The sequence below is a fragment of the Neolamprologus multifasciatus genome, chromosome 5, assembly GCF_963576455.1.
Source record: "Neolamprologus multifasciatus chromosome 5, fNeoMul1.2, whole genome shotgun sequence".
In the NCBI taxonomy this organism is placed as follows: Eukaryota; Metazoa; Chordata; class Actinopteri; order Cichliformes; family Cichlidae; genus Neolamprologus; species Neolamprologus multifasciatus.
The window spans coordinates 13,146,338-13,290,516 of NC_140443.1; the positions used below are offsets into that span (position 1 = coordinate 13,146,338).

General features: G+C 37.7%; 3 protein-coding genes and 2 long non-coding RNA genes across 7 annotated transcripts in view; 3 read left to right on the top strand and 2 right to left on the bottom strand.

Annotated features, from left to right (window-relative positions):
- Nucleotides 1-14,682: 14,682 nt before the first annotated feature.
- On the top strand, nt 14,683-20,018 carry abraa (actin binding Rho activating protein a). Of its 2 annotated transcripts, XR_014874067.1 has the most exons (3): nt 14,683-16,031; nt 18,342-19,438; nt 19,491-20,018. XR_014874067.1 is itself a non-coding variant. In XM_085159337.1 (2 exons), exons 1-2 carry the CDS (start codon nt 15,399-15,401, stop codon nt 18,777-18,779), a joined length of 1,071 nt encoding a protein of 356 aa, XP_085015463.1. In that variant the 5' UTR covers nt 14,683-15,398; the 3' UTR covers nt 18,780-20,018. The 2 variants fall into 2 exon arrangements, 1 of the variants encoding a protein (XP_085015463.1); XM_085159337.1 differs by having other exon boundaries at nt 18,342-20,018.
- An 8,895-nt stretch (nt 20,019-28,913) lies between these two features.
- rims4 (regulating synaptic membrane exocytosis 4) lies at nt 28,914-90,748 on the bottom strand. 2 transcript variants are annotated; one of them, XM_085159338.1, is made up of 6 exons: nt 89,433-90,748; nt 53,890-54,034; nt 45,626-45,738; nt 43,876-43,977; nt 40,116-40,255; nt 28,914-36,163 (listed from the first exon to the last, which is right to left on the bottom strand). In XM_085159338.1, the coding sequence occupies exons 1-6, from the start codon at nt 89,527-89,529 to the stop codon at nt 35,945-35,947; spliced, it is 816 nt and encodes a 271-aa protein (XP_085015464.1). In that variant the 5' UTR covers nt 89,530-90,748; the 3' UTR covers nt 28,914-35,944. The 2 variants fall into 2 exon arrangements, with proteins under 2 accessions (XP_085015464.1, XP_085015465.1); XM_085159339.1 differs by lacking the exon at nt 89,433-90,748 and adding an exon at nt 78,360-79,522.
- Nucleotides 41,444-44,297, top strand: LOC146518156 (uncharacterized). The gene is made up of 2 exons (XR_014874068.1): nt 41,444-42,572; nt 42,870-44,297. It is a non-coding gene; the product is annotated as an uncharacterized LOC146518156 (long non-coding RNA).
- Nucleotides 64,263-78,353, bottom strand: LOC146518157 (uncharacterized). The gene is made up of 2 exons (XR_014874069.1): nt 75,014-78,353; nt 64,263-74,600 (listed from the first exon to the last, which is right to left on the bottom strand). It is a non-coding gene; the product is annotated as an uncharacterized LOC146518157 (long non-coding RNA).
- Nucleotides 90,749-139,730: 48,982 nt separating the features above from the next.
- The window catches only part of ywhaba (tyrosine 3-monooxygenase/tryptophan 5-monooxygenase activation protein, beta polypeptide a), a 24,027-nt gene continuing 19,578 nt past the window's right edge, over nt 139,731-144,179 (top strand). The window contains exon 1 of the mRNA XM_085158746.1: nt 139,731-139,883. The gene's annotated coding sequence lies outside the window, so the exon portion shown is untranslated. The remainder of the gene's footprint in view (nt 139,884-144,179) is intronic.

The window sequence follows — 144,179 nt, forward strand, 5'->3', positions numbered from 1 at the left end:
AAGATGGGAAAGGAAAATGGTGCATGTGTCAGAGAAAGGCTATGTCAGGCAGCTTACATTAAAGGCCTTTCGCCAGAGGGATATTATTTACATTTGAGAGAAGAACGAAAAATTGCTCTATGAACGATACCTTGAGATCACCTTTTGTAAGTATTTCTGCATGTACTGATGTGATAAAATATTAGCATAAAAACAAATAAAGGAATATATATATATATATATATATATATATATATATATATATATATATATATATATATATATATGTGTGTGTATATGTATGTATATATATATATATATATATATATATATATATATATGCCAACGCCAGTGGTCTACTGTGAGACAGAAAGTGATCTGGATCTAGAGCAAGGTTTAATGGTTTCTTTCTTTGCCCATCCTTTACTCCTTCTGGGAATGAAAACAAATCATTAGTTTTCACTTCTACAAATGTTGAGGAGTTACTATATATATATATATATATATATATATACACACACACACAAATTTGGGTCTACACAAGTCACTTTCCATCACGTTATAGCAGTAAGGTAATTATGTTTGTTAGTGAGTCACTAGCTCCACCTCCTCCAACAATGTCAACACCAGGCACTAAGAGGAGTGCACCAAAACACCACAAATAAGTAAGTCACAGGGTGAAAATTATTTTATTCCACCGGGGACACACACACACACACACACACACACACACACACACACACATAGAAAGCTCCAGGAGGGTCAGAAACAATGGGGAGATTGTCCGTAATAACAAATGGTTCATTAATTCATAAATCAGAGTGTCAGCCTTGGTGGAGCAACTCCTCACGGCAGAGAGCAGGAGCTGTGTGTTATTAGCCAGGAGGATGGCACAATGAAAACTAATGGGCACAAGCGCTATGTCTCCTTGGAGCACTGACTCTGCTAACACATTCATTCATCACCGAGCTTCAACCAGACAAACAATGGAGAAATAATAGAGAAAAACCTTATTTATAAATCACTTACATCTTTAGATACATAGATATTTATCTTTGTATATTTCCTGAACAGCTATGTTAATTTCTCTGTAGCTTATTGAATCCAATAATTTGGACGAGCTGCCCATTAATACCAATTATTTAATAGTAGAAATCACATATTTCTTTTAATAATAGGGACCTTACTGATACAAAAAATAAAGTAGAGCTCTGACCCTTAATCAGTTATAATCAGTTGTATTGGCTTGATTATGGGTCTCTTCAGGATTGTGTGTACAGACTGTTCTTGATTAACATCTCCTTCACCCTTCAGATTTTAATCTTTAGTGCATTAATCTGAGTAAACTCAAGTAATTTTCAGCAATGCTGCTCCAGCTTTAACCTCAGCAGTGGTGTATTTAGACAAAATAACTAAAAACAAATAAAAACAAATTACAAATCACTGGTACACTGAGATGTAGGGACAATCTCTACTTCTACTGTAGTAAAGTTATTGTGTTTGGCCAAGGGTTTTTGTGTGGGATAATTTACACATAAAGTCAAAACACACATAGAGTCAACTTCTCAAAACCCATCAGATGATCATGATTCCCATGATGCCTCCAGAAATAGAAGATAAACTTTTTCAACCTTCTCTTTAGAGGAGAGGGCTTGAAAAAAGCGAGTGAGATGGAAGGACTTAACTGTTAGTTCTGAAGTTACGTAACTGACATTAGATTTCAGCAGTTGCATTGTTTCATTAGTTACTAAGGGTAAATAACAATATTAATGCATGAAAACAGTTTCCAGTGCAACTGTGCTCACGTGCATAACACAAAGTGAGAAAGTAGGCCTGGATCATTTCACCTTGAACCATCCCTTAGTCATGTTGCTATAGTCTCCAACTGCTGTGGACGTTCCCATGATGCACTGAGTAATTTTCCTCCACTCTTTCCTCCTTTCACTAAACTTTGCAGAAGTGCTTGCTCACTGAAAATCATCTGATAGTTTTCCTACTCTCGCTGTCTTTGTGAGGTCTTTACCTTACAATATACAGCACCTTGAGACGACTGTTGTTGTGAACTGGTAATATATAAGCAATATGGAATTGCACAATGTTTGTTTGTATTTGATTTTCATCTGACAGCATCGATATATCAAATTACTCATGACAGCAGCAATATCTATGAAGTCATCTGTGTATAAACTGACACATCATTTATCTCACAGCCTGTTAGGTAGTGCACACTTTTTTTTGCAAACAAACAACGCAGACAAACACTGATCCAGCGTACGCATTCATCAGTTTCTTTCACAGGTCCCTAATTACAACTGAGACGGTGACTGCTAAGCACCAAAGAAGCTGCACATGACTGTGCTAGATGCACGTGATGAATATATTAAAAACACGTTTGACAGCAGCAGCAATAGTTTTTTGTGCACTGGAGTCTGGTGAGAGACAGTGAGAGGATCATTTATAATGCAGCTTGTTATTTGGCATGCATGTAATCTTCATATATCATGTATAATGGAAGTTAGTGTAGACATCCTCCTTTATGTATTTGCCCTTTGCCTGTCCTGCCAAAAAAAATTCTCATTACATTTTAAGCAGAACAGACCTGTGTAAAGAAGAAGAGCTGGCACTCTTTTATGCTTTTTACTCATTTCTGTCTATTGAAAATTTGCTAAGAATGTGCAATGATAGGGGCTATTAAATAGGTGTAGCAACACTGAAATATTATTCAAGCTTTTTGGACAATTACAACTGAGTGCTGTTATCCAAAAAATCTTTTATTTTTCCTTGAGTAAAGAAAATTGAGCTGAGGATGGCATTATCTGCTCCATCACAATATTAGCTCAATCATCTAATGGGTTTGGATACAAATGCACTGCTGCACTTTGAGGAAGTCTGCTAAACTGTAATGAATAGAGCAGTGAATTTACACCATGCAGCAATGCATGTTATTGAATATATTCCACATTTAAAGACTCCCTTAATTGATTGATTATTGCAAAGGAGGGATTAAACAAGAAACAGGAGCTCAAATAATATTTTTTTTCTTCGTTAATCTTCATAATACAAATGCATACTCACTGTAATTGTTATCACAGAGGTGACAGAAAGAGCGTTTGAGTGATGACAAAAGAGGAAATAGAAGAGAAAATGGATGACTCTATTGCTGTAAACTTGCAAAAGCAGCACAATTTTCATTAAGCGTGTTCATAGATTCACAGTTTCCACAGTGTGAATAATAATGAGTTCACGTCCAACACCACTAAAAGGTTTCCTCTCATCTAAAATATCTGAAGTTTCACCAGAGAAATGAACACAAATGACTATGGTGACTTTTTGACCTTCCCTCCTCTTTAACCTCCTGACCCAGAAGTCATTTTGAAGTTTCTTTTCCAAGGCTTCAATGGCTTTTGGAGATTTCAAAAGTATCGTTCCTTATGTGGATTTGTAGACAATGCTTTTCTACCTTCTCTGTAATTTTGCAGAATAAATAATTATAATAATAACCAGACATCCCTTTTTTGCCTCCAGAACTCATTCATCAAGGTGTAGATTAAAAAACTCAGATTTCTTTTTTCATCATGTGGCTGCAGATTTGCTGACTCCACATCCATAATGCAAACCTCCCATTCCACCACATCCCAAAGATGTTCTATTGGATTGAGATCTGATGACTGTGAGGGTCATTTAAGTACAGTGAGTTAATTGTCATGTTCAAGAAACGAGTCTGAGATGATTTTGAGCTTTGTGACAGGGTGCATTATACTGCTGGAAGAAGCAATCAGCAAATGGGCACACTCTGACCAAAGTGGATGGGCATGGTCAGGAACAATACTCAGATGTCTTTAAATGATGCTCAGCTGGCACTAGGGTACTCAAAGTGTGCCAGGAAAATGTTCCCTTCGCCATTTCACCACCAGCAGCTTGAACTGTTGATACAAGACAGGATGGTTTCATGCTTTCATTCTGATTCTACCGTCCAAATGTTGCAGCAGAAATGTAGACGCATCAGACCATGTAACATCCTTTCCAGTCTTCTCTTATCCAGTTTTGGTGACCCTCTGTGAATTACAGACTCAGTTTCCTGTTCTTAGCTGACAGGAGTAGCAGCCAGCATGGTCTTCTGTTGCTGTACTCATGTGCAAGGTTTAGTGTGTTTAACAGGTCAAAGATGTTCTTCTCTACTTTGTTGTATAGCGTTACTTGAGTTTGGCTCCTAATTAGCTCAAAGCAGTCTGGCTGTTCTCTGACCTCTGGCATCAACATATACTTTTTCTTTTTTTCAGCCAACTCTATGCAAACCCTAGAAATTGTTGTGCAGCGAAATCTTGGAAAATTAGCAATTTCTGAAATACTCAGCCCATCCATCCACCCTGTTTAAAGTGGTTAAAGAGTTCTCAATTTGTCCTCAAACAGTGGTTATGAAGAGGTGCATGGGATATACATTAGATTTGTTCCAGGCTGTACTGTTAGGGCATTTTAAAATTAGAAGTGGCCAACAAAGGATATTACTCTTATTGTGTTGGTTTCTTTTTCAAGAGTTCTCAGTGACAACTGACACATTTGACTTCAATTTTTAACCTTTTGCCTCCTCAAAGAGTTGCTTTGCTTCCCTCTTGACTCAAATAAATGTGAAGTAGCAGATAATTAAGTACATATTGGACTATTTACAAATGTTGTCTCTCAATAAATACACACCTTATAATCAGGCTCTCACTGATTCTGTTCTGAGATTTTTTTTTCCTTAAAATTCTCTGTAAATATATCTGTGACATTTAAACACTCCACAAATATGCATCCTACTTTTAAAAAATATTTATTGCCTGACTGATATCGGATCTTTGAGGCTGATGCTGATATTCACAATTGACAGTTTAAAATGTCAGCTAATGATAAATTGCCACTTACTGATACGTTTTGCTGTGTTTCATGCACAGGAATGAGAAGAAAGATGGACAGAGGAGGAAAGGGGACAGAAATAAGTTGAATGAGTCCTAGAAATGTAGCGCTGTGCTACAGCACGGAAGTTTTATAGCTGCATCGCAAATCAGCTACATCGCTGAAGTCCACTGGAGAGCAAGCTATGCAAAAATAATGGCCAGTGTATAAAGAGAAGAAAAAGCACAGTCATATTGATTGCTTAGTGTGGCACAAAAAATGAGTTATGCAGCAGTTTATTGTTGCATGTTGATAAGAAAAATGTTTAATAAGACTTTAATAAGTCTAAAAGAAGAAAATGATGGGGAGAGGAAAAATGGAAGGAAGAGAAAGAGAGGGTTGGGAACCTAAAACAAAATTGTTAATACACTATTTGAGTAGTTTAAATGTGACTGAAGAATTTAATGACAGTTGTATGAGTGGGTCACGCAAATCGCTGGTTATATTGTCTCTTCAATCATGAGTGGTGTGATTATATTAGAGATGACAATGGCGAGATGATAAACCACTTTAATCTGTTTTACTTAGCCTTTAGCAGGGAATGAGGACAAGCTGCAGGGTTTTAGATTTACACGCACACAGACACACACACACACACACACTTCAAAGAGGAGCTGTGCATAGGTGCATTGGTGTATTGTCAAGGCAGAAGATTGAAGTTGACTGATCCTATTAGGTTTTACTGTTGATGCACACACGCTTCAACACACATCGGAAAAAGCTGCATACACATGCACACAGAGACGCGCACATACAACTGAGCAGCACATTAACAAATTGTCTTGCACACACACAGACATACATACACACACACCATTCGCTATGTGACTCAGCTGTGTCATATTCACAGTTGAGAGGGAACAGAGCGAGGAGTGCAGAACTAAAGAACGCCTGTCAGGTTTATTTCTGTCTCCGGCTGGCTCTTGCCTGTGTTACCAACGGAGCTTCATGCTCTGATCTGCTGCTGTCCCACTTCCTGGTCCCCTTGTCTACTCTTGAGTACAATGGCAAAAATAAAAACATAAACAACCTTCAAGTGTTGCAGCATGCATATCGTCCTTCACAAGAACTCTGCACAAAACCTGCAACAACAGTGAACACCAACTATTTGTCCTGCTTCTACTGAGAACTGGCGCTGCATATCATTATGGCTAATGATTATTTTAGGACTCCTTGCAAGATGGGAGAAGCACTTTGAACAAATAAACCAACTATCTGTGCTGCTTCGAATACTTTTATTACTTTTAATGGGTTAAGTCAGAAAGCTGGTTCGAACAAGTAAATTAAAATTTATGCACAAAAATATTAGGTTTACTAACGCACTGTTAGAAAATAATATAAAAACTGATTAACATCTTGATTTATTTTGCCTTAACCCTTTCAAGACCAGCATATTGTATTTGATACAGATGTTTTGTGAGTTTTTGAGACTTCTACATCATCAGCGTGACTTTTTTTTACCCTCAAAACATGATATAAATTGCATGACACATGACTAAATTGCAAAAATATGGCTTATGTAGCAAATGTGATACAAATTAAAACTCATATATATATGTAGATTAAAATGTGATGTATTTTAATATATTTTGTCTAAAGGTTCAACAAACACTCCATTATCAAAAAATTAAAGATTTCTGGCAGTTATTTCATGCTTCAGGTTTTAAAGGGTTAAAGAGACCTGGTTACATTTAAAAGTAGAATAGTAGGCAGTTCCCAGCTTGGATTTTGGAGGCTTGAAACATTCCTTATTGATAAACCATATAGTAAGTTTTAGAAAGTGGAGTACTAGTATTAGTGCTCAGTGTTAGAAGTACTCGGTTGTTCGAGGCAAACTAAAAATGAGTGGCTTCAGGGATTTTTTTGTTTGTTTTCTTGTTCGTTTGTTTTTTGTTGAGCTTCCAGTGAGCACTGTTGGGGCCATAATCTGGAAGTGGAAAGAACTCCATTTCACCAGATTCCTTCACAGATTTCCGATGAGAAATGAAAAGTATGATCAGAAGAGTTGTCCAAGAGCTAAGACCCACTTGTGGAGAGCTACAGAAAGACCTGGTAACAATTGACAATTGAACTACTATGACCTGTATGCACACTCACCATTGAAGACTCCATTGCTGAAGAGTTAAGTTATAGATCACCACCCCATTCATTTAAATAAGGGGCTTCAAAATAACTTCAAAGTTAACATCGTGGAGGCATTTCCAGGACGGCAGGTTATAACAAGGTTATTATAACATCAAAACTAAACAGAACTAAAACTGTGTGTTTAAAACACATAGTTAAAATTAAAGTAGAACTTGACTTAAATAAAACAAAATAAAAATGTAATATTTTTTGTTTGTACAGATCGATGTTTGTTGCAAAGTCAAAAACGAACTAAAGACCAAATAAGACACAAATCCTCTATTTTAGTTTTTTTTTAGTTTTTTGCCATCTACTTCTGAAAATATTAAAAAGTCCAAAAGATAAATTGGAGAAACAAGTGACAGAAATCCTTGCTCTGTATGGAAATGAGCCTCCACAACCTAAAATTAACATCTTCATCCTCTAATCACCGTCTTCCCTGCCTTAAGTGAGCCAATCAGCCGCCAACCAATGTGCTTTTAATTTCAGTGCTCTTTTGTCAGTCTGTCTCTCATTCTTCCATCCTGCCTCCTCCCCCATTTCCACCTCACTCTGGTCACTCAGAACCCATCCGATTCTCCATCTTCATCAGCACCAGGGATTCATTTCTGCAATGATGAGTCATTGGAGACTAATTGCCAAATAGATCAATGAATTTCTGTATCACAATAAAGCGTGTTCAGTTCTTCCAAATAATCTCTCCTTTTTGAAATGCTTGGGCACCATCATTATTTAATAAAATATAAAACAATAATAAAAAAAAAAACAGAAGACAAGCATGAATTTAACTCTGAAAGCAAGGGTTTGCTGGAATGTAGCAGTACAGTGATTTTCCAATCATTCGTTACAAAAGGCAATTGGTGTGTGTGAGTTGTTTGCACTCTAACAGAAAAACTGTTAGAGTGTGACAGTTACCAGTCTGAAAGGGAAACAGAGCCAGGGACAGTTGCACTTTTCACCAGAGTTGGCTCAGAACACATTGTTCATCACCAAGTCTGTGCAATGATGTCATCCCCACAATGGGCAGCCAGAAAAACGTTCTTTACACTCTTCTCACACTGACTCCAATCTGTCTTTCTGCTGTGAGACTTGGACAGGATATCCGTGTGTGTGTGTGTGTGTGTGTGTGTGTGTGTGTGTCGGTGTGTGTCGGTGTGTGTGTCGGTGTGTTGACCTGTAAAATCTGTATGTATTTAAGCCTTTTTCTACTTTCTCTACTCCTTTTGAATCTTGGACAATGTGGATCGCTTTAGAAAGTATGGTCATTTTGTCCTCAAGGTTTTCAAATGAGCTTTGTTATTAGGATCATGGTTAAAGTTAAAAATGTAACTGTGGTGGATTACGTGTTAGGGACTGTATTATATTACAGAGGGACCCTACAAGTATAGAAGTGTGAGTGTGTCACAGTCTGTGCAGTCATTGTGTGTGTGTGTGTGTGTGTGTGTGTGTGTGTGTGTGTGTGTGTGTGTGTTTGTGTGCGTGTGTGTCACTTTGCCAGGATTGGCACTCAAATTGGCCAGAGGAACCAACTAGTAATGAGATCTCACTTTTGGCATTCCTTTCTGCTGCAATGCCGTCAGCAGACACAAAAAAGACACCCAGTTAGAAAAAATATGACCATTGCACCAAAAGCAAAGTTCGTGTGGGCCAAAAAAATTATTGTGTGTCTCTGTGTGTGTATAATAATGGTCTTTTCTTGATATTAAAGATAAAGCATCAAGTGAGTTAAACTGGAACAACACTGGAACATATTGAAATTAACTAGAGGTGCACTAGAGGGAACATCTCTGAGAAAACCCTCAAAACAGGGATGGTTTTACAGAAGGAGGCATCTTTTTCCCACCACATCTTTTATGCATTTATTTATTTATTTACTTAAAAAAATGGTGGCATGAGAGGACACCAGGAAGCTACATTGTCAACTCACTCAGGATGGCACATGAGTATGTACCATTTCCACATGGCTTCTTGTGTCTCAAGAGCAGGGAGGACATTCCAGTTACTCTGGGAGAGCTGGACAGTGTGGTAGAGGGTCCTTAACCCATTAACAGGACTCTTATCTGCTCCTTTGTGCAAGGATGAGTGGGATGAGCACTCCCAGAGGACCACAAAATGACCTCCAGCAAGCTACTTGTGTGAATGCCTCTGATCAAAAAAATCAGAAAGTGACCAGCAGTGATTGGCATTTACTATAGAATACCAGAATTGGCAGGTCCATCACTGGTGCCCTCTGCTTTACACAGATCAGAGCAGGTTCGCTCTAAGCACATGTGAAAGATGTGAAAGGGTCTGGAGAAGTTGTAGAGATCTCGAGATTTTGCTGCTCTTCTGTTCAGCTTGACCAGTTTAAATGGTGGGTCTGGGGAGGCGTATTCATAGAGAGATCCACAGATCTCTACAAGCTAGGCAATGACACCCTGACTCATATTAGTGATTGGTATAAAATCCTTGGACCTAATGTCAGGCTCTACAGGCTAGTGCAGTGGGTCCTAGGTTCCTCCTGGACCACCACAATGCCCCCCAGTCTCATGTGACCAGAGTATGCAGGCAGTTCCTAGAGGATGAAGGAATAAATACCATTGACTGGCCCTCACTTGACGTATCCACTAGAACACCTCTAGAAAATTATTTTGCGATCCATCCAATGTTGTTGTGCAGGAGTTCAGGGTTGCCCTGGTCTGGATTTGCGAATTAATCCCCTAGAAAACCATCCACTGTCTTATTAGGAGCATGCCCCAATGTTGTCAGACATGCATACAAGCATGTGGGTGTCAAACAAACTACTGAATACCATTGTGAGTCGCTATAATAACATTTTGCCAAATTGGACTAGCCTGCCACATCATTAAACATATTAAATGTAAATCAAATATTATAAAAATGTTATTCTAAATTAAATACAATGTAAAACATCAGAAAATAGTTCACACAACAAAACTGAGAGATGGTATTTCTTCATAAACTAATGAGGGGAATGGCTACAAAAGATGACCTCAGTTTATTGAGGTTATCTCATTGTTTTTGTAATAAAACAATTGACATGTGTCCTGCAGTTATAGTTGAAGCTGAATAATTTCACAATTGAGTTAAGAAGTCTAAAATACATCTGGCAGATGTTGAATGAAACAAAACACAGTACTCTGAAACAGCAGCTGCTTAGTATGTGCTTTATTATCTGAGACGACATGGTGCTGAGAGTAAGTTTCAACAAAACTAGTTGAAAGTCATTAAGTTGGCATTAGTAATAATTTGGATCTCATTTCCAACAGTGAAAGCAATGAAATGACATCCTGACTGCAGGTTGTTGAGCGCTTTTATGTTACTGCTGCTGACTGTAACCAGTGAACCAGCTGAAGGGTCTCCAGGGTTTTTTTATTTTTTTTATTTTCAGACTGTTAATGACTTAAAAAGCAGAATTACTATTTATGCTTTGGTTCGGTTTGGCCAGCCATTTGGCTGGTTAGATGAAGAAAAAAAGCACAACATCACACTTAAAGCACCCAGTTATCACTGATAAACTGCTTATATGAATTAATATGATGAAATGATTACACAAGGAAAGGCTGTGCACTGAGAGATTGCTGAGAGATCACAAACGTATGTGGCTTTCAACATGGAGACTTTGAATGTGCCTCTTAAAACCTCTGTCTTTGTAACTCTTTTAACCTTTTCAGAACATTTTGCCAATTACTTCAGTTCACTTAGTATCTACAGACTTTAATTTATGCAAATCTCAAAGAGTTAGCCCTTTAATGTTTGTGTTGCTTTTTTCCATGCATTCCACAGCGTGTTATTCACTCCTGTAAAATGACAGCTTATCACAATGTGTATGAACAGAGAGGCCTGACAATGTGAGATAAGGGGAGATATGGGTCAAAATACAAAACTTTTAGGACCAAAAACTTTTGCTATGTTTTATAATCAAAAACAGCTCAGTCAAAATGCTTAAATCAAATGTGAACCTCTTCAGTTCTCTCTCTCTCTCTATATGTATGTATATATATATATATATATATATATATATATATATATATATATATATATATATATATATATATATATATATATATATATATATGTTTAAATATATATACACACTAGGGGTGCAACAATACTCGTATCGATATTGAACCGTTCGATACAGTGCTTTTGGTTCGGTACGCATATGTATCGAACAATACAAAATTTTTTATTTATTTTATCAACTTTCCTTCTGACTATGCTGTCTGTGTTGAGCGCTTAGTGGATCTGCGCTCGACAGTGCAGCTTAGGCGGAGTAGTCGAACGCAGATTCACTGAGCGCAGGGCAAGCTAGCGAGACAGAAGTTAAGCTCTCGTTGCAACATGGCAAATTGAACCTCCCCCAACCTCATTCAGATCTGCCGTTTGGAACTATTTTGGTTTTCATGTGACGTATGACCCTGAAGGTAAGCGCATCATGGACAAAAGTAAAACAGTATGTCGGATGTGCCACGCAATGCTCAATTACATTGGTGGGAACTAGTGCGTTAGTGCAGTTAGCTCGTTAACATGTTGGCCGTCCAGCCCCACACACGGGGCGATCCGCGGTAGCTTGTTAACGGAGATTTGCCGTGTTGTGGCGTTAACGTCATTTCAACGAGATTAACGCTGACAGCACTAGTGGGAACACAACGAATATGACTGCACATTTACGCCGACATCATCCTAGTGCAAAGACAAGTGGAAGCAGACAAAAACAACAAGCACGCATGCTACAAACTTTACCCGAGTCATTTAGACAGCCGTTAGCACATGATTCTCCTTATGGGGACCTGATATGTTTAATATGCTGCTGAGAATATAGCCCAGAAGAAGCGTATAGAATAGCTTTTATTTTGGAAAGAGCCATTTCTCTGTAATAAACTCTCTTTTCCAAAGATGAGTGATTTCTCGATCAGATAGATTTATTATTTTATCCCCTTGTTGTTTCAGCAACATTAAATTTAAAAACTGTACGTTTGAGTTAAAATATATATTTATAATTTTAATAAATGACAAATTAAAAAAGCATGAACATTTTTTTGTATTGAAAAAATATCGAACCGTGACACCAAAGTATCGAACCGAACCGAGAATTTTGTGTATCGTTGAACCCCTAATACACACACACACATATATATATATATAAGTACATCTCACAAGTACACAGTTTAGTTAGCCAAAAGCATACGCTCAGTGTCAGAGTCTCACATGCAGAAACACAAAAAGATTTTCCCACAGTGATCAACAAAGTACATCACATTATAATTCTGTGACTCATGGTTCCCAAACAGCATAAAAATCTTCACCTCTGATTAAGTCATGTATAAATATGTGACTCATTACAACCAGCTCTCAAACCTTTTTTATTGCTTTCTAGTGCCAGGCACGTTGTGCCTTGCACAGAACGGGCTTGCACAGAACGGCAGGCTTGCACGTTCTGTGCAAGCCTGCCGTGTACAACATACGGTGGGAGTGTGCACATGAAGCAGCTGTTAGAATGAGGATGAGAACCTTAAATGCCTGCACACACACATACACACACACACACAGAAACAAACATGCACACCAGTAACCGGAGCTGGTGACAGCTCGGCCCCTCATTTGGCTATTTTAGTCGACAGACACTCAGAAGCTTTGTTTGGCTGTGTATCAGATACAGAAATATTTTAGCAGGACTGAATTAATTTTGATTTTCATAATCACATTATCAACATCATATGCAAAATTTTTATTAATTATTTGGTTTATCAATTAAATTGAAGAGTTGTTCATGGCTTTTTTTTTTTAAAGAAAATTTATTTTGGAGTCATGTAAATTTTAAAGCAAGGTAACAGAAGTTCATGCATAAATATTTCTTTTAGGGCCCTCAGTAGATTACAGGCACATATATCAAAGCAGAAAGAATTACTGTTAGATAGATAGAAAAGAAATATTTTCTACTACAACTTTTAATTTCTATTTTGCACATAATTCTCAATTTTACATTTTCCTTTACAATGCACTTCAATAGTTACTGTTTATTTGCGGTATATGCACGTTAAGGATCTGTATTTCTATTACTACTGTTTTGAATGTACCAAATATTTAAAAATGATATACTTAGTTTTATTTATTTTAGATTCTGCAATTTCTCTACTTATTATGACTGTGTGACACCTGTTTCCTTAACTACCGACAAAATCATTCTTATTACATGTATACATATAAAAAAACAAATACATAAATAATAAATTAATTAATAAAAAAATGTTGCTGGACGCTTAAAGTCATTCTGGTGCATCATATGGAATTTAACATATACTCAACAACAGGCATTAGATAAATAAATTGAAAAAGTGAAAGACTGCAAGCTTGCACTTGAGCAAATCATTTCATTTCATTCTGTGGAATGATGCGTGCTCCTCGTTATGATTTTTTTAATCATAAAAGGTATCTGATATTGTACAACAGATCAATGGGACAGCAGTGCAGAGGCTTCAGGATTTGTCTTTGAATGCTCTAGTTTTAAAGATTTCTTCAACTTCTACATAGCAAACAATGATGGTGGATAGACTTTTTTTTCAAAATGATAAACAAATATGATTTAAAACAGCATTTACACTGCTTCTTGGGTGTAACTGTCCATTTAAAGTGACAAATCACATTAGAACCTCTCTTCCTTTGTACTCCAAACCCAAACAGTGAAAAGCATGAAAGTGCAACAGCAAAGCACAGACTCTTGCATGCACGATTCCTTCTTTCTGCATGTGGCTGCTGAGTTTTACACCGTCTGGTTGTTGAATTTATGCGCAAGGAATTTAATTCCACAAGTGGCAATGCATACCTGCACCTGTAAAATGAAATTATTTTATTACTTTTTTCTTGTGACACTCTTGACATAAGTATATTTCCATATGTCTCCATTAATTCTATGCTGTGTAAATACAATATAGGTATTGGGTTGCTAATAAACTTAAAAACTCAACTTTCAGTGAATTTCCATTTTCTTGGGAAACACTAACTTTTCCAGGTACAATCAGACACAGATTTTGGACGATTCCCTCACTTACTGAAATTGTTTACAGTAGTATGCACATTTAAGGCACTTCAAATTTTTATCATGTAACATTTAAATCTGAACTCAGTACACCCAGCAAGATGACTCCAATAAACTATCCTGAGCAACGGGGACAGAGGTGAGAACAAGGAGTCCTGTTGATGATGTGGCTTTGGAAGAGTCTTGGTCTCAACATCACGGTGCCACTCTGGGATTACATGAACAGACAGAAAACACTAAATCAGATTTAACAGCCACAGACCTTAATTAAAATGTAAGCAAGTATACAGAAGATAAAATGGACTGAAGTGTCTTCTCTTTTTAATTTACAAATAGATAAGTTTAAACTTTTCACAGAATCCTCACTTCAGTGTCCAAAGTGCTTGTGCCTTATTAGAAACATAACACATGCACTCACATATTCACAGACTCAGAGACTGAAATAGTTACACACACATGCACAGACACGCAGACGATCACGCCTATTGCTTCGTATGTACGTGAGCCATCACAAGTGATCTAAGCACATGTTGTCATCTAATAAATTTAGGTAGCATTTGAATGAAAACATGCCTATATATAAACAATACACTCAGGCACATATATGTGGGGTCACCTATGCATTACTGGCTGACTCAGACCAAAGGCCTGTTTGTGTTGTGCAAGTATTTGTGTGTGATGACAGAAACCACAGAGACACTAAAAAAAGAACTGGACACCTGTTCTCTGGATAGCACTGGGAGAAATTCCACTCCGCAGTCACAGCGCATGTTTGTTTGTGTGTGTGTGTGTGTGTGTGTGTGTGTGTGTGTGTGTGTGTGTGTGTTAGAAACAAGTATGATGACACCGTACTTTTCCTGTCTCACGTGGACTAGATGCCCATCACTTCGTTTATGACCCTTCCCTTTTTAAAGGCCAGTATGGAGCCAGAGGGGCTTCAGCAGGGGATTAAAGTCCTTGCACTCTTCACACCAGCAGCTCACCCACTGACCAACTTATCTGGAAGGGTGTGGATATTTCCGTAAAGATCCATCGTGGCTATAAAGGCTGAGGAACACTGATGATCATTTGGAAAGATTCACTTTACAAGTGTGAAGTCTTTAAGATTTGAGCTGAAACCTTAGGAAGCTGAATCCATTAAGATTCACTTCAGCCTTTTTTAAGCGTTAAGTTAACTCGCTAGAATTTTCACGTGACGAAATTTTTTTCAAGACTTTTTGGCATCTTAAACCAATTGACCAAAACTGAAGCTAGAAATAACGACATCACCTGCAAGAGTAGATTATTATACGGGCAATAAAAGTGAATACGTTGGAAATTCACCATGAGTAGCAGTGGGATCGCTACAGTTTCATCCCGGGATCCACAGGCTTTCAAACGGACTGTAAAGAAGATAAAATGTGCCGCTATGGTGGCCAATTTGGCTAAAAGTTGGCAGGGATGGGCTAAAGAACATGCTGGCAAGCAAGAAACCATGCCAAGTGGCTGGATGCCTTCATCTGTGGAGGAGGAAGATAAAAAAGAACGCAACCATGTTGTTAAACTTACAGTTACCCCACGTGTAATCTTAGCAGATCCCAGTGACAATAGTGAGAATAAGATCAGAACCTGCTCTGTAAACAAGACCGTTCAGCCAAAACGCAGCGAGTGCAGCAGCAGCGATGTAGTTAATGCCATTCGTGGCAAGATGGAGTCAGGTCCTGAGGAGACCAAGCCATTCATGGGCAATGAATCACCAACACGGCGGCGGCAGATGAGGGCACTACAAAGTGGAGAAGGAGGCGGGAGGATACAGGACAGGAAACTAAAGCTCCAGGAGAAGAAGTTGGGGTCAAGATGCAGCAGCGTGGACACAGATGACAGTGGGTCGGGAGAGGAAAACGGTCTCAGCGACAACAATGAATCTAAAACCGAAAATGGCGAGCTCCAGTCCAAAAAGCAGACCAACAGGCCAAAGGTAGAGTGGCTAATAACAAATATCTTTAACAATACGTTTAAACAATATCAATATAGTTTAAAAAAAACTGTTAGAAATGTATTCAGGTTTAAAGGTAGATCAATCAACATTTTGATCACATTGACAAATACATAGAGATTTATCCAAAATTTTAGGTTTTTCTTTAACCCTTAAAGAATTCTTCTTCTCACGATTTTGGTTTTAAAAAGTGTTGTTTCATCTTTCAATCATTTTTTAAAAAATATTTATAGCATGGTTTACAGGGGGAGGAATAAGTGCAACTGCAAAATACTAAACTAAAAGAAAAGTAATTGTTGGACTAGCATGACCTGAAACACATTAACATGAATGATAACGTAAGTCAGAGACAATTGGATATTTACATAATATCTAACCACAACATCTTTATAAGAGGTTTCTTCAAAATATCTTTAGATACACTTGCATTAGATTTAACTGTCATGTTTCCCTGTATCCAACATTGATATTGTTATTTACAAAATTTCAAATAATAAGTCAAATAAAAGAGAAGAAAAGCTATTCAGGGATACTTTTTTCTTAGTTATTATTATAAAGTGTAGAAAGACACGTGAAAGCACACTGATAGCAGAAAAGCTCCACAACTCTTTATTTTAGAGGTTATTTGTAACTGTCACTGAATGTTTTGGTAATGACAGCCTTACGAAGGAGGCGGAGTATTTTGCAGAGTTTTTGACAAGTCTGCTTTTTACAACTATATTAAATGTCCCCCAGTCAAAGACACAAAGGAGAATAAATTCCCCTAAAATAGAACAAGTCACACAGTGTGAATAAACAAGATTAAGCAGAAGTGCCTTTGATGTCACCTGAAGAAATCCAACTCCCTCATGGACACCAAACATCATAACAGTTACATAACTGCAATACTGAAATCTCTCCCATAAAAGGCAAAGGCTTTTCAGTGGCCCTCTAGACATGTTGAAGGGGTCGCCAGAGAGCAAGTCCAGCTCATAAAACACATGCTGGAATGCAGTGCAGTGGAATATATGTAAATAAATATAGTTACACCCTGACCTTCAGGTGGAACAGTCAGCGAGAAGAAAACAGGGTGAAGGGAGAGAGGTCAATGAAGGACATGAATTCGAGGTAATATGAGACACTGAGAGAGACAGTGCAATTATAATCAAAATATGAAGAAAAATGGTATCTGAAATTATTTTTGTTTTATTGCTGTGTATTTTTGCATTGTGTTGTTCAAAAATCCAGTTAAAGCATCAAAGGTGTGCATTATCAAGTTAAATGAGACTTAAGGAATACAGAGAAAAAAGTGATGGGCATACCAAAAAGGTAACACTGCTATTCATAAATCTTTTATCTGCTAGTAAAAAGGCAAAAGAGATGCTAAAAGAATGTAGAACTGTTGAAAATGGCTGTGTGTGCCGACAGCAAACAACACCTATCAAATTAAACCAGTTTACATGACCCATGATTTGTCTGCAAACATATATTAGCATAAAAAGTAACAATAGTAGTAGTACTTTAGTAATAAATGCTAACTAACTTCAGCATATCAGGCGTTAAATGAAACTGAAGTAACCTATCAAAGAAACTAAATTCAGAAAATCCATGCCAACACTGTTTGATTAGCATCAAGTAAAAACAAATGTTACAAATTCAGATCAGTTCAATTCACAACATGTTAAAGTCTAAGGTGAGAGAGACATTAATAGAAAGAAAAATAAGGAATAGCAGCATTATCATCTTGAAAATTCACAGAGTTTTGTGGAAGGTCCCTCCGTGACAGATCTCAAGATTTCATAGATCAAATACCAAAGAGATCTGATGACACTCTTCCGAAGGTCTGGAAAGCTAAGACACATACCAGGGGAATCGGGGTGGAGTGGGGAACTGTGGGGGTGGAAAAAGTTTTTCTGAAAAAAATATACTAAAGAAAGATAAGGACACCCTCTCCTTTGGTTTATATAAGGTTCTCATTTCCAAGTACTCATTTATTTACGTCCATGCTTCTTTATTTGTACATGTACAGTCTGACTGTATTTATCAACAGACTAGGGATCAATTTCACCAACTAAAAAATAATTTTTAAAAGGACTAAGGGTTAATAACTCTACAGATTCCTAGTGATGAAATCCACTGCAGGCTTTTCTGTTGCTTTAAGCTCACCCAGCGCTAAATGAACAATACACAAATGTTTTGACGACCTATGTACTCCTCTTTAATAAATTTCAAATGACATGTGTTGCTTTGCGCTTTTGTTTCCTTGAAAAGGTTTCAATGGTTTTTTCAATTTTGATGTTAACCTTTCTACAGATTAAAATTGCCACCACGGGTGACATCAGAAGTCGCTGGCAACAGTGGTCCGTAAAGCACATTGAAGGCCAGAAGCTCAATCCGTTCAGTGAGGAATTTGACTATGAGTATGCTATGGCCCAGCGCCTCCACAAGGGTGACTCTGGCTATGGACGACCCAAAGAAGGCTCCAAGACAGCAGAGCGGGGAGACAGGGCCCAGAAACACATCTACAGGGAGATGGAGGAGATGGTCTGGATTATAAGAGACATGGGCTTCAAGGATAAAGAGGGTAGAACAATCATAACTTTTGGCCGTCTCTTTGACCGCTACGTGAAAATCTCGGACAAAGTGGTGGGCATTCTGCTTCGCTGCCGCAAACACAAGATGCTGGACTTTGAGGGGGAGATGGTGTGGAAGGGGCAGGATGATGATGTCATTATTACGCTAAAGGATTGAAAAAATATTATGCTTATGCAAACGTATAAATCTCATACATCAGAGCTCCAGTAGAAACAACTACTCATGCTGAGCATGCAATGTCATGTACGTAAGGAAAATGTAGTATCTTTATAATGTTTTGAAATTAAACATGCATACATATCTAATGTTTCACACACACAGAGAGACACACACGCTAGAGTCATTAGTTCTTCTCATATACCTGACAGATTGTGGGTTGAAGGGAAGCTATCTTTAGCTTGCAAACCATGCTCAACTTGCTAACTATGCTACATGCTAGAAGGCTTAAGAATCCATCACAATGTCAGTCATGGAGGAAGGCTTTACTGAGTCTCCAACTAAACAAACAAGGACTTTGAGTTAACTTCATCTCATAATTCATGACAGAATTGACAAGGGAAATCTATGTTCGTTTAGCTAATTTTGCTAAAAACATGCAAGTAGTGGTAGCAACTTACTAGTCAACATACTAGTCAAACAAGACTTACTAGTCTTGTTTGTTTTCTTAAATAGTTAAAAAGTACTTTAATGACACCAATGTCTGTGTTTCCTTAGTTTGTTTTTATTTGTTTTGTTTTTCGTCTTCTTTGGAATGACAGTTTAAGACTAAATAGTTAAATTAAGCTAAGCTAACATTTATTTTTATGTAGGAATATGTGACATCTTTAGAAATAGAAATAATGGATATAAATGTACATTAAACCTCAGTTTTCAACGATCCGTTTACTCTGGACCATGCTCACTTTCTAAGATTTAATCTCCAGTAAAATGTTTGGTCAAGATGGCTTTCTTATTTGGTTGACATACACAACAAAAATTAATTGCAAAATAATGTAATTATATTTAGACAAGGGAAAATGACAATAACAAGAAGCTTACGTGCAGTAATGTGAGTAATGTGAATGAGTTGACATGAAAAACGTTTGCATGTTAAGTTTGTGTAAGGCGAGATTCTTTTGAAGTAAATCGTTTTAGCGCAAACATTTAAATGTTAAAATGGGATCATCTCATATTAAAATTAAATGAAAGAGGTGCTTTAAATGTCAAATGTTTGCTTCTTTCAAAGTGAAAGTGTGGGTGTTCTTTATATATGTATTACAAAAACTGTAAGCATTTGTATAATGTGTACAGTTTTTTAGTTAGTTTTTAGTTAATTAGTTTATTTTCAGTATTGTTGTGGTCAGAGTGGTGACACATGCTATGTGGAAGCAACCAAAGAATAAAAATTAAATGCTGCTTTTGTTTTTCTATATATAAACACAAACTGTGTTGCATACTAAGCTTATTTCAGTTTGTTTACTGACTGTGGTGTTGCATTAGGTCACTCTAGCAGACAAGGCTAGTATGTCATTGTTGAGTTGTGTGTTGTATGTTTCTGACAAAAACCTTTTTGCTTGCGTGAAAACAACAGTCTGCAGAGCATAAGCTTTAAGATAAAAGATATATGTTTTACATCAAACTAAAATAATATTTAAAAAAAGAAATAAACCCAGGCAAACTGGCTAACTGCACTTGAGCATCAAATGCAATATCCTACATGATCACCTTAACCCAAGGAGAGAAATTAAATGTTGCATTTAAAGTGGTTATGTTGCACACAACAGCGCTTTTATATGTGCATTTACCTTCTATAATTTCATAACGAACTGAATAGTTATTTAACATTTAGAAGTTATTTATACAAAATGTTGTTCTTGTAAGTAAGAACTTGAATGTCTACGTGTTGAAGAGTTATCTAAGGTATCTAAATGAACTTTTATTATCACTTAGTCAGACATACACATTGCATGCACAATCACCTGTCAAAATTGATAATACCTTATCAAAAAGGTTCCTTACTTTCTCTTGGGAAACATTTGGGGGTTTTGCAATACAAAACAGACACATTCTCTTGCATCAGACTTTCAGAGTGAAATAAAATGACAAACGCTTTTTGGTACCAAACCAAACAGGCTAGTCACTACAGCAGCCTTAATACTGAATACAAGCTGGAGGCCAGATGATATTTTCTTTTTAGGATGTTGTTGATATACAGAAAGTTGTATGGCATCAAATGCTACAGACATAGTTATACTATAGACTACCACTGTTACACAGGAAAATAAATTAATAAAACATGACAATACTTGGCAGGCTTGGGTCAGTATTGACATATATAAAATATGTGAGTTTATAACTGCTACAAAAGTTACAAAAGTTCCTTTTGTAGAAGTTCATGGAAAAGCCCACACTTGCTGATTTTGTAGTGAGACAATTTTAAGCCCCTCTGGACTTTGGTTTTGAAGTGCTCACTTTATAATTATTTTTTCATAGCCTTGTCTTGATTGAAAAATACTTATCCAGTCTTTAAGTCTGACATCATTAGCCGTGTCTGGGCCCAAACTCCGCTGCAGGTCCATAAGCCAAACGATCACTGTGGCATCACTGAGAGTTAAGTGTCTAAATTCTTTCATCTGTAATAAAATGGTCAGTGTGGCTGCTCTACCAGGTGTAACAATTAAGTTAAACATCCAGGCATCCATGAAAATGGAATTTATTAAACTGAACGCAGTTAGACGTTAGCAAGGAGTTAGCTCACTAGTTTCCATCTAAATATAATATAGCCTGTCCTGACAGAGAGGTTTCTGAAACAAATTAAGACGTACAGCTCTGCTATCACTTCCAACATAAATGAAGACAGGAAAGTAAACAGCAGTGGTGTTCATAGGGTTACTTTAGTTTGGCTAGCTGATATATAATGATGTGCTACGTGATCGCTAGTGACACAGCTATGTTAGCATAATATAAACAGTGAAGGTGGAGGATGAACGCTAATTTCTTTCCACTCAATAAAAGTTGTCGTGAGGATTCTCGATGGTCAGGGACAAATGCAATCGTATGGCAGGATGCTGTAAACGGACCGAACTTAAGTCAGGAGAACAACTGAGATAATTCATCCACAATCCGAGGTTATTCATTAATATACTGCTGCATGAGCTGGGCTGTAGTTGCATCATAAGGTTTTAAAAACCGAGTTTTAAAATAAATAGCGGTAATAAAAACCGAGAGAGGGCGACAGTGATCACTGACTGTTTTTAGGGCCTTTTTGAGAATAAACAGAACCAGATACTAGTGATGGGATTTCCGGCTCTTTTTAGAGATCCGGCTCTTTCGGCTCGGCTCCTCTAAAAAGAGCCGGCTCTTTCGGCTCCGAACCGGCTCTTCAGGTTGTTTTGTTGCTTTAATTATTTGATCATTAACAATAATATAAAATTATGCAGAAAAGGAATTACTAATGTAAAAAAAAAAGTGGTTTTATTTATATATGTTTATATATGACCCCTAGAGACAAAGCACGTACAAACTCTAAAGCATATACAAACTCTAAAGCATATACAAACTCCAAAAAGCACGTACAAACTCCAAAACACATTTCTAGCGTTAACTGAACTTCCAAAACAGAGCTACCCAGATCACTTAAATTACACAATTGAAAGCATGTGTGTATTGTTTGTGTATTTATAGACAAGCACTCATATTTATTCAAATAATTAAAAAAAAAAAAAATTCATTTACCTGTTACTACCACACACCAAATCCGGTTGTTGATACTTCCTGTCTTGTGTAGCCACTAGTGATGGGATTTCCGGCTCTTTTTAGAGATCTGGCTCTTTCGGCTCGGCTCCTCTAAAAAGAGCCGGCTCTTTCGGCTCCGAACCGGCTCTTCAGGTTGTTTTGTTGCTTTAATTATTTGATCATTAACAATAATATAAAATTATGCAGAAAAGGAATTACTAATGTAAAAAAAAAAAGTGGTTTTATTTATATATGTTTATATATGACCCCTAGAGACAAAGCACGTACAAACTCTAAAGCATATACAAACTCTAAAGCATATACAAACTCCAAAAAGCACGTACAAACTCCAAAACACATTTCTAGCGTTAACTGAACTTCCAAAACAGAGTTACCCAGATCACTTAAATTACACAATTGAAAGCATGTGTGTATTGTTTGTGTATTTATAGACAAGCACTCATATTTATTCAAATAATTAAAAAAAAAAATTCATTTACCTGTTACTACCACACACCAAATCCGGTTGTTGATACTTCCTGGCTTGTGTAGCCACTAGGTAACAAAAGCTCAACACTGCGCCCTAGCATCCTGGAGCACTTCTGTTGTCTTTTGTACGTGATTCTGAGTTTGTACGTGCTTCTGAGTTTTTACGTGTTTTGGAGTTTGTACGTGCTTCTGAGTTTTTACGTGTTTTGGAGTTTGTACGTGCTTCTGAGTTTGTAAGTGCGTCTGAGTTTTTACACGTTTTGGAGTTTGTACGTGCTTTGTCTCTAAGGGCCACCATAAATATACTTTATTTATTCACTCCACATAAAATGTAATAAATAAATCATATAATACAAAAAACAACTATTTACATTTTAAACTTTTAACTATTTAAATTTTCAGCATTTTCCTTTTAAACAAATTTAACGTGAAACAACACAAAACACTGCAAACCACAACACAGTTAAATATAAATTAAAATATTAAAACAAAAAGAAGATGCACATTCTCTGTCATATGGGCCTGCATGATTTCGGAATCCTTTATCATCTGCAACTGAAAATAGTGGATGATTACTATACCTTTCTAATGTGACGTTATTGTCCCTCACTCTCTTTCTCTCTGGCTCTGTTCCTGTGGTGCTGCGAGTGTAACTAACGCCCCTCCCCCCTCTGCCCAGCGCAAAGTACAGGCCGCGCGTGCGGAGTTCAGCGGAAAAAAAGGGCGAGAGAGGGTGAGAGAAAGAAAAAAAAAAAACCTCACGACTCGCGTCGTTCACTTCAAAGAGCCGGCTCTAAGAGCCATTTCGTTCGCGAACGACCCAATACTACTAGATACAAAGCATTAAAACATGTTAAAAACACAAAGTTTGGGCCCGGAAGCAGGATTCATCATGTCATCACTTAACCACTTAAGCCCCACGCCCTGGTACCGGGGGCAAAAAGGAGGAGATCACGTTTAATCGGTTATAACGCGGGTTGAGAAATATAAGTCCAGACATGTGTGGTATCCACAGAAACCTCTGAATCTCAGCTAAAATGTCATATAAACCATTTCTACAACCACCAAACACACCAAAAACAAGCTGTGATTAAACGAGCAGTTACGTAAATGCGCAGAAGTCCGCTAAACAAACAAAACCGAACCAGAAATTCTTCAGACTTTGTGTAACCAGCTAAAGATGGGCTGGTTAGCTTCCAGGGCTATCACTGACTCCACACACCAAGTTTCACCAGGATCAGACCAAAATTCACTGAATGAGCCGCAAAAGAAGACCACAATAACACACAGCGGCGCAAATGCGCTAAGACAGAAATTGGTTTACCTTCCTGATTTCCTCCAGTATTTTCGCTGGTAGCCGGTAGCCACGTGACTAATAGTAGTTACCATGCCTACCTAGCCGCATCAGAGCAGTTTTCTGTCAACAACCTCCGTTTTAGACCCACCTACAGACACGTGACTGGACACACGCCACACGTGGGTTTTGGCATCACAACGTCTGATTGGTTGAAGTGACGTGAACGTGGCATCGTTACTATGAATCTATTGTCTCAAACGATTAAAAAGAGGTGTCAATCATGCAAATTGACCAAAAGAAACCAAAGTTACAGCCCCTCGGAGTTTAAAGGGCCAGAGGCCAATCAAACGCTCTATGCACGCTGCAGAAAAGGGCCATTACCATGTAAATGTGTGGTTAATTCTTCAAAAATATATTTAAAAAAAAGCATTTTAGGCCTGTTAATAAAATTTATTAATTTCTGCTCTTTAATACCTAAAAAAAATCAACTGGCATGGTGTCCAATTGTGTGCCAAAATTGGACATTTTTGTACAACGTCTGGATATTCATGTATTGACACGGGTGTAATTTTTCACTGTTTCACTTTAGAAACATGAGTCTTTGCACAGATGATGTCTATATGTTGATTACTGAATTTCTGGAACCAAATGTGATCTGAGGCATATTTTTCAAAGGGTTATATGCTAAAAATTAAAAAAAATAATTAGGCGAGGATAAAATCTACTTACTTTTTCTGTGTTCCAGTCTCAGTAACTTTGACACAGTAAAATCTGCTTCAGTATTTACACCTCTGATGAAATTTCCCATGTGTTAGCTTTATTTTGATACCAAGATTGTAAGGACAGAGTTTGTAATTGACTATGTGCACGTTAGCATATGCTACTTCCGGTGCGGAAACTCCTTTGGGGAGCTTTGTTTCCGGTGTCCTATTCGCGCCTGGTTTACGGTCCAAAACAAGTTAAGCAAATGAATGAATCAAGCGGCGATTTACATTTCTGTAGATGTCTTGGGCATTTACCCAATATATCTGTAAATGATGTTCATGGACTTTTTTCCCTGCGTCTCAGGGCAAAAGAGAAAATGGATTCAAATGTTATATTTCTCAGCTGTCCGTCATTTATCGCGGGTGTTATGTTCTAAAAATAACCAGCGATAGGTGAAATCAAGTAGCCAATTTTATTTTTTGACGGTGCAAAACATTTCGTGGACATTGTGGACATACAGCACTGCACTTCAGAGTCACACTGCTAGCGATCGATGCAGCGATTCTGTACTGTACAGGAGAGACGTCACGGAGGAGATCGTCTGCAGCGATCAGGACGCAATGTGACGTAAAAAAAATAAGCATGCAAACTTGCACTAAAAAAATCTGCGAAACAGCGAGGTGAAAGGTGAACCTCGTTATTAGCGAGGGACCACTGTAATTTTGAAGGTAAGTCACAACATACTCTTCGTAAATACTAATGTATAGAAACCGTTACCAGCAATCATTCATTTTTTGTGTGGCTTTTTTCACGGTTTGTTATAGGTGTGTACTTGACTAGCTGATCTCGACATAATGGGGGAAACATCTGGTTTGACTATTCTTCACCTGTAGTTTGAATGCTGAACATTTGCCTGTTTAAATCATAAGACCAGTCACTATACAGAGATGTGCTTCTGAATGTGGACGATGTGTCTTCTGCATGCAGTAATGCAGTTCTGCTTGTGTTGAGTGATGTAAACAACTGATCGATCTAAACTCTTTAAACGTCAAAATTGATCATTAGATTTTTTATGACATAACAGTGGCGAGTGTTCCCACCTTCTGCTCTTTGTAACTTAACGCGATCTTTCCGTTTTCGAGTTTTGGACATGATTTTGGAGTATATCTTCGCAGTAGCGATTGACCGCAAAGTAAAGCTACCGGAAATGTACAACCCCACATCCGGTCTCAAACCAGGAAGTTAGCATTTTCTCGTGCACAGGGTCAATTGCAGAGAAATAATCAATTAAATTTGGGCATTACATTTTCGAGCAGGAAGCTCAGAAACCCCCTTGGGGCTTAAGAGGTTAAAGACCGGATAGTCTATGATGTTACATGAGTGTTTGGTCATCCTACTTGGGCTTTCTAACAAGTTTGTGTTTTTTGATATTATTTTTTTATTAATTGAAACAAAATGAAACAAAATTCACTTTTAGTAAGAGTACGAAATGGTCAGTTCACCATGAGGTGAACTCTCTCACTGAAGACTATAAGTTACCGATCTTACCAGTGAATACACTCATTTAACTTATATCCATTAAATAGGTTTTATAAGTCTGTGCACATAGACTGAACTTTATATTACTTCCAAATCACAACTATTTAATAACAAAGGTTGATAAAAAAAACAACAACACAGATATTTACTGTAAAAATATAGTCTATATTATTTGCTCGGAAAGAGAGAGCCTTAGTTTACCATTTGCAAAACAATCTCTATTTGCTTACTTTATTTATACTTCACAGACTTTTCCCAACATACCTTGGTCAATATGAGGCAGGAAAGGATATCCCATGGAAGACAGAAAAGCAGAAATGAGGTAGTAAAAAAGAGAATTTGGGGCATTTAAACCAAAATTATTTACCAAACCCAAAAAGTTAATGGAAGCAAAAAGTAACACAAGGAGACAAGTTGAAATAATTTTTTTCTTAATTTTGATCGAGAAGCAGTCCCTGAAACTGTCACATTACACAACAGTGATGTGAGAGGAGGTGCCAGAGTAAGTCGAAGGAGCGTCTTGTTCAACGGCCAGTTCCTTCCTGTACAGAATCAATGTTTTACTCATGTGAAACATGCTGTTTTTGTTTGGATCTGTAATTTCCTGCATGGACAGAATTATTTATGTCTCAATTTACATTTGCACCATCAGAGGCCCCCCTGCTGGTTCATCCCATTTTAGTGTGTGAGTTTAATTTCCTGTCTTTACGTATGCAAGTCACACTTACTGTACACTTGCAATGCACGTACGTGTGTCTGTCTCTTTTTCTTTCTGTCACTCTGCGCATGTGCATGCAAGACATGCCTTTGCGTGTGTGTGCGCGGGTGCCTGCCTAGAATGACCTGCCTTCCTGTCACGCAACTGCTTTGTGTGTGCATTACAGAGAGCGAGAGACAGCAAGAGAGAGAGAAAAGGAAAGAGCGACATTAATATAAGCTGATCAGTTTGTTCACCAGGGAGTCTGGACATCTGCCAGGGACAGGGAGCGACAGGGAAAATAGTGATAGAGGAAATACAACGAGAGCAAAAGACAAAATGAAAGAGTATAAAAGGAAACAAATTAGAAAATAGAGTAGATGTAAGTAAAAGATGAGAACTAGAGAAAAAGAGAATATTTCTTATATGGAGAGACAGACAGACTAAAGCTTCAGACTTGGTCATCCTTAGCGACTCTCTCTAGCAAAATGAATCCTTCCTCCCTTCTGTTTTATCTCCAACTCATTCTCATCTCATTCTCTTCGTCCACATTTTACTTATTTTTTGTCTTTCTCTGTATTTCTGTTTTCCCTTCTCAAGTCTTCACAGGAAATCTTCCCAGGAGCTTTAGTTGATGATCAGTCTACAGTGATAATAACAGAGCACCAATAATTCCTACACACACAGACACACACACACACACACACACACACACACACACACGTTGCATTTACAGGCAGAGATCTACATCACCACCACCCCCCAAAAATACATAAAAAATAAATAAATAAATAAATACATTGCATTCCTGATGTAGCACATATGATACAAATTTAAAGTCAAATTTGCAAATTAATTATTTTTTCATCAGATGGGTCACTAAACACTTATTTTTTTAAAAGAAATCTGAATTTTCTGGCAATTATTTTATGGTTATGGTTTATGGTTAAACCTACATGAGGCCCTAACCTTCAAAATAAAATGAAGTGTTTTCGAAGAGGGACAGGAGCAAAACCATACAGGCAGAGAGGCAGTCAGAAGGAAACAAGAACTTGCAGTTACTAAAAATCTAAGCATTAATGTCACTCAGCACAGAGAAAGATAACTAATAACTAATAATAAAATCATATGCATTGACAAGAACCAACACCACCAAGTTCAAGGTCACTGTGGATTTATGTTTCATAAAATAGTTATCAATAAAGTCATGATGAATGGCTAAAAGGGCTCCACAAAGGCACAGAATGTCAAATAGAGTGACATAAAGCAACAACAGGTGAAATAATGATTACTGATGATGAATGATGCAGATTACTTATCAAATGACATATAGGTTACAATTAAGTGCGTAGTCTGTGACCTCGAAGTGTCTTTTGTTGTAAGGCTGTAGTCCTCTGTCCATCCAAACCAGACTCTCACCCTTATGTAGCTTGTCAGTGTTATGTTATTTATGGGCTAACTGTGCCCCCTTCTGAAAAATAAAAATGAAATTATAATTAAAAAGTACTTCTTATCTGGTATGACAAGTATGTGTCTGATTGTCTCCCTTTGAGTGGATGTGACATTCCTTTTCCAGGATTTTGATGTATTTGTTTTTTCTTTCTAACAGGGATGATGTGCATTAATAAACATTGCAGTAAATGTCCCAGAGTTAGCCATAGGCTTGTTTTCTTCTGTAGCGCTTGGCCAGATCTTAAAAAGGCTGTTTAAAAATAAAGCAATATAATATCGACATTGTACAAATAATCAATAAGCAATGTTTTGTAAGCATATAAAATCTTTCTGCTGCTTTTTATATGACCACCTTAAATTAAACAAATAGATAAAAAAAAACAAAACAGATAAAGCATTTAATGATGGAGTTAAACTATTTTATTGACAGCTGGAATAGAATAACAATACACCAAATTGTGCATTTACTCAACAATATAACAGTTTCCCAAAGAATCTGCAAATATATGTGTTTTAAATGACAGCGCAGTGACTAAAACTAAAGTTACAACATTTTGTCACTCTTCTGATAACATTCAGGACTTCAAGTCAGTAAAACATGAGCAACAAATGGAAAGCAATGCATATGGACTTTTGCAGCTTTTTTGTACTTTAATGCTAACGATTGTTAATGCTATTCTACTGGAATAAAGTAAATCTAAAAAAAAATGCAATATACCTACAAATCAGTATTTCAAATATTTAAAAGGATTGGCAATTCTTAAAATATGGCGTTTAAACAGATACCTGGTAAAATAACTTACTGTTACCGCTGTTAATGTTCTAGTAGCAAAAATTGCAAGTGCAACAATAAAGACAATGAAGAAAGAAAAAGGATAGGTTTATTTATCGAATGAAAGTGTAGCTGACAAAAACAATTTTTCCTTGGATAAATGCTCATCACTAAGGAAAACTTTTCCAGTAACACTGCTTCCATACATTGCCCATATTACATGTCCTTGAAAACATAAGAAGGCCTGTAAAACTGTCTTATATGACGCATCTTAAAACCAAAACATCGCCTTCCCTTATTATGTTAGGGGTCTTGGGAATATGTATGGTTTGGACAATTCTCATATGCCTTTAGAAGACATCACCACATGATTTAAAGAATAGAATTTAAGGCTGTGATTTTTTTAATATGATGGCTTTGTATCACTGAGGAAATAAAGCAACCATGTTTGAAAAACAGTGAGTTAAGACTTGTGTAGAACTGAATGAGTGAGATATAATCTAGAAAGATGAGAACTAAATCTACACCAAGCAGTCATAAAATAAAAATGGCAACAACAAAATAGAACAAAAAAAAAAAGCAAAACAAAACCAAAAGAAAAGAAAAGAAAAAAACGAAGTTATAATTTCTCATGGCACTTTGATTCTCACTTGGTTCACCGAACTGTGTAATGTATTAAGTCATGGTAATGTGAAATGCTTTGAACGCGATAATCTACCAGATGGTGTGTGAGGGAAAACATTTATGAGGGTTAGTTTTGGGCTGTGAGGCGGTTGGGGGCTCTAAGAAGGAAAAAAATAAAGCTTGTGGATCGCTGTCTCTGCAGCACAGCGGACTGGAGGAGATGTGCTGCTTTTGGGATCCACCAGCCACTGTTTCATAATAGCCACAGAGGAGCAGCATCTTCCCTTTCATCCACCCACTCATCCACCTCTTCCCTGTGAGAGAACATAATTTGATATGTCGAGAAACATACACACTGTCACTCTAAAGAAAACGATTCAAGGAGTGCTTGCTTTCTTTCTAATGAGTAAAATCTCATGTACTTCAGAGGGGAAAGATATGGCTGATTTTAGCAGATAACAGAATATTTTTTTCTTTTCTTCTTCTTCTTCTTCAAAGGTAAATCTTTCCAGTTTCACTTTTAGGTTGATCTGCAAAAACAGACACAGAATTAACCCATTGTACACCAAGGTTAGCTCAGTGTTTTATTGACTACTACATGAAAAAGTAGTTCTCCAGTTTACACATATTGAAGCTATTTGCTGACATTTAAACACGAACTACATAATCTCTGTCAAAATGGGGCAAAGCATTAATTATCTTTTGGCCTATTTTAATTTACAATTTAAGTAAGAGATATTAGTCATTATTCAGGATGTTTTGTTTACCTCAAAATTTTGGAGGATTCCCCTGAGGTCATAAACCCTAGGCATATACTTTTTATCACTACAACTTGGTGTTGGCCTAAAAGACTTGGGCATAGTGGTCATTTATCGCTGACACAGCACACTTAACCACACCAGACTAGCATTCTGTGCTGAGTCTTTAGAAAGTATGCATTTTTCTGACAGTCCAAAATATCCCCAAATGAATTGTATTATTGAATCTACTTAATATTCAGTGCCACAAGCTGTGCTTGTACATTATATCATCACTAATCTTATCAGCTGCTTAGCAGCAGAAAGTCTGGCCTGCGAGGAAGCATAATATTCATATTTGACTTTTTAAAATTTTATTTTATTTTAAAGAATGTGATTTTTTTTTTAAGAATTTGTTTTCAACTGTCTCAACATATCTGCTCTTGATTGATTGATTTTTAAAGTTAATATAAATAATATAAATAAAGACCGAAGGAGCACATGACTCATCTTAATATACTACTGTTTGCTATAACCAGGTGAATGGCAGTTTATGTGTAAAAGCCAGCAGCAGCCAAAGGAGCAGGTATGTAAAAATTACACCCTAAAAAATATGAGCAAAAACACACAAGAAGCTTAATACGTGTAACAAAATTGTTCCCCTACAGTTTTCTTCATTTCTTGGGCATTGGTCCCAAATGGCACCATGTATACAATTAAGTACCGCTAACGTATAAAAAGTAAGGTCTGGTTTTGCAGAATTACAACCTTAACAGTGTAAAAGGACCTCGGCAAGATGGGATTAGTGGGGGCTTTTTGTTTTGTTTAAACACCTCATTTGAAACATAAAAGTAAAACAAGGTGCATCCAAACATCAACAGATAAACAACAGCATAATTTTAAGTTTAGAAAATATGTTTTGATAAGAAATGGGTCAAAATGTTTGAATCTATCCTGTAAAATATGTTTTTATTGTTTTATTATTATTAGTTTTTTTGCTCAATTTGTTCATTTGTTCAGTATACCAGAAATTCATTAAGAACATATGCAAAGATTTCTATTTCCATAGATGACACTAAAGTTGTTTTAAATAATGGATTGAAATGTTTTTTTCTCTCTTTTCTTGCCCTGCGTTGATCACTTAGCGTGCCAATTCTCATCCCTTAGCCCTGGCAAAAATGTGTATTGTGTATTTAAGGCCTCTACTTACATTACAATTGATAGAAGTACACAATTAACATCCAAGTGGCAGACACAATCAAAACATGGAGGAATGCAAAAACATACATTTTTGGTCCTGAACATGTCAACAATAACATTAACAGACTTCATCAGGTCAATCATTTGCCTTCAAAATTACACAGTGTCACAGACTAACTCAAAGTGATGAAGACGAATCATTGCATGAGAAAATTTACACAATGATTATTAACAATCAGTTACTCTTAATCCTGGTAAGAAGGGTGGCATATAAACTGTTTCTCAGACACTTACAGAATTATTATTATTATTATTATTAACAATATTATTATTAATATTATTATTATTTGAATAATAAATCATACCCCAAATTCACACAAATGACTGCATCTGTAGACGTCATAAAAAACCCATTATTTCCTGCATGCATCGCACACTACTGTCATGTTTCTCCACTGGAGAGGGGAAATTTTGGGAAACTTGTTTAAAGTTTAATATGGTACAGTTAACAATTGTCTCTTTGATAAATGCTTTATAAACATCTGTTCCTTTATGTTGCACAGGAAGTGGCTGCAGGTTAGCGATAGAGAGGTGGGAAACTTCAGTGATGTTTTTTTACATCACTCCTGGCTGCCATTAGATAAATCTAGATCATTTGGATGCATGTATCCTGCTTATGGCTTGGTGAACGACTGAATCCCAGTTTTGTGAAACTCGCTTTCATTGAATCAAAACTGGGAAAACAACCCATTACCTATCAAATATCTAATCTAATCTCTGTTTTGGCACAAAAACCACTAATACAAACACATTCCTTGAGTGAAAGTAAGGGGAGTTCATTATTTTATATCTAATTATATATTAATTTTATATATTTGTATATATGTATGTATGGTACATACAGAGTTCTAACACTTTTTACAGATATAAGACACTACATGACAGTTTTGTTGAAAAAACATTGAAAAAAATAAAATGACATTTTTCTGGAAGTGATTTTCAGTTTCTGCATTCAGTGTCATTTGTCAGCACATGCAACAAATGGACACGTTAAGACATTTTTTTTCAAAGTAAAAGTTTGGAATTGCACATTTAAAAAAAAGTCCCTTCATGCCTCATGATGATTTCAATTGTTTTGTTTTCAATGATGAATCTTACCACAGTGAAAATCACTACCTATTAATGTCATTTTTCTGTCAAGTAACAGACAAATACAGTGAGTGGATGCTTTCTGATTATTGCTTTACAGAATTTTGTTAAACAGTTTGGAACTAAATGCAGCATTAATATCCCTGCAACACTGCTACTGGCTAAAGAGAGGCAATTTTAGAGGCCCCTTTTTAGAGTAAAATTGCTCCAAATTGGATGATTTGATTAAATTACAAGCAGATTTAATAAAAATTTGGTTCTGAAATTTTAATTTAAAGTAAAAAAAACCCCAAAACAATAAATTAATTAATGAAATAAACTGGCTTAAAATCTTCGTATTAGAATGTTTTATTAATTTAGAAAAAAAAACCAATTAGTCACCTTCATCATTATCTAAATACATTTGCTACATATTTTGACCCTCACTATCATTGGGTCTTAACCCAATGTACTGTATTTCACTAGTCTTCCTGCTGTGTAGCATATAGTTCATGCTTAGTCTTATCAAGTTGTTTGTTAATTAGAAGTTTAAATTAGTCATGCGAATGCTACCAGCTAATGCTACAATCTTACAGTAACTAACAAGGATATCACTTCCCTCCTTCAGAGCTTTGACATTAACCACCTCAGCCATTATAAGTTAACTTTGGCTCACTCCAGAAGACACTAACAATATTTACACATAAAAAGACATTAAGAATCATAAAGTGCCCAAATGAAATACATATGCTTTTGCATTTCAATAAACTATGAATTCCTCTACAGTGTGCACATTGTATTCCCTTTAATTCCACCTATTTTTGTGTCCTTTTCTGAAGTCCACAAAACCTGACGTCAGTCCACACAGATCCTTTGTTTGGATGATGCAAAGTACATTTCATGCTTCCTTCCTCTCTTTCCTTTTTTCCTCTGTACTGAGTGGTAGCATGGCTAATCACCAGGTGCCTTGACGTTCTGTGGATTAGGACTGTAATTTAGAATAAAGGGGGTGATTCTCTGCACAGCCTGAATGTTGCAGTCAGATGTTATAAGTGGTTGTTTTTGTGCCTCCCTCATAATGGCACATGCCACAAGGTAATTGAAGAAAAGGAAGAAGAAGACACTTGCTGGTAAAAATTGGCACAGTATAAACTGTTATTAGACAACTGTTAGCCAACGCTTTAAAAATAGCGGGGAGGAATCTATTTCTACAGTATTAGCTAAAAAGAAACTACACTTAAACTGGGATGTACAGCAATGTGTTAAGTCAGTGACGTCAGATTGCTATTGCATTAGCTTGCTGTTTGTCAGTGCTACAGCTCAAATACAAAACTACGTCCTGTATTCCATGTGAATGTGGAATGTGAAAACTATATTAAACTAAATAAGAGTAAAACACCTTCAACAACCCAAACCCTGGTTGTTTCTTGCCAGGCGTATGTAGATGGTGTCCTCATAAAGGTTAACATAATTTAATCATGCTAAGCTCATGCATTTATGGTTATTTGGTTTGAATTCTAATTCTAATCTAATACGATATAATGCATGCATAAAATCCAATTTAGTGTGGTTGTGAAACTATCAAACTAGCATTTTCATAACAATATTCAAGAGGAAGGAGTCAAATGTTTTCACATATCACACCACCTGAAGTGATTCAGGTTGGTGGACTTTGATTACATCTGGTGCCATACTCTGGAAATCTCTAATTGAACATAATCGGTGTGCTGTTGATTCAAGAAACACCCAGCTATTTTTTTCAAACCCAAAGGATACATGTTTTTATGCGCTTAATTCCAAAAACAACAGTAACTGATGTGATTGAAAAGCACCTTCCAAAAATGGTGACAAAACAATCTGCAAAATCAGCTAATACCAAGACTCATCGCAATTTAAAATGCTTTGGGGTTATAATGAGACACGTTTTTTTAGAACTCATAATGTGGTAGTTCTTCTTCTAAGCCATATAAATTCACTCTTTGACCACTTTATACCTCGTATTCCAGGTAAATGTAGTTAACAGGAGAGAAAGCCAGGACTAGCCCTGACCCACAAAATCAGGTCCAAATCTTCATCCTTCCAGTAGATGATGGGGGTTTCATTCATATTTCTACCTCTCAGATTCTCTACATTTTACCAAATAAAGTGAACAATGATGGGCCAAACGTGTGACACAAGAAATGTAATACAGGTCAAGTGCTAAAAACCAGGTAATGTCTTGGTCAGTTACAACACTTAACTTTATATATTCTTTGAAAGCCTCTCAAGTTGCTATGCACACATTCATTCGCCATCAATGCTCCCTCAAAATGAGATGGTGGTTTGTCAAACAATTTGAGGACAGTCTCACTTTTTCCTAGGACTCGTGGGTAGACAACAACACTCAGAAGCTGCCCAGCCCCTTAACGAAGACACAGAAAGACAACAAGCAGTCCTGGGATGGGGAATTGAATGTAGGCTGTAAAGAAGGGCTGTAGCTGAAGCGAAGCTGAGCCTGGAGTCTATCGTGGTCCCAATAGGATGTAATCAATGTCGGCAACCAAACCCTTCTTTGAAGTATCCTCATTAAGAAGGTTTTTGTTTTTTCTTTATAGAGCTCTGAAGAGAAAAAAAAATTCCTTCAAGTCTGAGGGGCAGTCGGTTGCAACAACAAAAGAAATGTACTTCCCATGAGTCTCGGGAAATAGTCTGATACAATATCAAAGAATTATAACACATTTCCAATGAGAACCAGCATGACCAACTGGTTTGCAAATTGATTTCCAAATTAGGGAAGTGATTCATTCCCCAGTGTAGCTGGGCCTGTCAAAGTAGCCTTGAGTGAGATACTTTACATCTACCTGCTCCAGGGACAGCACTGCCTGGCTGACCCAGGTGCAGCAATGCAGGGTTTACAAAAACTCTGTACTTGGTTGAAGCAATGGAAACTTAGCCACAAAATCAAAACTATACATTTCTGCGTGAGTCTTATGATCGCTCACAACAGGGCCCAATGGTGCTCTCCAATGACATCTGGGATGAATGGCGGATGAGTGGTGCCATTGTTGGATCCACCATGGAGGAGGTAGGGAAAAGCTTGTACCAGCCGATAACCATTGTGCTGAGGTCCAGCTCCTCCAGTAGGATTCGAGCTACACCCATGAAGCATTTGCGGTCCATCCGTCCATAGTTGCCCCAAACAATAACCTGTGGAAGAGAGTCGTAAGATACAAGTTAGAAGGTAAGACTCTAAAATATACTAAAATATATTCCTATAATAAAAACCAGAATGTTTATTTCCTGCATTTGTAATTACATATAGACTCAGGAAGGGATAGAATGCATGTTTACAGAGCCTACTGCAAAACTGAAAACAAAATAAAGGAATAAGGTTAATAAGCTGCCTTGCTCATCTGTACTAAATCCATCAGTCTTGATAGTTACTCTCTCTGGTACAGCAGCAGAGAGAAGAGTTAGGTATCAATAAAACGAAATAAAGAGGTGCTGTGCACGAGAGAGAAGGATGATGGTAGTGTTTGGAATCCTGTGTGTGTTTGTACTTTTGTTGTCCTCTGTCTCCTGACATCCTGATAACATCGGGACTCATCTCAGACCACCCGGCAGCTTGTCAAGGAGTGGACAAAATAATCAATATCCTTCAGCTAATGTGTCCACTCATGTTCTGGTCTTGTGTGTATGTACATCCCAGCACACTGATTTCCTTGGTATATGTTAGTGTGTGTCTGCAAGTGATTTCCACAGATACTCAAAGGTCAAATCTATTTCAACCTTTTCAAAGAAGGATAATCTATTTCTTTTTCTGATTTTTCTTCAAAAAAGATCTTAACTTTAACCTCTACAAATTAGGAGAGAGACATTGGTAATAGGAGAAGGGAGAGTTAAAACAGCAGAAACCAGTTGTTTGTTAGCTATGGAGGATGACATCTGCAGTGTCCAAGATCCAAAGTTTGCACTCTCTAGGAATAAGAAAAATGCTCGGAGAATAAGGCATGTTGTTTTAGCCAGAATCAGTGCTGGATCTCACTAATGTTTCTCGGCCCGAATGGGAGCAAATCCCTCCAGTGGGAAGCTTTCTTAACAGAAAGATTAATACCCATTATTTTGGAATAACCACTAAGTTTAATGACTGTTTGAGGGTCGTGTCAGAAGAGATTAGATTAAGACAGGCTGAATTTGAACACTGATGCCAGGTCTATAAGCAATGGCACAGGACAGAATTACCTCACCTTGTTAAGTAAGTGTATGTTATAATAAATATTTACATGTCTGTGGTCTAGCGTATAAAAGTCACATATAACCTAGTGAGATTTTTCCAAATAGCATGGATGTCATTTTCTAATCCGCTGACAGTTTGACAGCAGAACCTCCCTCTAGTTTGAAGAGACAGCTTAATAATAAATAATTGAAAAGAGTCAGATAAAAGACACATACTGGAAACATACACAAAGTAAACCCTGGATCTGTTTTTAATAATAATCAAAGAAAGAAGAAAATAACTGTAGTATAAATTTAGGAATTCAGTAACAGCTGCCACTCATTTTTGTTGTTTTGTTGTTTATTGACACCGAGTAAAACATAATCTGCCTTTAACGACTTCATTTCAGATTCCAAAATGCTTGTTGTGTTGCATCCTCTGCTTCCGGTTGTATTCTGTGTTATTTTACTTTGTGCCTTGTTGTGAACATTAGTTCATCGTGGCTTTCTGTGCTGTGCATCACCTCATTGTTTTCCTTTTACATTACTGTCTTGAGTCTATTCCCCCTCAGCCTTCTTGCTTGTAATACCCTCATGCTTCTGAGTCTCCCTGGTTGTTTTCTCCTCCTGACTCCCTCTTTTCTTGAGCTCATTACTTTCAATTTTTTTCCCCATGTTGGACTCATCTACCTCACTGTGCAGTGTTTTATATTAGTATCACTGTAAATAAATAAAGCACAATTTCATTCTGTCACCCACGCAGGCCCTTGGTGTTCACTTCAAGTTATTTTTGGCAGTGTGACAAATGAAGTCTCATTTTAGTTAATTAACAAATCATTATAAAGTGATCATGCAGGGTGGTACTCTATTTAACAACTTTTATGCCCACCCCCTAACCATGAATTTGGTGATTCATTACACACTTTGTCGTCATGCGCCATATAAAATCTTAATTTACTCCTTATAGCCATGCCTCATTTATAAAATGTTCAGAATGGGGACAAAAGAAACCTCCATGAATTTGTTTTTTTTATGATGTCAAAATAAAAGTTGACAAACAGCTGTTAGTTAGATTTCACACTTGAAATGTTTTGGAAAGGCTGGAAAAATAGCTGAAAAAGCTGAGAGTTGGTTTTGGGCACAAGTAGTAAGTTTCTCAGTGACTTTTCAGCGTAGACTTAAGCAGCTTTTCACTTTGGTAGATCAGTAAGTGACAAATTGAAAAGTGCTGCTGATTTCAGCGATTTTCATTATCCAGTGTGAATGAGTTTGATGAAACTCGAAGGACAGCGACATGACAGCAGATAATTAAGAGGGAGGCTTTTAGTGGCTAATTACACAGTGACGGGAGCAGCAGAGCAGCCAGAGCAAGAGCTGCAAGTCTCTCCACTGAACACTATTTTTACCTGCTGATTACTGATGGGGAAAAAATACATAAAAGGGTAATATTCTGGCAGTTGAGACGCCAGAAAAAAATGCTCTAAAATAACAGAAATGTATCATTGCATTAACTTGCATCAACTTTCTGTAATTAAAATGTAGTTTTTAGCTTTAAGTTACATGAGCTCTTGTATATTTTTTGTCTGTTTTATGTTAAACAGCGGTATTTACTTGTTAAAACAGTTACCTAATAATAAAGCCAAACACTGCTATAATATAAATAACCAGGCCAAAAATTACAGAATATTATTGTTATTAGTTGGAAATTTTTTCAAAATCGTGTACATTTAATCCCTATTAAATGTTAGGAAAAAGATATACCATGCATAAATAAAATTGAAAACACTTTTATAAAAACTATTAAGTGGATTTATCATAACAGCAATGGCCTGGTTTTTACATGTAATTTTACATACATATGTAAAATATAACTATAACTATAATATAACTCTTGAATATTTAGTAAATCTGTGCTCCCACAAATACTTATAATAGATTTGACTTTTTAAAAAGGTATTTTTGACATTTTGTTATGCTAGATGCATTTTCTGATGAAATCCCAAAAGGATTTGTGTCTTACCTTTTTTTAAAATTTCAGAAAGTGTTATTACATGTAAGTTATACTGTTAATTACCATTTAATTAACAATCCTATCATGTAAGAAGAGTGATGAAACTGTGAACTCTGAAACACCAATGGCATATTTAATTCCTGTTCAATATTCAATTCTGTTTACAAATAGACCTTTACAAAAAAAAATTGCTCTTCTTTTTTGATGACAAATCATGAAATTATGTGTTACATTTTAGACAAATGAAAGTGCTGTGAGCCAAATAGCTTTTAGGGTGCCACGCAACCAAAACAAAATAAAAAACAAAAGTATCTATCAATTAAACTTAGGGCACCTGAAACTTAGAATCACACATACCAAAACCCTTGTAAAAATAGTGTAAAAAATAAAGTCACAATTTTATGTAAAAAACAAAACAAAATGCATTTTCTTTAAAAAAAATATCCAAATTTTGGGTTTATTCACAGTTACAGGTTTTTCACAATATTTTACATTAGACACGTAAATTCACAGCTTATTTTTTGTATTTGTCAGGAATCCTTTTGCTGCGCATTAAGCTTTGTTGTTAACTTGTTGACAAATCGAAGTGATCTGTACCAATGATTGTTCCACAGTTGACAGTCATTGGAAGCCATGAGGGTGTTTTAGGTGTAAGGACACTGCAAGATGACGCTCTCTTACAGAATTCATGTTTCTTTTATAGATATATTTCCTTCACAAAGATGACACAAAATGTATATGGATGCTAACTTTCAAAGCACCTCCAACTTTGGCCCACTGTACTTCTTATTCAGCACTTTCATAAAATATTGAATGGTTCCATGATATGATTAGCCTGCAATAGAATCAGCATTCTCTGTATTTTCTGCTGATGCTCAAATTGATTGTTCTGTGTAACAAACTGCATAGCACGTCAAGTTAGGTGTATCTTACCTGGACCACTTTCCCCTGTGGACTCTCAGAGAAGACCAGGACCTGGTTGTAGAGAGGATCCAGAGATTTTCTCACTGACTTCGTCTTCTTCTTGGCCACACAGATTCCATTCTCCAGAAGATAAACTTTAATGTAGGCCGCTAGAATGACAGCAAACACATAGATTTGACTGATTAATTTCTAGTTTTTCAGTATATGATAAAGAAAATATGCTCATCTTGTTGAGACTAAAAGATCTTCCAACACACTGTCTGGGCATTTGTCACATACAGTGTGTTTTGAACAGAATGCCATAAAATAATAACTAACAAATAATGGTTTGCAATATGACATAAAGTACAATGCTGTTAAAAGTGCTGTTTTGATATGTAGAACTAAGCAGGATAAACAGCTAAATTTCCCTTTGTTTAAACTGGCCCAAAAAACTCTTTTAGTTCATAAAAAGGTGAAATACCTCGGTCACTTTATTACTGAGCAAATGAATGATGATGATGGCATATACAGACAACGGTGTAAGCTCTATGTGCAGGCAAATACTATTGCATGCAAATTCAGCTTTTGTTCACTTCCAGTTAAAGTGGCTTTGTTTAAAGCATATTGCACACTGCTATATACTGCCCCCCTTGTGGTCATCCTACAAACAATGTAGCATGCAGAAGCTGCATGTTGCATATAATGATGCGATGAGAATCCTTTGCAGGATACCTAGAAGGGGTAGTGCCAGCCAGATGTTTGTAGCTGTGGGTGTTTGGACTTTCAAATCACTTTTAAGAAAGTTAATGTTCAATTTTAGAGAACGACTGGATGGTTCGAGTAACAGTATAATTTTAGTTTTGTTTTGTTTTGTTTCTATTAGAGATGGACCGATCCGATATTACTGGATCGGATATCGGTGAGAAATAAAAAATGTAATCCGATCCATTAAATATCAAAAAAAAGCACCTCACAAAACTTGCTACACGGCGTAACTCGGCTCATAACCGTAGCACGTTGCAGCAGTATGCCTCATGTGATAGAGCGGCTGTGTGTATTTGTAGCCTAGCTACCAAACCAGCATTTCATCTCCGAGGAAGTTATCCCAGAGAGAAGTAAATCAAGTGTGTAAATTCATCTCTGAATGTTTGTAAAGCGTTCCAGCATTAACCTTAACAACCGATATATGGAGCGACTGCCTCTTCTCTCCCCACCCCCCTCTCCTGCTCCTACTTCAATCGTGAAACTGCTCAATGATCAGCTGATCGGCTTTTCTGTCGCGAGTCTGTCTCTCTTCTTTGTTTTTGGTCCACTTCTCACCAGAAAGAGGAAACCAGCGGCTGAACAACAGCAGCACTATTAATCTTGATAATCTGTTGTTAGAATTTATTTATTATTACTTTCTATACCAGGATCTTTTTCTACATAGCTGACGCTGGTAACTGTGCAGGGGCGGATCTAGCAAAGTTTAGCCAGGGGGGGCCGATAGGGCATGAACAGGGAAAAGGGGGCACAAAGACATACTTTTCTTTCTTATTCTCATTTAAAATGTCTAGCTTTTAATAAATAATTATCTGAATCTTACACCCAAAGTTTTAATCTGATGTAAAATATATAGAAGTCCATTACTGTATATAGTAGCTATTAAGTCTAATATACCCTAGTAAGCAATTGTACTTTTTCCTTTGGGAAAGTACCATCTGTGAATTCTGCAATTCTGTTGAAGAAATATGTTGAATCTATTTAATTATTCTTGAAAAATAATTTATTTCTGTGCATTTTCCCCCCTGCATCAAATTAAATTTGATTACATCGATTAAGCATCATGAGGTGGAGGGTGGGGGGTGGTTCCCTATTTTTTTTTTGCTGGGAGTTTGCAACCCTATTAGTTAGATTGCTTAATATTTCTGCTAAGTACTCTTTAAAATACCAGAATAGGGAGGATGGAGTAGGTTTAAGTTTATTAGATTGATCAGTGTTGCTGAACTATGAAATATTTTGGGCGCAGTATATTTTTTACATACAGGTATAACAGAAAAGCTTTAGTGTTGTTATTTATTTAAACTTGAGTATAAACTTATACAAAATGTAGCAAGATATTAAAAAAACATTTTATTGATTAAAAAACACACTATATCGGATTAATATCGGTATCGGCAGATATCCAAATTTATGATATCGGTATCGGTATCGGACATAAAAAAGTGGTATCGTGTCATCTCTAGTTTCTATGGACATGAAGTCTGCCAATAAAGATTGAATTGAATTGAATTGAATGCTCCTTATAATGTACAAATGGAATTTGGGGGCTGAACTGAGATGAACCATACAGTTGATCGTGTCAGTACTGAATTGTGAATGAAGCTGTAATGTTGTATAATCACATCAACAAGCCTAAGATTAAATTATAACACATGAATGTGTAACCCTCGAATGTTCTAAGATACCTGTAGTGATGCTCCCATCTAACCTTGCAAAATACAGGTGTATAGGAATTTCTTTCACTAAGGTATTAATGACATTATGTTATTGTATTAACATGTCTGACACTCATACTGTAAGACAAATGGTAGGGGGTGTAGTCAGGATGTTGGGGTTCCTGGAGAAGGTATTTAACTGAGAGCCATGCTAGGCTCAGGAAGACTCTGCTGACCGTCTGTCCCGCGGCCATGGGGGCTCCACAAGCTTGTTTGTATGTTGTGTGCTTGAATTAAAGAATGTTAGCTACCGCTCACCGCTCGTCTGCAGGCTTTATTTAAGTGGAAAACTTCCACAACACAGGCTAGGGAACAGGCTTATTGTTCAAAATTCTGCTGTTCACAGTGACCAGAACATAAGGAAAAAGTTCTAATCCTGTGTATATTTTGAAAAGAAAAATGATTAAAACTGAAAACTATGATTTATGATCATTTATGATCACTTGACCAGCTGTCAGAATAAAAGCATCTAGTACTGTTTATACAGGTTTAACGAAGAAATATTGGCTAATAATAACATATGGTTTTGCTAACAGCATTCTAATGTCACAGCTTTCTGTCTAGTGTGCTGATAACAGGATAGAAATAATTCAGACACTGGCTCACTAAAATCTGCAGGCAAAATCTCACTTGTCTTTACACTGTACACGGAGTTCCTTTTGTCACTATCCCTCCCTTGTCATGACCATGTTTTTCTTTCAGTTACAATATACTGGTCTATGCTGATTTGTTTGCTTTCCTCTGTTTATTTTCCTATTCTTTTTTATCTCTCCTTCATAGTTTTTTTTTCCAGGTACTTTTTGTTCCATTTCGGTGAAGGTGTTTAGCTCTTATGCAGTTGGGATTGATGCCTGCTTTAGTATTGTGCAGTGGCGAGGCGCTACAATCAAGGTCAACAGTATGATCATTCTGACCAGAGGAGGCATTTAATACTGGACTGTATCTGTGGATTAAAATCTGAAGTCAGAGCAACAAGATACACATTTCACTAATGCATGAGCAAAGACAAATGCAGTTTTTACTTATTTAGTGCATCGCCTGCTTCTGCTCCATTCCCCCCCTTCACTCGTCTATTTTTTAAATTGTCAAGCACAAAAAGTATGTTTTTGGAAGCTATATCCCATTAGTATTAAATATGCCCTACAGGCTGTTGTGTATGTGAAACTATTTGCTGGGTTGTAAAGCATTCATGTGGAGTACAAACAGTAAAGCAGCTTTAGAAATGTTAAATTTGGACTCAAAACACCTCACATTATGGTATAAATGGTATTCTCTGAAAAACAAAGCTCAAAGACTGATCACAGACGAACCTGGAGGTCCCTTTGAACCTGGTTTCATGGTGAGGCCTCTGGCCTGGACGACTTCCACCTCCAGTCCCCCATTCCGCTCCATCAGTCCAATCTCTACATCACCTGATTGGGTGAAAAAATGAGGTTAAAGGAGGTGAATATTAGCCCAACAATTAGTAAATAGTTTTAGAAGAAGATACTAAAATGGATGTGAGACATAATCGTGTAAGATCACTTGGTAACTTCAAGTCAGTTGCTAGACATGTCCAAACCATCCATCATGTATAAAAATGTACATCCTGCACTGGTTTGTTAAATGCCTTTTACACATTGTGGCCATGGCCATGTCATATTATGAAGGTGATTCTGAATGAGAAGCCAGTAACACTGTATGAGCAATCACAGAAGGATCCTTTGACTTATGTCCTATTTTAATTTGCATTGGACCATATCCTACTAAATTAATATCTAGAGTACAAGACCGTAGTTTCACTTATTATTTTCTCAAACACTCTCTAGACCTCAGTTCAGTTTGACTTCTTTGCACAACCAGAGAACCAGAGAAATGGCTCTGGTTGACCATTAGAAAGAATAAAAAGACTTGACACATTAGCATTCCTTTTCAGACCCAGAACCCAAATCCATTTTTTATATACGATCCAACTTCCAAACCAAATCCTGGAGCCAAGGGAAAGACGGTCCCAAAGCAAGTTCAGTTTACTGTAAGAGCAAAATACTGCATCACATAGAGCACGCGTCTCTCTGTCCAAACGTTCTGCATATTATGTTTTCTGTAGCAATAAACCTAACCAACAATAAAAATCATGGTAAGTTACTTATTAATACAGTAATAATATAAAGGCTTAATATAAAAACTATTTAGAGATTCAGAAATATCTTGTTAGTCTCCCAACATCAAGCTCCTCGAATTATGTTAAGCAAAATGGTGTGAACTTCAATACAAGCATCTCTGAAGCTTTCTTTTTAATAAGTCATGGTGTTGGTTCAGTCTTAACATTATAATTTATCCCAGTCAGCTGGCTCCTCACAGAAAAAAGCCATAAAGACAGTAAAACATGTAAGAGTCCAAGCTTTTACTGCTAAATAAGTAAATAGGTAAATATATCATTCATATGTACTCTCTAATCATAGCTCTGTCTGCGTTTTCTTCCAATAATGATCTGCATTTTTTATATTAAAATTGCGTGCACATTGCAATAATTTCTCTCATTAGAAGTAACTTCGGAATAAAAGTTTTAACTAAATGTCCCCAAAATGACAAATGTATTCCTTTGAAAGTGACACAGCTCAGATGAAAGCCAAGTTATTCTGGGTTCTCTGACATTATATAATGTTGGACCAGGCAGCAGGTTTGGAGTGGAGCTGGTCCAGTCAGTGTCACTGTTGTCGGGCCAAGGACACTGTCTGGCTGCCAGTGAGGAAACTGACCCACTTACAGTAAATCACTGCTGTAGAGGACAGACTTCATGCAATATATCCAGTATATACAGCCTGGAAATGAATAAATGCTGGAGATGATGAGAAAAACAGTAAGACTGCTGATTTGTGAGGCACTTTCTTTGCCAATGTAAAATGATTTTAAGAAACCATTTGGTTCAGTTTTATGAGTATAAAGCATTTTTTTCCTTTTTAATTTTCTGACCCAGTCTGTATATCAAAAATGGAAAACATGTTTTTATTCTACAGAAACAGAAATGTAAGAAATTTAATTGGCTGTAGCAAAATAATTAAAACTGCAGTCTTCTCTTACCCATGGATGTTGTTGCCAGTGTCTGTCGCCCAACAAACTGGGCTGGTCCCATCCCATCCAGGAAGTCACTGAACTGAGCATCGGATGCCAGACACATGCCACTGTAGTTAAGACTGCAGAGGGAACAAAAAAGCAGGCAGACAAAGACACGGATGGTTAAACATGACCAGACAGTGCTTAATGCAGTTCAATTAGCAGAAGAAAGTGAGTGACTGAAAGATAATGAGACAATGGAACAGAGGAGTAACAGAATAGGGACAAAAGCAATCCAGAGGAATAACGAGATAGGGACTGAAAAAAAAAGAAAGAAAGAAAAAACTGATAACCGAATACCATTTATCATTCCCCTTTCAGGTTAGTTAAACTCACAAAATTTTAATTGGCTTCCTGAAACTAGGCTCAGATGTTGGCTCTAGAGTTTGACCCCATGTGTCCTTATTTTGTGTGGTTTTTATGTGTATACAAATCAGCTCAAAGTGCTTTGGTGGCAAACAGCCAGGTAGTAAATATGTGTGTGAGTGTGTGGGTTTATTTGTTCTATGAGCAATAGACGACAGCACTTTTCTTCCATTGCTCTACGAGTCTAACATGATGTGTAAATACAAACATAACAATACACTCTCAAAAGTAGGAGCATAGTCAAAGTCAATTTTCGTCCCTACAGTTTAAGTCTACACAGATATACCCCTCAAGGCTAAAAGCTGGACCTCCACTGTGTACCAAAAACATCCCAGGCAGCAGTGGTGTGTCATGATTTATACATCTTAATGACCTAATCACTGTGACTTTCACCTTGTAATTAGTTAACACAATAAAAAGGACACCTTTCAGCTATCTTGTATTTTTTAAAAACATTAATATAGTTCACTAACAGAATAACTTCTTTAACTAAATTCAGTATTGTGGATATATTATTTGAATATCTGAATATATTTGATAAGTAATCAGTCTACTAAAGAAACAACAGTGACCAATAACACCTAACCATTATGCAATGCTGAAGAACCAACACGAGTCACGAGTAAATTATTACTTTCAACCCTATCTGAGCTACCAGCTTATTTTCATAGAGGTTATCCTTGCCTCTATGAAAGGACTGAGACAGTGACCTCTGTCTCTGTGCTGGGGGTCAGGGTCTGTCTGAGGGATTTACTTCCTCCTCTCTTCATTTCTTTTGCTGCTCGTTCCAGGACAAAGCTCTCTTTTCATGGACGTTCGTGTCTTTGTACAAGTTGATGGTTTTGCCACAGTAGAGAATAGCCTTTCAGCATGCATCACTGTTTGCAGTGTTTTCATTTACAGCTGTAATGTACTTCTCACTCACTGCAGCATGTCGCTGCTCAGTGCTGAGCCACGTGATCACAGGAAAACTAAACACAGCAGAGAAGGGAGGAGGGGGTGGAGCACAGTGTGCGTGCATGACAGGAGCAGTGTTTACACGACATGCCTACTATCTGATGAACTGGAACAAAGCACCGAACTTGGAGATAAACAAAGTAAAGTACTGATCCTATTGTGCTGGTATCGATCCAATACCAATACCAGCGATGGTATTGATACTATCGATATTTAGATCGCTCTACCCACCTCTACCATGGTGACAAACTGCTGTACCTCTAAAGGGCCATTTATGCAGAAAGTGAATATCAGTAATGTGGCGTCTATACAGGGTACAGTAATTTTAACAAATGACAAGGAGAAAAACACAATGGTGACATTGGAGTAGACAGATCCCGAGTTAAACTTTTCCAACTTAGAGCTAAGCGACTGAAGAAATTTCCAATGAAAGCAAAGTGACTGGACTACACTGGACCACCTAGAAATGGCATTACACCCTCAGGAACTGGAAGCGTCTGGTGCAAATATCTGTGTTGATTTTAATTCCAGAGGAAGTTTGGAGCTCTCCAGTTACTGAGTCAGTTGAGTGTTGGTGACTTTTACGCACTATGCCCCTCAACACTTGACAATCCAACTCTGTTGCTTGTAAAACACTAGCCAAAAGTTGGGACACACTGCAAACTTTTGCCTGGCACTATATTTGTAGTAAAATGCATGCATGCATTTTTGAAGAATTCATTTAAATCTGTAGGACCTTGGTATGTTTAAAAAGAGGCCTATGAGGCAGGCAGTGTTTGTATGCGTGTGAATGGCACTGTACATGATGTAAAGGGTCACACAGACATACTGTATATATGTGAGTGACAATTGTGAGGGTAATACAACCTTGAAACATGCATAAAATTGAACAATGAACTTTTCGCAACTTGGACGCTGGCAATAATTTAATTTAATGACAAATGTGCAATGTGACTACTGGTTCTGTGGAGAATTTATTCATTACTCAAAAAACATTTAAGAGAGTGGGGAAAGTAGTATATGTCACATAATTCACCATTCTCTAACAGCCACTTAGAGCCAGTGGCAGTCAACCCATTCTGTCGTTTAGTTATGAGGACATGTTGGTTCTAAATAAAGTCATTAGCCATGTTCCCAACCAGAGACTGAGCAAAGAAAGACAGGAAAGATTAACTACACACATCCCTCTCTCACTGTCATTTTTTTTCCTTTCACCTCTCCTCCTTCTCTCCAGAGCTCTCATTAGTCTCTTTCTTTCCTCCTTTTTCTCAGATTATGCAGTTTGCAGCTGTTTCGAGCCCCACGAGATAACATTCTCTCCTTGTCTCTACTTTTATCTCTTTTCCATACCCCTCTCTTCTTCTTCTTCCCCTCTTTAACCTACATGTTGTTCCACCTTGCCTTCACTTTGATATTTTATCATACTTTATGGTTGCTCAATTTTAAATTATCCCCACTCTCACAAGAGTGCTTGGGTGCATATATAAGGAACAAATCATTTTTTTTAAAACTAGACACTCCATGCTGACTTTGTCTTCAGTCATTAGATTGTTCGAGCAAAGTCACACAAAAGCACAAAGTCTAACCTTTAATACTAACTGCAAACCGAGTATGCAAATGGTTCATTACAAAATAATTTAGAAGTCGTTCAGTGCAATAAAGGAAAGCAATTATTTAAATTAGTAATTTACATTCAGGTGGCAGCATATAATAAGTAATTACATGTCAATTTTAGGGGATGAAAGATAATCCCAAACTCTCATTTGCATCTCATTACTTTATCTTTTCCCCTGTGTTGTTTGTATACATCCCATGGACGCTTGGGATCTGGGAAGTTTGGACGCCAGATCAGGATCTTGAGCTTTTTGTTGTGTAACTTCAAGTCATTCTTGGACAGCTTATGTGGTGCATTGTCCTTCTTGGAGAAATTGCATCTGAAAAAAAATATTTAAGTGGGTTTTAAGTAACATGCACAAATACCAGGAGGTTTCCAAACAGAACCTTGCATTATCATGTAATGATCAACATTATTCACTTCGAGTGTCAGTGGTTTTATGTTGTAGCATGCTGGTCTGTGTATATCACAGCATGTTTTTTTTTCTTCTTTTGTTTTGTTTCTGTGACCATAATGCATGAATGTAATGTGCAAAGTATTAAAGTGCTGCATATATGCAATTAACATAATACATCAATTAATATGTTTGTATACTGAAGAAATTACATTCCTAATGAGGTAAAAACCTTTGTTTATGTGTATCATGAGTACGCATGCAAAGATATTAGTCAAACAACATTAGCTGAGTGGGTATTACTGGGTGATAAATTCCTGAGCTAGATTATGTTAGTGTGTGGGGCACATCTGGGGATTACACTGCTGTTTCGCAGAAATATGACGTTCAATGTAAACCGCAAGTGGGAAACCGATGGGAACTTTGCATAAATATAAGATCTCATACTACTCAGTTTTTTTTAATGCACTGGAATTTAGAACAACAACAACCTTTTATTAAAGTTAAATAAATATGGAAATATATTTGCAGATTTTACAAATATATTGGTAAAAAAAAATCTGTCTTTCTGTTGTTAAAATATTATTTGAACAGAACTACATTTATGTTTTCTGTCATCATTGTCATAAGCTCCACACATACTGCACTAAAATTTAAAGCGTCACAGTGCAGCTGAAGCACTGCTTTGCACCGCTGACAAAGGATTGGTTGTCAGGAGTACATTATAATTTTACAACATGAACCCAGTAAAATGTCAACATGTTTTTTCCTGGATATTTTTTAAAATGATGACTCCTTTTAGAAAGAGTCACAGTTGTGTGTCTCTCTTACACAAAGACACACATTTCCATTTACCTCAGTTTCCACAGTGAATGTGTGCACGCACATCCTGAATGGCTCCCACCATAAATCAATAAGCTCATAAGTGTGATTGGATGGTGTTAGCTAACAAAGTGCTTATTCATGACTGTGCATAGAGAATGATGGAGCTTTTCAATCAGCAGACTGAGCCAAACAGCTGACGTAAAGACTGAAATACAGACAGGAAGACGAGCAGTGGTTTGCTGCGGATGATTTAAATGATGCAGTGAGTCAACTGTTGCCAGCTTAATGAGTCAACTGTTGTTCCCCTTAATGTTTTGTTGCTTGCAGCATGGTGCATGCACAGATTTTAAAGGCCCCTTCTGTTTCTGGTTTTATATAATTTATTTAAGGGATTTTTAATGTGGTTTTAATATAAAAAAAAAACTGAAAGAAAAAGCTAAATGAGACAATCATGGAGAATAGAGCTGAACATACTGGAACAGCAGTTAGTTACACAATCTATGTGATCTGGTATCTTTTGAACATTGATTGAATTGATTTCCCCCAATGTATTTTCCATGTTTACAAGAATAATTTTTTATTAACACAAATATGTACAAATGATGTTCATTTCAGTTTGAAAAAGACAATGACCAGTCACAGGATTTAAGATAGAAACATATCTTCTTTTTTGTTTTTGTGTAGAATTAGGGCTGTCAAGCATATTGACATTGTTTTGGAAATCTGAAATAAATCAATCTACATAAATAAGTTGTCCACGTAAGGTTTTAATTTGCAAAGTGCTAAAATAAGTACAGGAGCAGTCTGTACGGTATTTGACAAAGAAAAAGAACAAGTATAGAATAATTTATAGGAACAAATCATAGCATGGCAATCAGACTTGAACAGATGAGTATATCTTAAAATGGGAGATAATATAAAGTAAAAACATATTACTATGGAGCTTGTCTGTTTATCTATATTAAACCAAATAACAAAATACAGAGAAGGTAAAATTCTTTAGATTTCTGTCACAACATACACCTTTTTATCTTGCACAAAATAATCAACAATGAACATTAAAAAAAACACTTGAACTTACCTCAATATGATGCCACTTACACTAAATGGAAAAAAGTCCTGGGCAACCTGAGTTGTTCTGAGCTACTGTGTAAGTTATCTTTTTTTTACATTTGTCATATCAACCATGTAATAGTATGTTTTCATAGGATAACAAATTTTATCTAACATTAACCATGTTTCATGTCACATTTGTCAGGGGACTGGGTCTGTGACCCACCATTTTTGAGTTTTTTTAATTGTTTTTGCAAAACAATTCAAATACATTTTGGTGGCGCATGTCGACATTTTTATGTCGGACAATCACTTCAATAGAAATACATATCAGCAATGTTTGTGACCCAGGTGGCATTGTTTTTTAAACTATTTTTAAATTAATAGTGTGTGCTATAAGTGGTAAAAGGCAGAGCTCCATTTAGGTAAGCTAGACAACATATGACGTGATGCGATGTGTGCTGTGTTTTCAGCTAAAGTGACTTGGATGTGGAAGAGCAGTAAAGACCGCAGAGTTTGAATAAGCTAAATCAAAGAGCCTCGTGCGAACACAGATTTTCTTGCACTCTTTCTCCTTCCAAAACTCTCTTTGTCATTTAATTTTTTTTTATCTGTGCCTGTAATGCCCTCATTAATTTTTTTTAACCTCACAGTTATTAAGGCTTCACTGTGGACTTCTAAGAAACAATCAATTAGGTTGTCCTTTTCTTCTTCTTCTTTTCATATAGTTGTGTATGTTCGCTCTGACTGACATCTTCTGTTTGATTTATTCATCATTAAAAAAGGATTTGCTTATGCTACTAAAGAATAAATAAGCTAGCATCATTAAAATCTAGCTAATGTATTCATTTTTTTCCATACTATGCAAAGTAATCCATGTTTTTAAGCAGAAGCTCATAAACAACATATTTGCATATTCCAAATATAAATGGAATATTAATATGCACGCAAACACACTCAATGATGCAATCATCCTCTCGTTATTTTTGTCCCTCCCCTGTTCCTCTGTAAACCCTCCCAGCCTGCATCAGTCTGTCTGACTTGTCTTGTTATGTAACAGTAGGAATTCAAGCTGATAGCCAGGTTGGCAGTTATCTGCATGTGTCCGTGTGTGTGTGTGTATGAGTGTGTTCAGTAGTACTACACTATTACTGCTGATGTCATAGGTGCTCTGTATGCTCTCTCTCTCTCTTCCTGTGCATCAAAGACATTGCTGATGTTTTTCCTGTATGACAGGTAATAGAAACACAGCAACACGAGCAAGAAAATAACCTGAAAATACAAAGGCGTGACAGCATCTTTCCTTTTGCAAAACCTCAACCAAAGGAATCAAATCTCTGAAATTCTGATACACTAAAATATATTCCTTTTTTCATTTTAAGTTTGAATGAACTGAATTTGAATCATTGCAAAAATGTGCTATTTTCAAAATAGTCTCAGTAGTTTTACTGATATAGTTTAAAGTGCAAATAGCTCGTCCAACATCCAAAATGAATTCAGAAGAAAGAAGAAGAGAAATAATAATAGAGTTAACATAAACCAGTGACACACTCCAGGGCCTGATCAACCCTGGCAGGGCCTCCTTGGATGAGGGTGTCTAGTGATAATGGCCGAAACACCCGATGAATCCATGGTCCACTACTGACGATGTGTCCCAAACTGGTGTCTGGGCTGCCTTTCCTCATAACAGCCATCCCTCAAGATTTTCTCCATTTAAAGCAATGCATTATCAGCAGTGTTGGGGAGTAACGGAATACATGTACCGCCGTTACGTATTTAAAATACAAAATATGAGTAACTGTATTCCGTTACAGTTACCGTTTAAAAAGGTGGTATTTAGAATACAGTTACTTTGTTGAAATAAATGGATTACACGGCGGTACTTTCCTGTTTCATATTGTTGCGGGTCAGGACTGTTTGGGTTTTGTTTGACAGCTACGTCCTGTTGTTCCAGGCGGCAGCTTTACGGTTGCCATGGTTACAGGGTGATGCTCTCTCTCTCTCTGTGTTTCCTGGGTGAGAGAGGCCTTTTTGTTGTTGTCGTGCTAAGCTAATAGGCAGAATGCTACCGGTATAGCTCTAAAGAATGTAGCATCATAGGCAGTGTAGTCCGTGCTGCAGGGAGAATGAACTGCCATACACGTTATGTGTCTGTGAGCAAGGGAGGGAGAAAAAGGAAAAGTACAGCTGTCATCGAGCAAATACAGGAGCTGGAAGCATGTAAATATAATAATAACCACTGCAGCCAAGAAGAGAGCCTGAGGAGCCCAGTTGTAAGTAAGCTATTAAGACTCGACTGTACACCGTGTTCGTGTTTTCCTCCAAAAACAATAAGTTCTGTTGGAGCAGCCTTTCAACGCCTCTCTCCGTCTCTCGCTAACAAAGTTGACCCAGACAACAAAGTAAAGCTAGTTTTCAGCTACAAGCCCGACACAGAACCTGCCGTATTAGCCAGAGGTCCCTTTACTACGGTTCGGAGCCGCGGACCTTCAGTAACAGTAATAAATCACAGCAATAGTACATTCATGTAGTTGTAAACAGCATGATAATATATTAAGTAATCCAAAGTATTCAGAATACGTTACTCTCATTGAGTAACGTAACGGAATACGTTACAGAATACATTTTGGGACATGTATTCTGTATTCTGTAATGGAATACATTTTAAAAGTAACCTTCCCAACACTGATTATCAGGGACTGTAACATCTAGCCCTTTTTACTGAAACAAAAATCCAATCTACAACCTAAAGTTTACGGGAAATTGTTCCTAAACAACTAAAATAAAGAAAGCCAAGTAACAGCAACAAAAACGACCATCGAAGGAGGGTAAAACAAAAAGAAAAAGAGCTGTAAAAACATATTGCAGAGGACCTAATGTAATAAGTTTGTATAGGCTTTTTGTAATTTTACCAAAATGTGGATTTTTTGTGTTGGCTTTTGTTTAGTTTAGTTTTTTCAGATTCAGAATGCTGTATTTGTGGTAAAATGGTATTTAATTAAAGCAGTATTTGTTACTTACTTCCCTTCGGAGCCATAGCTGTTCATGCTGTCTTCTATGGACTCGTGGCTAGCCTGGCGAACAGTTCGACTGGGCATCTCCACAGCCAGCCCCGTCTCTGTGCTCCTCTGGATAGCTCCCTTCAACTTCCTGCCATCTGTATCCACTGAAGGTAAGCAAACACACAAAAATAAATCCTGAATTCAGCTACATCTGAATAGAGTACAGTGTTGTGTATGTCTACTAGCTTTAAAATTCTTACAGTTGTTTTAGTTTATACAATCCCTTGTTTCGAAATGTGTACAGTGTTGCTAATGCTGTTACTACCTAAGGATTTTCAGTTTTAGTACAGATTGATATTTACCCTTTTCTTGCAGTAAATCAGCATTTAATTAAAAATTGACAAAAAGTCACTAAAATAAGTCAAATCAGCTTTAAAGTAAGCGAGTGACTGCATGCGACTGGCATTTGTTGTGGCAGGATTTTCCTGCCACAACAAATGATATTTCCTTTGTAGTTTGGAAAATATAAACAGAAGAGGATGTCAGGTTTGTTTGTGTCCCGCTGTGACCTCATCGGTGTCACACGAAAGACGACCAGAGAGATGAGAAATTTAACAAGGCCAAGGACAAAAGCACTCGATTACTCCTTAAAGCAGGGACATACATCTTGTTGCAAAGTAGCCCACAAAATCGATGTGCAGAGCACTTTATGGGACCACTCTCTGGCTTCAAGGTGTCCTGTGTGTGTGTTTGTGTGTTGATGGTGTTCATGTTGGTTTAGTTCATAATGAAGTGTTTGAGCAGGAGGTCTTTTGACCTTGTTTTTAGAACAGGACAGGAAAGATGTTTTCCTTTTAATGGTCAGGACACCCGCAAGGAAAACACACTAAGACAACACACATTCACCACAGTCACTCAAATACATCGGCCTAAAACACATTCTAGACCATGCCACATTAATTTTGTGAAGCTGAGTGTTTTTCAAATAAATGCCAAAAGTGATTAAATAACTTAATAAAGGGTAAAATCTCCCAAATGAAATACATGTCAACAAAAAGGCACCCACAGTCACACACTCTCACACACAACTACATGGGCACAGTACTGTGAAAGTTAGTTCTGCAATTATTAAAGAGCGACCTAGAATGGTGCTATTTCTATCGTGTTCAAGTGGGACGGGACGCTGGCAGATTTGGGTTACTTGCTTCTGCTTGCTGACTGGTTTCGTATGATCAGTTATCTCCTGGGTTGGTCCACAGATGCACTGTCATCCATTAATACCAAAGTCAGTATAGCATGCAGTCCAGAAAACCAATGAAGGTAAAAATTCAAGGCAGTGAAAGAAATTTTTAAGAAAAATAAAACATAGTACTGTTAGACAGAAGAAAGCTTTGATACTGTTCCACTTAGCATAATTCATGTTGCTTTTAAGTTTTTGATGTGTAAGATCCCTTTTTTTCCTGCATTCACACAGCACTTTCTAGAATTTTGCTGTTTCCATATAATCATTTTGGATTTGATACTGACATCCAACAACTGTTTAGAGAAAAAAAACCGTCATATGTTCTTTGCATAACTAAACATGGGACATTGATTTTTCCTACTATCTAATTAAGATGTATCTACATGTTAAATGACATGAACGACACAGGAAATCTTTCCTGCCTGTGGCCATCTCCCTGTACAACGCATCCACTTAACACACTGTTTACTGCTACAGCTACACATGTTTCTTTCTTTCAGCTATTTATTAATAAGTGACTTTATGTGTATATATATATATATATATATTTATATATATGTATATATTGTACTATTCTTAGTTAGCGTATTGTCTGTCTTGTTAATGTTTGTTTATAATGGAGCACTGTAACAAAAAATAATTTCCCCCAGGGATCAATAAAGTATTCTGATTCTGATTCTGATAAACAAGCATATTTTCAGAAACTAGACGATGTTACTTGGGAACTTAAACTCTACTCCAGACGACAAACAGGTCACAGACAGCCTTTAAAAGGTTTGACTGAATCAGTCATTGTGACACATCCCTTTCAGAATAATAATCTTAAGTCTATGGCTGATTCCTGGGTTTGTTCCTTGTATAAAAGTTGAAAAAGTGTAACTACAGAGAACTGGGTAACACTTTGAAAATGCTGCTCCAAAACCTCACACCTGACATAAGCCAGGAATTTGATACCAATACTATGCTTTACACAGCACAAACTTCTATTAACCGATGAACCAAATTTCTAGTGCCACCAATTGCCTAAAAGCTACACAAATTGAACACAATTCTCAGTAACTAAAGTTACAGCAACTGAACCTGATTCTTAGCCAAATTGATCAAACTATACCCGAACCAAAGCAAACAAACAGGACAGCCCAGTGTGGACCAAGGCCAGTTCTCATATAGCCCTGTGGACTGAGTGCAAAAATGTGTAGCAGCAATAATCCTTCAATATCATAAACATATACAGGCACAAGTCAGTAATATGCATCTGCTGCAATTCATATCTCAAGTATTTATGTAATGTTTCCATTCAGAGAGATTTATATTATAATACAAGCTTAAAGCTCCAAGGTTATAAAGATAATGAGCAACAAAAAATTGGGTCAGAATGCAGATGTAATGCGTGTGACATGGTGAGCAACCTGAATATCCACATAAAAACGTTTAGAGTTGTAAAATAAGTTTCCTAATCCTAATCTTACCCGGCATCTGGATTTACGAGCAAACAAATCTGCTTTACTCCCAATCGTCCTGCCAAACTATTGTGGTAACAAGAGTCACAAGTCTTGCCAGTCTTTACTAGTATCTCGTTAACATTAAAAGGCCTTTATGAAGTTTCAGACTTCTAGCAAAATATTGCTGAATAGTTTATGCTTGCAATGCCTTTCAAATGCTGTGTAACACAAACAATTTGTATTATTTGCTGTTCGCACAACTTTGCTAACTGCTAATGTTAAACACAGGTCCTCATTGTGTTTTATAGTAGATACAGCAATAAGAGTATTTGAATGTTAGTCTGCTAATATTTGCTGACTTTACTTGTATTGCTATGTTTTAGCTAGGCAGCTTTACTCACAACAAGTGCTTTTAACCAAATCTACCTGTCGTTTCTGGAAAATAAGTCCTTTCCATTAGTTCACTTCTGGCTAAATCCTCTTATTGGACAGTGGCACTCTTTGTAAGATATTGACGGCTAAGCAAAGACATTCAATTTGCTTGTGTTTGAATTTGTGTTCTAAAAAGATTCTAACAAAAAAATAGGGCAAGAAGCAACTCCTGCCACTTAGCAGTCATCTTGTAAAATGAAAATGAAAAAAGTAACTCAAAAGTTCTCTCAGTTTGTTGTAGAAAATGAAAAGGTTTTTTGCCTCTTTTTCTGTACAAGTTTGAATTCTGCTTTACATGAGCATATTTATAGAGCTTTATTCATGACAAGTCTCATGTTAATTCATGTTATAGATCATTAAGCCAAGAAAAACAGTTACAATGAACAAGTTTTCTTCTTAATTTACTGCTTTACTGCTTATTATTTACATGAAGAGTGATGCACGAGTCAATGAGGAAGTGATTTGGGCACAGCTTGTGTCACCAGCAGTGACACGGACATGGTTGCCATGGACACAAATGCCATTACTATGGAGACTGCAGTCAAACCAGAGACAGCGGTGAGGATGTTCTGTGAGCATTTTAACACAGGGGCATATTATTAGCTTGCTTCAGTGTTTGTGTGCGTGTTTCCATTATGTTGTTACGATATGTAGACACAAAACTTGTGGAAACAACTTCTACTTGAGAACAAAATTCTGTTGGTAGAAATTCTTTGTTTGTAGGATAAAAACTTGGTTAAAGAAAATATTAGCTTTGGTTTAAGGTTAACATTATGGGCTAAATATGGTTATGCTTAAAGTGAGTTAACCGAGAATGGATTTAAGTTCATGTTATGTCCTCTGAAGTAATGGAAACTAGATCATGTGTGTGTGTGTGTGTAGCCTCCTGTCACCTCTTGTCACGGGTGGTGTATTGAGGTGGAGTAGAGTTACATAACTAATACAGCAGGTGGGTAATGGCCGGAGACACATCTACCACTCTGGTTTGCTGCAACCCTTTTCATGCCACTGATGGGATATTATCTCTGTTCACTTCAATCCAATTGAACATGCTTTATCTGCAGCAGAGTGAAAGGCAATCTTGCCAGGCAATCAAGATAAAAGATTAAAATTTAGAGGACTGACAGTTTTTTTTATTTGCAGCATTTCTCCACTGATTTGTCCCCAACACTTTGCACAAAACATTAGGCCTGCAATGTTTTCTCCTTTCTCCTGCCTGCCCGCATCTTTGCATCTCTTTCAGTGCTTTATAAAGTGAAGTCACATCAGTTACTGCCTGCTAACAAGTCATAAAAATGATAGAAAACCTTGCTACATATATAGAGGCAACACCATCAGTCAAGACTAAACATGACCTGTAACTGAACGACAGAAAACTTTTAGCTGTATGCAGTTTTTCCTATTTTTTGACAATCAGTCTGGCGACCAAAACTCACTCACAGGTCTGCCTTATATGGCCCAGCTGTGCCACGACTATGTGGCCACATCTGAAATGTAATAGTTCTGGTACAGACCCATTAGGATCAAAAGTATAGGCCCAAATGTGCCTAGTAGACAGTTGGTGAAAACCAAGAATCAAAGCTGTGCAGTCATTCATTCTCATTAAAAATGGCTGACCTGCAGGATTTCAAAACATCAAACAGGTTGTGGATAATCAGTTACACACCTGTTCAAATGGCTTTCATGCCACAGTGGAACGGTTGTACTCGTTTTCTTTCAGCCTTGATGTTTTTTTTTTCCTTAAAGCTTAAAAGAATTGTCATCCCCCCATATATATATATATATATATATATATATATATATATATATATATATATAAACCACCCAGCTCGCCCCTTTCGGGCGGTTTATCCTTCAAGCTCGGGTCCTCTACCAGAGGCCTGGGAGCTTGAGGGTCCTGCACAATATCTTAGCTGTTCCCAGGACTGCACTCTTCTGGACAGAGATCTTCTATGTTGTTTCCGGGATCTGCTGGAGCAACTCGCCTAGCTCGGGAATCACCGCACCTAGTGCTCCGATTACCACGGGGACCACCGTTACCTTCACCCTCCACATCCTCTCGAGCTCTTCTCTGAGCCCTTGGTATTTCTCCAGCTTCTCGTGTTCCTTCTTCCTGATATTGCTGTCATTCGGAACTATATATATATATATATATATATATATATATATATATATATATATATATATATATATATATAGTATATTGTCTAAAATGTGTTTGTTTTGATTCAATTCAGATATAATCACCCTGAAATACAAATGTTTACTGATATGACCATGACAGATGTTGGTCAGCCAGCATCTGCTTAGAAAGCTAAGCCCGGCCACTTTTCCTTCTGAGACCAGCTGCTGTTGTTTATTTGTTTCCAGATGCCTCGGGTCTTAAGTCTGGTGCAGCCATTTGAAATCTGGAAGCTCACTGCAAGGTTCCTTCTGTCAACTTGAATTCTCTCCTTTCTTTCACTGCATCCCCAACCCTGGTCCAAGTGCAAGTGACCTGTCCTTCCTTTCACCTTAAAAAGTTTTTAAAGTAATCAAATGTCTGAAAAAAGTAAATCTTTGTAAAAATGAATAATTAATATCAGAATTGGGTATTATTCCCCTCAGACATGATAAGGTTTACCTAATGCTCTTGAAAGGTGAATACCATTTCCCCACTATCCTAAATGTCATCTCTATATAAATATCAGCAAGGGCATTTCTCCCAGTCTTTTCTCCTCTCTGTTCTCCACCTCTGAAAGAGGGGGAAAAAGAATAAAAATAAAATCTCACTCCAATCTAAAATAGCCTCCTGCATTTCTGGTGAATGTAGTTCACAGCGTGTGATGAAGTGTGCCTGCTGTGATGTAGCACAAAAAGTGTCTGAGGTGACGCACAAAAGTTGTGATGTAGCAATCAGTGAGCCAGGACTCATTAGTTTGTCTCCCAGCAGAGGGATATTAATGAAAGCAGAGCAGATACAAAAATAGTCGCTCTCCATTCAGACAACTTATCTGACCAACATACAGACAGGGAGACTTGTAGACAAGGTAGGTCATACCTTATGCCCTAAATCACTCAATAGGCAGATATTTCTGCAGTGAATTGGGATCTGCCTTAACATAAATCTCCCAAAATTGATTTCCGACTTTTACTGGTAAAATGTCTAAAAATGACAAAATAAGTATTTGCTTGTGTTGTGCAAATATGTGTGAATGTTTATGATAGAGTGTAAGTCAGTTTAAGGCACTTTGACAGCAGTAGCAAGAATCCCATATACAAATAATATTTTGATGAGTGATATGTTTTATTGATTAGCATTCAAATATCTCATTGAAGACAGAACAAAGATCTACCACAAAGCAAGAAAGCATGAGACAAGGCTAATCAAAAGGTATTGGCTGAAGCATTTGCTTATTACGCCAACCCTTTTAACAAAATATCTTTTTGCATGCAGCTCCTGTACACAGGGCTCGAAGCAAATAATAAAACAAAGCAAAAACAAAACAAACAAACAAACAAACAAGAAAAAAAAAAACTTTCCACCTTAGATAAGTAACTACATCAAAGCAAAAGAATCGAGGTTTTTTTTTTGTTTGTTTGGTTTTTTTTTTTGCTCTTTTCATTCTTGATATATATATTTTTCTAATACTCTATTTTTAAACATATTTTTAAACAAGGAAAATGAACTACACCTTTTTAAATCACTGTCATAACTATTCCACAGGTTAACTCCTCTAACAGAAACACATCTCTGCTTTATATTTGTCCTTATCTTGTTTTTTTTTAAAGAAATCTGTTCCCCTTAAGTCATATTGACTAAGTCAATAAGTCTCTCTGACTTTGAACAGCTTCTGAGTACTGAGGCAAAGCAAGTTATTTTGTGCTTTATACATTATCTGTGCCATTTTATATTCAACTAAATCATAAAATTTCAGGGTATTCAGATTAATAAACAAAATGTTAGTTGGTTCTATATAGTTTGATTGGTTTATAATTCTTATAGCCCTTTTTTCTAACTTGAAAATAGGAAGAGTGTTCGTTTTATATGCATTACCCCATATCTCCAGACAATAAGTCATATATGGAAGCAACAGAGTACAATAGAGTGTGTATAATGATTTTTTGTTCAGGACATGCTTTGTTTTATAGAGAATAGCAATGGTTTTTGACATTTTTGTTTTCACATGGTTTATATGAGACTTCCAACTCAGCTTATCATCAATTATCACTCCAAGAAATTTATTTTCGTACACTCTTTCAATTTCAATTCCATTAACCCTGATTTTAGATACATTTTTCATTTGTCTAGTGCCAAAAATAATCAATTTTGTTTTCTTTATATTTAATGATAACTTATTTACATCAAACCAGTTTTTTAATATATTTAACTCCTTTTCCGCTGTAGTCAGAAGCTGTTCTAGGTTTTTACCTGAGCAATACAGAGCGGTATCATCAGCAAACAATACACATTTTAACAGTTTGGAAATGCTACACATGTCATTTATGTATAATATAAATAATTTAGGGCCCAGCACAGAGCCCTGAGGAACACCACAAGTTACCTTCAACTGCTTAGATTTTACATTATTGAATTCGACATATTGATATCTGTCATCCAGGTGACTTTTCATCCACTTGTATGCTAACCCTCTTATGCCATATCTCTCTAGTTTATTCATTAATATAGAATGATCAATCGTATCAAACGCCTTTTTTAAGTCTATAAAAACACCAACAGTATATTCCTTATTATCTATAGCATTAGATATCCCTTCTACAAGTTCCATCACTGCCATCAAAGTGGACCTTTTCACTCTAAAGCCATATTGGTTATCACTTAGGAGATTATGCTTCTCAATATATTTATCAAGTCTATTAACAAATAACTTTTCTAAAATTTTTGAGAACTGTGGGAGCAGTGATATTGGCCTATAATTGGTAAACTGACTTCTCTCTCCGTTTTTATGGATTGGAATAACTTTTGCTATTTTCATTTGTGAGGGAAATACACCAGTTTGAAAGGACAGATTACAAATGTATGCGAAAGGTTGCACTATATATTCTATAATACTTTTAACTAATATCATGTCAATACCAAAACAGTCAGTGGACTTTTTATTTTTAAATGTCTTCACAATGTTAATTATTTCTCTATGAGTTACAGCACCAATAAACATGGAGGACACATTCTGAGTAATATGTTTATTTAGGTCGTTATTATTTCTTGACTCTGGAATTTCTTTTGCTAAATTAAAGCCAACATTTACAAAGAAATCATTAAATTCATTTGCAATGTCTTTAGTTTTATCAAGCACAATATCTTTATCTTTTTTAAAATAATCTGGATAATTCTTATTTTTTGAGCCCTTTTTGATTATACTATTTAATATCCTCCATGTTTCTTGTGTGTTACTTCTACTTTGCTCCAATAATTTGTGGTAATATTCTTTCTTACTTGTTCTTATAATATTTACTAATCTATTTTTATATAACTTGTACTTTATTTCAGCATCTTTTGTCCTCTGTTTTATGAATCTCTTATATAGATTATTTTTCTTTTTACATGCATCTTCTATCCCTTTTGTGATCCATGGTTTATTTGATCTGTGATGCTTTCTAGTGATTTTCATTAAAGGACAATGTTTTTCATATAGTGAAATTACAGTTGATAAGAATGCATCATATGCACTATTTGAATCTTCATTTGCAAAAACCTCATTCCAATTGTGTTCCTTTAAGTCCACCTGGAGGGCAGCAATGGCTCTTGTTGTTCTAAGTCGTATCATATCAAATATTTGATTCTTTTGTTTAGTTTTAATCCCAAAATAATTTTGAAAAATTGCAAAAACAGGAAGATGATCGCTTATATCAGTTATAAGAAGTCCACCTACTATTTCATGGTCAATTTTATTTGTGAATATATTATCTATCAATGTAGCTGTATCAATTGTTATTCTACTTGGTTATATAATTACAGGGAAAAGGGAGTTACTATACATTGTATTTATGAAATCTGTTGTTTTCTGATGTCCATTTGGGTTTAGCAAATCTATATTAAAATCACCACAAATTATTTGCACTTTTTTTATCATTTAGGTTGCTAAACATAGCAGCAGGTTTTTCATTGAATGTCTCAAGGCATGAACCTGGTGTCCTATAGATGCAACTTATTGTTATATATTGTTAGCTTTTTCAACATGGATTTCAATAGTGACACATTCCAATACGTTATCTATGGTGCTTGACATACATTCAATCAGACTACATTTCAAAACTTTATCTACATATAAAGCAGCACCGCCTCCTTTTTTATTCACCCTGTTCATTGTAAATAATTCGTATCCTTCCAGTCCCATTTCACTAATTTTCTCATTATCGAGCCATGTTTCTGATATTGCAATTATATTAAACTTTTTTAACTTACTTAAACATTCTGTAATTTTAGAAAATTTTTTATACAGGCTTCTACTATTGAAATGTATGACCGACAATGCATTTGCCATTTTAATATTCATATTGAATTGGTCATCTGTATAGTACTCACAAGTATTATTGGTGTTATTGTAGAAGTGGGTATCTGGGTCAATGTTACTTTCAGGGTCATGCATGTTGTGCTCTGCATAGTTAAACGTTTTGAAGTTCGTTTTCTCAGCGTGTGTGGCAAAATAACCACCTTGACAGTCCTTTTCATAATCAAATTCTTCCTCTTCAATATCTCTGAATGGAAACCTATCATCTGTGTCCAAACTTGTCATTTATGTGTTTTTGTTTTTGTTGTTTTTTGAGCCGTAAGGCCAGAAACACTTTCCATACCCATTGTTCATTATCCAATCGTCACTTTTCCAATAGATTCCAGAGCAGATTCCTGATTATTTATATTGCTCTAAGTCTTTGAGTTCTCTTATCATCACAACTTTCGCTTCTTCGGGATTGCCATTTAGTCTTATCATTACTTTGCAGTTCCTCGTCCATGTCGCTTGTATCTTATTTTGTTTTCTCAGGCTGCGTGCCTGTCTTGCAATTTCAGCAGTCTTTTTCGTTAAATGTTCATTTAAATACACACCAGTCCCTTTTAGCTTCTTACCCTGTTTCAGTAACTCAATCTTTGTTTTGCGACTCACAAACCGAAGAATCATTGATGGCTTTGTTTTACTGTCTTTTTTGGGGAGCGTGTGGCATGCTGCAATATGATGGCTCTGAATACTTACATTCTTCGTTTGAAGGAATTTTATCACTTGCTGTTCAAGCGTTTGCAGCTCCTCTACCGGGGCATCTTCACCATCTTTACCTCCCCCAGCTGTTACTCTGGCGTAAGTTCGGTGTTGCGTCTCCAGTCCACTTATGACTAAATCATCCATTCTTGTGTATTGTTCAAGGTCCTCGATTCACCGTTCCAAGTCGTCTATTTTCTTGTCCTTGTCCTTTATGAGGTTTTTTAGTTGTTTTATTTCATCCATTAGGTCATGTAGCATACCTTGTTGTTTAGCCACTTTGCTCAGTTCATCAGACATGAAATTAAGCGATTTCCTAATCTCCTCCAACTCCTCTTCAACTCCTGGGTTTGCTTTTTTAGGCGGCATTTTGAAAATGATGAGATTTGTATTTCCTTGTGATGGCCCGTTGAAGTCACTGTCGATTAACTTGTTGGTGCCTTGCTAGAGGAGCCTGGGCCCAGTGGCTGCTGGAGGATCCTGGGCCTGGTGGAGCAGGAGGATCCTGGGCCTAGTGGCTGCTGGAAGAGCCTTGGCCTAGTGGCTGCTGCAGGAGCCTGGGCCTGGTGGCTGCTGGAAGAGCCTGGGCCTGGTGGCTGCTGGAAGAGCCTGGGCCTGGTGGCTGCTGGAGGATCCTGGGCTGGGATTCATGAATATATGTCAAATATGTCCTTAATTAAGACAGATATGGCATGAAAGGAGCAGCTGTATTAGAAGTGGGTTGCAATGTGGCTTGCAGATACTGTAGGCAGCAGTCTCGGGCAGCTTAAAGCAGCTTAAATAGCATGCTCTATAGAAGTTTTGCACTTGCAAAGTCACCAGCATTGTGAATCATTAATGTATCTAAAGTACTTAAGAAAACTGTTTTTTAAAAATCACTTCATGATTCACAACTTAGGAGACACTGCCAAATATAATCTTGGCAGTGTGGTCAAATTTTCTATGTACAGCTACAGACAACATCTCTCCAACTTTCCAAACAGCATCACAAATACATCCCCTTCTAGCACAGTGGGGTGTTGTCATGTCAAAGCCCTGTCAGTGTTACTGCCATAGAGTGAACTGTAGCATCATATAACTTCCCTCTTTTCTCAGGAAGGACTTTTTTCTGAGAAACCCTTTATAAAGTTTAAAAACTCAACTTCACACACTTCTGAGGCAGTGTTTGCCTCCTGTGCCGTGCTGAGAGATTGTGATGTATCCATTTGCTCACCCACCCTTCTGTACTTCCACGTTGAGTTTGCCTCTCTAGGCCACATTTTGTGTGTGTGTGTTTGGGTGGGTGGGGGGGTGGGGGGTGGGGGTGAATTTTAACTTGACCTAATTTCTCACATAGGGAAGAAGAAGCAGAAATCTAAAACTGCTATTGGGAATACTTTATAGAAGTCCTCCTCCTAAATTGTACCGTACATATTATAGCCGATTTAAAAGCAGACTCCCTGCTTATTTTAGTTCTGCAGATGATTTTTTTTTAGCAATTATCTATATGTAATTTGTCAATCAGGTTATTGTTTCTATTCTTCATAACATGACATATGCAAAAATGTGTTAATGCATACTTTGTTGGAAAAGGGACAGTCATTGCTGCATGTCTGAACCTCTGTGGATGAATCAGTGGTTAAATGAAACTAAATGGATGTACAGCAATATCCAGTGAGTGAAATTACTTTGTCACCAGTAGACTATTCATTACAGAAAGAGATGATTTGGCATAAGGTGCCTGTCAGATTGAGAGGATTCTGGGAAGCACTGAGAGAGTTGCATTTATTTAAAAAATGACTTTTCTGGTAGCGGTACTACAGACGATGACGAGCGATGACTAAGGCTGGAGATGAAAAAGAAGCTGCCTTTTCAAAGCTTTGGCACCACATATGATGGGCAAAGCAGAACACTGAACGCCGGAAGAAGGAGTCAGCGCTAATTACTTTATTGGTAGATAAGCATTTTTTAACCTTCCTAGAAATTGAGGGTTTTGCTGAGTGTGCTATACTATTTTTGAACATTGGGGAGTACTGTCACAGTCCTATGTGTTTGGCCAGGAGATACCCCAGTTTGAATGCCTTGCTCAAAGATATTAGGATAGATTAACCGACAAACAATGTTTCAGACTGATTGTAGTATTAGGATAGTTTTGCTCAGCTGCAGGGATTCATTGGCACAGCTGCTGCCCGTGAGTTAATCAGTTTCTTCTCATTTAAGCAGTAGTGTGATGGCACCTGGGTCCCTTGTACACATGCCTCTACCACAGTGATTGGTGCTCCCTGTTTACAGGCTATCTAACCTAACACCGAGATACATGACTGTTTGGTAAGATGGTCTTTGTACAGTTAGTGTATGTGCATAAAAAAGTAAAGCTGCCTCACTAACACAAGATTGTGTTTGTGGTTAGAGGACACTCGCAGTAACAGTCTTATTACACTAGTTTACACATGAAACGGAACAAGATGGAGTGATAAAGTGGTAGCCACCACTCATCTCACTTTAAACGAGGATGTGACTGAAGCCAAAGATTATCTGACATCAAACTAGACATCCATCAGACCATGCATGTAGTCACAGCTGAGAGGTATTTAATTAGTATGAACAGGCACTACTAATTAAGTCTACTTATTTCTGCATTTCCCATATAAAGTTGTATTATTAGCTACAGTATGTAAGTACAAATTCTCACAGTATGTACAGTAGTATGTGCTTGAAAAGTGTGTCTCAGTTTTTCAAAATAAAAATAAAACTTGAACACTCAACAAAGTAGGGAATTTTTTATATTCATATTAGCAATTTAAGCAGAAGCTAGATGTAATGTGGAGGTGTAAGGTGAATTTAAGGGTGTGACTGAGTGAGTATATTCACAGGCTTTTATGGTGTTCATTGGGCCTCATTAGCTGACCATCCTCCCAGGTCAGCCCAGTCTATTGATGTTGGCCAGGGGAGCATGTTGATCATGCATCATGCAATCTCTGTTTTAGTATATATACTGTATATTTAAATCAATACTGTATACAACAAGAGTTCTCAGAGAGCACTAATTGGTAATATGAAATCCATATGGCCAAGAAATTTTAAGATCTATTCACGCAGAGTGGTTTTGTGAAACTTTATGATGTCATTGTGACTTTGTAGGGCATCATATTGGAAACATAAAAAGTGCATTTTGCAGTTCTCACCAAACCCTCTAATATGACATATTACTTGATATGGTTTCTTTAAAAAAAATTTCAATGTCATCGTTGATCTTGAGTGCTAACAATGTTAGTCAAGGTCAAATGCTTAGCCAAACTAGGTACTCATGTTCCCCGAGGCCTAGTATATTGCTGTGAAGTTTGAAGACACTCCATGAAAAACTGTGGGTAATATAACATTTTTACAGATTTTCAGATTTGATGTGACCTTTACCCGATTTTCAAGAAGATTAAATCAGCTCAAATTTATATTGGTACCATCACACAAAACCTGAAAATTATATATTGAAAACTGTGCACACTAGACTGCTAACAAACTCCTTTCAGGGGGAGAAATATAGGTGCAGTTAAGGAGAATGAAATCAAAGCTTTCTCTTCTATGTACATGCCTTATCTGTTATCTCCTCTCAGGTGAAATGAAATGTCCCTGTGACCTGTGAAAAAGTTATTGATGAGCTGCCAATATTCTGATTAACCCTTTATATTGATTGAAAATCTCAGTTACAAAAATCTTCATTTGTCATTGGTTCATTAGTGAACTCGCTGCACTCTGGTTGACCTCCTCCTCCTCCAACATGATGAAAAGCCATATCGTTTTTGCAAGACTTGCCAAATACATGTTTGGTCATTTATGAGCTGCCAAAAATGCTAATCTATGGATTCTACAAGATTTACAGTGGTACACTTTGGCACCAAAAAATCAGCAATAAATTGTTTTGTGTTAACTTTTACTTAACCAGGAGATTTTTTTTCTTTTTTTTTTTTTCCAATAATGTCCTGTGCCTCTAGGTTATGTAAGCTACAGGGTGTAATCATCTGTATCAGACTTGGTCTAGCACATCTCCCAGCATCCAGTTACTGTATCTTTTTTTCTTGTGTTCTTAAATCACTTTTAATGAGTGCCCAACACTTATGGCTACGAGTAAACCTCAAGCCGTGCTTTTTAGAAATAAGTTGGCATTTGTCATTAGCCGTTAAATGTGACAATATTGTGAAACAGTTCAGGCCATCTTGGTAAGTTATTCTGTCTCATGTACAGTACACACTTCTCAAGTGGTTTTGCTACTGTAAACAGAGTTAAACCAAAGGAGCTGCCTGGGTAAGGCAATCAGAAGCAGGAAGTATTCTCACATCGGCAGCTTCAGAAGTCACATGGGCATTGTACTAGTTAGCATTTTCACTAGTGAAGAATTCTTTTAAGCTTTAAACTCAATCATGATTCACTACTTATTCACTCGCTCATGTATATTTATGCAGCTTTTTGTTCCATAAACTGTGCTTGCATTTCAAAGGAAGCTGAAAATTTGAAATTCTATACTATTGTGCATAAGAAAACAGTAGGGACAATGTCAAATACCATTTAATGTCTACACTAAATTTTTATATTGGCATGCACAAAGTAGTACCAAACACAGTGTATGTTGTATTTAATAAGGGAAAGTACTGACTTATTACTGATTATTACGAAGTTATAAGGTCACGTAATCAACAAAGTAATACAATTCATCCTGTCATGAGCAATTTGATTGTATTTGTTGTTAAGATCTTCTAATGTGGGCAAACGTCATATACTACAAACACTTAATAATAATAATAGTGGATTGCATTTATATAGCGCTTTTTGGGGCCCTCAAAGCACTGTACAATTCCACCATTCATTCACTCTCACATTCACACACTGGTGGAGGCAAGCTACAGTTTTTTTTGCAAGCTACAGTTGTAGCCACAGCTGCCCTGGGGCAGACTGACAGAAGCGAGGCTGCCATATCGCGCCATCGGCCCCTCTGGCCATCACCAGTAGGCGGTAGGTGAAATGTCTTGCCCAAGGACACAACGACCGAGACTCGAACTGCCAACTCTTTGAGCCACGATCGTGCACTCAAAACGCTTTATATAACATGCCTCATTGAATCATTCATACCAGGACTTTTTTCTATGCTTTTTCTACCCAAGTGCTTCAGGTCTAACATTCACACACATTCCAGAAAGAAATTTGGCGTTCAGTATGTTGCCCAAGGATACTTTGGCATGCAGACTGGAGCAGCCAGGGATCGAACCATCTACCAGTGTATAACCTGCTCTACCTCCTGAGCTACAGCCAGCCCAAGTCCCTTTTTAAGACCAGCTAAACACTCACTGGATAAAAATACTAACAGAACCTCATTGAATCCTTTCTTCCCATCCCTGTGGCTACTGAGAAAAAGTGCTCAGTCTAGTGACATCAAGGAAGATATGAGGACACTGACGTCAGCATACGTATGCATTATTTACTTGAATACCACTTCCACACAAATCTAAGATTCTCATTGCTCTGATTTGAACATACTGGATGACTGTTTCTCATCTATAAGACATTTATTGTGTTAGAAGAACAAGCGATGTTATATTCAGCAAAAGGCTAGTTATTTTCCAATAGAAAGACAAAGAGAGACAGGAAGAAAAAATAATGTAAAGAGGCAGGGCCTCTTGGAAGAAGAAAAATATCTGTCAAGATGGTGAGTTACAAAAGAGAAGAAGCCCAAATTAAAAAGAACAAGACAGAGTTTGAGTGGCAGGATCGAGAGCGACAGAAAAGATAGAGATAAAATGAAGGGTTGGCAGCATCGATGAAATGTGATAATGAAAGGGAGAAAAAAAGAAAGATGATTTATTTCTGCTCCTCCATACTGTAAGTACTTTGCCACTGAAGCAATTTAACAAAGTGATAAACAGCTTTCCAGAGAATTACACAACTTATATTTATCCTCGTTGTCTGACAGACCCCACTTAACTCTTTTTTTTTTACTCTTTGATACAAGCCAAAGCAGCAAAAGGAAGTTTAAAAGACACTCACATGATAGAAAAGAAATGTAAAATACTCAGTTTTTAATTATTTTTTACAATTTTATGTAATGCAAAGCATGTTTGATCACCATTAGAACTTTATTTCAATATTTACATAATTTTGTGTAAAATGCAAAGAACGGCAGAGTTTGTTATTTTATGAAATCCCTATGGTGGTAAAAAGATTCATCCATTCGTTTTTGTCTGCTCTTACAGTTCAGGGTCATTGGGGCGGAGCCTATGCCAGCTATGATAGGGTGAGAGTTTATCATAAAATATGTTTTTTTAATTACAGTTCTGTTGGTTTTACAAAACAAGTCCTATCCATTGGCCCCTTAATGCAGTGAGGTCAACCTATACCCTTACCGGGAAAACAGCTTCAAAGTATAATATTTCCACCTCCACGTTTGACTGTGGAGGTAGATAGTATTCACTTAATCCAAACACTGCTGGTTGAGTTAATGCCAAAGAGTTTGATTTTGATTTCATGTGACCACAGAACTTTATCCCAAACCATCTTTGTATTATTTGTCTGTACATGTTCCCTATGCTTGCAAGCATAGGGGACCTTGGGCGCCATTACCGGTGTAGTGTGTTGCCAATGGTGACACACTACACACGAATAAGGCTCCTCCTGTGTAGTTTTGGGCTGATCCACAACCCCTTCTTATAATCATCCTCACCCCATGAGGCAAGATCTTGCATAGAGCTCCAGACTTAGAGCAGTTGATGGTCATTTTATAGTTCTTCCATTTCCAAATAAGATAAGATAAGAAATATTCGCACCAACAGCTGTCACATTCTCACTAAGCTCCTTGCTGATGGCCTCGTAGCCCATTTAAGCCTTGTATAGGTCTATAATTTTGTTTCTGACATCATTTGACTTTGGTTGTGCCCATGGTGGTGGAGAGGTTGGACTGGAAGAAACTGATTCTGTGGACAGGTGTGCTTCATACACAGGGTAAATGGACTTGTTCACACGCATTCATGCTCCAATGGATGCATTGGAGAGCAACTTGGAGTTAGTTTCTTGCCAAGGATATTTGGCATGCAGACTGGAGCAGACAGGTATCGAACCACCAACCTTCTGATTAGTAGGTGACCTGCTCCACCACCCAAGACTTCAGGAGGATCAGGATGATCTGTAATTTATTGACTGATTAATTGCAATCTGTGTGCCATGTGGGCACAGACTGGCTTCTTGCCCACTGGAGCCAGAATTCAAATACTTATTTCATTCAATTGCAGGCAAATAAATTTATAACTATTTACGTTTTGGGTTTTTTATTGTTGTTTTTTTTTTATAAAAATGCTTTGTCCTATCAGCGGTTTTTCATCTAGTACATCTGTTTTGACTCTAACCTGATACTTTCTTTTATTTTTTTTAACTGATCAAAAAGAAAAAAATCTCACAGTTTACTACACACAAAACTTTGCAGTCTTGTAGCCACTGTACTAGTGGCTGCGTGTTAACATCAGCATCCCAACATGTTCTGACTGTTAATCTAATGATTAGCAGTTTAAAGATTTTTGACTTGCAAAGTTACCATGAGGCAAAACATGCAGTAAGTACCATTGGAGTTTAGTGCATTAGCATCCCAGCATTTGCTAATTGGTAGAAAAGTGGATGTTCAGTGCTAAAGACTGTACTGGACCTGAGGTACAGTACAATGCAGAACAATACATGTGCAGAAACCAAAAAATATTGTACTCATTAAGATAAAGAGTTGAAAAGACAACTTTTTAAGTTTAAAAAACTGATTAGTTTTAGGTAATCAAACAAGTCCCTGTACAATCTGAAAACGGAGCATAATAAAGTCAGATATGGTGTAGGATTATCTTATCAGACTAGTGTCTGAACCAGTATAACATTTCTATCCAGCACATAATCAGCGATAATATCTTGATCAAATCAATGGCAGTGCAAGAACCATTTTTCTACTTACAAGCGATGACTGGACAGTTTTCTTGTGTTGCTGCAGGGAGAATAAATCACTTTAAGGAGCACCAATTTTGTTGGTCCTTTCAATGAAATAAATTTAACATGACTTTGGCTAGTTCTTTGATAAAGGACTCACACGTGCACACAAAAAGCCCTTGTGTAAGCACTCACTCTCACATCCACACAAGAGAGTCCTCTAACCTCTATTACAGCTGGCACTATGGTGATTTGTTCCCGCCAAGGTCTATATTAGAACCGCAGGGCAGTGAAGAGGAATAACTGGTTCAGAATGGAAGCAGAGGCTCCAACAAGCACTTTTTTTAAAAGTAAAAAAATGCCTGAGCAAGGACTTTTGAAAATGGACTCTGAAGAATCAAGTATAACAATGAAATTAGAAAGAAATGGTCCAAAGTTGAGTTAGATCTACAATAGAATTATTTTATACGGACACTAGAGGTCATTTTTAAGGAAACCTTCTCCAAAATATTATAAAGTATTTTACACATCATAACTTAGAGTTGACCTGAAAAAGCACATTTCATTTTTTACAAGTAGTAACGATCCCAAAACTTATTTTCAAAGTATATTTTCTTGTACCAGCTAATCCAAGCTCACTCTGATATTCTAACAGCTGTTACAGTTTTAAAATTTCATAACGCCAGATGACAAATTGTCTTGTTTTTAATGGATTATTGATAATCTACTGTGTGCACCACTGGTTTGTCTAAAAATAAAAAAGGACCCAGTAATTGAGGATGTATAGAAAAAGACAGGTTGCACATGTTATCATAAAACAAAAAGCCTAACATCTGTGTTACTTTCTTTTCTTTAGTTAGTCCTCTATCACAGTAAAATGAATTATCTTTCAACATTTTGACAGAAATGTGGATAAAAAAGAATTGTGGATACTTTTTGTTCTAATAAACTAGCGTGACATCACTACAAAAGTCTTTGTGTCCTTAAGGTGCTGTTGGAGAGAAAATTCTTGGTGGTAAACTGATTCTCGGGGGATTGTAAATGGCGATTAATAGATGTTAAAATATAATTAATTAATTTTGAAATGAATGCTTTCAATTATATGAAAAAGAGACCACAAATCCCCAGAGCTGCAAACAGAATTTGGAACACTACTGAGAAAATATCCATGAGTATATCTTTATACAGTGATGGACTATTTTCTACTCACAAAATCTCTCCCAATGAGAGGACATCATATTAGATCCAGTGCATGTTACATACATCTTTACAGCAACTCCTAATTTTCATTACAGAAACATGTTCCATAGAAAATTCAGAGCCAGTGAACATCTTTACACTCAGTTACTTAGTGTAGATGCAACACTTCTGCAAGAACAGAGACAAAAAGCGTTGGATAATCTGAGCTTAGTTGATCCAATAATAGCATCAGATAATTTTCTAAGCTTTTCACTATGTAGCTTGATTGTATTAGCATTATGATACCAAACAAACAATTGTAAATGTTACTGCTAAAATTCTGAGACATCAGTAGGTGGAGCACGTGTTTATCTTCATGCGGTTTCATGAAAAGGGCTCTTTCACGAGCATTTTAAATTTAAGAAATTCGAGTAAAACTAAATGAAAGCGGTGGCTGTCATATATTTTCTCTTAAGTGTTCACAAATTAAAGCATCAGAAGGGGGAGGTCATGAGGAGGGGAGGTGGGGTGGTTGTGCTGCTAGCTGTAGCCTTAATTTAAATTTATCAGATACGAGAGTGGCAATAAATCTCATCTAGCACTCAAATAAGAACATTTGCCAAATGTTATGGCCCTGACCACTGCCACCCACCCATCTGCTTAACCTCTTCTGTGTTTTCATGATATGTAGATCCTGCTGTGCAGTCCTTGAACCAAAATTGGACCCAAGTGCCAATTAGTCTGCTTCCAGGATTCATTCGACCCTGATTGGAAAGGCAACCCGTCCAGCTCACCAATCAGCAAACTCACCTTGTTGCTGACATATAATTTAAGGGAAGCACTGATGTCATTCGGGCAGTGCTGTGATATAATGTGAGCAGCCTGCCTCTGAGTCTCCTGTAGTTCACTGTTTATTCGTCTTTACTGTGCAGATTCTGTTTGGTAGTAATTTGAAGTGAGTTAACACTATGCAGATGTAGTTCAAAGCTGTTTAACTGGTTGTTTTTCTAAAGAGTTTCTACCTGGAAACTGGGCCAAGCTTGGCTTAGACTGAAGTTTTGAAACTGAAGTGTTGTGCTTGTATTTTAGATCATATCTAGAATAATGTACTTTTTGTTTTCCTTTTGTTGAATCATTGAATCATATTACTGCCAATTTATTTCAGGACCTTTGTTTTTACTTTTGCAGTTTTGTCTCTTCTTTTTAGTAGCCATTACTGTTTTATTGTTCTTCGCTTTACAGTGTTATGTTCCCTTTAGCTGAGCTAAGAAAGGACAAGGACTGAAACCTTTTCTATGAGGACAGAAAAAGTGCATGTTTTCTCAAAAATTATGAATTTTCAGATATCAATTGTTGTCCTCCCTTAAAACGCTGCTTAAGTGTATACATAAGAGCTGTTTTATTTGCCAGAAAAAGGACATAGTGTAAAATATATTTTGCTGACACATTTAATGTATGTGTCTTCCAAAAATCTCTTTGGAAATATGCAGTGAGGTCAACCTATACCCTTACCGGGAAAACAGCTTCAATGCATAATAACACAGAAAACACAACAAAATACAGCTGTAGTGAAAAAAAATACAGATGTTGAACTAATTTAGTTTCTAATTCAAATTCAGTTTAATTTATATATCGCCAAATCATAACAACAGTCATGTCATTGTGCTTTATTGTGAGGTAGACACCCTACAATAATAAGTAAGCAAGCACTTGGCAAAGGTGGAAAGGAAAAACCCCTTTTTAACAGGAAGAAACCTCTGACAAAACCAGGCTCATTTCCTGTAACCAGTTAGGGGTAAGGGAGGGAAACAAGGTTATGGAAAATCAAGATTTCCACTCACTTACTAAGATGCTTTAAAATAATAAATCTGTCATTAATTCCTTTTCTTTTTCTACAATATATTGAATTATTTGAGTGAGAGGTTTTATTTAGACCCAGAATTGGTCTAAGCACTGACTGTGGTGTCTGCAACATCTTGCAAAAATGATGTTCAAGCAACAAAAATAAAATCCAAGTTGCTATAACTCATAGCTAGTTTTTGACAGCACGGAAGATGGGCATAATGTCAGAAAAAAGAGAGGTGAAGAGTCAGGTCACTGCACAGGAAGAAAAGACTGACAAAAGAGGAAAAGGAGCAGGAAAAAATTATGACAGGTGAGAGCAGGAGGTGAAGGAGACAGCAGAAAATTAGAGGCAATGATGGCTGAAAAGAGGTGAGGGAAGACAATGAAAAATGACGATAAAAGAGAAGAACGAAAGGAAGAAGAGTCCAAAAACAAATTGGACAAAGGGGGAAACTATGAAGTAGGAAAAGTTTTTTTTTTTTTTACTTAATATTTCTATTTAACTCATTAAAGGTTCTAGTAATCACAGCAGTTTACCAGAAGCCTGAGCAGGAAGTGGTGATTTTAGCCTGTCATGAGAGACAATGGGAGGTGGCTGTAAAAGCTCGTCGGATCAACACATTCAAATTGCCTCTCAGTGGCTTCCTGTCATTACCACACAAAGCACGGCTGTTAACAGGCTGTGGCATTAAGAATGAAATCTCACTCTCATTCATTATGTAACGGTATGTTTGGAGAGGAATCGCAGAGGCTGTCTCGTCTGGCTTTGTCTTCACTTGAAACCCACGTCAACTTGACTTCCTGCTCTCAGGCTGTCACAATGCAGCCTGTCAAGACAGTCAGGCATCATTCAGACCTTCATTTCATTTCTGTACACGTCTTACGTACTTTTTTTTCTACCTTTCCCTAATTCTTTGGCTTTCTTGTTATTTTTACTCCTTGCTTGGATCCCTGCATCTCGTCCTAGTGTCTGAGTCCTGCTCCTATTTGGAACTACATCAGTCTGAAATCTGAAGGGGTATTTAAAAGGAGATCAGTTATTTTAAGCACCCCCAGTGAGTTAGTTGCCAGTGTAAATGGTGTCTGGAAAGCACAAATTCTACAATAGGGTCCAGCATAGCAATCGATTTATTTCATCAATTATCTAGTATCACTGAAAACAAGAAAGCTTCAGAGTGCCAGATGGTTCTAGCTCGCTGTCAGCAAGTAATCCATTCATTTGCAGGCCTGCTACACCAAGAGAATGCTTTTTGCAATAAATATAAGCCGCAATATCTGATAACTAGTCGCTCATGTTTTATTAGAACCTCATGAGTTGCTGCCTGCTTTAAAGGTCAGCTGCATTCACATCACATTTGCCTAACATACTGCTGAATGAGGAATCGGGCAGCTGTTTAAACTACATGTTATGCTACAATTTGCAAAATGCATGCAAATACAGAGCTGCTCTTGGCCAGATGCACTGATATGACAAAACTCAACAAAAATCTTTTACATTTCTACACAACTAAGTTTCCATTTACACTTGGGATCATTTTAATCACTGGGTGAATTAAATTAAAAGATTTTTTATTTTCGTGTGCACGTGGAAAACTTAGTAGTAGCAGGACACATTTTCAGTGAACCCATTGCTAGCAAATTCAGTATCAACACTATGCACCTGCACGCGTAACAAATGCTTGACTTGATCTGAGCTTGTGCTTATGTCACACAGCTTCACTCCCTTGTGGATCAGGATTTTTTATTTTTTTTTTATTTTGTTTTTTTTGGGGGGGGGGGTATATTTGGATTGAATATGAGTGCTTTTGGAGTCCATTAAAACACAAAATAACAAACAAAAAATGTTTTTGTTTTTGAATGGATGTTGGTTTCTGTTTGGATCTTCACAATCAATACAATACTGCCAGTAACACAACATAAGGAAGCAAGAAGGACACACAAAGGATCCTTAAGGTGGAATCTTTTACAACAAAAATGACTCTTTCCCTGACCTGCGCAGTAAGAGCTGGTAAATGGCTGAAACGGGAAACCTTAGCCAATAATGCAACACATACGCACAGTAGAGGGCTCTGTTCTGTGGTGGGTGGCATAGCTATTTGTTATTATAGTAAAGATGGTGGTGTGTGTGCTTTTTCTTTTATTTTGAGCTGTAGGAAAAAACGTACCATCCTTTTTAAGCTTTCTTTTCCCTTTTTTATTTAATATTTAAACTTTTTTTTCACTCAGACTGAACTGGTGATCCGAGGTCCCCTTTACTGCCCAAATAATTACTCTTAGGCATTTCATTAATGTCTTTCAAGCAGTAACAATCGTCTCTAAAAGGACCTTGCCATTTCCTTGATTGTCTGTGAATAAACACACGCCATTTTGCTTTCAATCTGAATAAGGCTTCAAAGAAATTCAAACTGTCTTCTACAAAGCAGTGAGCGACATTCGGCACAGAGAATTTGCCAACATTAGATCTTCATCTCCTCGCAGCTCTTTCATTCCCATTGGTGTGAAAAGAGACGAGCTGCTGGTTTGTTAAAGAGGATGTCATATTGCATTATAATCTCCGGGTAAGAAATTCATCAAACCTTCCCCTGCCATGTGGCGCTGCTGACGTGCTTTTGTACCCCGTGGAGAGAAACACTGTGTTAAAGCAACAACTCGATCGCTGTTCCCGCATCAGACTAAAACACACCTAAGAACACACTCCCTGCTGCCATATTGCTCAGTATAACAAATGAACACCTGCAGCCTTTACCTCCCTCCCTCCAGCCCCTCCTCCTCCTCCTCGCCCTCCCTATAGAATAGACCTCCTTTCCTGGCAGTCCATTTTTTTTACTCTTGACTTTTCTGGGTCGTCTCTCTAGCTTAGAAGCACACCAGAGACCTCTCTGCTTTTTCCGTCCTTCTCCTCAGTTCTTCCGCTACTAATTCATATCTTTGGCATCTTTCTTTCAGTTATTTTCATAAAGAACACTACTGCACAGACTTTGCCTTATTTTGACTTATATTTTGCTCTTTTCCTTAATCTCTTCACTGCCTTCTCTTCATACACTTGGCCTCTGTGTGACTTGACAGCAGAATTGAAGAAGAAAACAAGTTGTTATTCAATGAAGGGGAGCAGGGGAAGGAGGAAAAGAAAAAACAAGAGATGCAAGAAGGAAGAGAGCATGAAAGATTTAACTTCTTTTTAAAGCAAGAAGGGAAAGGAGACCTATTGTGCTATTGTACTTTTTTTCAGTCTTACCTTCTTCGTCCCTCCTCATGCTCTTCTTTTCACCTTTACCACTTTTGTCCTATTCCTCCGTATCTATCGCCAGCTGATGTTTGACTGATATCCTCTTTCTTCATGTCATTTTTCCATCCTGCTTCTTTTCTTTACTCGCTCCACTTATGCTCATCATACATAAGTCCCAACTCCCTTCCTCTCAATTTCCCTTCATGTCATTCTGCTCACTCTCTCTCTCCTGATTTGCAGAAGGCTAATGTCCCAGATCCTCCTTTTAGAAGTGACATCTCGTCTAGCTGCTTTATGAAGCCATAATACCTGATGCACATTCGTACTTCACACACACACACACACACATTTAACACTTTCATTTCTAACTAAAAGGTAGTTCTTTTAATGTTTCTATAGGAAATCTGGATTCTGCAGTTTAAATAAATAGACACTAACACGTGTCCTCGCAGAGGAGCAGTCCAACTGTAAACCTCTACATAATCCTGTTAATCTTCAGATTTCATCCTAAATTAGCTAATTAAGGGATAAAATCACCACTTTGGAAGATTTTCCTAATTTCCTTCTCCTTATGAGAACATTTTGTTCCCACAAGCAAAGAATTACTGCAGCACACACACTCACACAAAGAAATATAAAGTCAATTAATCTCCCAGTACAGCAGCACCAGGAGCGCCTGTTCTGTTTCTGTTTCTATTAGAGTTTTTTTTTCTCTATCTGATTAATGGCAGGATTAGAATGAACGAGAACAAGTCTGAGAGGAAAAAAAGTGTTCTCCCTAAAACACTTAAACATTATTGTTTTCATTTGTATTCTACATTCAAAAAAAGAGAGAACTTGTCTCTGCTGGTTGTATTTTTTGTGCACAACCTTTTTTTTTTTAAATCAGACAAAAAAAAGTCCTAGTCTTATTTACTACTTAAAGTACTTGCAGCTGTTAATTTGACATGCAGAGCTAGTACAATGAAATTTGCAGGATCAATCAGGGGCTGAACAACACAATAGTGTAGAGAACACAATAACATGCAATTTAAAATAAGATACAATGGCTCAACTTGGGGAATGGCAAAATACAATACAGTAGCACACAATGTATTATAGAATAAGAAAAACATGCAATAGCACCAGACTAGTGATCTATAGTAACTCATAGTAGTGATGGGATTTCCGGCTCTTTTTAGAGATCCGGCTCTTTCGGCTCGGCTCCTCTAAAAAGAGCCGGCTCTTTCGGCTCCGAACCGGCTCTTCAGGTTGTTTTGTTGCTTTAATTATTTGATCATTAACAATAATATAAAATTGTGCAGAAAAGGAATTACTAATGTAAAAAAAAAAGTGGTTTTATTTATATATGTTTATATATGACCCCTAGAGACAAAGCACGTACAAACTCTAAAGCATATACAAACTCCAAAAAGCACGTACAAACTCCAAAACACATTTCTAGCGTTAACTGAACTTCCAAAACAGAGCTACCCAGATCACTTAAATTACACAATTGAAAGCATGTGTGTATTGTTTGTGTATTTATAGACAAGCACTCATATTTATTCAAATAATTAAAAAAAAAAATCATTTACCTGTTACTACCACACACCAAATCCGGTTGTTGATACTTCCTGGCTTGTGTAGCCACTAGGTAACAAAAGCGCAACACTGCGCCCAGCATCCTGGAGCACTTCTGTTGTCTTTTGTACGTGATTCTGAGTTTGTACGTGCTTCTGAGTTTTTACGTGTTTTGGAGTTTGTACGTGCTTCTGAGTTTTTACGTGTTTTGGAGTTTGTACGTCCTTCTGAGTTTGTAAGTGCGTCTGAGTTTTTACACGTTTTGGAGTTTTTACGCGTTTTGGAGTTTGTACGTGCTTCTGAGTTTTTACGTGTTTTGGAGTTTGTACGTCCTTCTGAGTTTGTAAGTGCGTCTGAGTTTTTACACGTTTTGGAGTTTTTACGCGTTTTGGAGTTTGTACGTGCTTTGTCTCTAAGGGCCACCATAAATATACTTTATTTATTCACTCCACATAAAATGTAATAAATAAATCATATAATACAAAAAACAACTATTTACATTTTAAAATTTTAACTATTTAAATTTTCAGCATTTTCCTTTTAAACAAATTTAACGTGAAACAACACAAAGCACTGCAAACCACAACACAGTTAAATATAAATTAAAATATTAAAACAAAAAGAAGATGCACATTCTCTGTCATATGGGCCTGCATGATTTCTGAATCCTTTATCATCTGCAACTGAAAATAGTGGATGATTACTATACCTTTCTAATGTGACGTTGTTGTCCCTCACTCTCTTTCTCTCTGGCTCTGTTCCTGTGGTGCTGCGAGTGTAACTAACGCCCCTCCCCCCTCTGCCCAGCGCAAAGTACAGGCCGCGCGTGCGGAGTTCAGCGGAAAAAAGGGCGAGAGAGAGGGTGAGAGAAAGAAAGAAAAAAAACCCCTCACGGCTCCCAATAAGGAGCCGGCTCGCGTCGTTCACTTCAAAGAGCTCTAAGAGCCATTTCGTTCGCGAACGACCCAACACTAACTCATAGGTCATCTCTTATTGCTGATAAAGTGATACAGTGCCAATTTCTGATTCAGTGATACATTGTATGACAGTGTGTGTGTTCAATAAAGTGTTTAGCATATCGCCAGCGAGACTTCACAGTTTAACACATTTTTGGTTTGCAAAAGCTAGATGCAGCGTTTTAGGTAGATGAATATGCAAGGGACATGTCTTTTGTTACCAGAAAATAGCTGGTTTCCTTTTTTAGTCTGAGCAGTACTGAGCAGACTTTGGTGGCCTACAGATAGACAGTCCACATGGAAAACAAAAGATGGATTGCATATGCCAGGATCTTAAAACTACTGACTATTGTCTGTGTGTCTAATTTTACGTTTATCTTCATAAACTCGGACTGGCAGAGGAATAAAAAGTCTTGTCCTCTGATATCGGCTGGCTCTCAAAAGAGACAACTTTTTTTTTTTAAAATAAGCATTTTTAATTTTAGACTCACTTTACATGGAGGCTAACTCTGAAAATCTTTTGTATTGTTGTATATTAAACAAGCCAACAGAAAGCAAATATATAAAGTAGATCACTCAGAAACACCAGCCACAGCTATGGATATTTAAATGATGTTTACTTTATACAGAGGATTTCTAAAAATCCACAAATGTAATTTAAATAATTTACTGACAATAAGACTAATATTTTTTACTTACAATTTAAGGACATTACATTGATTTTTTTACTGATTGTGTTTCTCTGTATCTTTCACACATTACCAGTGTGCGTCTCTGGGTTTTGGACCCTGTCCCGTGCTGATGGATAGGATGTTGTATTATATGAGATCATATTTGCAACTGACACGAATGAAAGCTTGTTGGAAAATAAATAAATAAATAAGCTCAGACACATGACTCATCCAATAAAGTAAAGATATGAGGCTTTCCATTTCAATTCAACCTTCTCACAAGTTTTTTAGGCTTAATTGTTCAGATTTTTGCTTGAAGCATTTTTCATGGAATAATATCGAGTGCTGCTATGAATGCCTTTACTTTTACTTTCCAGTGATGATACTTATCCCACTTATGGTAGACACTCAGGTGCAGTTTTGTAGGAAGATTTGACAAAAAACATATCATAGAAGAGGCACAACAATTAGTTCTGCATCCACTGAAGAGGGAATCAGCTCAGAATAAAATGCAGCAACGCATACTGAGAAGCTTTCATTAATTACATTGCTGAATTGGAGCATTTCTCACTATGTTATCACTCTCTTCACTTTCATTTAAAAAGCACAGCTGAGTGCAACAAGAAGACATTCGGCAGCAAAGTGTGTAAAGTCAGAACCAGAAGGAGAAAATAAGAAAGTGGCATTTGCGCTTTACGGCATAAAGTTACTTCTGGAATGAACTCCATTACTGTGAGATTCACTGACCCCTGGGACGTTGGTTCAAACAGATGATAGGGGAAAAAAATGCATGCACTGATGACTGGCTTTCATATTTTACATTAACGTAATCCTGGAGAATCATCTCAGCTGTCAGTTTGTCACCTAAATGGTGAAACCTGACACCTGAATCGCTAACAACACATGCATGGCCTACATAAGGCTGTGTGTCATCAGCTGGGGCATTTACTGTAAGCATGAGTTAATTTATTGTTGTTTATTTTTTAACTATCAGGGAGTACCTAAACTCTATTTACATGAATCAAAGCTCATTTCCCACTTATTTGGTCAATTAAAAGGCTTACAATTAAGGATCAGTCGTCCTTTTTTTTTTACCAACCTACAACTGTTCTGCTTTTCCCAATTATGTGGTGCTGTTTCATTTTAACGGGGACCTATTATTATGGAGTTGAAAATAATCCTTATTTATCTTATACTGGGTTGTAGTGTGGCCCCTGAGTTGGTTTGCCAGTCTGGAGGTGCTTTAGCTCATTTCCTGTTAAGACCACTTTCTTTTAAAGCTGTTTTTTCTCCTGACTGAGCAGAAAAAACTGTCTCAAACAGAACATTTAGAAAAGTGTGAATCCAGGGATTACTTGTACATACCCTGAGCTCAGTACTTAAACCTTCCCCATGTTTACACCGCCATTTTATCAGTATATTGTATATGTCCGTCTTCTATTTGTTCAGCTACTCCTGTTAGGGGTTTGCACAGCGTGTCTTCATCTCACCTCTTCACACCTTCCATTTCTCTCAGAATCCTCCTCTGTCACACCAACCCTCCAAATGTCCTTCTCAGTGGTTGTCCTATTCTCCTGCCTGGCAACTCCATATTCAACATCCTTTGTGCAACATATCCACTATTCCTCCTCTGCACAGGTCCAAGTCAACGTGCCCTAGACTTGCCCCTCTAAAATATGCTCATTTCTAATCCTGTCCATTCTTATCAGTCACAAGAAAAATCTCCAGCTGTGCCTCCTGTCTTTCTGTTAGTGCCACCGTCTCCTAACTGTAAGTCATAGCAGGTCTCACTACCATCTTGTAAATTTTCCGGTTACTCCTGCTGCGATCCTTCTGGAACAAATCACTCCTGATACTCATCTCTACCCTTGTCACCCTGTCTACACTCTCTTTTTCACCTCTCTTGTGCACTGTCTACTGCTTTAGGTGGTGACCTCCAGGTATTTAAACGCAGTCACCCTTACTACCTGTTTTCCTTTCAGCTTCACTGCTACATCTGTCTCCCTCTCACTCATACACATATTCTGTCTTGCCTTATTCACCTTTACTCCTCTTCTCTTGAGTGCATACCTCCACTTTTCCAGGTTCTCTTTCACCTTCTCCCTACTCTCACTGCAGATCACACTGTGATCCTAGTCCACAGAAACTCCTCCTTGACCTCATTTATCAACCTGTCCATCAACACTGCAAACAGGAAGATGCTCAGAGCCAGTCCCAAATGTAATCCCACCCCTCCCTCCTCTGACCCATCTGTCACTCCTACTACACACACCTCACCACTGTCTCACTGTCCTCATGACCTGCTACAGCCTCACATACTTATCTGTAATTCCTGACTTCCTCATAAAATGCCACTCTTCCTCTCTTAGTACCTTATCATATGTGTTTTGTAGATCCACAAAGACACAGTGTAACTCCACCTGACCTTCTGAATATTTCTCTATCAACATTCTCAAAGCAAACATCATCATCGCTGCTCTTTCCTGGCATGAAGCCATGCTGCTGCCCACTGATTGTCACCTTAATCATGTGGGGTAATTTTGAGGTTTCCATATTGTGTCACCTCTATTTGACAGTAAAAGGTAAATATTATATCTGTCATATGTAATACTTATTCAGAGCTCAATCTAACCCCAATATAATAAATTACATTTTTAATATTACACACAGGATAAACATTACTGACCAAATACAGAGTGCAAATGTACTGCTTTTGCTTTTTTATGTTGTGTTTCACTTCTGTTCAGCTTTAGTCCTCTGTTAAAGTGCAAACTGTTCCAAAACAAGGCAGCGGTGTGCTGTCAGTGACCAAGCTAAGCAAACAAACAAGCAGGACACAGGTCAATTTGCAGAAGTGTTAAGAAATGCTTCCATGAACAAAATGCTGTATATTAGAGAATACAATGCCTGAAGGTTTAAGCACAATACGATCTATGTGTTGTGAAATGAGAAATCAAAGATAAAATCTCCAATATAAACCCACACATACTAGTAACCTGCATAGTTTTGCATACCTATAAGGTATACACTGAGGAACCAAAGGTAAGTGTCTAAATTTCAGCCACAACATAGTGTTTTAGCTATAAAACACACTCAAGCCAAGCAATTTCTTCTCCTCATCTGACCGTCAAAACAAGTAGTTGTGACGGCTTCTAAAATCCTACAATCGCTTTTAGCAGTTCTTTTAAAGTAAATTTAAATCCAGCACAGCAGTGAGATGTACCCTTGCAGATAGGGCTACTGTCTTGCCTTACTTCTACTTTTTTCTCCTGTTCTTTCTTATTGTTGTTAGAACAGTACCCTCCTTCCTGTGCTGTCAGAGAAGCATATTTGAATTGAGCTGAAATGAAGCGAGAGAGAGGACAAATGAAACATAGAGAGCAAGGGAAGGGGAAAAAGGAAGGGGAAGGGAAACAAGAAGTCAAGCGATTAAAAGGCAATTTAAGGTGGAAAGACAGAGCTAACCTGCAAACAGGATTTCAAAACTGCAGAGTGAAAATGGCTCAGGGAGGGAGTGAAGGCTTGAGAGAGCGTGTGTGAGAGAGAATGAGACAGAAAACGGGAGAGAGAGAATTAACCTGCAATCAGGCCTCTATTTAGCTGCAGTCAGCCACAATCAGCAGCCATATTAGCATTTAATTAGATGGAGAGCCACAAACCACGGCCTGTCGCTTCGCTCTGATTGCCTCACACACTGCTTTCATGTTCCTGTGTGTGCGCGCTTGTGTCTTGAGACTTACCTGTGTATTTGCTCATACAGCATACCTACGATCACAAATGCCTGTACATATAAATTTGTTTGTCTAGACATGGGAATACGTCTATTTGTCAATGCATGAGTGCTCATAGAAGAGCGTGCTTGTGCTGGTAAGAGACTGAGCTTTCCCGTGCAGTGCTTACAATATGAAATGACTGCTTGAGTATTAGTTTTGATTCATCGTGAATACCATTCTACATGTACAATGAGATTGTGGGTGCTCCACACTAACTGTGCCTGAATAAAATATAAAAAGTAGACAGCAGGAATAAATAACAAACAGGAGAAATATAAACAATCAAGAGGAATATATACAAAAATAGGAAAAAGACAGACATTAGAGAACAAAAAATTGTTGCAAAGTTCTTAAAAGTAGTGCAAAGAAAAGACTTGGTCTGAATAGAGTCCCTATGTCAGAGGCCTGAGTCATGGGGTTACTCATACCATGGCTCAGATTGGTGAGGTGGGTGGGATGTGGGGGGATAATGTTTGTTGACAGTCTGAATCCCCCAGGGGAAGAACCTGTTTGTGATCCTGGAGGTGTGGGACCTGATTGACCAGAGGGCAGCTGGTCAAACGGGTGGTGGGCGGGGTGTAAGGGTTCACCTGTGATTTTGGCGCTGGTTTTCCTGACACACGAGGATTTGCCTATGGCCTCATGAGGTGGCAGAGGGCAGCCAATTATTTTTTTTGGGTGGTGTTAGTTACCCTCTGCGTAGCCTTCCTGTTCTCAGTTGTGGCCCCTGCGTACCAAACACCCAGGCAGCAGGAGAGCACGATCTCCACTGAGGAGGGGAAGAAGGCCAGCAGCAGCTTCCGGTCCAGCTTATTCTTCCTCAGCACACGGAGGAAGTACAGCCACTGCTGGTCCTTCTCCAGGGTGTTGGTGTTGTGGGTCCAGGTGAAGTCAACAGAGATGATCACACTAATGTGTGTGTGTCTGTGTGCTCTTGAGCAGGCGCAGGTGTAAGCGATGTGCACAATATATCTAAAAACAGTCCTCTAAGCGGTGGTTTGGTTAGACACAGCTGCTGCATGTGTTGGTTTGAAAATTGCTATGATTTACTATGTAAATAATTATAACAGGTGGTCTCAGCCAGTAATGGCTCATGTTCCAACTATTCCAATACTTCTAACTGTCTTTAAAATGAGAAAAATGCAGACTGCTGCCGTTTGGGCCTTTTATCTCTCCTGTATGATTTAGAAATGTCTGTGACACAAGAGCAGCATTTACACTTTTAAATTCACAGTTAAAATGTTCTTAAGGATGAACATTTTATACACATCTCTGTATATGGGCCAGCCTGTTATTTGATCTCACAGCTTTTAGATCTATGGCTATCTCTGCAATGTGTAGGTTTCCGCAATAACAATAAAAAGCACTTTTGCATATGTGTGTGGACAACATTAATAAGAGTTTGTCATAAAATGTAACTCTAAAAGGAGTTATATTGCTTTTAGAGTTATATTTTAACAAATAGACAAAGTCTCAAAACAGAGTAACATACGGAGCCCCGCAGGGGACATGGGAGAAAAAAAAAATTAAGACGGATTTTTGCGAGATCTCGCAAAACTAACTCGGGATCTCGCAAAACAAACTCGGGATCTCGCAAAACTTTTGCGAGATCTCGCAAAACAAACTCGGGATCTTGCAAAACTTTTGCGAGATCTCGCAAAACAAACTCGGGATCTCGCAAAACTTTTGCGAGATCTCGCAAACGTTTTAGCCGCATTCTTCGGACGCTGGCTCGAAGCCGACCGGGAGGTCGAGGCACGATGTGCCGGGAAAGCGGTGTTCCTCCCGGCTGTAGTAGGTCTCGACCTCCCGATAGCTCGAAGCTAACGGGAGGTCTCGACCTCCCGTTAGCTTCAAGCTAATGGGCTAAAACTTTTGCGAGATCTCGCAAAACTTTTGCGAGATCCCGAGTTTGTTTTGCGAGATCTCGCAAAACTTTTGCGAGATCCCGAGTTTGTTTTGCGAGATCTCGCAAAACTTTTGCGAGATCCCGAGTTTGTTTTGCGAGATCTCGCAAACGTTTTAGCCGCATTCTTCGGACGCTGGCTCGAAGCCGACCGGGAGGTCGAGGCACGATGTGCCGGGAAAGCGGTGTTCCTCCCGGCTGTAGTAGGTCTCGACCTCCCGATAGCTCGAAGCTAACGGGAGGTCTCGACCTCCCGTTAGCTTCAAGCTAATGGGCTAAAACTTTTGCGAGATCTCGCAAAACTTTTGCGAGATCCCGAGTTTGTTTTGCGAGATCTCGCAAAACTTTTGCGAGATCCCGAGTTTGTTTTGCGAGATCTCGCAAAACTTTTGCGAGATCCCGAGTTTGTTTTGCGAGATCTCGCAAAAGTTTTGCAAGATCCCGAGTTTGTTTTGCGAGATCTCGCAAAAGTCCGTCTTAATTTTTTTTTCTCCCATGTCCCCTGCGGGGCTCCGTAGTAACACATAAATAATTGAAGACTTGTTTTAATTTTGATCTTCTGTGTTTTAAGAATGATTTGCACCAAACCTGTGTAGATTTTCCAAATCATTTGGCAATATATACTGTATGAACATATGGGCTAGATTTTAACATGACTTTTCTTAAAAGTGTGGTAAAAACGTGCATTATAACCAAACAAAGTTAATTTCATAAAGGTAATCAAGTCAATCAAACAGCCACAACAAGTGGATTGTAAGGAAGTTGTTTGTGTGTTTCTCACTGTTGTTTTTATGTTAACTGTGTGGAATTTTTTTTTTCCAATTACAATGATAATTTTTTTATTATTTTTTTTATACATGAACATTGTGTTCCCCATTTACATTCTTTGTACCAAAATAAAAACCCTGGTGAAGCCAATTTACCAGGATATATATATATATATACACTGATATCTTTATATGGATTAAAAGCACTTTTTCCCTTTATGTCAATTCGTTTCCATATATGTTGTTACCCTTGATAAGATGCATGGTTTCCTTTGGAAAGACAGTCATAAAGCAGTTTATCCACCAAAGCTCATTGTCCTCCAATGTTACTTAACAAACAAACAAAAGGAAACAGAAAAAAATGCATACTCTGCCAAATAATCCAGTATGAATTGGGCTCTAGAAAAGATACAAGTAATGCAGTTTTCTAGGCAGGATTAATACGACAGTGAATCAGAGGTTACGTAGTTTGCAATAATACCAGTTCAGGAGCAAAATACATTACATCATCTAATGCATCCAGTTTGAGGAATTACTTTATCCTACCAGCAATCTCATCAATGAAAGTGGATATAAGTGTGCATAGGCTTTGCTGTCTTTCCCCCTCTGCATAGTTGCAATGACAATCTGAACAATGAGAACCTGACAATGAAACCACAGAGGCATGAACGTACAGTATATGTGGTATACAGCGCAGAGACAAACATATGCAACACATGATATACCAGAGAGCCACGCTCAGTCATAGACACACATACAGAGATGTAATGTCGATATCACTGGTAAAGATTTTCACTTCTTTTTATGCACTTAACATATCTGCTCTCTAAAGTGTTAGAATAGTAGAAAATGCACATTATCTACCCACAGTTCTGTCAAAAGTCCAACACGCTAATACCAGCTTACTCTCATACCTGACAGAATACTTAAACTGACAATGACAACCAAAGCCACAAGAGTCTCTGCAGACATGACATATCCATATTTATAACTTTAGCGCCTCTAGTGGGGCAGATATAGACAGACAGTCTCAGAGCATGATTGCTTTTATTTTTAGTGGTTGTTCACTTTGTTTCAGTAAAATATTGATAGGTAATAGTTCCTATTAAAGTAATACATTACTGCCTTTGTGGTTGCAGTCGTAGGCACTGCTCTCTAAAATGTGTGGTATTTTTAAATGACCTCCATCCACTATAAAAAATGACTGATAAAATATTGAATATTAAAAACTAAAAAAAAAAGGAAAAAACTACCTATTAGGTTTTAGATCAATGAACCCATGCTGAAAGGAGATTGTCCTTCAAGTTCTGGCAGGTTTTACATAACTCACTGCCTAACAGACACAAATAATGTATCTTGGAGGCCTGTGTTTTATGAATTAATCCATCAGTCATGTTGATGTCCTGTGCAGGTTTGCGCATATGTGTGTGTTTCATTACCACTTACCTCCATCATCCTCATCAAAGGAGTTCATGCAGGGGAAGTAGATAGCGAGGGCCTCAAAGGACGCTGACAGGCTAATGCGGCTCTGCGACCTCTCCATGTAGAGGCCCGTCGTCGGGCCCGGGTCGGCCGGCTTGGCCAAGCGCGGCTGGGCATTTTTCACGCGGAGTACGGCTCGCGGCGTCTTGGATGGTTGTCAGCTGCCCCCCACGGCAGATCCACTTCACTCCAAAAAGAACAGTCAAATGAGAGCCCCAAGGCACTCACACCGACTTCAATCGGTGCAGAAAGTTACTTGCACTGACTGGTGGCACAAGTTGACATGAAAGAAAGTTTTTGCTGTTCGTCTTTCTCTGTATGTGAAATTAAAGTCCCCTGGTGCAAAAACATCATAGAAATCTGAAATGTGGAAAGATATACGTCAAGGTTACTCACTTTTGATCAGGTAAATAGTTTCAAAGAATAATTATGGATCTATCTGTGACCGTGTGCTCCAGGGTTAGGTCTCTCTTTTCCTGTCATCTTTCCTCTAGTTATTGGCTTCTGGTTTGTTGATCCTCATGTGCATTGTCCTTTTCATGTCTCTCATGTCGTCAGAAGTCAAAATGAGAGTCAGGTGGAACTACTGACGGCACCCGATCTCACCTGCACCGTTAAAACGAGATCTTGCTCTTTGATTCACAGCAAAACTCCCTAAACTCTGCACTCTGCATGCCAGTCTGACATCCTCCTGTTTGTGCATTCAAAGCTCGAATTTCTTCCTTAGATCCCAGTGTAGAAAGGAAGATGTGGATGTGAGGAGACACTGATGGTGGAGGTGGTGCTGACGCCCAGCAACGTGTTGCTTTACGACTGAATCAAAGCTTTTGGTTCCTGTCGCTCAGCACTGTTAATTCCTTCCTCTTTGTACAGAGCAAAAGCATTTCTTTCAGACAGAGAAACTGACCACGAGATGCCAGGAGCTGTTCCCAGTCTGCTTCATTTCCAAGCCCAGAACATCAGTTGTAGCAGCAATTGCAAGTGAGGGCAATCTGTTGCTTCTGCTCTGCTTTCAATTGTATTACAATTGATGTTCTGCCGTAAATGTTCTTAATTGTTTTCTGTCAGCATTTGTCGACTTCGTCCTCCTCCGTCAGTCCTGTGCCGCTCTGATGCCGTGCCGATGCTCCACTGACTGTCTGCTCCAGAGACGGGAGAGGACAGAGAGAGAGAGAGAGAGTAAAAGAGATGTGTGAGCGAAAGAGAGAGAGAGAGAGACTGCACTGTTAAACAGCTTGTGTCTGACTGGACTCATTCACTGGCAAGCTGCATGGAGAGGGAGATGGAGCGGGGGGAATTGGAGGGGGAGGGAGGATGGATGAGAGGGGAAAGCAGAAATGGGGGGGAGAGACAGAGAGCAAGAAGGCAGGAAAAAGGCGGTGGGAGAGGGGACAGAGTGCAGACTGTTGCCTGCAGCCCAACCAATCAAAATGTGGATGAGGGAATATGGGTGTGGCTTGGGGATTGTCGAGGAGATGTAGGGCAGTACAAGTGCACATCGTCTCTCACTCGTTCTCCTTATGTTTCAGTAATCATTAACCTTTTTTTTTTTTTTTTGAGAAAATATCACAAATGCACCAATAAGAGAAGCCAGCAGTCACTTTTACAATGGTAAAAAAATACATCTTTCTTTAATTTCCATACTGAAAGATGAAGCTGAGGTATGATATTATTTAGGATCTCAACCCTCCTAAAGTAATCCACAAAAACACAACTTCAAAATGGGTCAGTGGTTGTACTTTTATTTTCCCTTAGTGTTTTCATATCCGGAGAAACCCTGAGGCATTTCTGTCTAACCAGCTGGACACACTAATAAGATTTAATTAAGCTTAATATGGATGTTGCTTTCAATCTATTGATCAAAAACATAATTTAGAAAAAATATATAAATATAATGTTTAATGTGCACTGTGGTCTAAAAAAAAAAGATGCAACTATGAAAACTGTTTATGGTAATTCTTGGAAATTAATTTGATGTTAAAGAAGTTGTAAACTGTGGCACATAAAATAGCAAATTGACTGCCCTGTTTTTTATTTACACTCAGCACAACTGACCGGACTTATGGTATTTCAGTAAGAGTTTTTTTGATATTGCAGTTTTCATTAGTTACTGTGACTAACTTGTCATGAAAAAGTTGACTATGCAACACTTTCAACCTCTGGGGATCACTTTCAATCACAAGACAATTGCATAGGTCAACTATTGGGAGGCAACATGTCTCCAAAAAAATCGTGATTCAGGACTCACAGCAATCACTCTCACCCAAGGTTTGGCTATAATTGCTAATGCTAATAATTGCTAATTTATAAACACAGACAGATTCCCAGATTTGCATCAGAAGGCAACAGCTTGCAGTCTTCACTGATTTATCAGTTATTAGCTTATTATCACAAATGGATTGCAGGATTGAATTGATGAGCAACTTGACTCGAGACACCAAAGTTGTTTTGAAGACTGCAACTTACTATGTCAAAGCAATTATTTCAAAGACAATGACAATGAGTTGCACTGCAATAGTCACAAAAATGTGGTCATAGTGCAGTCTCGGTCTCTAACCACTGTTTTGCCCGAGTGTGACTGTACCATATATGCCTGACCCTAACCATATAATTTTTTATAACCTCAACTGAACCACATAGTTTTATTACCGAAACCTAATCAAACAGGTTGGGTTTTTGTTTTTTGTTTTTTTGATACAGGTGCCCAAACCTAAACGTGTAGCAGTGGCGTTTTCATAAAGTAAGCCAGACAGATCATAGAACAGATGGGTATTCTGTTACGTATTTTGACAGTCTCCTGCATGTTGATGAACTCTGCCTGGATATCTTCACCATTCTGAAATGATTCCTGGCTCGAGAGTTGTTGATAATGACTATAGTGATAATCAAAACAATATATTTACCGTTTCATGACAAGGACTCAAAAGAAAAGAACTGTTTAAGAGCTGTAAAAGAAGCAAAACCACACTAAACACCTCAGTACTGTGTATTAATAGCCTCCTTTGGGTGACTGTTATTATTTTGCAGGAAAATATTTCCTGTTACTGTTATATGGATCAGTATGACTGCTGCAGATTGTAAAAGCTAAGCTAACTTTAAAAACATTAGAATCACATTCTGTAATATTTGTTTGTATGACAGGTTTGTAGTTTTTCCCAGAAGGACTTTGTACAGCTAAAAAACAAAAAAGAAAATAATAACAACAACAACAACAAAAAAACCTATTCTGAAATGCATGAAGTTCCACACACAGCATGGCATGTTCTATGTGCTTTAGACAAATTTAAAAGGGAACTTTGCACAAACTAAATGTATGGAGAAACTACAAGAATGTATCATGCAATGGCAAAAGTATGCAACTATGTACTTTCTGGGCATATACATACTTTTTTTAAAATTTCAGAATGGGTTATTGTTTCTATGCTTCTAATAGGCTAATGTTAATATAAGATTGGAGTAATATCTCTGCAAGTTGGTCTTGACAGTGCTTAATTAATGTCATGGTCCAGGGTCCTGGTGACCCAGCGCTTTAAGTTTATTATTATCATTTTCTAGTTTATTATTATGATGATTATTATTGTTTGAGTTCTCTTCGGTCTGCCTCTGAGTCTGCGTCTGTATCTCTGTCTGTCTATGGTGTCACCCCATCTGTTTGTGAATCTGTCTGTTCAGTTCAGCGTCTTGTCTGGTTCCCTGTATCTGAGTTTCCTGTTTTATTGTGAAGGTCTGTGTCTTATGTGAGTGTGCTCAGATTACCGCTCCCCTGTCTCGTTAGCCTAATTTCTCCCAGCTGTGTCTCCGTCCTGTGGCCCATTCCCTGATTACTCCCCGTGTATTTAAGCCCTGTGTTTTCCTGTGCTCTCTGTCGTGTAGTCTGTTTAACGCCATGTCAGTCTGCATTACTCTGTGTTACCCGGTATTCATTCTGCGTCTCTCTGCCATCTTTCTTTGTGCATTTTGCTCCTCCTCCCGTGAGTGTTTGGTTTAGTTTAGTTCTTTAGTTTTCCCAGTTTAGGTTTGTTTACTCCCCGCCCTGCTCTTCCTGTTTTTGTCACCTTATCACCTCTGTAAATAAACACTCACTCGCACCCCAGCCAGTACCTGCATTTTGGATCCTTTTTCTTCAATACACCACACGACTGCTCCTCAGCCGTGACAATTAAATTCTATTTCCCTTCTTGCATTTTCATGTGTATACGACTGGGAAACCCCAGTTCCAAAAAACACATGCACAGCTGTGTATGTGTGATGTGCTATTTTTTATTTTGAAATTACAACTGTTAACAGTTAACTGAGTTATCTACAGGGACTGAAAATAATTATCAAAATTTAGTGCTGTTTTTTTACATTTATGCTGTAGAAATCTCTAGACAGTGCTTTCACATGCTTCTATATTGTGGCTATCCTGTTAGCATAGATTTCATTGCTGTTGTCCTCCACATTTTATTTATTACATTAGTTTGCCAATATGTCAAAAAGACATGCAATCAGTCCAGCTGAAGTCACCTGAAGAATCAATTGCACTGACAATAAATTTTTAATGTGAACAATTTAAATATTGTTTTTTTCTCCACATGTAAATTAAAATTGGACAGGCTACAATTGACAGACATGTCTAAAACACTAATGAAACGAGCCCTTTCGGAGCTTTTTAAACTAATCCATTCAAAGGAGACAGGGACAAAAGCCAATCTAAAGATATTGGATACTAAAGTGCAACCTATGGCAGGGAAAAATACATTGCACTTAATGATGCTACAAATAAAGAGTTTATCGTGGAAAAACAGCAACAAGAAGGTTTTCCATGTAGCATGAAGTAAAAAGACAGCATGAAGCTCCAATATAAAGGTGAGCATTCACATCTGCCAGGCGAAAATTGAAATGGACAGGTCAGTCGATATCAACCAGATCCAAATCCCTTGTATGGGCTTTCTTTTTTTAAATCTTTTTTTTTTATTTTTGTTCCTCTCGCTGTGTCTTCTTCCTGCTTTTGTCCTTGTTTTATTCCTCCTTCTTTTTCATCTTTCCCTTCACTCTGCCCATCTTTGTCTCCATACTGTGCACTTTTTCCCTCTTCCTGTGCAGCAGAAAGACAAAGGAAGGAGGCAATAGGATGTGAAATCCATGTTGCTTCACAGAGCTCCATTCATCTCTGTGCTCCTATAGTTAAAAGCCATAGGGGACACACACCCATAATGAAAACAAACAACACACTGCAGAGACTGAGTCACACAAGTACACAACTCCACAAAGGCAAAATGTGGTGAGTCATCTTTTTCATGTGTAGAAACATAAAAAACTGAAACGATACACAGATGTGCACACAAACACGAATACAGTACATATACACATGCAGCCAGTGGCTGGCAGAAATGATCAAGTTGTTTATGCAAAAGACACCAGAGTTCATTCCACAATGTCAGTCAAACAAATGACTGGTCAGAGAACAAGGGTCACTAATTTATTACACCACATTTATGAAAATGTCAGAAGTGGCAACTTTGATCCGAACAGCTCCTGTAAACACACTGATTAAAGGAAAAACACCTACTTTCTGGAGAGTAAGCTATTTGCTAAAAGTGAAATTGATGCAGTCGGTAAATCTTGGCCGAGTAGATAAACAAACTTTACAGTGTCCCGAGTCAACTTATATGTTTTTAGTAAATGTTTGTAGGTCTTTCCAAATAAGGATGATGATTCTTCGCTCATATTTTGTACTTTAATCAAATTATATTCTTTGATATATACTTTGATATACTCTTCTTATTCTTCATTGACCTTATTCTTTTGCCAGTGTTTTCTTTAAAAATCGATTTCTCAATTTATGATTTCAATAGCAAATAGGCATGCTTCATTTTTTGTATTTATGATCCATCTTTATATCTTTTCAATTCATTCATTCTGTGTGGCAAACCTTGGTAAATTACATTTCTGTGATTCATTTAAATACCATCCTCCCATTTTTTTTTCAGGGAAATTCCTGCAAATACATATGAAACAAGGCCAGCTCCAAAAAAACATCTGCCCACACTTTTCAGCCTTTTCACAAAGCTGAAAGTGTGCCTCTTTATTAAATCCTGACCGTTGTTTTTATAAGTCAACAAACAAACAAAGGGTTTTGCACTGGTGCAGGCTGGCCTGGAGTAGGGAAAGAATAGATTTGACTGAAGTCTTGAAACTGTCATGTGGCTATCTGAAGATAGCATGTTGTATTACTTAATTGGATATCATAAAGCATGAACAATCTGTCATGGTCCGGGTGAGTTGGCTGTAGTTCACGCCTTTGGGCGGAGCATTGTCACTGCATCTGCTTGCTCACCTGGCAGTGATCAAGAGCTCTCAACAGACAGTATTTAGGACCAGCGTCCTCATCCAATACCTAATCTCTGTTAGTAACAGGTCTCTCTTTGCGCCTTACTTTTCATCCCTACAATTACTTACCTCTTCTTCCTTGTGCCCTCAGTAGTTCCTGGATTCCATCATGCCCACCACCAACAGCTTGCACCTCTAACTGGACGCTGGCCACCTCTGCTTCCGGTTCTCTGGATCTCACGTCACCTGCCTGCCCCCTGCTTTCACTGCTCTGGATCACTGGACACTCACCCGGCCAACAGTATTTTTCCCCCGAAGCTCCCCTCCACTCCGCCTGCCAAGTAAGAGATCAGTTTGAGAATTGCCACTACCTCGTTAGCCTTCTCTCTGCCATACCTTTAATAATATCCCCTCTCCCTCTGTTCACAGTGCCGCCCGTTCGAGACCTCCATTCTTAAGTAGATTCCCCTTGAGCCTTAGTTGAGCCCTCCATGTCGAGGCACCTTTCCTTGTATCATTGTTTTGAGTACTGTACCCGGCCACCTGTGACTGAATCTGCTCGTGAGTCTGCGTCCACGCTCCGGTCTCGGGCCCGAGTGTGACACAATCTACTGATTCTGAGGGGATCCAGTGGGAGGCACTCTTTGATTTTTAGCTGCTAATGTCATAATACTGTTTGTCAGTTTGTGTGAACTTATTTTCGCATTAGGAAAAGCTGGCATGTGCAGTTTTGCATTGTAACTCTCTCCAAATTCAACTTCTCCTTTGTTTATTTAGCCAAGACATGCCAGAAAAATAGAGAGTCAAATTACTGTGGTAAGTGATCATAAACAACCTCACCAACCCTGTATTAAACTCTTTTTTTTTTTACTACTGAACAAGAATTAGGTTTTTTTTCACTGCATTTTTTCAGGTCTTCATTCATGTTTTCATTCTCATCAGTCACTTCTCACTTTATAAAGGCCTCTTTACTGTAAGTTGTCTCTGTCCTTGTGTGCTCTGCTGAGTGTATTGTGTCCAGTGAAGTGCACTGGTATCATGTTGACAAGCACTCGGCAGCTCGCTGTGAGCATGCTGTCCAAGCACGCCTTATCACAGGAGCATTGACCTTTTACTACGAGTACCTGCCTCAGCGTCTGTGCCCGCCTTTTTCATGTCAGTGCCTGTCTCTCTGCCTCCCTGCCTTTTCCCTCCATCTGCTCCTCTGTCAGACCCTCTGCCTTCCTTTCTGCATTTCTATTTGTTTGCAGCTATCATCAGCTGTGTTTACTTGTATCACTTTGAGTTAAGGTGTATATACATGCAAGTAGCTTTACTATTCTTAGTATAGCCTAACTCTAATTTTCTGTTCGTTAACAAACGTATTTATAATCACATATGTCTGTCTCCAAACATCTGTTGTTGTTTCTTTATCTGAATTTGTTTATTTTTATTTAATTGTGTTTTTTTTTAAATATCACTATCTTGTCTAAAACAGATTATCAAATTGTCTGAGAAGACCAAGTTAAAGAAACATTTATAAAAAGAATGACTAAATTTGATTTCAGCTGGACTTTGCTGTAATGAAATAATCAAAAATTAGGCTACATCCAGACATATTTTATTCTGGGGGATTTTTGGCTTTTCTATGAGTTTTAGCCTTCCGTCCACACACAAACAGCATTTTGGATCACTGAAAACTGAGTTTTAAAATTTAACTTCTGCCAGGGTGAAGATTTAACTGCATTTAACTGCATTTAGTCTCACAACATCAAAGGTATGGGCAGTTATGGTACATGAACTGATTCATATACAGAGCATTTCTAGCCTGCTTCAGTACTCAGGGTGGTTTAAGGCGTCATCTCTATCTGTTGCTTTGGCATGCTCTTGTGAACGAGATCATTGTTTGCATTTTCATATAGATTGAGATCTTTTTCAAAAACTAACTTGGAAAAATCCCAGTTTTAAAAATTACCATTGTATGTGTGGATGTAACCATTTCTTGTTAAATAATGAAATTGTAAAATTTATTATTTTAAAAAAAAACGTGTTAATATCTTGGAACTAGAGAAGCGCACAGTCAAAGACCATGTGCTGAGCAAAAAATCCAAAACCTGGTTTGTTGTTAATAAATTTATCCCCACTTCCCTTCTGTCAGAAATATTCTCTGTCCACCTTTGATACATATATACAACATAAACATTAGAATTTTTCATTTCTTTTCCATAGGCATCAGTACTGGTCAGATTTCTCAATTTCTACTCTGGTTAAGAAAGAACATACAAAAGTACTAAAGATACCATGGGCCAATTAAAAGACTTCATAATCCACCCTGACTGAACCTTGACCTGGACAATGTGATCTTATTAGGGCATGAAGGTCACATCCATCCCCACTGCTTGGCTGCATGCCCGACCCAACCAGGACGTTGCCAAGGCAACTGCGAGTTGCAGCAACCACGTCAGGATCAGCTGACAGTGATGTGAGATGACAAGACCACCCTGAGAGGAAGAGAGACTGAATGAAAAAGGGAAAATCTTTAAACAAAAAATTGAGCAGATGATGACAATACCTATCGGCGTATATTCATAATGTCATGCTGCAAGATGAGAGAAAAGCTGATGGAAAAAGATGGAACTGGAGGGAGAGAGAGACAGGAGACGAGAGATGAAAAATCACAGGAAGGGTCTTGTTATTGTTCTAATTGGTTATTTTAAAAGTGCTCCATCATAATACTTCCTCAGGGGATATTAACACTGAAATGTTTAAAAGTTATGCAAACCAGGATTAAAACCCTTCTATTCTTTTTATGATTTTGTTCGTTTCTCTGTCACACATTCACATTTAGGTATCTTGCTCCACATGTAAACGCAAGATTATACCAAGTTTCCCTCATTTTACTGACTAACTTTTAATGATTAAGCTTAGGAATATCATCATCAGGAATGCTTCTTTACATTACGGGAATTTACAGTTAAATGGGACAGGACGTTTACAGGTGGTACTTTGGAGAATTGTACCATGAGACATGCAACAAACATATGAAAACAGGAACTTCCAAAACTTGGACTTGCTGCAGAGTTGAACCCAATAATGTCAGTGGTTAAACGAGCAGCTGCTGCAAGAAATTCACAGATGAGTCATAGATGCGAACACTGATGTTTTTTCTTTTTTTGTCCCCATGGAAATTCTCCAATTTTACTTTAATTTAAAGCTTTGTAAATTTGGTTCTCAAACCTGCCTTTTGAGAACCTATGAAATGGTTCTCACAAGGCATCTGGTCAGTGGAAACGAGAATGTCTCGTGGCAGTTCAGAAAACATTCTTGAAATTGAATCTATTGATCCATGTTCAAGGACACAAATACAACTACTTTTAAAGGGCACAAATGCCAATCTTAAGAGAATCGCAGTATTTTCCCGTGTTCATGGGTGGCATACAAGTGAAGTCAACGATTGGTTTGTCTAGTCCTAAGTTATGAAGCCTAATACTGACTGGGAAATTGAGATTAGTCCACCCTAGGATAGTAGCTTGTCAGTCATAGCATTAAAAGCAATGGTGGAGGTCTTAAACAGTATGAAAAACTGTAAAACGTATGAAAATACAATTAAGTCAAAAATCTACATCCTCCTTCACATTTTTTAAAGCTGTCCAGTGGGCCAGATTGGGGTTTTTGCTCGGTCCACCCTGATTTAAGGCATCAGTCACGCAGGCCTGTCAGCAGTCATCTGGCAACCAATAAACGCAAAAGAAAAATATGTAATCTCTGGCTGGTTGCTAATGGGTTTTGGCTGTTGCTGTTGAATCGATTGCTAAAGACCCATTAATTCCTAGAGACCAGCCAACCAACTACTATAGTCCATGTTCAGTTGGCGAGTGGTTGTTGCTCGTCACTAGCAAGAAATTGGTCACAAAGAGGTACAGAGTGCTGCACTGAAAACCTCTTTGCAATTGCACTGGTCACCAGTAGTTTGTATGTAAGACTTGTAAAGATTCATGACCAACTCACAGAGCAATAGTAAAAGTCAAGCCTTTTGAAAATGTGTTGATTGCACTGGTATGGGAATGCTTAGAATTTAAATTTTCCACTTTGACTGAGATTTTTCCGAATTTAAAAAAAGCTTGGAGAGTAAATGACAAGTATTTGTAGACGGGTTGCACCTTCCGTGCACACTTTGGACAGCAACAGCAATTTGCTAGCAACCAAAGCAATCACAAGGAGGTTTTTGGAGCATCAACCTCTTTGTCATCAATTACACCCAATGACAGCCAGCAACCTGTAGCAACCACTTGCCAACTGACTGGAAAATATACGTCTTTTCTGCAACCAGCCAGTCACCAGGGAAAATCTGGTTCCTAGGCCTGTGTGCCTGAGACCTTCTCTGCCTCCTCAAATGTGTTCCCAACTCTGCCCAAACTCAAACTGGCTCACTAAATATCTACGAACTTCAACTCCTTTGTCTTTTTCAAAAACATCATCAACAGCAATCATCACTACATTTTTCCCCAGTGCATTTTTTGAGGACATTTTTTTTTTTGCAAAAACACATTTGGTGTGATTATACATTAACCAACAATTTTGCATCTGAAAAATTCAGAATTTTGTGTAAAAGCATTATGAATATAATTTGTTTTTTAACTATTTTATTTTTGTTTTTGTGAAAACACCTAATGTTTGACCTGTTAACACATCCTACATTATAGAAAAAAGTGCAAATAATTACTGCTTTGCAACATACATATCTTGTTGGCCTACAAAAAGACACACAGTCACCTTCAAGTCCAGTAGTTAGACCTAGGGCATACCTTAGTGGAGACTTTACCTGTATGGACAGGAATGGACTTTGACTGTGCCCCTTCTTTTAAAGTTTATGGATTAAAAGAACAACATGTGAGCTATGAGAATCTGGGCGACACACACACACACACACACACACACACACACACACACACATACATGCACTGACGTCAGTCTGTCGGTCTTGCTGTGTCCCTGGGGTTCATCCACGAAGAGACAGAAGGCCTCGCAGTGAGCGGTAAAGACCTCCACTGAGCTGCTGCCGTGAGCGTGTGTGTCTTTGTGTGTGTCTGTGATAATGAGAATTCACGAGTGTGAGACAAAGATCCGCAGAAGGCTGTGTTTATCCTTCTCTTCCTGTCACACCATGCTTGCCTGTGTGTGTGTGTGTGTGTGTGTGTGTGTGTGTGTGTGTGTGTGTGTGTGTGTGTGTTCATGCGCAGGCAAAGGGAAGAGAGATAAAGATGTTACATAACCGTGTCATGATGGATCACCAGGTAGCCCTGTACTCTGTTCATGTGTGCGTACCTTTGTTATTGTAAGCTCAAAGGGGGGCAAATACGTCTACATGCTCAGAAAGTAAAACCACACTACTGTCCTCCATTACATCAGAAAGCCCAGGCTTCAGTTTTACTTAAACAGGCATTTATTTTAATCCCAGGATTTTTCAGTATTTCCTCATGACGTTAAAAACAATAGGCTGAAACACTGATTCTGGTGCACTGTCATTTATTTTGTTAGCATGAAAGGTTTTGGATAATCATCAACATAATCAGTATTATGTTGATCACTAATCTGTATGTTGATTATGATCCTCTTCACCTTTTACTAAGTGTCCACTATTAATAAATAAGCAAGAGCATAAATGCAAATAAATCATTTTAAACCAAATTACTCCTTTAAAAACACACTCTTTGTGAGATGAGAATTGAGAACTTAACTCTAACAGTCCTCTCTCTGTCCACCATATTCTGCATCTATTCCATGCACGTTTTTTCTTTTTCCTTGAAGCTGTTTCCAAAAGAAAGTCAATCCCCATTGACTCATCTGTTAAAATAACTAACATTATAATTTTAAATAGCATCTTTACAAACAGGTACAAAACTCTTTATAGAGTTTCCCCCTTTAGTAGGTCAAAAGAGTGTAATTTAGGGTATGGACACTTTGATAGACAGGCTGCTGGAGCCAATCAGCATCTGCAAGCCTTCACCTCTGCTTATTGGAGTCAACTCTTTAAATTGATTTTCTTTGTGAAGTAAAGTTCTGCTAGTTTGTAAGCATTGCACCCATTCAGTTTATGGGTGCAGATTGCTAACCAAGCTAGTGTTATCTGATCATTTAGCACTCCATCCTCCAAATATGGTAAATTTGTCTTTGCCAACTCTAATAATGAAATTCATCTCTTAGTACCGTTGTGTAAGAGCAGCAAGTATCTCATTCTTTTATATGATGAATAAAAAAAAACCTGCGTGTACAAGATAATAAACTGTTCCTACAATTTTTATTTAATAAACAAATTGTTCCCACAACATCGCTCAATAGATTTAAAATAACTTTTGTGTCCTGCAAATTCATCAAGTCGATAATTAAATACAGTATTGCCAGTATTGTCGATACTGTGGAAGTGGAAAGCAATGTGTCAAGATTTATGAGATCAACAGAATTTGTAAATTCTGAACATATTTTATTGACCACTAAACTGTGACTTTTTCAGTTTTTACTGTATTTTGAAACAGTGTGTTTTGGGGACCTAGAATGTAAATGTGCCTGTCTCTAAATCACTTTGGGTCAGCTTCTGCTGTTTAAATGTTTTGTAGGCTATAAATAAAATCGATGCGACTGTCAGCACAGGCAGTTTTCATTGTGCATGTTTGAGTGGGTTTTTTTTTTTTTTTTTCATTTCTAAAACAATAAATAAATAAAATTAACACAATTCAGTGGGCTACATATTGAATTTATTATTAATATCAATCCTGGCACTGGTATCGATACTATTGATATTTGGATCAATCTGACCCCCTATATTCTACACACACACACACACACACACACACACAGACAATGATAAACCAGAGAGAAAATGAGAGAATATGACTGTAAATTGTGTTATCACTGCATCTTTGATGCATTGAACCATGGGAGCTGAGCAGCTTTGTACCAGCATGTGATGTGTGCAGCTGTTTGTCATGTGTGTGTGTGCGTGTGTGTGTGTGTCCCAGTGGGTGTGCAAAAATAGAGGTGACACTGATTTGTCTTTGAGGATAAGGCATTCCTTCCCACATGGCTGTATCTTTATTTATCATCCCTCTGTCTCTAACCTTTACATTTCCTGTTTTTAATCTCTCCTTCTTCCTCTCCTTTTTTCCTTTCCCCTTCCTCTCTCCCTCCTATATATTCTTACCTTTTCTTCCACTAATATCTTTGTCACTCTCGTCTTCCTCATTCCATCTTATCTCTCATCACAATAAAAGTGATGTGTTCAATCTCACAAAAACATGAGATGGGTAATTTGGCTATAAGTCCAAACAAAATGGCCCCTCCTGGGTGTGATGTACCTCCCTGTGAAACCGGAGATTGACGCAGGAGTTAGCAACAGCAGGATGGCAAATCAATTGTTAATCAGTCCGGGCGGGGAGGCCGTTGTGGGTAATGGGAAAGGCAAAGGGTGGGGATTGTTCAGAAGCGTGTGATTACTGTATTGATTTAGTTCAAGGGAAGGAAGAGAAATTAGAGTTTTTAATGGATGATGGAGATTATGTTGTAGCTACTGGTAATTGACTGTTCACTTGGGGCAGCATCCCATCATTATCCAGGCAAATTTACCACTTTGGCTCAGCACACACAGTGTCTTGAAAAATCATCTGCCACCTTCCTGATTACTTAGTTTTTACATATTTGTCAGATTTCAACTTTTAAGGCCGTTAGCGTAATTTTAATATCAGACAAAGAAGATCAGAGTAAATAATTAATCCTGTTTTAAATGATGATTTTATTGATTATGACCCCCCCCCCCCCCCCCCCCCCCCCCGGATATATCTAAACCCTACTTGGCTGTAAAAAAGTAATTGCCCTACAAACCTAATAACTGCTTGTGGCACCCTCAGTAATAAGAACTGCAATCAAGGTGTTTGTGATAACTGGCAATGGGTATTTCAGATTGATGTGGAGGAATTTTGGCCCACTCTTTGCAGATTGTTATTAATTCAGCCGTATTTGAGGGTTTTCAAGCATGGATGAACTTTATTTTAAAGCAATTCTAAACCATCACAATCTAATTTGAGTCTGAACTTTGACCTAACCACTGGAAATCCTTCATTTTGTTTTGATTTTTTGAGCCATTCAGAGATGGACTGGCTGATGTGTTTTGGGTAATTTTCCTGCTATATAATCAAAGTGCACTTGAGCTTCAGGACACAAACTGATTCTCCTTCGGGATTTTCTGGTAGAGGGCAGAATTCCTGGTTCCACCAATTACAGCAAGTCATTCAGTGTGCTGAAACCGCAAAGCAGCCCCAGACCATCCCACTACCACCACCATGTTTGACTGCTGGTATGATGTTCCTTTTATGAAATGCTGTGTTAGTTTTAACAGGTCCTGAACTTTCTTGAAAGTTTAGGCAGTAGCCGCATAGATACCAATATGTAAAGCACCAAAAGTTTCTGAAGCCGTATGTCTTAATCCGATGTTCTCGGGTAGCAGGGCTACCACAGTAGTCTGCATTTAATAAGACTGTTGTGTTTTTAACATGTTTCAATGCTTTGTATCTTGTTCGATTTAATGTCAACAATCCCCTAAAAACAGTCAGTGATCACTGTCAGCTTCTCACGGTTTTTATTACCGCTAATCATTTTAAAGCTCAGTTTTTAAATCCTTGCGATGTAACTAGCCCAGCCCATGCAGCAGCAGTATATTAATGACTAACCTTGTATTGTGGATGGATTATCTCGGTGGTTCTCCTGACTGACGTTTGGTCCGTTTACAGGATCCCGCCATGCAATTGCATTTGCCCCTAACCATTGGGAACTCTCATATTAACTTTTATCGAGTGGAAAAAAGTCCTCCCTACGTTATCATTCGTCCTCCAGCTTTACTGTTTATGTTATGCTAACATAGCTTGTCGCGCTAGCGATCACGTAGCACATCATTACATACCAGCTAGCCCAACTACAGTAACCCTACAAACGTCACTGCTGTTTACATTCATGTCGTCATTTATGTTGGAAGTGATAGCAGAGCTGTACGTTTTAATTTGATAATAAATCTCTCAGTCAGAATATGGTATATTATATTTAGATTGAAGCTAGCGAGGTAAATCCCTGCTAACTTCTAACTCAGTTAAATGTCATAAATTCAGTTTTCATGGATGCATGGATGTTAAACTTAATTGTTACACCTGGCAGAGCAGCCACACTGATCATTTTATTACAGATGAACAAATTTAGTCAGTTTTTCAACTCTCAGTAATGCTGCAGTGATCATTTGACTTTTGCAGCGAAGTTTGGGCCCAGACATGGCTAATAATGTCAGACTCAAAGACCGTATAGTGCTGGTCTACCAAGTCATAACCAGGTCACTAATAGGCAAGTTAATTAATACACTTGCTACACTTTAAAAAGCAAAACAGGTTAGCTGAACGAAAGCACCTATACTACCGACAACCAATACAGGTCATCGTCGCAGAATGCATTGTGTGCGAAAAAAACATGGCTGCTCCCACGGCTCCAAAATAGTTTTAAACAACAAAGATTTAATGAATAACAAAAAAATGTAGTTATTCTCAAGTATGTTTTTATGTAGTGGAGATAATTTGTAACATATCCCTTTAACATGTTTTGGTTTCTGTCACTTCCACATCTGGTCTGTAATATTATCGTGTCCCCAGAAACACTTCTGTTGTGTTTTGTAAGATTTTTTTCCAACTTCTTTTGTGGGGTTTTTTTCAACGTTCTTTGCATTGTATTCAACTTCAGCACTTTCTCAGTGTTTTTTCTATTTGCTGGTATTATGGTAACCACTCAGGGCCACTATAAAGTAGGTTTGAATAGCTTGTTCCCTTAATAAATGAAATCACAGTTTTAGAACTAAATTTGTTTTTACTTGGGTTACCTTACTACTATTAAAATTTGTTTGATGATCTGAAACATTCAGATGTAATTGTAAAAAATAAAAAAAAAACAAAAAAAAACCTGGGAAACCAGGAAAGGGTCAAATGCTTTTATGTGTGCGATATACAGCAAGAATTGTTGCAGATGAAAATTCTTAGGACCTGAGTTGATCTATTGGTCCAGGCTAGCTGTTAGATTTGATGGCTGCTTAAATTTTCCCCTCAGGTTTCCCCTGACTTTCCTCTAGTGACAACCTGAATTGCTCATTCATTCTGTTGAATAAATTAACATCTGCTAGCAACATTTGGAAAATTTAGACATTTATAGGTTCCAAGTTGATGAGTTTTCCTCTAGCACTAGCCTGTAGTCATTCTCCGGGTGTCAATTAATGCTGTTTCATGAAAGCCACTTCTGTGCATCATTTATGCACAACATGTCCTTTGGCAGTGGAGCTTGACTTGAAGGGTTATGCCATAGTGAGGTCTGTCTCACAACTTGTCATTTTTCACCATGCAGGGTAATTGTTGTGAAGCACTATATTTTACCCTAAACCAACGTCTTTGTTATTATTCGTGCCTAAATATAACCACCAAGTAAAAGTTAAAGTAGAAAGTGAGTACAAGAATCAACAAATCAGAAAATGAACAAGAAATCCCACCCAGATGCCATCAACAGTCTTCAGGATGACAAAACTGTGGTGTATTACACAGGTTGTGGACAGCTTTAAAATGGGAAAGTTAACTCTCACTGGCAAATTCTCCCTGCGCAACACAAACTGATGCACAAGAGCAAATTGTCTGCAAAGGAAAGAGACATGTGGCATCTAAGAAAAATGGAGCTAGTCGTATTTCATCCCAGAATGAAACACAATGCTAATACTTCAATGAGCTCACCTGCTTTTAGTGAAATAGCACAATGATTATTAGATTGCTTGTTAAACACAATCACATCCATCTCAGGATGATTCTTCTGACTTTTTTGACTTGAATTTTGAGACTTTTCTTCCACTCTCCTCATCGGGTCAGATGATGGCAAACTGTTGCCTCAGAGAAATGCAAGTATTGTTCCCTGTGTACTATCTGATGCATTTTGTTTAATGTATGCACTTTAGCTATCAATTCCAAAATGCAATGTGCTATTTACACAGTAAACATATACACAGAGCTTACCTGGCGATATGGCTATCAGTGATTATTCAAAATCATAATCATTAATAAATGGGCAAAATTTCAATCTACTGCTACTAATGACTTAGCATCATATGGGGAACAATTAAAAAAAATCCTTAAGCTATCATCTGCTGAATCAGTCTCTTGGGGCAACAGCTAACATTTTCAAGGTTGAATTGATAATATATTCTGTTGTTGCATGAGTTTGTTTCCTTTCCATCGGTCAGTGTCTGATTAATGAACTTTTTCCCCAAGTGGCTCATGAGACATGAAATCTTTGTTAAAGATATCCAATGGTGTCAAGATTGCATTTCAATCCAATGTGTTTCTCTTTTGCTCTCCACATGGACTGTTTGTAAGGAACCAAAGTCACCATGATCACGATTTACAAAACCTGCTTGAACTACAAATAGACTACAATCAGAAACCCAAAGAAACTGTCTGATACCCAAAATCCTCTATCAAGTCCCCAAAAGTAAAAAGGTAGCACCAGCATAAAACATCAGGAAAACAGCTGACAAAGTTCAGTCTCACCAATATGTAATATAATTTGGCAATGCTAATGTTTCAGCCATGTAGCACTCTGACCAAAATCAACTGGTGAAACCTTATTTATCAACTGTTTCTCTTGAGTTCATTTGGGTGAATGTACTTTTCTTGAGAGACTGAATTACCAGAAATCCTGTCCCTTTTGAGCTTTCCTCACTATTGAAGTCTCACACCATATATTTATTAAAAGGATAATCTAAACAAAAAAAAGCCCTTCATCATCTGTATGCCCAGTGACAAAGTAAAGTGAGATCACTGGCCCCTGGAGGACTCTAGATGTCATCTTTGACCAAGGATGTCAAGTGCCATTTGCCATCATCCTCTGTTTTTTTGGTTATGTAGCTGTGTTTGCAGGCCAAATGTGTATGGCACAGTTCCATGCTGGCCAGATGTTGCAGCAGCTGGGCACAGTCCATCCTATCAAAGGTCCTGGACATGTCAGCCAGCAGCACCCTAACCACTGTTTGCTGTCACCAGTAACCAGAGTAGTGACCCTTCAGCACCTCTAATGTGCTTATTTGTTAAACTCAAACACATCTTTGTTGTGTAGCCATGTTTGTTCCTTAATAGAAAATATACAAGATGGTTTACGTGGGTATTTGACTGCCTATGTCAGTGGGTGTACATGTGTATTTGGAAATGTTAGTAAATAGTTCTGGTCTTTCTTTCTGCGCACAGAATACCAATCAGACATTCTCAAGAGACTGCAGGTTCAATTCCTCCTTCCAGCCTTTCATCTACTCCATCACTCACTGTGTGTACCTGTGTGCGTGTGTTTTCCGAGGCATGTTAATAACGATGTTGTGTCTCTGCAAGTGTATGTATGCATCCAAAGGCAAGGGAAAAAGAAGAATAGCAGGATAAAGAGTAAATGGAAGAAAACAGTGCAAGTGAAAAACAGAACGGTAAAGAAAGACTTGAGTAGGAACGTGAGATAGCAAAAAGAAGAGTTGCTTCTAAAGAGCAATGGGTTCTCACATTTCCATCAAGAGTTGTTTTTCAAGCCATCCAAAGATTGCCTTTATGGTTTCTTCTATAGATCGACCCAAACTGAAAATCTTGTAAAATAGTTTAGTGATGCTGTGTGACTCAAACTGAAATCTTCAGAGTATGAGTGCAGCATTGCAAACACATACAGTTTTAGATTAGTTTACCAAGTTAGGTTAGTAGTGCTACAGCAGCAGTCCTTTTTACCTGCAGGTTAACATTTGGATATTTGTGCAGCACAGTGATTACATGCCAGTTTTCTCTGACACAACCAACACAGAAGCACCGATTTTCTACATCCAAATACTGCAGAACTGTGCTGGTTAGCGCTGGTTAGCACAGCTGTCACCTGTCTTACTTTTCACCTTTCACAACTAACAATCACAGGGAGACATGCCGCCATGTTCTAGTGATGCGTGGTTGTGTCACATCTTAAATCCAACTGCTGACTGCTGTTATGGTTCAATTTAAACAAATGAATAATTTCAAACACTGACTACTGATTTAATCATCTAGTCAACTATTTGCGGACACACGCAAAGTTTTTCATCAATAATGTGTGAAATGGTCAGTTGAATAAAAAGTACATCATGTTCAGGGTTTGTACATACATGCTGAATCTCTGCCTGTGTGTATGTGTAATTATTTCACAAAATGTCAAAGAACTACATTTGGCGAGAGCAGCTGGTTCCTTCTGTGAATAACTAATGCCATCACCACTCACCACGGGTGCTGCTCAGCTAGGCTCTTACACAAACACATAAGCTGCACTGACTGTAGAAAAAGGTGCAATACTGCCTAAAGACAACAGCACAAACAGACGATGTAATTCATTCCTGTCATCAGCAGATGAAATTTAGTTTAGTTTATCCAGTTTGAAACCAAAACAAAGTAATCAGCCCACATACTTAAGTATAAACGTCATTAAAGTGTTGACTTTAATTAACAACAAAAATCAGAGATTTTGCTGACGAGACATAGACTGAAATGTTAAGTTAGCGAGTAGCCTACTACTGTTACAGTAACATTTTATTAGCATAAGCATTTAATATTAGCCATTGCAAACAATGGCCACTTTCCAAACACAATAGTATTTTTTTCTGTGCCATGCCTCCTTCTTCTTCAACAAGTAAAAAAAAACCTAGAACATTGCCGATAATATGTAATTTTTTGCAGTTCCTCGCGATCTTCGCGTATTTGACATTCTGCATTTCTATTGGTTGCGCAAATATACATCACACTGTGCCACAGACACGAGTACTATGGTACAGAACTATGACTATACTCGCTAAGTAATGCAATAAATACACATGCTCAGTAACACATTTACACAAATGGACTTTGCACTACTACACATCCATCTGAAGCCGATATCTATCTTTTATCAACAATGTGCGATCCACACTCCTGGCTTTGTATTTCCAGCATCTTGTTAGCATAGCTGTTAACTTCTGCCTGTGTCTCATGTTCTGTGACCAGTCCCATGAAAATGAAAAGCTACACCTGATTTAAATGTGGCCATTCTCAGCACCAAGGTAATTTTCTCTACACTCCTGAACAATTTTCAGCACTGTTACTATTTTTACATTGCTCACTGAAATGCCTGTCATATGCCCTTGCACTGTAGCTCTGCAGGAGAACGCTGGATGTCCTCCAGTGTGTCAAAAAGACGACCTCAACTTGTTTTTCATTTTTGGAAAAAGAACAAAGATGCAGGGAGTTTAATGTAGCGAGTGCAAAGATTGTGTTAATGTGACAAGAAACATCTGGATTTTCAGTGCAGTGAGCTGGCATGCTGGCACCGGCCACAACTTCTATCACTTCCACCAAAGACACTTAGGTCATTATAGCAGAACACTGACAGTCTTAGCCTGTACCATGTACTGTACAGCCTCACCATGCAAAACTTATAAAGGGTAACATGAAACAATTGAACACAAACTTTTTATTGCTGGGAAATCAAGTAAATGTAAACCATGTTAATATATTAATATATACAATTAATATATTAATTGTAACAAAACTGTTTTACCCCTTTTGTGCTATTTGCTAATCATTACTCAAAAATGAAAATAAAATGTCTTGGCATAAAATAAGCAGAATTATTCTTATATTTTAACTCACATTTATGATCAGATACAATACATTAGAATTAATAAATCATATCACACTAAATGATCAGAACCAAAAAGAAATCTGCCAATTTCCTGTTAGGTCATTATTATTTTCACTCTGAGCTCATCTGATCCTCAAAAGAGGGTGAAAACATAACAGCAAGCAAACATGACACCTCCAATGTGGCAGCTTGTAACGCCCACACATCGAATGTATGACATCACTGAGACGCCATCAAAGGCTATGATGCGCAAACATGGCTGTTGTAAAAATGTGTGAGAGAGACATCAAAAAAAGATAGCAAGATTGTGTGTTGCCTCTTTTCAGTCAATAGGAGACAGAGGAGATGCAGGCACAGATGGAGTAGAGAAAGAGCACCGTTTGTTTGCTTTGTTGGTACGTGACAGGATGCGCTTTTTTCTATTTTATATTTGGCAAACATTAAATACCAACAGACTTTATCAGAGCTAAAAATTCAGCCTGGTGAGTAAAATGTGCAACAGCAAGGAAGGCTAAAGATAAGTCTTCTTTTGGTAAACAGTCATTTTAAGGTCGTGGAGCGAGTGGCATCAGTGCTCCCTTCACAGGTTTGGTTACCTGTAATGGGAACATGTTAAGCAGTTTACCATGTCAGTAACATTTTGTGAAGTGTTATGTGTTTACTGCTAAACAGTTTACTGTTTACTGCTTAGCCCTCCTGCTAAGTTTGGACCACTCCAAGTTTCATTATGACTCCTTGCATTTGTAGATTTGACATGGGACAGCTGCTTCTCTCTATCAATACTCTGACACTTGAATTTTACTTTGGAGAAGAGGGCCAAGTCACAGGGAGCCTATTCTGGCAGATGGGGCAGATTTGATGCTTTTTGTGTAGCCAAAGAACTTTGATGAGCAGCGTGCGAGTAAATGTTCTCCCTCATGAACCACGAAAATTCACAAAATTCATGGTGCGTAACTCTGTGAATGTCAAAACACAACAAGCATGCTCCTGGTACAATTACAGTCTTTTATGTCACTCATTGGTTAGTGAAATCCCATTTAGTATTCTGGAACTGAACATTTTGACTGTTAGTTAGTGTTAGCCCACTCATGTGGTGGCAACTTTAATAGCAGCCAAAACAGTTCATGTTGAAACATTTTAATGTGCACAAGAGAGCTGGTCAAACTGATTAATTAACTTTGCTTTGGATACAAGAGATTAAGTAGGCAAGTTATTTGCATAATGTATTTGTTATAAACTGTTTCATAATGAAATAGAAATGCTGTTTATAAAGAGTATTGGGATGTGAAGATAAGAAGCAGAAAAGTGTGTCAGCCTCTCTGGTGCTTGGCAGACTTGTGCATTGTCTGTTGGTCTAATTCTGTAGCTGGCAAAGGATACAAACAGATTTTCTCTCCCGAACCCAGTAAATACCGACTGGATCCACACACAAAGTCACTTAGTCACCTTTGTGCAAAAATGAAAAGAGAGAAACTTACAAAAAATGGACAACTTGCACAATGTTCAAACACTGAGAAGTGATATTTTGTACAAAATTATCTGAATACACATCACATGATAACTCAGTGTGTAAGAGTGTCTAGGCATGCACGCACCGACACACGTTTTCAACCCGATCCACTCACATGTCAGTGCAACTGTCATTAATTAACAGATGTTCCAGGTGGAGTACAATGTGTGTGTGTTTCTCTGTGTATATATGTGTGTGTGTGTGTGTCCTTTTGTTCAGTTAATGAGTCTGTCTACTGTACTGCAGGTACAAAGGGACAGCAGGTCCTATAGGGGCAGAGGAACATACCTTCTTGTCAAGGACACAGATGTTACCCAGCTGTTCCACTTATGTTGGAACACGAGCACGCACACACACACACACGCACACACACACACGCACACACACACACGCACACACACGCACACAAACAAACTGTTAAAACCTTTTCCCCCCTTTTTTTAAGTCTTTTTTTCTTGTCCTTTTTTTCAACTTTTACCATGTCACAGATCAGATGACCTGTCCAGTGATCTTTTGATGCAAAATCCATACTCAGAACAGCATGTGACCAATACTGGGAATTTTACTACTAATGACTAACAAGCCAGTCTTGAATTGCCAAGAACTGTGACTGAAATGAAGCGACTGAAATGTGCCACTTACCTCAGACAGGTATTTTTTAGTAACTCAAGGAAGGCCATTATATTCATCAAATGAAAAATACAGAAAATCACAGCGTCTTACTAACTTATAAGGTGGGGGGGGAAGCATTTTATTTTTTACTACTCAAGTGAAGATGTGATTACAATCTATACAACCAGACATCAAGAGGCTGAAACATCTCACCCGGGAAAGCGAGACATACATCAGTGGTGCTGAATCAGCAGTAGTGGAAAATGCTCAGGTTCCTCCAGTTTAAGGCGTGATTACAAGCTGGATGATAACTCTCCAGGTCCAGCAGCCCTACATACGCAAGGTGCACTTGAAATTAGTAAATGAAATATGCATTGTTTTACATATTATATTATGTTCGATAAGAAACAACTGCATTTACAATGACACTGGCACACATAACCATTCATATACTTTAATATGAATAACCCTAATGGGGAGATGGAGCTAATCATCCAGGGAACGCAATTTGTAAAGATCTTTCTTTACACTTGGGGTCGACTTGGCAGCGATTTCTGCTGCTAAGTCGACCCCAAGTGTAATATTTGTATTATTTTAATGATCTTGTTGGTTGGGCCAAGAGGGATTCCTGTTGCCTGGTCAGCACAAAGCCTCTATTCTACACCACCCAGGCCTGCGCCCTGAAGAGATCACTCCTATCTCACCACCAGATTAGAGCATGATACCAAAGAATGTCAGGAGTACTTATGGAAAAGACTGTCATGCTGAATTAAAACCATATTGATTTTGATTTTCCAAGACCACCATGCCTTGCAGATGCCTACTGCACCTCGAGCCCTAATAGCTACTAAAGGTTTTTTTTTTACTAAAGTGTTAAACTACTAAAGGTAGTTTTCTAATAAAGGTTTAGTTACTGATCAGTAAGCCCATTCTTTTTACCAAATGTCCTTTGGTGTTGGTGCTTTGACTCTTCAGTTGTAACAGTAGTAAGACTAATGTCACAGGATCATTTGCCTTCACATGGTTAATGTGCAGGAGTAATGTTGTTAACATCCATTAAACGCAACGTTGCCTGAACCTAACCAAAAATAACCATCCAAATAATGTTTATAGGTACACTGCATATTATTTATTAATAAATACCACCTAATGTTCATAGATGATTATGAGTTAGATGGTTAATAATTGATAGATGGTTATCAGTTATTAACCAATTAGCAAACTTTAAAAAAGTGAAGTACAGAAGTACCAGAAGTAGTTATTATAATTAGTTTTGGCCATACCAGATTATAAATTGATCACAGCCTCACTTAGCATCACACCTTGTGAACAACTTCCTTCTTCATTTGGATCACTCCTTTGCACATACAATACAATTCCACTTGCACATACTTACAGACCTCAGATTTGTGCTGAGAGAAAACTTCGGCGTCAAACTGACCCAACATATTATGGAAAAAGCATTTGTTTCCAGTGGAAGAGTTCACATCTGCACAAACCTAAAGGAAGCACATGAGAAAGGAGTATGACAAAGACCATCCTTTATTTTTTGTCAATAAGTAGCGTATCAGTAACATTACATCATCAATTGATTTTCATGATTGACTTACCTGTGTCTTGTAAAAGTTCATTTGCACCAATGACACTTTGTGAATTGAAGTGGCACAGGGTGGCGTTAGGACATGTGGAGTAGACAAAAGATACAATAAAAGGAGAAGACAAAGCAGAGAAAGACCCAGAGCAGCGTGATTTGTGTGTGTGTGTTAGAAGAATTACTGTGATCTAGTGTCCCTAACACAACATAAATCTGTAAAGTTGGTTCCGTCTTAATGTATTTCCTGCCAAACACACAGGCGCTTGCACACAGGGCTGCGGGATGAATCTGTGTGAAGCACAGAATGAGCAGGTTGGACAGCAGATGACTGATGATCTCTGGGAGCTTACAGAGGCTCAGAGCCACACTGTGCTGTGTAGCTGTGTGATTCAGGTACCGAATGTGAGGGAGCAAGAAGAGCGCAGACGCCTTTAACATCACAATGAGACATTGTCATGGTGACGGCTCCATTGTAACGTTTCTACATGTTTTGGTCCATCTCTCATGCATGGCTGTTTCTAATATTTTCTGTAATTTCAGGCCCAGTTATTCCACCATTCCCCATTCACTGCATTTTAGCCAGACAGCACACCTGTCCCTCATTCCTGTCAGTCACTTAGTTTCCTGCCAGAGTGTCTGATGAAGCATCATGGCATTCCAGCCTTTAACGATGTTTGACTGCTTACTGTCTGTCTAATTTTAGTCATGGTAGCAGTATAGCTACTGTAAGATCCATCAGTCCAGACCATAGGCTGTATATAATTAGTTCCATATGTTTCCAGTAAATTATGCATTATTATTTTTTGTAGTTTTGCTTCCAGATACCCCCACAGTGGATTTCAAATCACGCAATCAAGCTGTGATTGAAGTGCAGACTTTCAGCTTTAATTCAAGGGGATTAAAAAAATTATTACATTATTTGTTTAGGATTTACACCTCAGGGATCGTTTACACCGACGTCTTTTGGAAATGGAAGGTGCAGATACCCAAAGCTAACTTGTCAAGCACAAAGTTGGCCTGACCTAAAGCATAGCCTGCTTTATCATCCTTTTTGACTTTTGTTAGGTTCTCATTTGTGATTGTGTTTCAAAATGACTAAACACCTATCAGATTTTCACTTTAGTGTTAAACAAAAGCATTTGAATCATCAAAATGATGATTCCGTCCCACAGAAGCTTAAAGAATAAGTTCAGATAGATTTATTAATTTTAGAAGTTTTTCTCTCCACTTCACTTAAGTATAGAAAGCTTACACCTAAATAATTCATCACTATCATCCTTTCAGGATACAATATTCCTGCTACTCTGGCTTAGTCAAAGAATTTGCTTTCACTGCGGACAGGCTGAGAGCCAAAAGATTCAGCAAAGAATCATAAACAGAAATCTCTCTCACCACCTTTGTGTCACTGAGTTTTGTAAAACTACATTTGCTGAATAAAAACCAAAAATACTCACTCATTCTTACTGTCTGTTTAAATATTTTAATTGACAAACAAGGCAGAATAAACCCTTTCCTGAAACAAAAGCTTCAAAAGAGCAAAGGGGGAAAGATAGGAGGTAGTTGAGGGCTTTGCTATTACTAACTGGTGGTTTGGTGTAGTTGCTGACACTAATTAGCAAGTGTTGACAAAAGGCCATGGCTTGGGTTAACATACATCATCTTACAGCTTTAAAAAATATTTTGCAAAGCTTCAATTCCCAGGCTGTCAGGTCGGCAGGGACGAGGTCCACCTGATCTAAAGGTGATGACACCACTGAACATTTGACATGCACTTATTAACACAAACATTAAGTTTTAAGTTTAATCATAGTTCATAGCAAGAGCTTGCACAAGTTACTCAAGGGCCTTGTCTCCCACCGGGCAACTTCCAGTTTCTTATCCTCAGATTGTAAAATCTTTTACATTTTTGCAAAGCATCGAGCTCAGATTTTAACACTTCTCTGAAGCCGCTCTATAGTATCCACCGCTCCTTTATGTCAGTGCTTCTTTGTGAATATAAAACATGATCTCTGCAGAGGAGAATCAGCCCCCAGTGGGTGAAACAGTGCAGGTGGCTTCGGCACCACACCACAAATAACTCGCAGGTCGTTGTCGTTTGTTGGCATGACATTTTCATCGTAAAGGTTAGATGTTGCAGATGTTGTAGGATGCATTCCTCTCATAGCTCTTCTCTCTGCTCTCCTGTGTTCTTGTGGTAATGCTTTTCATTCCAGTGTGATTTGTGAGATGTGGCAGTGGCGATAAGACTTGAATTATGTCTCTGGTTGTCCTCGCTTCGATTGAAAATGGTTTTCATAATGCTGTTGTCATTATTTGTTTAAATCTTTGATCTTTGCTGTAGTCCACATGTACAAGTTATGTAATGTTGATAGAAGACAGCCAGACTATGCATCATTTGACCTGTTACCTAATGTGTCCTGGAGTGAAGCATTGTCACAATATATATCCTGGACAAGGACACAACAAGTACAGTATTAAACAAATCCTATACTTCTGTCTACAGACTACTGTCTGAATTCTTTAAATGATTCAGCATTAAGGAATTATGGATATGGATCTGCAGCTTAAGAAACTCAGTCGTCTAGTTTATTTTAACACCTTGAAATAATTTTCAAGTAAAATAGTATCATACATAAGTATAAATTTGCAGCTAAGAAAATACCTAAAGTACAAGTACCTCAGTACTGTGCAAACTGGATATTTTTCAGTCTAAACAAAAGGTTGCAGTCTGTGGAACTGCTGCCTCAGGATTTTGATCATGAGGTATTTCTAATTTTGGACAAGCAGCTCTAACCCATTAAAATCGTTTACTCTGTGAGGTACGCTGCAGTTTACATGCCTTCACGCAGATATTCAAAAGTTTTAACCGAGTTGTGCTCCTGAATATGCTGTTATTTTGTTTGAGGTGTCAGAATGGACTTGCAAAGTTATATCTTATGGAATAAACTCCATATGCTTTTAACAGTCAAACTAGAAAAACTAGCACTGATGCAGGTGTGACAGCTGAAGACTCCTAAGGACACAGTAAATGGTTTATCACTGTGAAAAATCATTTTTTTATATGGCTCAATATCATATATTTACCTCAAGAGGGTTTTAAATCTTTACAATATCCTATGTCCTCAGATTCTTGATTCAAATAGTGACAAAATTATATTATGTAAATTTCCAGATTCATATGTTTTTCATGGACTCTACTAAAGTAGGTTTGCATGATTCAGAGTTTTTAAAACACCTTTATTGTATCTTGTACTGAGCCTTGATGCAGACCGTCAGTTTAGCCTGTGTCTGAAACAAAATGTTTTAGCTCGTCTTCCTTTAAAATCTCTCTCCGGCTGCACCATATAAACACAAATATAACAGAGATATCCTCTCCTCTCTCAACGTACAGGTCTAAGAGCAAAAACCATTGCCTGAAGCCTTGCTCAAGGGTTAAACACTATGTTTTGCAATTTTGGCTGTGTGAAATTGAAATAAACATTCACCATTGTAAATAATGTACACGAAAGGATACAAGAATAAAGAATGATAGAGAACAAATATTAATATTCTCACTTGTCGCTTGTTTGTTTCTATGTGCTTGTCAGTGATGAGTGTATCCATAAAATGAACCACACTGCAGAAACACTAGTAATGATAATAAAAACTTTAAAAACAACAACACATTAAAGTATCAAAAGTGCTCATTAGGTAGTGCCCCCTTTGGTTGTATTTCTGTATATACAAATATTAGCTATTTGAGATATAATTACACTATCGAACATTTCAATTATGTAGCCAGGTTACGTTCATCATATATTAGTTTGGAAAGAAAAGCAGCTATTCCTCAAACAAATCTAAATCAGGTTACACTGAACTTTAAGTTGGGTTGTCAGTAAAGATTCTTAGAAGTCTTGAAGTAAACATAAGTATGTGTGTGCCAGGATGACCTCATGAAGTGCAGCAGTCAATTCCTTTTAGGACGTTTTAGCCTAGTTTGGAGAAAAAGTGGGGCGCGGCCTCAGACAGCATTTATATAGAAACTAGAACTGAGACTCACAATTACTGCTGCTTCTTCCCCTCTCTATATCTGACTGTGTCCCTTCATCTTTTTCTGTTCTTCAGAATCTCCTCCCTCTGTCCACATATTTGGCCATCATTTTTGTCTAATGTGCTTGAGAAAGTGATTTTAGCTCAATATGAATCCTAATAATATTGGTTAAAGTTTTCAGTCGGGTTTCAGAGCTCACGATAGGACAGAGAGAGCCCTCCTGAAGATTTCTGGTGACCTATTTTTAGTAAAGGCAGATTCTGAGTGCTTTTAGATTTAAGTGCTGCCTTCAATGCAGTTGTTCTTTTTTTGCCCTGCACAATTTAGAAATATATGTTATAAAGTGTTCCTCAAGGCTACATTCTTGTCCCACTGTAACTTCCAAAACTGTTTTCTACCTGTCACCTCATAAAAACGTAGTAACCCCCCACCCCAAATTCAGTTCAATAAGGATAGATTATTTGGAAGACGTGAGCACGATTTATGGAGATCTGAATCAGACAAACAAGGAATTTAACTCTGGTTCAGCTTGCTCTCTTTGTGCAAAAATACGAAACATTTTGTTAAATAGGCAGTATATATACCCATACAACACAAGCCTGTAGTGGATCCTCTACAGTGTACCGTAGGGTGTACTGGTGTGTGTAAGTAGGGTGTTTTTTTTATCTTTTTCTCTTCACAGGAAGACTAGAGTGAAGATGGAAGATGATACGGGAGAGCCAAGCCTAAGCTGCAGCTCCTCCCTAACTTTTTAACCAATCATATCATGTTCGTACCATCATATAAAAACTCACCCTTTGTGGCACCCTTTGTCTGGTTTGATGGACACAGGAAGATCCATGACGCCGTGTTAAGTTGAACCATCATTCGTTTAATACATTTTGAAAACATATAATTTGAGTTTTTTTATCTTCTCTCAAAAAAAACCCCACCACAAACAAAAAGGCTTTAGTAGTCACTTGAGCTATAAGGATAAGCAAAAAAAGATAAGTGGGAGAGAATGGATGGATGGATGGATGGATGGATAAATGAGTGCCTTGGTCAAGTATCAACATTTCTCCAAGACTGTTTCACGGGAAGATCAGTTCACTTTCTTGTATTGAGTGTCCATTGTGAGCACTTGAAAGGACTCATTAACTCTTCATGCGCTAGGACATACTTTTAGATTGGTCAGTTTAGCTTTGTTTAATATTCTTAGGCAGACATATAAGGAGGAGACATGACACGCAAATAATCCTGAATGAGGCCTGCCCTCAAATAGGTTATCAATCTGATTATCTAGATCTTAACTGTGTGAGCCTGCACATATCCCCCTCCTTGTTGTTGTAAAGCTTTGAGCTTTTTCTTGGATTAGTTTATCCATACCATGTCATTTTTTCAGGGCTCTCAGCTGATCAGATCCAATTTGTAACTTGTAGCTAACTAACTTGCTTTTCATCCTTATTTTTGGGCAAAGTCAACAAACTCTTCAAACTTTTGTTCTTGAATTTGAGGAACTCTGTACATGTAGTCCAGCTTTTTGTGGAGATGTACATATAGTTTTTATCCTGCATTGACCCTCATTGCTTTTAGAGCCCAGAAGGCTGAAACTGGAAAAATAAGAACTAAAACTGTCCTTTAAATGTGTATTTCATGGATGTATAATCCATCAGATTCTCCTTTGCGTTAATGATAGAGTCGCAGTATTGACAAGTCTGTTAACTTACATAATCTGCATTTTTTTTTTTACAATAGAATAAAATATAATGTATGTAAAATAAATAAACTTTCCATTTACTTTTTTTTTATTACCACATAATGAATTTTACCAATTGCCATTTATATACAAGATCATTTCTAACACTGTAACATTTATTGAATAGATTTTGTAATTTTCACATAGTAATGCTCTAAATGCTTCAAAAAGAAAAACTGTTCTAAGATATTTTTTTAAAAGCCACTAAAAAAGTGAGGCTTCATTTGCTTGTCCTCATTTGGTATTACTGGGGGGTTTTCAGAGGCCATGGGGCATAACCGAAGGAGGGTCACCTTTAGTTTTTAGCCCTGACCTTGGAACAAACGTCCCTGCAAGGAAGAGAAGGAAAAAATAGTTTCTATCTGCTATTAAAATATGATACTGGCTGAAGCTTTTTCACACACGAAGAACTGGGTCAAGTTTAAAATGAACATAAGAGTGGGCAGCCAACACCTCTGTGAAACTGTATCCAAGTACACAAGTGCTTTGAGCTAAATGCTAACATGTTCACACTTATGAAGCAAATATGCTGTTGTTAGCAGTGCTCAACTTGCTGATTTACACAAAACAAAAAGTACAGCTGAGGCTGATGGTGATAGTAGACTTCTGAAAATTATGGCAAAGTAAACAAAATAAATGGAGGTGAAATAAATGTAGTTGCCTTCAATAATGACCCATATGCATGGCTTCATGCACAAATCAATGAGTCATCAATATTTTGTCAGGTACAGTCACCCAGCTGTCACAGTATAAAAGTCAAGCTGCAATCAATCCAACACAGCAAGCCACACGGCCACACACTCTCACATCCATACCAACTGCCAATTAAGAAAAAGCATGCCTTTAAGCTTCATCAGTTTCCTTCCAAACAGACAGGAGATAAAAGCTACACTGAGAGTGGCTCCTGCATTGCTTTGAGGCCAGTGCTATCCTCCATCATATATATGCACATAGGATGAAGGCCAGCTGTTTAATATGTTATCATAATCACAAAAACGATAACTGTGAACAATAAGAAGAAAAAGAAGAATGACTTCACTAACACAAGGTATAGGCTACTTTTACTACCTCGACCCTGTCACTACTATAGGTGTCACTGACACATAGCTGGTGCTTGGGGGAGCATGTACCCTTAACTACCTCTAGGTTGCTTGGAAAAGCAGAGTAAACTGTTTTTTTCCCTGGGAAGTAGTCAAATCATAACTCCCACACAATCTTTAGATGACTGTCCCACTGCTCCGTATGCTCCTCATCTCAGGGGGCCATTGTGTTTTCTGCTGAATCAACAGATATCGGCTCTGTATTCTGATTTCCCAGAAGGCCACTGACACTGTTTTGATATTAAGAATGTCGCCATGACATTTTTTGTAGGGAAGCGGTCGCAGAACCTGAATATTGCTTTATTTAGTCAACACTTACAGACGATGTGAATTCTATAAACACAGGAATGCAAATTAAGGCCTACAAGACTGAGATTTTCATTTTTACCTTATAAGGTCTAAAAACTGTGCCAAGCAGTAGCTAAGTAAGACCTTTTTCACTGCTGTTACTGAATTAGTTGAAATAGCCTACGTGGCTTTCACAAAGTATATGAATTTTGCAGAAACCATAAGCTGTGGACCTGTTTTAATTTTACCCAAGGTATAAGAGATGCGAGAAGTTTTTTTTTATCTCTCTTTTGTCACACAAGAGCTCCAGAGTCTCAGATGTGCTGAAGACTTTTTATTGTCTGAAGTAATCATCAAAGCTTTTTCTTCTGTAGCTGATGTAGACCACAAGATTGCAACAGTACCTTCAGTTTATATAAACAAAGTTATTGTGCCAAGTATGCTTTTTGGCGTAGTTTGGATTGTGTTCAGCACCAATGTTTTCTTTCTATTTCATAAATTATTCAGTTTACATAAGACAAATAATATGGCTACAAAGAGCATAAACTAGGTCCAGGACTTTGACACCACTGGCCTTTTTTTGTGTAGTATTCCTCATATTATACTATAAACTGATAGTGACACAAATGGATTGCCCCTGAAATAAGTATAGCACATCAAATGTCCCCGACCCTGGGACAAGTCTGTTTACAGCCAGTGTTTAAATGATAGAACCAGCTTCAGCTTAGCTTGCTCAAAGCCAGTGTTGCATGTATTTCCAGTAAGTAATTCCAACGTAACATTTTGCTGTAAACATATCGCATATTTTCAGCAATGCAGTAATGTAACACGTTCCTGTAAATGGTAAAATGGCCATTTACCATTTTACCATTTACAGGAACGTGTTACATTGTAGCCACAGCCACCCTGGGGCGCACTGACAGAGGCGAGGCTGCCGAACACTGGTGCCACCGGGCCCTCTGACCACCACCAGTAGGCAACGGGTGAAGTGTCTTGCCCAAGGACACAACGAGCGAGACTGTCCAAGCCGGGACTCGAACTGGCAACCTTCCGATTACAAGGCGAACTCCCAACTTGTGAGCCACAATCGCTCGCTGTACTAAATTCAGTTATTATTAATTGATAATTAATTGCTTTAACTCAGCTCCATATGTCCAAAAGGAAACATGACCCACTAGATCTGTTTACTTCCTGCCTGCTTTTCACCAGTGGAAAACTAACCTGCTAGGACCTCTCAGTACCATACCCAGCTGCAAATATGCCCAAACAACTAAAGTAAGACTCACTATCATCTCTTAATTACTTTATTGTTCTTGTTCGTGGGGACCCTTGGCCCGATACTAGCCTCTTGTTCATTTTACACTGGTAACTATAACAGAATCATGTTATGATTGCATATTTAAAAAAGCATATTAAAAATATATTTTTACACAATGTATGTTGGATATATTTTGCACAATGAGTTGCTGAGGTGAATGCTGTGAAGAAAGTGAAACTTCATGTAGACATTGTATAAGTAACACAATGTCATTGAATTCAGCCATCTTTACTGCACGTTTTTTTCTTTGTGGCGATTATTTTTTTTATTTTAAAGAGTAGCTAAGAGTGCTGTGAACTATGGATGCAGAATAAAATGGAAAACAAGGTAGGATGTGACTGTTTCAAGAGTGACCGACATTCATTCAAGACTGAAACTGGTTAACTAACTGGTTAAGTTGGAAGTTAATAGAAAAAAAATATTATAGCTTATAGTCACACAGGCTTAGACACCTATCAACCACTGGTTGTTAGGGAAAAAACAGCCTTATTATGTCCACCTACTATGTGGGATTATCTACATGTTGACAGCAGCACTTCTGTAAGAAGAAAAAAAGAACAATTCTCCCCAGAAAACAAAGGAAAGTGCTCAATTTTTTAACTAATTTTTCTAATCTTTCTTTCCCTGGTAATAAGAATTTTCTGTTATGTTCCTGTCATGATAATATACATATTTATATTATATAAAATGATTAGAATTATTCCTGCATTGATGGTGATTCTGGCCTATTTACTTAGTGTATATAATTAAGCTTTTAATAAAAAACTTTTACCTACCCCATGGTTTTGTGATTTATGTGAAGCAACTGTTCCAACACTGCTGTGCCCCTTTGGAAATAATTAATTCTATCTATCTTTGTATTTTCATACCCTTGTCAGAAACAGAGAAGTTTTCCTGCACATGGATCTTGTTCATTTTGCCCACTGATATCTGTCATTTTAACCATGTTATCCACAAACACATAAATATCACCACCACAATCACCCTCCTGTTGGTGCTTTAATATCCTGTCCTGTTTTTTGTGTACAGCCAGTCCCAAAATAAACAGGGACCTGCTGCTTGTTTGACTCATCTACTGGGAAATAACAAGTTTTGTGGTGCCAGAAAGCTGAGCTGCAATTCAAACACAAGTTGCGTGTTTTCTTTTGTCTTTTGTTTGTTTACATACATGTAGAATAAATGCATGTCATCCATATAAACACATGCACCAAGAAATGTACAATGGCATCACATGAATGCTCATGTAAGCAAGCACAAACTATTTCCACATAAAAATACTGCAGAAAGATGAGCACAAGAAATGCTTTCTCAATGACAGCAGGGTCGTGTGGGGCTAGTGTTAGATGCAAAGAGAGTTTATTATGCACATAAACTTACAGTGTATGCACAAGTACACACTTCAGCACCTTGAGTCATCAAAGAAGTAATAAGCATCCAAAACACAACAGGAATTGCACTAATCCCCTGTTCTCCATGCTCTATAAATAACTGTTCTGTTCTTTTTAATCTGAGGAAGCAAGCGGGAGCCATGAAAAGAGGCAGGCTCCTCAAAGGATGGCGCCTCACTGGAACGACTGCTCAATTCCTGCATTCTTTAAATTTTTACATAAGCACACTATCATTGCTACCCATGTTCAGGTTTTTGGATGTGTTTGCACATGAGAACATTGTGTGAGGAATAGGCCATTATCTCAGTTTTAAATGCTAACATTCGAATACCCAATTCATGCTTCAGACCAGACCGGTTTCCTTAACTCAAGTTATGTATTATTTCCTCAAGCAAGATGAATCATTGAGTCAAGATCAAGTCTTAAGCCCAAAGTTCTTATTTTTTCATTTCTCAGTATTACTGTCATTAAAAGCTGCCCATCAGTGAAGATAGCTTGATACAGCACTTATGCAAAACATGGTTCTTATCAGCTAAAAGCTGTACATAGTTTTTATTTTTCCTTTAGCTGGTAAAGTATACCTAAGAGTAGTAGTACCTACATATGTATTCATTAACACATTCATTATTTTTATTCATTAAAAATCAAAGAACGATATCCAATTTAAATGTGGCTAATTTCCTCTCCTTAGGTACATGAGGTACATACTGCATCATATGAATAACAATGTAATCACCTCCCTATAAGCTGAAGTTTTGGCAGTTTGCTGGTCTGCAGAATTCCAGTGTATGTTAACACAATGTCAAGAAAGAAAGCAGCAAGGATCTTAGTTAGCATTTAAAAGTTTTTAACAGAACACATAGAATGAGATGAAATAACTATAACCTTTTTGGGTTGCCTCTTCTCTCTAAAAACATGGTATCATGGTTCTGTTTTGCAATGTTGCATTTACATTTCTGGATCAGTGTCCTTTGAAGGCACAAGACCAGGGGTCGGCAACCTGCGGCTCTGGAGCCGCATGCGGCTCTTTTGTCCTTATACTGCGGCTGGTTTGGGAAAATAAATTAGAAGTATTTAGCTGAAGTGTATTTTATTTGTGTTTAGTTCTTTTTTTAACTTGTAGTTCTAAATTGGAAGATTATTGTGATTTTGAAATATACAAATAAAATTATATTATATTATTTTTTCACCACTCAAAATAAGCGTCACACTCGCGGAAGCCGGTATACCCGCCGAAACGCCGTGCATTTATCGAGACTTTCGACCCCAGGTAGGCCAGTTATGGATCTTCGGATCCACATTATGTCAGCAGCTCCACCATGAACTATGTTAAAACAAACACCGCTCATGCCTCACAGATGACAGCTTACAGTCCTGCGTAAAGATGAAAGCCCCGATTTGCAGACGCTGTGCGCAGAGGTTCGGGACCATAAGTCTTATTGTAAACATATCACGGCAGACCCGACAATGTTTCCATGAACATGCTTTTCAGCATCTCTTTAGTGACCACTTTTCACACATGGTTGCTGTATGCATACAGCCGGCTGTAGCTTTTCAGCTCACAGCCCGACAACACAACAGCAGAGAGAGCACAGACTTTAAGGCGGCGAGGCGTGATTGCGGGTGCCGCTCAGGTGCGTCCGCTCCCCTGCAGCGGCGCTGCAGACCACGCCCCGCCACACACATTAACCAGGTAAAATACATATTTAGGCAGAATTTTGCAAATATCTATTTTTCCTTTTTTTTTAGCAGCATAGTGCTTTTTTCCCAGTTATTTTTTAAAAGTCAGGTCAAGGCTCCAAAAGCCCAAAGGCGATATAAGGGTGGCGGCTCACAACAGTTTTTGTTTGCTGGATCATTTTAGTTCAGCTGGGTGTCTTTCCTTTTGTTATATTTCTTTAAGAGTTCAAAATGTGTTAATTACATAAATAAAATGGAATTTTCTCTGTAGCACTTCATGGAGTTCATAAGTAACACTCCTTAGTTGCTCTGTGGATTCTTTTAAAAAGCAGTTAAAAATTTTTCTGTTCAAACAAGCCTTTTGTTGATCTACGTATTTTAAATTCTTTACATTATTTACATTTGATCTTTTACATTGTGTATAATGTCTATTGATTGTATTGTTTATTTTAATATTTGTGTACAGCACTTTGTGACTGCCTGTCTGTGAAAAGCGCTTAATAAATAAACTTTACTTCTTATTTTAGTTGTTCACACAAAGCATAAAAGTAAAAAACAATAGTGTTATCTTCATTTTAGATTTCAAAAAGTATTTGCAGCTCCCAGTGTTTTCTTTTGCGTGGAAACCGGGTCCAAGTGGCTCTTTGGGTGTTAAAGGTTGCAGACCCCTGCACAAGACCAAAGTGGAGATGTTTGGCCATAATGCACAGATGATGTTTGGAGAAAACACTTCATACTAACTGTCATACACAATCATTATTGGTGTGATTATCTCGACTTGGTTTTGCAGCCACATGACCAGGGCCTCTTGTCATCAAGTCAACCATAAATTCCTCTATATACCAAAGTATACAGAAGAGTCAAATCTGAGGCCATATTTCAGGCAGCTAGAGTTGGCCAACTTTGGGACGTTTAACAGGATTGATTGAAAGCACAGCGGCAAATCTATAACAGAAAAAGAATCAGGATGTTGCAATGACCTGGTCAAAGTCCGCACCTCAATCTCATTCAAATGCTGTGACAGCACCATAAAAGAGGTGTGCATAAACAGAAACTGAAAATCTAAATGAACTGAAGCAACATTGTAAAGTGGAGTGGACCAAAAGTCATCTCCGGATGTGAGCGACTGATAAGTATTATAGAAAGTGGTTATTTTAAGTTATTTCTGCTAAAGCTGGTTGTACAATACGAGCTACTGAATCATGGGGTGTACGCTGGAAAGTGCACAGGGTCACTGGTGACTAATTGGTGCACTGATCAGCATATGTAATAATGAGAGTGGCAGCATGCTGAGAGGAGGACAGACGGGTAAAAAGTCAGCTGTGTGAATAGAAAGCAGAACATTATGTTGCATTGTGATATGCAGGACACACATGCCACATTATACCACTCCGAGGTGACCTCTTCATTACACGTCCCACCTTCTCTGACAACCTCCGACCTCCAGAGTGAAAAAGTTTAACTCTTGCGCATAAATTTCCTCTGCTGAAAAATCACAAACCGTCACCTATTACTGACCTATCACCGAGTAAACCGGAAAGCCAGATCATCCAAAACAGAAAAACTATTTTTGTGTGTTTTAAACAGATCATAATTAGAAGCAAACCAGTTAGAAAAACTGTGTCTGAATTATGTTGAGGAATGTTTTGCAGAAATAGTACCTCCCACCTTGCAAAAATAACACCAAACCATCAGTGAATCTCTGCAAACACCTCAGTATCTGACAGATACCTCTAAATATGTTCCAACACAAATAGATGCAGGTAATGTAAAATAAATTTGGTTTGGATCTGAATTGTTTAAAAAATTCTTTAAATCGAGCTTAATTGGCGAACATTTATCAAACATTTAATGCCTAACGTCTATCACAAAAACTTTGACAGACTGCGAATAACTCAAATGCAGAGAGAGTGTTTGGTTTTTTTTTTTTAACTATGAACAAAATCCATACCAATATGCATGACTCATTCCCGATGAAACCGCCATCCATCGTTCTCTGTCAAAGTGAGTGATATCCAGACTGAAGGCTGGATTGTCCAGTTTAACAGGCTCTCTCCTAGGACTTTACCCCAGCATGTGATTCAGGTTCTGTTCTGCAGCTGCAGACAGAAAAAGTGAGCTTCCAATAACATATTCAAAACATGTACAGTACATACCAGCGTGAACACAATTTCTTTTTTAAATACACAAATAGAAAATCTGCATGCTACCAAAACTGCACATCTATTTCATTAGCAGTCTTTCTCTAATCATGTTTATGTTTTTTGATTTATCACAGCTTTCCTTCCACAGGATGATGCCAAACCTTACTCTAACAACAAGACTCTGGGAAGCTGGGAACACAGCTGTCTGTTGCTGAGGACTAATTCCAGCACACACCTCTTAAAACTACAGCTTAAAATGAAAATTCAATTTGTTTATAAATAAAGGAAACAAGATATAGCACATTTTAAACTTGCTGGTTTGAAGATTGTAGCGCTTGTAAATATTTCTAAACCTAAGACAGACCCAAACTTATTGTCTCTGCTTTCAGACTGTATGGGAAACTATACTAAGAACCTGGGCTCATGGAAAAACATGAAATATAAAAATACAACCAATTTTGTTTCCATAGAGGACAAAAACAGTCCAGTCTTTTTTGTTAAAGACGGCAAATCTAGAATCTGCATTTCAATTGGAAATATGTTTCATGCCCAAGCAGATACCAGCAAACTAAATGTTGGATACGTTTTGGTGCAAACTGGGAGACAGGCAAAAAAAGCACTCTATTTGTTCATATTAATGTACACATATTGTTATGCTTTTTCGTGACAGAACAAATTTGTAAGTATTTTATTTCATTAGTATGTATATTTTGTGTTTTCAGCATGCATGTTGTGTGGAAATAGATGTGACCAAGAAAACAGAGCTTTGAAAGAAGTGGCAACCAGCGTTGGGTGTAAAGCATTATTATTATTACACTACTTTAGTTACAAGGTTTTTTCACTTATCTACACCACAGGTGGACAGAAAGAAAGAAAGAAATCAAATAAACGTGTTTTTTCCTTCCTGAACACAAATGCAATCATCAGCTGATTTTAGTTCATGTGCTCCGAGGACATAAAAGGTGGATTGGTCTAAAACTTTTCAGAAACAGATATGTGGATGCTACTTTTATTATCATTCCACAAAAGGTCAAAAGTGTGATGGTTAAGTGGAAACTGCACAGAAACAGCTGCCAACAGAACTGCTAGCAGAAGCATCTGCACAGACAGCATGCTAACACAAAGCTAGCCAAAAACCCAGAGCGACGTTAAAGCTGAGTGAATGCCGAACCCAGCCCAGCAGCCAGAGCCTGAATTTCAGCTGGTAACAAACTGATGAGCAGTCAGTCTTGCAACTGTAGCAAGTAACGAGACAGTAATGTAACAAGTAGTGCAATGTCATACTTTCTTTGAGGAGTAATTAAGCAATGTTATGTATGTAATTACTTCAAAGAAAAGTAATGTTTAATGTGTAATACAACCCTGCTAGCAACCTTGTGTTTAAAACCAAGCCATGCTCTTTTCCTGAACCTCACAAAGTCATCTCTAACGTCTAAATCTGACGTTGTTTTTAATGGCATATTTCTAATTAATAATATATTTAAAAAGTCATACAAATGATATGCAAAAAGCTGTGACAAGCATGACTCAAATCTGGGTTTCTAGTGTTAGCAGTAAAATGATATATGCCAACCCACTGCTGCCTCTTAAAGTGGACTGTTGGCCTTGGAAACAAAAAGGAAATTTCTGGCACGACTTCACTTACTCCCAAGGTGCATGGAGAAGAGCAATAGTCTAAATAAGTTGAAGCTCCAGCAACATTGTATTACTTGACTTTTCCTGAACACTTGGGACTTTGGCTCTTATCTTTGGAACCAGGAAAACAAGAAAGAGGACAGAAACTCGTGTGTGTATGTATTTTGACTCAGCAGGGATGATATGAAATGAAAAAAAAAGTTGAGCATCATTATTTGGAAATCAATTCCGAATACATAAGCGCCTTACTGAATTTTATATAAATACATGTCGGCCTGTTGGTAGAAAGGCAATTTCTCCTATGCTGTAGAAAAAGTATACATTGTTGCATAGAAAGCAGCAAATGAAATTTCTGATGTCCAGAATTTTTGGCTGCATGACCCCCAAACCACCAATTAAATGTGTTTACACCAGTGCCCACACAAAACCTACATCCATACCTAAAAGTATAGTCAGAGTTCTACTAATGAACCTCGAGGGTTAAGTAGCCATACAGTCCACTCTGAATACATAAAGGTCAGATAAATAAATATGTCTGATCTGCCTGTCTTCATATTTCCTGTCTTGTCTCTGTTCTTTTCACCTTCCTGTATCACTCCTCAATCATCTCTTTCCTGTTATTTTCAAAAAGCTGTCACCTTAAGACCAAATGGCTTTGAAGCCAAGTGGTGACTCCATTGATTTTCAGTAGATCTTTCTACAGCTTGGAGCCCTGAGCTAGGTTTATAGGACTTCATAACATATTTATAAAACTCTGTCAGATTGATTGAAGACCAGCGAGACTGGACTCCATCAATGGAAGGCAGCTCTCAGTCACTTTTCTGGATTATAGCCACAGCAGAGGCTGCCTCCAGCTGGAGTAAACCTCGAGATATTTTTTGTGCTATTCACCTTCTTAACCTGATAAGACTTTAAGATCCAATTACAAATGCATATTAAACACCCATTAAGCACACAGCATTGTTTTAGATTTAGATTTTACTTTAGATATCAGTTAACAATCTTGGTAATTATTGGGTTATTAAGTTTAATTTAATGGACAACTCCACAATTTGATCATATCTTCAGTGTGACCTGAGGTACTGTATGAAAAGCATGTAAAGCTAGTATAAAAAGATTATAGCTGGAAATGGTTTTATATGCTCCGTTTAAGTGGTTTTGTTGGTTATGACTTAAATAATTAAGTGACCTGAAAAGAAAGCCAAGCAGTCTTTTTTCGTGTCTCCAAGGTTAACTGAAGATCCCTAACACACAAACACAAATACACAAACTGCACTGCAAATAAAATACAGAGTAGGGTGTGAAACAGTGAACATCTACCATTTAAGTAAATTACAGCTGATAATTTTATTTTAACCTTGGGCTAACAAATCTTCAAAGAGACATGTTGTATGCAAAATCTTAATGGGAATGTTGTTAGAATAAATTAAAAAGTAAGCGTTTGTTTTTAGTTTCAGTATATGATTTCAGCTGTTAATAAGACCACCAAAACACTAAATGGAAAAGATAGAATAGAATAGAATAGAATAGAATCTGTCTGTGCCTCCTGAATTCTATTATGAGTTATTTTGTTTTAAGAACATTGAGTTTCATATTATTTTCTGAGGACCAGTGAGACAAGTTATCTACCTCTCTCTTGTACCCTGTCTAATCATCTGGCCATGTTTTAATGACTTGGGTGCATGGAGGAGTTTGTTTCCTGAGGAGGATGTAGGCAAGGATGAGGAGCAGAGAGAGGTGGTCAGTTTGAGGGGTATCACTCTATAGGCATGCTTGATGTTGCTGTATACATGGTCCAGTGACCTGTCCCCCCTGTAAGGACACTTAGCATGTTGGTGGAACTTGGGGAGCACAGATTTCAAACGTGTCTTATTAAAGTCCCCAGCAACAATATGGACGCCCTCCAGAGTTCTCTCTGCTGGTTACTGATAATAAGCTGGGTGTGGTTCAGAGCTGAGCTAACGTTAGTATTGGGGAGGATGCAAACAATGGTAACTATGGCTACCGTTAGCTCGCGAGGTAGATCAAAGGGCCTGAATCAGTCATACCCAATGCGTAATATACCGACGATTTGTCACTTACCTTCTCCGTTCCTATGCTGCGTGCCAGATTGTGGATGAAATCGAATAGAATGACGCTCCCGCAGTAACACACGTTCCAGCCGTGTATTCCAGCCCTAACCCTAACCTTATCCCTAACCTTAACCACCACCTTAATTGTGTTAAATAGTGTTTTCCAAAGCAATCTCAGTAAAATAAATTTACATGTGTAGATTAATTCCAAATGGTTCTCATTTTTCCGAAGTCGTAACATAGGGACGTGTTGAGTGGCCGAAAGCGTAATATACCTACGATTTGTCACCTAGTCTAAAATGTTGCACTTTGGGAGTGAGAATGTGTTGCGTTGGCCTGCACTGAATGGACATGGCTTCTAAGTTCGGTGAGCAGTGATAGTGGAGTCCACACTGGGGCATAACCTTCACTTTCTCAGGCATAACTTTAACCCAAATCACAATCTTTCTTTCAACTCTAAGCACTTTTGAAGCCTAAACTTCCTCCTCTCACCCCCAGCTGGTCACAGCAGATAGTTGCCCCTCTCTGACCCTGGTTCTGCCGCAGGTTACTTCCTGTTAAAAGGCAGTTTTTCTTTCCCGCTGTTATCAAATGCTTGCTTATAGGGGGGCATCTGATTGTTGGGGATTCCTCTATTTTCTCTGTATTATTGTAGAGTCTTTACCTTACAATATAAAGTGCCTTGAAGCAACTATTGTGATTCGGCATATATAAATAAAATTGAAATAGCTCGAATTGAACTTACATAAACATAAACATACTCTAAAATAAAATGAGAGAAGATGAGAAAGCAATGCTTCCACACATGACACAAGCCCTTGTCTCCATGGATGAACGTGCTATGCCTTATAAGGCATAATTATAAGTCACAGTGATTTGTGCTTGTAAAAGAAGGCTGCTTTTAAGGGGACAAACAGGAGGGAGAATGATATGGCAGTATTTTTGGAGAATGGCTTATTATCCTCTGCCAGATAATGAGCCCAAACACACCTCAAGGCTTTATATTGGCAAGTAATGCTGGAATAACATGAGTACCAAGAGCAGCCTGAGACTGCATACCTACACCAAATCCAACAATTCCCTCCACAGCATTCATGAAACAAGTTGTGCCTGTTGTGGAGCTAATCGGGATCCATATATCCTTCAGGATCCTGAATAATTTTCTTGCGAACATCAAAATAATGTCTCCTAGACTGACTTAATAAGTTAATGACTTCTAATTTGGGCTGAGCTATACTTATGTAGACTTTTACATCATTGTAAATATATCCTTTTGAGCAATACTAATAAGAAACAGGAAAGAAAACATTGGACAAGCAAACTAGACCAACTACCTAACTACCTAGAGTAGGTTATTTAAGTTAAAAAACAAACAAATGTAAAATATATCCACTAGTGGTCTTAAATATACATAAGATTAATTCTGACAAGTTTACCAAAGTATGCGACATCCAATTTCAAAGGATTTCTTATGGTACACATTTAAATTTTGAACACATTTATAATGTAAATTAAGGTCTTTTGTCTAAGTTTTCAAAAATGAAAGTTACCCTCTTGGTTGAACTTATTACTTCTCCTTATTAGTTCTCCTAAAACGCAGCATCTTAAACAAGGAACTGCCTCATTTCGAAACAGACGGTGGATGAGTGGATTTCAGTCAGACCTGCGTTTCCAAAATGAATATAGAACATGTTAAAAGACTTCCTGCGGAGGATGATGATGATCTAAATTTAATACACTTTTAGGTCACAGCAAACTGCTTAAGCTGTCAGGGAAATGACAACCAGAACACATATTTAGTATCTGTAGGTGTTTGACAAAAGCTTATTTGAAAGTTCATTTCCTGAACAACCACTTCTGTGGAAAATATATAATAGATGGATAGAAACAAACTCCTTAGCGATGAATTTTAAATGTATTTGCATTCACAGATATTTTGGGTGAATACAGCAGCCGTTACCCTAATTTGGTATAGATTACGTCAGTAGAATACGAGCAAAGAAAAAAGAATAATACAGTACAGCATAAAGTTGGACTTTTTTTTCTCAAATGACGTAAGAAAACGCCTTGAAAATTATTCGATGTCTTATATAATTTTTTATGAAAGCTGCTATTTTTTTTACATACCTGTAGATTTTACTGCATTTGACTCAATTTTAATTGCCTGGTCTTATTTTTTTCTCTGGCACTTTTTTTAATTTTCAACTTTGTAAATGTCTGAAGAAGAAATGATGGTATGATAACCAGCATTTTCTTTATAAGAGAACAGACCATGAAGAAGAAACTCCACTGATCAGGCTGAACCAAAATAAAACTACCAAGAGTCTTTACTGCCATCTAGTGGCTGCTACCATGAGCTACAACACATGAAGGCAGTAAGAATTAATTCGCCCTCAGTCTTGAAATGTAAGCAAACAAACCTCTTGAGATTTGTTGTGTCATTTTATCCCATTTAATTAAAAGCTGCTGCTTGGCTGGTATTGTTTCCGCCTGATAAGTTTCGTTAAAAAGTGCTGATGCGGACACTGACTCAGAAATAATATAAAGGTGCACGCAAAGCGCTGTTACATCAGCCATTAGCAGAACAGAAGAATATCTGATATTAGGACTTTTTTTTAACTAAGCTTTGAGAAACTTTTTTTTTCTCCTTGTGTTATACATTGTTTTATAACAGGTCTTAGGGAAGTGTTGCCCAACTTTGCCTTCAGTCATACTCTGTGACATAATTGTACATCGTTCCTTTAAATCATTACAGATATTTATAGCATGCTTAGAAAGTGCAGTAAGTACATCTGAGGTATGCAAATCCAAGAGCTGATGATTTATAATATTTATAATTCATCTTTTTTTATTAACAGGAAGTGGTGGCATATGCATATGCATATTCAAAAAGATGGCTGAGAAAAAAGAAGTGGATTTAGAATTTTCCCCTTGGTTAGTGTTTTGTGTTTTCCTTTAAATTGTATCCCACAACAAATAGGTGGAGAAAGGGGAAAACTGAGACATTAAAAAAACATTAAAAAGCAGAAAATGAAATGCCAGATATGCAGAAATGGTCTGACCTCTTACTTTTTGTATCCCTCCCAAAGTTCAAACAAAGCCTATCCCCATGACTACCAATAACAAGTATATTTAACTAGTGTGTGAACATACAATGTGTTCAAAGATGGGTGTGGTTTTATCAGATTGATTTTTCTGTTGGGGAACTAAGAAAGGTAGCCCAACACACACTGATTAGGAATTGGAATAAAAGAACTCTTCCGCATATAAAGTTTACATACACTTGTCATGCACATGAACATCATGAATGATTTCTTTAAACTATTCTCTTTCCAGGGTGGGATGATCGTACAGCATACATCTTTAATAACTTTAATAAAATCAACACACAAGTTTGGATTTATTTTGGATTTTCTCTAATCTACACACAATCAAAATGACACATACAAGCTCAAATATTTGCATACACGTCTAATAATATTTGGTTAAATGTTTCTTAGCAAGTTGTGCCTTGCTAAGACGTTTTTGTAGTCATAAACAATCTTGTGGCATAATTCTGGTTGGATATTTGACCACTCTTCTTGGCACTGAGAATGTGTACAAATTTTCAATAGGCTTTGGTAGCGCCATTCTAATGTTAGCCCACTTTATCGATTTTGGAAAACAGTTTTAATCTGTGTTTGGCCTCATTGTCCTGTCGGAACACCCAATGGCATCCAAATTTCAACCATCTAGCTGTTGATTTAAGGTGAAGTTGAATAATTTGGACATAGTATTCCATACACTTTGTGGAACATACCATTACCGCTGGCAGCAAAACAGTCACAGTACCAGAGCATGACACTACCACCGCCATGCTTGACAGTTGAAACCCTCACCTTTATCTAGTTCTCTTGTCATTATGGCCAAATAACTCAATCTTTGCCTTGTGTGACAATGAAACTTCTCCAGAAGTCCAGAAATCCAGAAGAATTTGGGGTTAGTCTGCCTTCTTCATCATTCCATCCACTCTGTACCAGTACAGCTGGTATCAAAACAGCCCTAAAGAATGCTACTGTTGGTAGTGGTAGCATCGCTCTTGGTACAGTGTTCTTAGGTTTGACAGCCTCACCCTTACAAACACACCTGCTCTCATTTTGGGCAGATAGCTCAACCTTTGTTTCCTCGGAGTGTAAAACCTTTCTCCTGAAAGCATTTCATGGTCATATTGAGGACCCCACATCTGGCAATTCTTGAGTAGAGTCTTAGGAATAATGTTACCAAGTTGTTACCAAATAGCTGGCAGCAAGACAAATGCAGAAATAGAGGCAGAGTGACTGCACACAGAAATCACCAATGCAACTATGAAGCAGCATGTTTCAATTGACATACAGTTAGCTGGGTGGGCTATTGATCTGAATATTGATCGACTGAAGGGTGTGGTGCTCCACTGCAGCTGTGCTTTTGGCCAGACACTCATTATGGTAATATTAGGGAGTAAATCATTGTCATGCAGCCAAAAAAGGATATTAGAAAGGGCTCCACTGCTGATATGTGAACTTTATTTATATATTTATATCCTAAATCTGTTTTGTTATATCAATACATTGTTAAGCATAGCATCTGTCCCTGCAGTTGATGTCGCAAGAGTCAACTCAAACTACAGAAACGTACAAAAATAAATGTCTTATGTGTTTACACCATTTTACTGGGTCTTTTAATACCTCTTTTAATAGAACAGTGGGAGCTGAGGGTTCAAGATGAAAAGAGGGCTCTAGTTCCTTTGTCCATTCTGATCCTTTCCTGAGGCCAAGGGAATGTGAGATGCAGGAGGGCAGGCAGGTGTGGTTCCAGAGGTTTGTCTTGTTTGAGTTGGGATTGCAAGGTCGAGCAGACCAGTGTTGGAAAGCCAAGTGAGTAAACAGGTGAGTTGCAAATTGTGGACCAAGGCCGAGAAGAACTGGAAACAGAGAGACAGCACAACAAGTGCAAGGGACAACTAGATGCTGCAGTGCAACCATGGGGATCCAATTTACCTCTGCAGGCTCAAGCTGATCCTTCAATGCTGCTCCTTGATTGACGGAGGATAAAAAACATTTGAGTTTGGTAAGAGGCAAGAACCTGACTCCGCCCAAAGGGAGGAGCCCAACTCAACCTGGACCCAGAGAAAATGCTCCTTCAACCAAGACCCTCATCCTGGACCATGACATACTTGTAACTTGATGGCTTAAATGATTGGCAAACTCATTAACTCATTAACTTTCTGTATGCCAAACTCCAGAAGCTTAGTAATTAGAAGAAAATTAAGATGTCTAAAAACTCTCTGTATAAATATCTTTTTGCAAAATAATATGAGTCAGCTGAAATTCTTAACACTTTATCAACTAGATTACAAGAGCTGCTGGTTCTCTTTACAATTATTTTATTATTATTTATTTATTTTTTGCCTCCTCATTTGGACAAAGGGCACTGTAAAGAAATAAATAAATCCATTGCAACTTGCTAGTTTCATTTACCATAGATATCATAATGCATTACACTATACAAAACATTTTAATTTACTATATTTTCACTATATTTTATGTTACTATATTGTATTGTCATTATAATATTATTAAATTAATATAAAATCATTTAGCCTATAACCATATTCTAAATTAAAATGTCTAAGCAATATGTATAGTAGAACTTTTAGCAAAGCTGTTAGGAAGATGATAGCATCCTTGGCTCAAACTCATAAATGACAGCTGCAGTAAAACTTTGCAGGCATATTTAAGATTCCCAGAGAAAAATTCATCCTGACTAAAGTAATGACCTGACTTCTTATCTGGCTCCTCAGGCAGGTTAAAATGTTTTTGACAGACACAAAATTGGCTGTAGTTCCCAGACACCTGGTATCGCAGTAATTTTGCTACTTTTCTAATATTTTTAATGTCTCAGCAATACCAGCTCCCAAATTTGGGATCTGAGTAAATATCAATAAAATGTCAGCTAAAATTGCATGAAATGTGATGCAGACATTGATGAATGTCGTTCTACATTAGTTTCGAATTTCTTTTTTTTAGCATTTGAATTCTGCTCTCCCCAGCATGAACTGTATACCATGAGCCTGATCAGGAAAATAACTGCAAAGCACTAGATCTGTTGCATGCAGATATTACAGTTATGCACATCCAAGCTGTAATTGTCAGTGATGATGTCACATATTGATGATTCACACTCTATGAAACATCAGTTTACTGCTGACTAATAGTTTATTGGTCTCAAGCACTAGGGGACCAGTCGGCTGTCAATAAATCTTTTTTTCATAAAACAAAAAAAACAAAACATGTATTTTGTTAAGCTGATCAAAGATCATTTCACCATTTATACTGTAAATGCAGTTCTTACACATTTTTTACAAAAGTGAAATGATTACTATCCAAAATTAAAGACTAAGGTAAAATGTATGTAGTATGTAATGTGAATTGTTTTTTGATTCATATTCTATTTGTTTTTTCTGTAAGCAGATGCTTGTACCAGCTGGTAAACATAATTATGTCTTCTTTAATGGCTGCTTTGGGCATCTTGACATGGGACTGTGTGGGTATTAATAGAGAAACTGTAGTTCAGCTTGGTAGTCTGTTGGTCATTCGTGGGAAGCTAAAAATTGCCTGTCAACTTGCATAAAGCATCAGTTGTCAGATGGGGGCATAGTGCTCAATATGTATGCTCACTGGGATAGTCTTACATGTGCTGATGTTGGTTTGTTAGCAGTTCACGGAGAAGAGCAAAGTTACAATTGTTGTTATAATTGTTAGCAAACATGTTCATCAAATAATACAAGCAGTAAACGATAATAACAGAATATAAAAACAATACACTCCACATAATACTTCAATCTGCAATAATTGCTATATATTCTATATAAACAATATATAGAATATATAGTGATCTTGACATCTTGACATACTTCAATCTGCAATAATCACTATATATATAATATATTGTTTATATAGAATATATAGCAATTATTGCAGATTGAAGTATTATGTGGAGCCAAACTGTGCTTATATAGCATTTATCAGATAACTTGAATGGCAACTTTAAGGGGTTAACATCAGCTTTTTGAAAAAGATAAACTGGAATACTAAACCATCACTGACGTTATTTTACTTTATTACCATTACTTCAAAATTAATCACCTCTTATTTCTACCAATTTTGTTGCTTTTTCAAATGCAATGTTGTTTATTATTCCAAGTAAATTATAGTGAATTTGTTTTTTTTGTTTTTTTAATAGTTTTGTTTGATACAGTTAAAGTGTATATTGGTCCAGTTAATCTTGAGATCCTTTCCATGGTTGTTAACAGAATTTTTCCTGAATTATTCCTTTGAAATCAGCTATTCAAATTTTTGGGATTATTTTGTAAAATAGAATAACTGTTACTGTTTTCACCATCAATATTATTTTTACCGATAGTGGAATTAAGGTTTGCTTTTAATCATAGAATCTCACTTATTTTTCAAATTTAAATGTCGACCCAATGTGTCTGAAAAAAACTGATATGGCTTATAAAGATTTGGGTATCTGATCAGAAATGATTAAAAACAATGCTGTATTATCTGCTAACTATGAGAAAAATAACCTGATTTGAATGTGTGTGGCTATTAACAGAACTGTATTTTGTGGAACTTGTGCATTGGTTTCATTTTTCAGTTTCACCTTCCTATTTGGGTTTGATGGGCCATATGTTGATCCTTTTAGACAGTTTGTTGACTGGTGATACAGGTTAAACCATCAATGAATGAATGAAGAAGATATTGAAGACATATAGCCTTCATCTTGACTTTTTTTTATATTGCGGATAAAATATATAGTAAAAGAACAGTATACCTGATGATCTAATGTTGTGTGGGTGGTGTACTGAAAGAAACAGGACTCCTTGTTACAAAGTATAAATGCTTGAAAATAATAGAAATAAATAAATAAATCAGTGTAACCCACACAGAGCTGTGTCAGCTGACACGACGGCGAACTCAGATACGACAGCAGCAGCCTCAGGGAGACAGTTGCCACGGAGACCGACGCACGTCATCCTGTAGCGGTTGCCATGGCCCTCCTGACGTCAAAGCCCCTCGCAAGATGCTTAGGAAACCCCCTGGCGCGGTTGCCGTGGATACTGGCGGGGGGAGGGGTGGGGTTAAGAGGAAGCGGAAGTGTCAGAGCAGGCGGAAGTGGTACTGCCCTGAATACCCTGAGCAGCGAGCGGAGGACGGCTTGACAAACTCACATCGTTGAGAGAATAAAATCGGGATTCCTAGTACATCTTAAATGTGAGTTCACCAGCATATTACTCGATTATCGCCTTATAGACAGTGTAAACACAGTCTTTCGTGGAGAGGAGCAGTCCGAGTGGTAGCCCCATTGCCTGCCTCTGCGGCGGAAGGTGCCTATTGTGGTCTGGGGCTGGGGGCGAGGGTTTAGGCCGAGAATGTGGCCGGATAACGAGAAATAATCCATAAAACACATATGAGCGGTTGCTTCTGCTCTTTATGCAGTTATTATACCACTGATCTTTAATTTTGAAGGCCCAGAATGAGATCGATGCATGCGCGATCCGCGGTCCCGTGAAGGGGGGGGGGGGGGAAGCGGCACCAAGTTTGGCCATTTTGACAGCTTAGCAACCCCAGCCGTCGCGAGAGCTCAGACATTTTAGCAGTCAGTGCTACCTACATGGCGCCGCGGCTAGCGACAAACTAAACCGCAGACGCTATCTGCCATATGACGATCTTAATATCTGGCCTCATTATTCGCAGCATGGACTGGAAAAGACATCGCGATTATGGATTGTCTTTAAACGAACTCCGTCATGGCGTAGTGAAACGATATGGAAGCTAACCCACCCTCCATATTCCTTGGGAGTCTCCCCTCAAATTCGACTTAAATTTCAAGATCTTTCGATTTTATGTAGCTCGATTAGGATAGTGAAGACATAGAACTAATTAAACATTAAACTACGTAGATTATTTGGCTACCAGTTTTGGTGTAACCTCGTCGGCGTTCAGACTGAACTGGGTCAGATCCCCTTAGCGGGCTAGGCTAACCATTAAAGCCAGTAAGCAGCCGTGCTGTGACGTTTAGCTTCCATGCTAGCTGGCGGTAATCTAGCTCTCCATCTTAAAATTCCGCAGGGGAATGCGACAAGGAGGGCGTAACTGCTAGCAGGCCGACTCAGCGCTGTTACCTCAGTATTCGTGCCCCGAGGCCGTTTTTAAAAACGTCCGTGTCAAACCCTTTTTGTCGAGATTATGGATTTTACTCGGTTGGGCGTGTGTCGGTCCAAAGCTGAAGATGGTGTCCCTCGATTTTTTTATTTTTTTATTTTTTTAACGATAATTGTTTAGCTAGGTGGCTCAATAACAGCACGGCAAATGCAAAGCATGTTGGTCGTGTGCCAGACGATTGTAGCTTGGACTGAGTTGGATCAATGTCAAGCCGATGTGTAGCTCGCTATGGCGGTAAAGCAATGCGTCATTAATGCGCTTGTAATCGCGACCAGCGGCATTTTACCTAATGCTAAGTGCTAACTCGTGCTAATATGTCATAACACAGCTGTGTGAATTACGATGCACGACAGACCTGGCAATTAAATTGAGGCGGAGCCCCGTTTTAGTGTTTGTAGGTAATGCAAGCCATTACATAATTTCTATCCTTTGTATATATAAAAAAAATGATAACAATGATACGCCGTGTTAGGTAGGAGTATCGTTTCTACACACAATCAAACAGTAATGAACCATGTTTGACACACTTGGTACAGAAATGATCCTCACATCTTCCTAAACAAGAACAAAAATTGTCCTATTTTTTTTATATAATTTTTAATTAATTGGTTTTAATAAAATGTCTATAATATCAGACATTGTGTCCAGTTCCCATGGCAATCACTACAAAACCCAAGTTGTTTTCAGAACCCTACATTCTTAACAAAATCAAATCATTTCAATGTTATATCTTAAATCCTACTATTAGTATTTTAGTTTTATCAGTGTTATTGGAGAGTACAATGAAGATTAAACAGGAGAGTGGAAGAAGACCTCACCAAAGGGTCTTGGGTTGGACACAAACCTGGGTCCTGGGATATGGTTGCCTGCTCAACCCACTGAGTAAAACTGGTGTCTTGAATCAAATTTCGATGGATTATGAAGTTAACATTACTTTTGTTAATATGCATTATGTTCGAAACACATTAAACAAAATAATAGCCAGGAACCAATACTGCAGCCTGTGTCCTGGTGTCTCATCAAAAAAATAAAGTTGCTTTCCTGTGGTGCGTGTTAATACAAGTACATCAGCATCTGGCACCTGAATAGGAGATTTGGTGATGATAGAAGGTGGTGGTGGGGGACTTTACCCTGCCAAACACTGTCACCACCTAAATCATGTTTCTGTGACCACCATCAGTGATGAACATTAATTCATCAGTTTTATATATCAATTATGATTTTGGCTTTGTGATAATTAGGATTAAAAAAAAAATTTCTGCCCTTGCTATGAGGCTCTTGTTTTGTCTTTTATTATAAATCAAGAACAAGTTTGACCTTGTTTGCTTTTTGCCCCACCCTAAAACCCTAAAATCACTGTTTAGATCAAATTGAGCCAAGACGACTTTGGGTGACCATCGAGATGATATAAAAGTTCTAAAACGTTTGTGCAGGTGAACCTTTTGTTGTATGCAGGGTTTGACTCTCTAAACTTGTAAGCTTTTGCGAGCACGCTACCGAATTGTCGGTTTGTCATCGACTTCAACTCGCCGTCGCTCCACAAACCATGAAAGTCCTCACAGTCCACTGCAGCCTTGGCTACCTCTTCCTGTGTACAATCTCAGGCGTGTAGAAACTACAGCCTACGAGATGATCCTGTGTCCCTGACATTGTTAACCTTTTTATAAAAATTATAATTATATTTAAAGTTACACAAATCCTGTTATAAATGAATGATTTCTGTTATCTTAAATAACTATTAGACAATTAAGATTATAGTAAGAGTATAGTTAACTCAAATATTCATGATTATTATGTTTTGCCTTAATACGGCAACCCTGTCAGGACCCACTCTGCAAAATGTTGTAGCTCCTTTGGCTTAACCTTCGAATGCCATTTGAATACATATTTTTATTAAAAACATTCAACGTTTTTTGTATGGATTTCACACTTAAAACACCAGTCGTCATATATTCTGATGTTGGTTAAAGTGGGATTTGCCAATGTAAAACAATTATACAATTATATTACCCATGTGTCGGCCTCGACAAAACGCTGGTGAATCTAGAGGGATTACATTTTTCCTTCAACAAGTGTCCTGATAATGGACTGAATTGGTTTCTGAATTTATAATGATCATAATGGTCTCACTATTTATTTATTTATTTATTTTTTGAAAACTAATGGAACTGTGCTCAGTATCAGCAGATAATTGATTTCTGCTTGTTAGCCTTGGAATTGGCGCTCGATACGTGCTGTTGGTGCACTCCCTGTCAAGAGGCCTTTAATTACTCAGCAGAAGAATAGGAGTGGCCGTTTAGTTGTGAATGAATAGCTGAAGGTTTGTTAGATTTGTCCACTCTCCTGCTGTGACTTTTAGAGGTACTCATTCTTTTCATATTTTCACAGTAGTTGTTGTAAAGATAAGAATCTGGTATTGAATTTTCTTTTAAATCATCCATATAGATTATATTATTAAATTCTTAGATACTGTGTTTAGGCTTTAAGTGTGTTTTTGGCAGATGCCTTTCATTTATTAACAAATACCAATTTTCAGACTGGCAGTTATGATTGCTTACAACTAAAAAAACAAGTGTTAGCGCCTCATGCTAGTCATTTTTTAAAAATATTATTATTTATTACAGTCTGTAAGTTTAATAGGAAACAAATTGACTTACTGTTTGGTTGACTAATAAACATAAAATACTTTTTTTTTTTTTCCTGGAATCTGAGCTTCATTCAACAAAAAAAATGCTAACAAAAACCAAAAATGCTTCCTTATGCATAATTGTTTGTGCTTATTCTTAAACATAAACAATTAAAATGACTGAGTGTGCAAAGAAATCTGCATATTGATCTGAGTGAATTAAATTAGGGAAAGCGTTAAAGCAACTAAACAACCAGTTAAATGTGACAAGTAAAAGTAAGAGGGTTATTTGTTTCCACGAATGCCTCAGCACCCTCTGGTGGCAGTGAGGTAAACTGTTACATGTTTTTAATATCATAGATTAAGATTTGAAAAAAGTACACAGAATGTTGCCCCAACTGGGTTCTTTCCTGCTTGCTTTTTTTTTTTTTTTAAGAAAATATTTATTAGTAGAAGACAACCTCAAGTGTCCTTTGCGGTGACAACACACTGTTCTTAAAACAATGCCATTCCTCATGTGAAAAGAGAACTAACTAGTAAGGCAGGTTACCTGGAACTTTGAAGGCGCCTCTTGTTTAGATTGCTGAGATAGCTTCTGTGTACACCGTGTCCTCTATTGTCATGTGCTTCACCAGTCGCAGTTCAGCAGTAGGGTTGGCCTGAAGAAGTGAGCGTCACTGCTGGGGAAAAACCAAAATGACATAATACCTTGTACCACT

What these genes read in the sequence shown, in the direction of transcription:
- abraa (XM_085159337.1), top strand. Translation starts at nt 15,399, where the DNA reads ATGAGTAGCAGTGGGATCGCTACAGTTTCATCCCGGGATCCACAGGCT. An exon ending in AGCAGACCAACAGGCCAAAG is followed by an intron (nt 16,032 to 18,341) that starts GTAGAGTGGCTA and finishes ACCTTTCTACAG; the next exon opens with ATTAAAATTGCCACCACGGG.
- rims4 (XM_085159338.1), bottom strand. Translation starts at nt 89,529, where the DNA reads ATGGAGAGGTCGCAGAGCCGCATTAGCCTGTCAGCGTCCTTTGAGGCC. An exon ending in CTTTGATGAGGATGATGGAG is followed by an intron (nt 54,035 to 89,432) that starts GTAAGTGGTAAT and finishes GCTTACCTTCAG; the next exon opens with TGGATACAGATGGCAGGAAG. An exon ending in AGCTATGGCTCCGAAGGGAA is followed by an intron (nt 45,739 to 53,889) that starts GTAAGTAACAAA and finishes TTCCCTCTGCAG; the next exon opens with TCTTAACTACAGTGGCATGT.